We start from the raw sequence: 144,179 nt of genomic DNA on the forward strand, positions 1-144,179 counted from the left end.
TCTTTCATTTGTACAGTGTTTATCCCTTTATGCAGTGTATTGTAGTTTTTTGTGGCTTATCTCCCCTATTCAATGATAAACTGTGAGATCTCAGCAGGGCCCATGTTTACTCATCTTAATGCCCTCATCCAGAACTTTACATTGCATATTGTAAATTCTTGAAAAATATTTGTTGAATGAATGAATGTGTGGGCTGTTTTTATTTTGTACTAACTACAGCTATAGAATGATCATACCCAGATGTGTGGGACTTCCAGGCAAACATCTCAGAAAGGAGTTTCTTCCCTTTTATTAACTCAAAATAAAAGACTTTGCAGTTCTGTTATCCGAAACTACTTGGATGCAGAAAGAAAGAGGAGAAAGATTTTGGCATTTTTCTCACTGACAGTCTAAAATGTAAGTAACGCTCAGCAACTAGACTCCTGGGCCCCTGTGGGTAAGTAGAGAGGTTTAGCTGAAGTTAGTATTGACTGTGAGTACAGTGTAGTCTAGAGTCTTAAAACAGGCCTCTTATCCTCTGAAAGCTAAGCGGTAAAAACTCCAGCCTGGTTGGGATCGCATCCATAATTAGTTGGGTTTTAGGTCAGCATGTTTTTGCATATCTGTAGGAAGACTTGAATGTGGCCAGAAGAGGATGAAAAACACTGAAGGGCTAGAAAAGTTATTCTGGCATAAGGGGAAGGGAGATTTTTTTTTAAGTCTTTGATACAATAGCAGGATAAATCACGCAAAATAAGAAAGTGGCCACGAAAAAAGTGGGCGGCTAGTTTTCTCTGAGTAGAAAATCAGGGAAATATATTCAGTATTCAGGAGGCTAAGGAGAGAATTTTTCACCTAGAGAGAAGTGGTCCTAGATTCCAGAACACAAGAACTTGGATTCCTTAGAAATAAACGTGGGAGGGAGGGAGAAAACATAAAAGAGAAAGAGTAGAGATGGACCAAGCTAAAACTGGGGAGGAAGAATTGTGGATCCCATAGGATCAGGGCTAAAGGAATGAGTTTAGGTACTCTATTAGAAAATCAGATAAGAATTGTTGAAAGTTGATTAATCAATTAAACAAGGATACCAGGTACTTACTATGTACCAGTCATTGTACCAGTTTCTTTTGCCAGGATATCTGATTTAATCCTCAAATAACTATTCAAGTAGACATTTTAATCTCCATTTTCCAGATTTAAAAAACAGTAGCTCGAGCTTCCCTGGTGGCGCAGTGGTTGGGAGTCCGCCTGCCGATGCAGGGGACACAGGTTCGTGCCCCAGTCCGGGAAGATCCCACATGCCGCGGAGCGGCTGGGCCCATGAGCCATGGCCACTGAGCCTGTGCTCCGCAACGGGACAGGCCACGACAGTGAGAGGCCCGCGTACCGCATTAAAAAAAAAACAAAAACGGTAGCTCATATACGATCATATTCAAGATCTCACAGATAGTAAGAAATTGAGAGGGAATTCCGGAAACCTCAGGGGTAATTCAGGTGATTCCTGAAAGGCAGAAGCCCATGCTCTTTCCACTATACTTAATGAATAGAGTTTGCATCGGGAGGGTTCAAATAACTATGTATATCTATATTGACTGCTATATAGTCTATTTGTTACCCCCTGAGATTTTAATAACACTGGAATATATTTAATTTTGCAATAAATAAAAGTAAATAAAGTCCTTCAGAGGAGAGAAGTCAAAAGGGAAATTAGATTGTTCAGAAAGCAAATGTCCCATTTCCTGAGGTTGCAACAACAGAAAAGTTCATACTTGGGCTCCTTTCAGCTCCCCTCAACCAATGCAGCCCTCAATCCTCTAATTTACGGAACAGTTTAACTTAGTCACCTCTTACAGGGGTGCCCTCACCTCATACCCTGGCCCAATCCTGATTCTAAATGGGGTTGCGGGGTGGTGTGAAGCCTGATAAAAGAACTTGATGGCTATTATTCACATCATTCGATGAGACTGTGACCGCTGAAAGAGCCACTGAAGGCTTTGTTCCTTCTCTGATGTAGGTCTGCCAATAACTTGCACTCCTACTATAGCCCTTCAAATGTTGTCCTGCCTTCTCTCTCCCCTCACATCCCTGCCCCCAACTTCAAGTCCTTCCAGGGACTGGATTTCTTGACCTTGAACTCTAATGACTCTAATGAATCACTGGTACCCAGTGCCACATCTTCCAGATGCTGACCACCACCAGCACTTCCTTTTTGAGTCTATCATAAACAATAAAACCTATGAACTTTACAAAGCATTGTTACATTTGTTTATTTCACCCGGTCCTCACAATCCTGTATGCTTGGGTACGTGCATTTCTTATCTTCATTTTAAGGATAAGAAACCTGAAGAGTTTTGACTTGCCCTGGGACACAAGGATATTAGGTAGCAGAGCTCCTTTTGCTGATTTCCTGGCCAGTGCTCTTTCATCTCTGCCCTGTTGCGTTCTGACTATCCTTTCTGCCCATTGGCCGATATACTGATTTCAGATCTATTTTTGACTTCAAGTTCTCAAATGCTTGCTTTTTGTTTTTTGCCTCTGGGGGTCCACTTCTCATTTTCCTCTCTAGCCCAGAGATTCTCAAAATTTGCAGTGGACCAGAATCATCCGGGATGCTTGTTAGAATGTGGCTTCTGAGGCCTCAACCCCAAAGGATGTGATTTAGTATGTTTGAAGGGAGGATGCAGGAATCTCCATTTTAACAATTACTCTAAGTGATTATGATGGAAGGGAGTCCAAAGACCACCCTTTGAGAAATGCTGTTTTAACTATTCTGAAATAAGGCTACAATCAGATAATCCTCAAAGTGAAAACTGCTGGGGGATTCTTCAGTTTGAGTGTTGTGTTGCCTTGAGTTACAGAGCTCTTACACAATGTGAGGTGAATAATGTGGAACGTTCAATCAACACAGTTGTTCACTGCAGTAAAATGTCAACATTTCAAGTCTTTTCTTCAAAAGACTTCTTAAGAATCACTCTCTCTATACACGGTCCTGTTTAAAAGGAATTACAGCTGCTCCTACTTTTGTAACTAACACTTCCAAATCTGTCTATAAAATATTCAAGATGAACAAAGTGCAGCTATAGCTATATTTGCAGTCGTGTAGAACAAATCCATTGCCTTCAAAATTATAAATCTGACTAATTAAAACTAACCGAAAACTCTACTCAATAAGAATGGAATTTTTAAGCACATAAGCAATGGAAGAAACTACACAGAAATGGAAAAACTTGAAGCTCAAAAGCCATTACGAAATAAGAAAACTTAGAAGACAAGCCACAAACTGGGAAAAATATTTGCAACGAACATTAGAAAGGGATGATCGATTTAAAATACTAAAAAGCTCACAAAAATCAAAATGGAAAATGGGTAAAGCACAAGAAAAGAGATAAATACATGTGAGGAAAGTTCAAGAACCTAATGGATATATTTTTTTAGATGCTCAATATTTTAAAATACCGCTTTTGTCAATCAAATTAAGAACTTTTAAATGATTATTTGGGAGAGTTCAGTGAAAAGGACAGGCATGCTCAAACACTGCTGGTGGCTGGATAAATTGGTACAAACTTTTTAAAGATACTTTAAAAATTCTTATCATGAATGCTTTTTGAAAAAAAAGCACACACTTAGACCCAGTAAGTTCCTTTGTAGGATTCCACTCTAATGAAACAATCAGAAATTCAAAGATTACAGAATTATTTTTTTTTTTTTTTTTTTTTTTTTTTTGCGATACGCGGGCCTCTCACTGTTGTGGCCTCTCCCGTTGCGGAGCACAGCCTCCGGACGCGCAGGCTCAGCGGCCATGGCTCACGGGGCCAGCCGCTCCGCGGCATGTGGGATCTTCCCGGACCGGGGCACGAACCCGTGTCCCCTGCATCGGCAGGTAGCCTCTCAACCACTGCGCCACCAGGGAAGCCCAGAATTATTTTTAAGATGGAAAAATTGGACTCACACTCAATGTCCAACCATAAAAGCATGTTATTTTTAATAAACAGCCCGTGGTATATTCATGTGACAAAATGTTATATAACAATTTAAACTGGTGTTTTCAAATACTTAATGGTTCTTGAAAATGTTTCAGATGTAAGGACACTTTGAAAAGCCAAGATATAGCATTGTATATATAATATGATCCCAATTTTCTTTTAAAATATTTTATATGCACATTAAAAAGCTGTAAATAACTACATCAAAATGCTAACAGCTGTTATATCTGGGTGTTGAGATTTTTATTCTCCTCTTAGTACTTTTCTATACTATCAATTCTCTACAATGACCATACGTTACTTTTATAATCAGAAAATGCAACAAATGGTATTTCAAAAGTCCCTCTGAAAGTATAACATAAAGAAGGAAAAGTTGTCAACTTAATTAATTTATAGTTTGCAAGTGACAGAGAACATTCACCACTTGTTTCTGTAGCAGGCACTGGAATCCATTTATGGAATGCCAGTGACCTTATATTCTGAAGACAACTGCTTATCTGTCTCCTTAATTGAAAGAGGGGGATATGGACTCAAGGCAACAGTCTCTGGGAACAGATGTCTGAAGGAAAATAAAACAATTATCAGGATAAAGCAAAAGGAAATTTTTACTAACAATCCTTGTCTAACTATATTCTAATTTAGGAATCTTAGACCAAAACACTTCTCCTTGTACAATCCGGTACCCGAATTGACCAATGTAACACCATTAACACTTCTGAGTTTTTTGTTGTTCTTTTTTTTTTTTAACAGAAAAGACTTTCCTTCAAGATATTTAAATTGTAATCATAAGAGAAATGTCGTATTCCTTCCTTGACAGTTGAATGGTTGGGCAGGGTTAGTTTTGGTAAGTAAAAGACTGAAAAGGAAGATGACACAGGCTGGGATACTTGACCCGACCCATCAAAGACCAACTTTGCAGGAGAAAATACCAAAGAATCTTAGGCATCCATATTAATTTTGTTTGTATCATGCTTGATAGACTGATGGGACAGAGATAATTCTGGTACACTACTTGCTAGCTGAATACCCACCCAGAGCCCAAATTTCTTCATATTAAAATCAGCATGGAAAATGGTCCCTTCTTGGTTACTGGGCAAATGAAAACTAAGTGGGGGTCACTTCAGGTAATCTGGAAGGGAGTTAGAGCCAAGATTTTTCTCCCAGCTCCACAGGACGTCACTACTTGAGCATTCCCAAACTCAAAGTGGGGAATTAGACTTGGTGAGTTTAATTCTCCATGTTTAAAAGGGAGTTTAATTCTTCATGTTTAAAAGGATAGGTTCAGAACTGAGGGATTTCAGAGGTTCATGCACTATATCTAATTTATCGAACCTCTGTCCAGGGCTAGACATGCCAATTAACACACTGAGTAGTCACTGTATACCGTGTAATTTGAAAGATATCTTAAGGATTATGCATCCAAATCTCCCCTCCCCTAACCCCTTGAAACTGGCTGTCCTGATATACTACCATTCGCCAGGACATTTACTGATTGGGAGGGATGGCAAGGAGCTAGCTAATAACACATTAACAGTGATGAGTTTATCTAATTCAAACCTATTCATTGGTACTTAGGGAAAGAAATCAGAGACTGAGAGCACACAAGCAAAAGCAGATATTGTAGGGATCCCATGAAGTGGGGGAAGAGAGTTACTCAAATAATGGAAAAGAATGGGTGAAAGAGCTCTAAAGATGGATTTTGCCTACATTAATTCAACAGACATTTATTGAGCCAGATACTGTGTCAGCGCTGCAAATACAAAGCAAGGGGCCTTCCCTTAGATTTCATGGTCTAATGGGGATGTGGGGAATATGTGAATTCAGAAGTTTAGTCCAATCTTACATTCTAGTGAAAAGCTTTGGCAGACAACTCAGCCTCTTCTTCATCTTTCATCAAATATTTATTTGCTCTATTATGTACCTGGGACTTAGAAACTAGGGACACAAAGCCCAATAAGGTGGAATCACTGCCCTCAAGGAGCTCCCTATACCTGGTTGGAGACATAGACAACAATGACAGCACCATGCTCTGGGAGCTAAGTATGAGATGTTGTGAGAGTGCAGAGATAGAACCATTAGCTCTGCCTTGGAGGGGCTGGAGAAGTCATCTCCAAAGATGTCATTTGATATAGGACTTGAAGGATGGTTAGGGACCTGCTGGGTTAAAAAGGAACATGAAAGCAGACCTCACAGAGGAACAGAGGGTAAATGATAGATGTACTACGTACCAATACTTTATTTATGTTATATTTGCTCCTTCATTCAATAACAACTAACTGAGCACATGCTATATACCTGGCACTATGCTCAAGTGTTAATCCTCTGAATTTTCTTATGAGTATACCAAGGCAGACAGAGACTAAATAACTTTCTCAAAGCCACACAGATAGCAAGGGACAGATTCAAACCAAGTTCTGACTCTCCTTAAATACACGTTTTCTATTCCACTGTCAAAAGTGGATTATATAGGTATACAGGCATATTTGGGAAATGATGAAATAGCTGGTTTAGCTAGAATATGAGGGAATGCGTGGGTGGGGTGAGAAGTGGCAGCAGACAATCTGTGGAATGTTTCACTAATTTGCATGTAAACGTTTATATATCTGATCATTTGCATTCAATTTTAGAAAAGGAGAAATAATTCCTTTTTGTGCCTTTTCAAGAAGATCCTGGAACAGGTATGATAATAACTTTTTAAAGTTTTTAGAAACTTATGACCCCGCGATGTTGAGAGGAAAATAAACCAAGAAAGAATTAAAATTGATTCTCAATGCAACCATTTTTTACTTACAATTACATTAAAACACCATGAATATTTATCACCCAGCTTTCCAGACAATATTCCCGAACCCAACCGAGGAGCAGGGAACAGCTGTCTGAAGCAAATATGAGGATACCAAATAAAAACGACAACCTTCATGTTGCATCATAACTATATTGTATTTATATAATTTCATGTTTTCATTTTCCAAAAACCATTGCCAAATTCTGCATACACCTTGAAAATTCATTACTTATAAAATTAAATCTCATTAAATGATCTATAAATGTATTAAGAAGTGTTACAAAAGAAAGTGTTTTGCAATAAAGATTAAGTTGTTGTGTGGTGCAAGCCACCAGTTTCATAGGATTTCTATTAAGCCTTCAGGGCAGTAATTGAAATGACCTATCTTAGTGATCATGGGAAAGAATTGTCCCCTGTACTGAGATTTAAGATGTTGGTTTTAAGATTGTAGATGTTAATGTTTAAGCAAATATTTAGCTTCCATGAAGCATCAAAGCATTATAATTAATTTAATGGCTTTTAATAGGAATAACTGAAAACACAGAAATTAGCTCTGAGCATGGCACTTTCATTTTAAAATTTTAAGTAATTGAAAAAAAACCTACTAATGGTTATGCATTTTTTGGATTTCGATAATACTTTATCCTTTCATACACAGTTTTGTAATTTATATATCAATTTCCCTTTTAGAAACTGAATTTTTTAAACATCTTTATTGGAGTATGATTGCTTTACAATGTTGTGTTAGTTTCTGCTGTATAACAAAGTGAATCAGCTATATGTATACATATATCCTCATATCCCCTCCCTCTTGAGCCTCCCTCCCACCTTTCCTATCCCACCCTTCTAGGTGGTCACAAAGCACCGTACTTCTAATTATTTATAAAGCTCTATGAGGGACTTCCCTGGTGGCGCAGTGGTTAAGAATCTGCCTGCCAATACAGGGGACACGGGTCCGATTCCTGGTCCGGAAAGTCCGGAAGATCCCACATGCCACGGAACAACTAAGCCCGCGAGCCACAACTACTGAGCCTGCGTGCCACAACTACGGAAACCCGCACGCCTAGAGCCTGTGGTCCACAACAAGAGAAGCCACCGCAATGAGAAGCCCACACACTGCAACAAAGAGTAGCCCCCTTCACCACAACTAGAGAAAGCCCGCACACAAAAACAAAGACCCAACGCAGCCATAAATAAATAAATAAATATATTAAAAAAAACCCAAAACTCTATGAGACATTTGGAAAAAATTATACTACTACCGATAAGCATTCAATTAGTCCACTTTTCTGGCCTGCACTTTGGAGGCTGAGCTGTTCCAAACCTTCAGAGGATTTTCTTTCCTCCACACACGCACACAAAAAATACTAATGGAAGTATTGGTTCATTTTTGAGAAATTTATATTTACTTCAAAATGGAAAGTAAGATTGAGAAAAGACCTTAATGTTCTGAATCATTTCTGGTAAAAAGAATGATATCTATTACTATTTTAAATATTTCAAGTTAAATTTTAAAGACGAAAGACTCCTGGACGACTGCTTCTAGTCTGGCACATCCATCCGTTCTGTGCATCTGGGGAGCTCTAACGCATAATCATATGTCACTGGGAGGTAGGAGAGGCTGGTATTCATATCTGGGTTTAAAGGAAGTACTGCCAACCCTTTGCAATCTGTTAACCTATGCCTCTCTCCTTGGTGGGTTTTCTGCTCTTGAAATTTACACTGATCCAGAATGATTAAGTCATGTACTTGACAGAGCAGTACCTGCTTCAGACAAGGTAACAAAGAAACTGGAAAGGATAAATAAGCCTAGAATCTGTTTCTCAGATTTGAAGAGAAAGGGCTTGCCCTCCTTTAACAGAAGAGAAGGACTTTTGTATACTCAACAATAAGGAAAGGGGGAAATGAGAATTAAAGAGGCAAACTAGGTGAAGTCTTTCCATTGTGGCGCAGAATGACCTGTCAAGTGACCTCTTTGCAGACATTGAATTGTTCCTCCTGTTGTGAATAATTTACTCCAGCTTCCCCAGGAATAATGTACTGACTTTCATGCCTCTTAGAATCAGACTTATTAATTAGAGAGCCGACTTAAAAAAGTAGTCGGGGGCTTCCCTGGTGGCGCAGTGGTTGAGAGTCCGCCTGCCGATGCAGGGGACGCGGGTTCGTGCCCCGGTCTGGGAGGATCCCACGTGCCGCGGAGCGGCTGGGCCCGTGAGCCATGGCAGCTGAGCCTGCGCGTCCGGAGCCTGTCCTCCGCAACGGGAGAGGCCACAACAGTGAGAGGCCCGCGTAACACATAAAAAAAAAAAAAAAAAAAGTAGTCGGAACAAGGGATCTTTGCATCGTGTGACCTGTAGGGGGCACTGTCTCAAAACCAGCAAATCATCTCTATGCTGAGCTGCTATTCAGGTTTTCCTTGTCTTCACTTGCTTCCCCTTGCCTCCTTGTCAAGCCCTCATCTTGGACTGGGTCCTTAAAACTTGAATTTTGCATTTCTTTTGGTTGACAGGGTTCCTGATCTTGGTCAGTCCCGGCCCTACTTTTGCTCTGTAAGTGCAAGGTTTTGGAGACCCACTTACACCCTACCTGCTATTTGGGTACACTCAGGTAGCACCTTATTGTTGACTTCCCTTCTCCAGGAAACTGACAGCTGGAAGGGACTCTATCCTGCTACATGGCCTGAGTTAAGGCAGGGTCACTGGAACACATCATTATCTAGCATATTTGCAAATCCACACTTAAAATTGAATTACATAGAAAGAAGATTATAATCCTGAAAATGCCATCTGGTAAGGTAACTATAAAAGGACTTTGAAAGAACCAAAAGATTACGGCAAGTCATTTTGCTCCTGTGGGCCTCTGTTTTACTAATCAGTAAAGTGAGGGGGATGGTCTATAATGTTCCTTCTAACACAAAAATTCTATGATTTTCATTCTCAAATTATTTTATTTTTTTGAATTTTATTTATTTTTTTATACAGCAAGTTCTTATTAGTTATCCATTTTATACATATTAGTGTATATATGTCAATCCCAATCTCTATTTTAGTTTTTAAATGTGATGCTTCAAGAGACCCTATATTAAACAAATTAAAGAAAATGTCGGCCATATGCTATGGGTGTTTTGTTATCAACACATTTATTTTGAAATATATTTCATTTGTTTAAAACTACCTCCCTCCGACACATGATTTATGTGACTCATAATTCAGAGTTCATCAGGTAGGACAAGTTGGGCTATAATAGTATATTTTCCGGAAAATTTGATAAATTAGGCCTCTGTCTATATCCTGCCTAGAGGATAAACTGAATATCTGTTGTTTTCTGTTTGTAACAAATAACTGGTTTGACTAAGCTTTTCACTGAAACTATCCTATATTTTAATATCCTGTAGAATATAGCCTGAAAATAAAACTCTCTTTATTTCCAGTCTTCAGAGTCCTAAAATATCTATGTTATTAATCCTGGACATCACCTAAAATATTGCTTAAGAGGAAGATAGAATTATATTTTTCCTGCTGCCATTGGCATGAATTTCTATTTCACGGATCCACAGACTCTTCAAAGGTGACAGTGTCATTTGGTGGAAAGAAAGCACGATGTGTAGAATTATAAAAATAAATACATGCTACTATACACCGTCAACATTAGATTAGGCATAAGTGTAATAAACATGCCTGCTTATCAATGAGATTTACCACTAGTGGGCTAACCAATTTTCCATGGAATTGAGAAGAAAGGTAAAATCATCAGCTGCATTCCCATGCTTTATTTATTTATTTATTTGCGGTACGCGGGCCTCTCACTGTTGTGGCCTCTCCCGTTGCGGAGCACAGGCTCCGGACGCACAGGCTCAGCGGCCATGGCTCACGGGCCTAGCCACTCCGTGGCATGTGGGATCTTCCCAGACCAGGGCACGAACCCGCGTCCCCTGCATCGGCAGGCGGACTCTCAACCACTGCACCACCAGGGAAGCCCCCATGCTTTATTTTTTGGGATAAAGTATAGTGAACGTTTCCTGTAATATCCTATGGTTCTATTCACAGGCTGTAGAGTCAGATATGAGATGGAATATCTCCTCCCCACTCCTGTACCTTCCAGCTTCTACATTACAAGCCAAATGATCTTGGGCAAAAGTTACTAATTAATTCTATAAGCCTTATTTTCTCATTTGAATATGGGGATAATAACACTTCCATTCATGGAATAGTTATTAGCCTTAAATGAGATAATATACATAAAGTTCCTAGTACAAGTCCTGCCACATAGCAGGAGCTCAATAAGAGGTAGTTGTACTTGTCATTCCCCCCACCCCCGTGGAATTCCGCAATTGTGATTACATTCAAATTTGAACAGTGATAAAGAAATGAGAGTAGAATACAGCTATCCATCAGTTGCTTGGTATTAAAGATTGTGAAGACCTAAGATTGTAATGTGCAAAGGAGCTAATTTCTATCTTAATCTGTTTCTTATCTTCAGTCATGAACCAATTCTAACGTAAATATGCCCCTTTAAGAACACAACTCCACCCGGATACCAAGTCCATACTGGGGCAAGCACAGGAACCCAGACGGAGTTAGCAAACTAAGCTGCTCCAGGTCCAACCTGTTGCTGCTTGTTTTTGTAAATAAAGCTTTATTGGCACATCACCAAGGTCATTTGTTTACTTATTGTCTGTGGCTGCTTCTGTACTCTTAACAGCCAAGTTGAGTAGTTGTACCAGAGACTATATGGCCTGTGTGCCAAAAATATTTACTATCTGGCCCTTTGTAGACAATGTTTTTGACTCCTGACTTAGAATATTCCTACGAGTCTGATCTCATTTCACATGGTGTACTTTCCTGAAGACTCCCAAATATTTAAAAAAAATTTAAAGTTTAGTTAAGCTTAGTTACTTCTAGGCCTACTCCATTCCATCCACTAGATGAGATGTATCTTACTATAATGGTGCCAGTGTGTGAAAGGGAATCCTCTCTGAATGGACAGGTTTACACTCTATTTACACCCTTGTTCAGGTGACCCTATGACATTGACGAAGAAACAAACCAGTGGATGCATTCTTGGTTCTGAATTATCAAAGAGATGTTTGTTGGTTCAAAATGAAACTTCTTGTCCTCAGCCCTTCTGTGACATTTTATAAGGAAACTCTTGGCTATTTAGACCAAATGTCCAATTATCTTTCTGACTGCAATTAGTTATGAAAACATTGGCATGATATAATCCCTAAACCAGTATAGTCACATGATTACTTAAACCTTTCTAAAAGTATCAGAGAAGAAATATATCTTTTTTTTTTTTTTTTTTTTTTTGCTAACCAGCTTCTCTTTCTGGCTTATTTGATTTGTTGAAATCAAATGTTTTTGCAGTGTTGAAATCTCTTTTGTGGTAAATTGAAGCACTTTGTCCTTCTTGCAATGACAGTGGCAAACAAGGGATCATGCTGAACAAGAGGTAGATGACTTTATTTCCCAAGGCCCTTTTGATTTCTGAGTTTAGTTTGTCTCTTGCAATACAGATCCTTTCTATACTTGTTTCCTGCCGTCACATGCCATATCTTCACTAGTGTGGTTTTCCTGTGCTTAAGCAGCCTAATTGTGTCAATCTCTTTTTTAATACCAGCTTTATTGAGATATAATTCACAACACCATACAATTCACCTGCTTAAATGGTACAATTCAATGGTTTTTAGTGTATTTACAGAGTTGTGCAACCATCAGTTTATTTTAGAACATTTTCATGGCCCCAAAAGGGAACCCCATCAGCAGTAACTCCCCATTTTCCTTCACATCCACCCCTCCCCACCCCAGCTCCCAGCAACAATGAATCTACTTTCTGTCTCTATGGATATTCCCTTTTTGTACATTTCAGATAAATAGAATCATACAATATGTGGTCTTTTGTAACTGGCTCCTTTCACTTAGCATAATATTTTCAAAGTTCATCTATGTTATAACTCTGTCAATCTCTTTTTAAAGTCACATTTTGTTTGTTTAGTAGACACAGACTCAAATATTTATGGTATTTAACCAATGACCTATGTGGTGAAAGCTCCTTTTTCAGTCTCTTGATCCATCCATCTGCCTTCAAATACTAATAGCATTTAAAAATCATATTATATTCTCTCTCTCTCTCTCTCTCTCTCTCTCTCACACACACACACACACACATACACACATGCTCTTATGCACACAGACACTTTTAAATTCACTAAAATCTGGCCTAACATATTTGAGAATCAAACAATCAAGAATAATAGGCTAACTATTATACAACATAGTTTTGGAAGTTTTAGCCACAGCAATCAGAGAAGAAAAAGAAATAAAAGGAATCCAAATCAGAAAAGACGAAGTAAAACTGTCACCATTTGCAGATGACATGATACTATACATAGAGAATTCTAAAGATGCTACCTGAAAACTTCTAGAGCTAATCAATGAATTTGGTAGAGTAGCAGGACACAAAATTAATGCACAGAAATCTCTTGCATTCCCATACACTAATGATAAAAAATCTGAAAGAGAAATTAAGGAAACACTCCCATTTACCATTGCAATTAAAGAATAAAATACCTAGGAATAAACCTACCTAAGGAGACAAAAGACCTCTATGCAGAAAACTATAAGACACTGATGAAAGAAATTAAAGATGATACAAACAGATGGAGAGATATACCATGTTCTTGGATTGGAAGAATCAACATTTTGAAAATGACTAGCTATACTACCCAAAGCAATCTACAGATTCAATGCAATCCCTATCAAACTACCACTGGCATTTTTCACAGAACTAGAACAAAAATTTGCACAGTTTGTATGGAAACATAAAAGACCCCAAATAGCCAAAACAATCTTGAGAAAGAAAAACGGAGCTGGAGGAATCAGGCTTCTGGATTTCAGACTATACTACAAAGCTACAGTAATCAAGGCAGTATGGTACTGGCACAAAAACAGAAATATAGATCAATGGAACAGGGTAGAAAGCCCAGAGATAAACCCACACACATATGGTCACCTTATCTTTGATAAAGGAGGCAAGAATATACAATGGAGAAAAGACAGCCTCTTCAATAAGTGGTGTTGGGAAAACTGGACAGCTACATGTAAAAGAATGAAATTAGAACACTCCCTAACATCATACACAAAAATAAACTCAAAATAGATTAAAGACATAAATGTAAGGCCAGACACTATCAAACTCTTAGAGGAAAAGCTAGGCAGAGCACTCTATGACATAAATCACAGCAAGATCCTTTTTGACCCACCTCCTAGAGAAATGGAAATAAAAATAAATAAATGGGACCTAATGAAACTTAAAAGCTTTTGCATAGCAAAGGAAACCATAAAAAAGATGAAAGGACAACCCTCAGAATGGGAGAAAATATTTGCAAATGAAGCAACTGACAAAGGATTAATCTACAAAATATACAAGCAGCTCATGCAGCTCAATATCAAAAAAACAAACAACCCAATCCAAAAATGAGCAGAGGACCTAAATAGACATTTCTCCAAAGAAGATATACAGATTGCCAACAAACACATGAAAAGATACTCAACATCACTAATCATTAGAGAAATGCAAATAAAAACTACAATGAGATATCATCTCACACCAGTCAGAATGGCCATCATCAAAAAATCTACAAACAATAAATGCTGGAGAGGGTGTGGAGAAAAGGGAACCCTCTTGCACTGTTGGTGGGAATGTAAATTGATACAGCCACTATGGAAAACAATATGGAGGTGCCTCAAAAAGCTAAAAATAGAACTAACATACAATCCAGCAATTCCACTTCTGGGTATTTATCCAAAGAAAACAAAAACACTAATTTGGAAAGATATATGCATTCCTATGTTTACTGCAGCATTATTTACAACAGCCAAGATATGGAAGCAACCCAAGTACCCATTAATAGAGGGATGGATAAAGAAGATGTGATGTACATACATACAGTGGAATATTACTCAGCCATAAAAAAGAGTGAAATCTTGCCATCTGTGGCAACATGGATGGACCTGGAGGGTATTAGGCTAAGAGAAATAAGCCAGATAGAGAAAAACAAATACCGTATGACTTCACTTATATGTGGAATCTAAAAAGCAGAACAAACGAACAAACAGAACAAAACAGAAACAGACTCAGAGATACAGAGAACAAACTGGTGGTTGCCAGAATGGAGGAGGCATGGGGGAATGAGTGAAATAGGTGAAGGGGAATAAAAGGTACAAACTTCCAGCTATAAAATAAAGTGTCACAGGGATGTAATGTACACGTACGGAATATAGTCAATAACATTATAACAACTTGTATAGTGATTGATGGTAAGTGGACTTATTGTGATGATCATCTCATATAAAAGTATCAAATCAACATGTACACGTGAAACTAATATAATATTGTATGTTAATTATAACTCAGTTTTTAAAAGATGAATTAGGCCCTATGATCTGCCTTTGAGCTTCTGAAAGGGACCCTGAAGACCAGCTGTGCAAGCCTCTTTTTTAAAAAAATATTTATTTATTTATTTTAGCTGTGCTGGGTCTTAGTTGAGGCACGCGGGATCTTTTAGTTCTGGCATACAGGATCTTCTAGTTGCCGCATGCAGCCTTCTTAGTTGCGGCATGTAAACTCCTAGCTGTGGCATACATGCAAGATCCAGTTCCCCTACCAGGGATCAAACCGGGTCCCCTGTGTTGGGAGCGCAGAGTCCTACCCACTGGACCACCAGGGATGTCCCTGCAAGCCTCTTTCTATAGATAGGAAAACTACCAACTCTGGGTTACTTTGTGAATGATCCTATATGGCTTAAATTGTTGGTGTGATAGATCAGAAAGAAATGCAGTTTGAATAGAGCTTTGCCTCTGAGGCTCCTTTCTTAGAGCAAAATGTTAGCCTCTGAAAAGGACTTTTAGATTTTGGGTAACACGAAAGTAGCTTAGTTACATCAAGATGGCTATCATAGCAGTATTCATTAAAATGGAGTTCTACTTTGTTGAGCTTGTTAAACAGGAATCTCAACCAGCATCCAAATAGGGCAAGTTTTATCTGTTGGAAACTACCAAGGCACTGAGACACAGTGCCATTACCTGGGCACCCTGTGGCTTTGAAACTGTGACCACTGTACTTCCATTAAAGTGACATTTCTTGACCACAAACTCTTACTGAATTCTGACATCAGTGTTAGTAAATAAAGTAAAGCTTCTATGTAAGCTTTTTTGAAAAGAAAAAAACAGGAAAGTGTAAATAGCATATGCATAGGATTCTTAATATTTTGACTTATTCTAAATTCTAACACTTGGAAAATAAACTAAAATAGAATACTAAGTTAAGTAATTGAGACAAATATATCCATACTCAAAAACTTAGCTTGCACAGTCCCTTCATACAGACATTCTAAGTCTGTAAATTTAAGTTTTAAAGCAGGTGGAAGCTCTTCAGTGGCGACTTAACAGACGCCATAAAATGTAGAAAACTGAAGTACTGTATTAGTGTATCTAGAAATTTTGTGTAAAGAATTCCAGAAACCATACCAAACCTTGGGCCAATTACTGAAAGCCGGAAATCTCACTGTGGATCCTCTCGTAAATGTGTGTGGCGGTACACTTCACAGTCCACACAACACGAACATGTTGAAATCAGTATTTTTGTGCTGACCCAAACCTGACCCAATACAAAATCTCTCATACCAGAAATTTAATATTTCCGATAGCCAGATTGCTCTCTCATTTCTTTTTCACCTTTCTGTGCCTTTCATATGTTCTTCCAGTTGGTTAATCATTAATTAATATTTAATGAGCCTTTTTCCCAGTGCCAATTCCTTCTCTGCTAGTGTAGCCTTTAGGCAGTATATGAACTCCCCTCTTCTGCCCATTCAAGAAGCGCCGGCACTCACTATAGGTTAATTTCTCTAAGGAAATTCATAATAGCAGATGAAGTGAGGGTTCCTTGACAAGATCATTCGATTTTCAGGCCACTCTTTTTTTTTGGCCGCGCCCTGAGGCATGCGGGATCTTAGTTCCCTGACCAGGAATGGAACACGTACCTCCTGCATTGGGAGTCTTAACCACTGGACTGCCAGGGAAGTCCCAGGCCACTCTTAATTTAGCAACTTTCGTAGTGAATATAAAATGAGAAGTAAGTGAACCAATTTTTAATTCTTAAAAAACTTTCCAAGCACACATTTCCTGAACAAAATTGTTGTGACTGAAACAGGAAAGGGCTTAGCCTTTCTCTTCTACAGCTGTGCCACAAGCCAGTCTCTTGACCTGACCCTGGAGAATCCGTCAAACTCTGGTCCTTGGAGCTGATTTTGGACCTGGAGTGAGCCAAAGGATTGGAATGCACAATAAGGAGGGGAAACCTCCACGTGTATTAATGAAAGAGGTCAATTATGACACAGAGGCCAAGAAGAAGAAAGGGTCCTCTGGGAAGCAGGAGCATGTCTCCAAGTTTTCTCTGGTGAAAGGAGACTGATGAAAATTGACATCCATTTCCAGTCAAACGAGTGGGAACCACGTTATTTCCAACTTCCCTTCCCACCTCCACCTCTCATTCCTTTCCGCATGGACAAACAGACCAGACAGGTGATTTGGGTCAACAATTTACTTGGGCACGAAGCCAAAAACATGAGAACCTCGTCCTGTCCGTATATCTGCTCCCTAGACCTCGTTGGAAAGGGAAGATTGCTGAGGTTTTCCCTCTGCGTTGTTCCGCACGCAGGCTGATTGGAGCAGAAGAAACTAAGTACTAGTATTACTAGTCCCTTCCCATGCCGAGATTCTCTTTACGACTCGGTGTTGAAACTGTACTCTCCAGAGACTTAAATAGGGGCTTGGTGACGTTCAAACTCTCGCTCCAACATTCCCATCTCTTCGTTTATTCCATACGATTTTTTGGAACGTGGTTCCCGAGCCAGGCTCTGAGGACTTCTAATCTCTTCATAGCCAGGGAGGAGAAGAAACAAGAGCGGAGGACCAATCTCCGCTCCCAGCCGCAGAGTTACAGTCCCCATCCGTCCAGGGCGCCCATCCCGGTGCCTATTCTCCCAACTCCCCACCCAGTTGATGTGACAGGCTCGTGGCCCAATCCTCTTCCTGGTTCCCAGCTGACTGCTAGCACCACCGGAGCCAATGGCGGCGGCCGAGGGGCGGAGGGGGCTGGCAGGAGGGGTGGGAGCGCTGGCTTTAGAACCACAGCCGCAAAAATTCCGAGCGGCAGAAGTTGTCTGAGTGCGTCGGTTGGAGGCTGTCTGGCCAGATCCGGTACTTTGCGACTTTATGTAAGTGCTCTGCAGGCGCGGGAGGGCACTAGGGGAGCGGGATCCCTGGGCGTGGGCATGAGTGGGTCCAGGAGAGAGCATCTCCGGGAACCTCGGCAGGAACGTGCCTGGCACGGGAGGCGGGGGACTGAGAGGGAGGCTGCAGAAATTTCTGTCCTAGACCTTGGGCGCCAAAGCGGTCGTTCGCATCAAGGACGGGTGGGAGTGACCGAGTGTGTTCCCCACGACCACCGCCCGCCGCAAACACGTTTTCTGCTTTTCACTGGAGAGATGGTGCTTTCTCACTAGTTGCTCTTAACTTGTAGCCAAACTTGGGCTGGAGTCCTTGACGCCAGCCCTTGCCCTTCTCCCCTTCCGTGGCGGCGGCCCCGAAGTGGAAACCAAGCGCCTAACTTCCCTCTGTCGTCCTTCTTCAGCTACTGCCACCCTCCTCCCCCGCTCCTCCGCCGGCTCCGGACTCAGGAAATCCCGGAGCCGGTCGCCGGCGACGCCTCCAGCCCCCGCTCGCCCTCCTCGGGTGACCTCACGGGCTCACCCCGGCCCCCGGGCTCCACGGGGTGCGGTGGCCCAGGGAAGGAACGAGGCTCTGGTTGCCTGCCTGCCGCCTGCTTCCCTTACCATTAGCGAGCGAATCGCTATCGCACCGCGTCTCCCTATGAGTAAGCACTTTTTTCCTTTCTGTAGCAGGACATCTCCGGGCCGTTAGGGCAGTACGTTTCCGTTCTCCTCTCCTCAGATCCCGAGCCGCCCGTCTGCTCCCTTCTCAGCTCCTCTGGCTCTGCAGCCTCGAGCGCGTGGTCGGGGCAGCGGCCGCCCCGCACCTCCCGGGGCTCCTCTGGAGGCAGAGCCGAAGGGGCGGGGGGCGAGGGCAACATCCCCTCCTCCCACAGAGCTGCACTTGCCGGTGTTTACATTTCCCGACTCGCAGTACTTAGCGGTCTAATGAGAGGCCGGGGGACGCCGACCACCCCCGCCCGGGCTTCTCGCCAGTCCCAGAGTTGCCGCCGCCGCTGCTGCTACTTGCTCTAATGTGCTGGCGGCTCCGACGGCCAGGCTCCAGGGCAGAAGATCCCAACCTGGGAGGTGGAGTGGGCTTAATGCTTTCTGACATTTCCTGTACGCGACGCAAATTCTTGCTCCACACCCTATCTGCACAACATGCCGGGTGGTACTCAAGGTTGAGTTTAGAACTAACTGGGTTGGAGAGCCTCGCTGTTTAGGATCAGATAGACGGGATGCTCGGGGTGCCCGACCTGTTACCAGGGATGGGGGGTGGGGAAGAGAGCCTGGCTGACTGCACAGGAGGTAGAAAACCTAGGTGAAATTAAAAACTACTGAGACGTAAGCGCACACTCCACTTTACAGGATGTCACAGTGTATTTGGGAGCTTAAACTTGATCCTGAAGATCCAATTTACAGTGAATTCCAACATAGTGGCCGAAGCCCCACATATGTCAATTGGCATCACGTGCCCCAAGTCTCTGATGCCCCTAGGGTAATGGTCACATGACTTCTTTTGACTTTAAAACTGGAATGTAATGGCTGAAGTTCATTTTCCCAAAACTACCGTGACAAAAAAGGGGAGGGGGCGGTGTGAACTAGCCTCTACTCAAGGGAGTTCTACTTGGATTTGGATGAGGGGAACAGAAAGGGAATTTGGTGCTCAGATTTTATCCAAAATAAAAAACAGAAGCTGTTTTTAAAATAAGTGCTTGAAATATGTTTGTGCTGGGATATATATCTCCCCTGTGGCCCTTCAATCTAGTTATGGCTTTTCTAAATTTAAAAAATATCTTACTAATTATTTTCTAGAAAAATCGCCCATTTATTCATGCCCTATTTCATTCCTAAATGATAGATTTGAAGCCATATCCCATAAGATAGTGTTTTTTAAAAAATTAGGCTTTGTCCATGTCCCTGGGTCTGGCCTATATTCCAGTTGAACTGTTCTCTATATTAGGCATCTGCTTGAAGGTGGTGGATAATCTCTTGGCTAAAATTAACCATCAGTTATTGTGGTTTGGAATTAATTGGATCAGAAATCAGGCAGGAAAACAGTGGACACTAAATTTAACAAATCGAGCTAGTTGGGTTTTTACCTGTCAGTACTTTAGTAGGATAATGAGAGGCCACAGAAACAACTCCCATAATGACCAATACCCACCCAAGTGGCCCAAGTTAAGGTTGCTGTTGGAAAAACATGGCAGTTTTTGCTATTCAGATTATATACTGCAGAGTGTAGAAATGGGCAGAGGAATCTCTGAGGTTGAGAGTTTAAAAGCTTTACTTATTTACAAAAATGGATCCAGTTGATACGTATTCAGTCTTGAAAACAACTAGGGCAGCTAAAAATGAAACTGGGAATATTTAAGAGATTTTGGCTTTGTATGCTTCAGCCAAAAATCCTTGTCTACTTACTGCAGCAACCTCTGAATGACTTGAGCACTACATTTTCATGCTGTGCATGGGTTTCTGAGCCTAAAAACTAGAACAACTTTAAAGCACATAGTTCTGACCACAAGGCTAGCCTTGCGGCACAGATTAGCTGGAAGTGGACTCAAACTGCTCCTGAGTTAATTGGAGTTAACTACACTGGGAGATAGACCCCCCCCTAGTGGAAGAGAGGTGATAATATAATTTTAGATGGAACTCCTAACAAATATTTAACCTTAAAAAAAGAAGAGCACAACTATCCAACGAGGTTAAAGTGGTAGGGGGATAAGTTCTTTTTTTTTTTTTTTTTTTTATCTTTGCAGTACGCGGGCCTCTCACTGTTGTGGCCTCTCCCGTCGCGGAGTACAGGCTCCGGACGCGCAGGCTCAGCAGCCATGGCTCACGGGCCCAGCCGCTCCACGGCACGTGGGATCCTCCCAGACCGGGGCACGAACCCGTGTCCCCTGCAGCGGCAGGCGGACTCTTAACCACTGCGCCACCAGGGAAGCCCCAATAAGTTCTTTTTAAAATAGTATTAACTCATGTCAAAACAAGGTCCTCACTAGGCTCTCCAACCAGTCTTTCATTGTCTCGGTGTGTCCACTCATTTACAACTACTGACTTCATTTTTTAGTCATATGATCTAATGAACCCAGGCTCTCATTAAAATTAGAGGATTATGAGTCTAATTCTTAATTTCTACAATTAGATCTAGAAAGTTATCAGACTCTTTACCTGGGGTGGGAGAGCCAAATAAATTATGCTCTGCCTTGATTTAACACAGACAATCAACACTGAGGTCCAAGGTCTCTAGTCTAGTCTGATGCCATCATTTAGAGTCAATTGCTAAAAATGTCTAGGCTCAATGCATTTTGGGTAGAAGGATTAATTATGACTAGTGAGTAATATTTGGGTTGAGATTAAGTCTCTTCTACCAATGGTTACAAGCACATTAGACTTGACTGTGACTGTTTATACTGGCAGAATGTCAATATCCAGGGCACTATTAGGAACCCCATGAAATTTTGCTCCTAGGCAAACAGCGTGACTGTTACAGAAAAGAAGGGGGTAGTAACTTGGCGGTGGTGCCTGAGCACTAAGGAGATTCTGTATGGTGAAACTGATGACAAAAGGAAGAAAATTCACTTGCCATTTTTCCATATTCTGTTTTAAGCATTTCTACTTGCCTTTCCAAGAAATTTACTGACATAATATTCTTAGCACATAAGATAAATTCATGAATTTGCTATTGCTGTAATCTAGGTGGAATGGATATGCCAAACTGTTTGTTTTTGCTGTTTAGTACAGATTCCAAAAGTAGCTGGTATAAAATTGAAAACGAACATCTATCAATACATGAAAACTTGGGTAACTGTTTTTGGAATCATTTTGTACTTGCTCATATGCTCTTTTGGTGAAAAGTAATCCAGAGGGGGAAAGTTTAATCTGTGAAAATAATAAAACTCAGTTTAGAAGAAAACAGCTAGATCATGTTTTGAGTCTGTAGTTATTCTAGAGAGTGACACACCATATGATGTATGTTCATTGTGTTGGAGGTTTCAAAAGTTTTTTGGATACATTATACTGTTGGAAGGTCTTTTAGATACCAGTGGTCACGACTAGCTGTTTTTAGTGATGAGAGCTTTGGTTAAAATTATGGCCTAGAAACATAAAAAACTGTCTGATCACGAAATGTCAGTCTCAGGAGAAGATCTGATAATACTTGGGCCAATGGTAGTTATGGAGGTGAGACAGTTTCCAAAAATTCAATATGCTTAATAACATTGAATTTGCTCTAAGCACTTGAAAGATAAATATTGGTGAGTATAAACTGTTTTAGGGATGAAAAAGCATTGCTGTTAAATGAAAATTACAATGCTAAGGGGGACGTATGTTAGACTTGCTTTAGAAGAACTAGATTCTAGACATGGCTCTGCCACTGACTCATAGTTTGACCTTGAGAAAGTCACTTAAGATTATTATATTGATAATTAACATTGAGTACATACATGTGCCAGACACCACGTATTTTCTCAATTATAAAATGAGGGCATGGCTCAAGGATTTTGGTTTGCTGGGATTTTTTTTTCTTTTGTAAGATATATCTTTTATATAGATATAGTCTGGCTTATTTCAGTTATATTTATCAGTTGATTTTTTTTCCAATTTTAATGCAACTATATTGAACCAAGCTAAATACCTTGTAGGCAAATTGGTGACTCTCCAGTCACCAGTGGCTTATTCCGTGACTAATGTTATTTCTTTAAAATATAGAGGTACCATTTATATCATTCCTTATCAAGGATTTCTGGCACATTAAACTTACTGATTTTATATTATGACAAAGCTTAATTTCTCTTAATGGTCTAGAAATTTGTTTGATGATAAGGAGGTAGTGTTGTTTATTGGAAAAGGCATTGAGTGTGGACTCCAGCATCTTTTAGGCTTCTACAGTTTGCACAGACAGGCCATCTTCAGTAAATCATGGAAGTTCTCTGTTTTCATATCTGGATTTTACTTTATTTGTAAGCCATCTGTTTTCAATCTGTCTATTTCACAGGCATGCTGAAAGGATAAATGAGCTATGTAAGCCTTGGTTCTTCAGCAGACAGGTGCTATATAAATTCAAAGTATTGTAGTAGTATATCATAGAAACGCTAAAGCTTTAATAAGAGTTTACAGAAATGGTAGAATTCTCATCACTTAAGCCTTGCCACATTTTTACTTGTCTGTAAATGTTCTCCAGCCATCCACTTTTACAAGCTAAGAAGAAATAAAGCCAGACATAATGTAATGAAAAATAAGAGAAATGGTTGATAACAAGAGAATAAAAACCTATATGTGTAATACTTTCTTATAATTTTTTTCCCTCAAATATTGTGCCAGGTAGCCTGTAAAAGCCATTAACGTGGTGGTGGTTTTTTTTTTTAACCTTTCCCAAGTAACTACTGAGCAGTATTTTGGCGTTCATTGGTAATGGTTACAAAATACTTTGGCTTATCATACTTCATTCTTAGTTTTGTGATTGCCCGTAATAGGAGGTTTTGTGTAAAATTACGCATGAAAAATCAAATGTTTCTCCTTATAATTGCACATGCAGATATGGAAAAGTGCATAATGGAGGAGATAAACTTATGTTTAAGTGGTGTGCCATCATTAACACAGAAAAGGTGAGAAGTTAATGCAGGTCTTCATTTGAAAAACAAACATGTTGGGCTAGATGACTTGTGAGGGGTCATTTTCTTTTCTTTTTTGGCTGCATCGGGTCTTCGTTGCTGTGCGTGGGCTTTTTCTAGTTGCGGCGAGCAGGGGTTACTCTTTGTTGCAGTGCAGGCTTCAGTAGTTGTGGCACACAGGCTCAGTAGTGGTGGCTCACAGGCTGTAGAGTGCAGGCTCAGTAGTTGTGGCACACGGGCTCAGTTGCTCCGTGGCATGTGGGATCTTCCCGGACCAGGGCTCGAACCTGTGTCCCCTGCATTGGCAGGCGGATTCTTAACCACTGCGCCACCAGGGAAGCCCCTTAGGGGTTATTTTCAACCCCCACCCTCAAAACTATTAACTTGGAATTAATTTTCACTGTGTATTGTCATCTTGCCAATTGCATGATAGTTCTTTAACTCTGTCATTCTTTGTGTTATTATGCATTTTTATTTTGTTAAAATTATGTTTGCTAACATTTGTTAAGATAGCATTTGTGAAGTGATAGCACTTCATGAAAATGGAATAAGCAGAAAGCCTTGAGTTAAAGGACTTTTGAAATAACCTGATATCCTATGACTAGTTCTGAAGAGAAGTTTCTCTTTGTTAAAAGAAATCATTTTCTTTTATAAAATCTGACCTCTTCTTTCTACCATCTCTGTTTTAAAAGATCAAATAGCAAATCATTTTTTTGTAATCTTGTAACCCATATATTGAAAATACAACTCTGATTCTCTTAAGCTGTTTTAAATTTATATGTATACATAATACTTGTTTACATAAAAAGTATATATATAAAATTTTTACTTTCTATAAAATAGAATTTGAGAGGGCAGCATAATAGCTTTGAATATTCATATTATTGCATTCTACATTATATGCTCTAATTACATAGTGTTGCTCTCAGATTGACATTCTGCTATTGACACTGAATAATACATTGTCCTTTATAGACGAATGTAATTTTTAAGCTTTTTTTCCTGTATTTCTTTACTTGCTTGCATATTCCCATTTTTGCCATTTCTTATTGTTGTTTTTGACATCTTGGTGCTTGTATATCAGGTGGGGGAGAATTACCATTTAAGATTGTTTTCTCAGAGGTGAAAATGATAAGACATGATTCCTAGGGTATATCCTATTGCTATAATAGTCAATAGGTATATTTAGTTAATCTGCTGGAAAAGTGTCTTAAGTAGTGTGTACTTAGGATATTTTTTAATCAGTTTACTTTGGATTAAAAAAATACAAGACCACCTTAAAAATATGAGAAGACTCCAGCCATCGCTGCCGCCGGGGGGAGGAGAGCCATGATCCAAAGGAACCAGAACAGTTGAGAAAACTGTTTATTGGTGGTCTGAGCTTTGAAACTACAGATGATAGCTTAAGAGAACATTTTGAGAAATGGGGCACACTTACAGATTGTGTGGTGATGAGAGACCCCCAAACAAAACGTTCCAGGGGCTTTGGTTTTGTTACTTACTCTTGTGTTGAAGAGGTGGATGCAGCAATGTGTGCTCGACCACACAAGGTTGATGGGCGTGTAGTGGAACCAAAGAGAGCTGTTTCTAGAGAGGATTCTGTAAAGCCTGGTGCCCATCTAACAGTGAAGAAAATTTTTGTTGGTGGTATTAAAGAAGCTACAGAAGAATATAATTTGAGAGACTACTTTGAAAAGTATGGCAAGATTGAAACCATAGAGGTTATGGAAGACAGGCAGAGTGGAAAAAAGGGAGGATTTGCTTTTGTAACTTTTGATGATCATGATACAGTTGATAAAATTGTTTTTCAGAAATACCACACTCTTAATGGGCATAATTGTGAAGTGAAAAAGGCCCTTTCTAAACAAGAAATGCAATCTGCTGGATCACAAAGAGGTCATGGAGGTGGATCTGGCAACTTTATGGGTCGTGGAGGAAACTTTGGAGGTGGTGGAGGTAACTTGGGCTGTGGTGGAAACTTTGGTGGAAGAGGAGGCTATGGTGGTGGAGGTGGTGGCAGCAGAGGTAGTTATGGAGGAGGTGATGGTGGATATAATGGATTTGGAGGCAACGGTGGTAACTATGGCGGTGGTCCTGGTTACAGTAGTAGAGGAGGCTATGGTGGTGGTGGACCAGGATATGGAAACCAAGGTGGTGGATATGGTGGCGATGGTGGAGGATATGATGGTTACAATGAAGGAGGAAATTTTGGAGGTAACTATGGTGGTGGTGGAAGCTATAATGATTTTGGAAATTATAGTGGACAACAGCATTCAAATTATGGACCCATGAAGGGGGGCAGTTTTGGTGGAAGAAGCTCGGGAAGTCCCTATGGTGGTGGTTATGGATCTGGTGGTGGAAGTGGTGGATATGGTAGCAGAAGGTTCTAAAAACTCAGAAGAAAAGGGCTACAGTTCTTAGCAGGAGAGAGAGCGAGGAGTTGTCAGGAAAGCTGCAGGTTACTTTGAGACAGTCATCCCAAATGCATTAGAGGAAGTGTAAAAATCTGCCACAGAAGGAACGATGATCCATAGTCAGAAAAGTTCCTGCAGCTTAAACAGGAAACCCTTCTTGTTCAGGACTGTCATAGCCACAGTTTGCAAAAAGTGCAGCTATTGATTAATGCAATGTAGTGTCAATTAGATGTACATTCCTGAGGTCTTTTATCTGTTGTAGCTTTGTCTTTTTCTTTTTATTACATCAGGTATATTGCCCTGTAAATTGTGGTAGTGGTACCAGGAATAAAAAATTAAGGAACTTTTAACTTTTCAAAAAAAAATATATGAGAAGAAAACAAAAGGGTTTATAAAGAAGAAAAATAAAAATTACTCATAATTGTACCACCTGTTCATATTTTTCATCTGTTTCCTGTGTAGAACGTTAGATATTTTAAAAATTGGGATCATACTGTATATACTGTTTGTATCCAATTCTTTTAACTTATATTATGAACATGTTTTCATGTAATCAGATATTTTTGAAAATATTTAAAATTACTGCATGATATTCTATATAATGGATATTTCATAATTTATTTCGCTAATTCCAGGTTGTTGGAAGTTTTTGTTCTTTCCATATCTTATAGATAATGCTTCAGTGAACACCCTGGGGCAAAAACCATTTCATGACTGATTATTTCTTTGAGATAAATATTTAGAAGAGAAATTGCAAAGATTTTTGTTTTAAAGATGAATTCCTTTGACAATCTCTGAAATTTAAACATTGGTGTAAGCAAAAAGAGCCTTGATTTCAAACAGCGGCTCTCAAAAAAAAAAAATCCGTTCTTTATATAGTGTTTCATATGGAGCTGGTTTAGGTAAAGTATATGTCTTGGAAATATTTTGGTTTCCTCTGATCTAGTTAGCAGGTGCAAAGGAGGATGAAGTAGAATCCTGTGGGGTGTACAATCATAGGAAGTTCTATTTTTTGAAACTGAACTGTTAATTGGGGAAGGGAGACAGGTTTGTATTTAATTAGCCTTTAGATTTCAGATTGCTGTAAAACTCAGTTCAAGTGCAGAAAGCTTACTTGTGACCATAAACTTTCAGTATCATGAAGAGACTTTTAATCCTGAAGTTGGTTAAATGGCTGTATATATATAAAGATATATATTTATATATTCTTTTTCAGCTTCTTTGCCATTATAGATTATTACAAGATATTGAGTGTAGTTCCCTGTGCTATACAGTGGGTCCTTGTTGGTTATCTATTTTATATATAGAGTGTATGTATGTTAATCCCAAGCTTCTAATTTAACCCCCCCTTCCCCTTTGGTAACCATAAGCTTGTTTTCTATATCTGTGGAGTTACCATATTACCCAGCAATCCCACTCCTGGGCATATATCCAGAAAAGACGAAAACCCTAATTTGAAAAGATACATGCACCTCAATGTTCATAGCAGCTCTATATACAATAGCCAAGGCATGGAAGCTACCTAAATGTCCATGACAGATGAATGGATAAAGAAGATGTGGTACATATACACAAGGGAATATTACTCAGCCATAAAAAAAGCATGAAATAATGCCATTTGCAGCAATATGGATGGACCTAGAGGTTATCATACTGAGTGAAGTAAGTCAGACAAAGACAAATATCATATATCACTTATATGTGCAATCTAAAAAAGTGATACGAATGAATTTATTTACAAAACAGAAACAGACTCACAGACATAGAAATGGCTGTGTTTGTTGATAGGCTTCTTTATCTCAGGCTGTCAGCCTCTTGAAGTACAGCCACTCCTCGGAGATACTTCAGTTGGTTCCAGACTATCGCAATAGAGCGAGTCACATCAATTTTTTTGGCTTCCCAGTGCTTATAAAAGTTATGTTTACACTATACTGTAGTCTATTAAGTGTGTGATAGCATTACATCTAAAAAAATGTACATAATTTAAAATACTTTATTGTTTAAAAAATGCCAATTTTCATCTGAGCCTTCAGTGTGTCCTAGTAACGTCAAAGATCACTGATCACCAATCATTATAACAAATATAATGATAATGAAAAAGTTTCCAATGTGGTGAGAATTACCAAAATGTGACACAGACACAAAGTGAGAAAATGCTATTGGAAAATGGTGCCAGTAGACTCACTTGATGCAGCGTTAGCACGAACCTTCAATTTGTAGAAAGTGCAATATCTGGAAAGTGCAATAAAATGATGTGTACCTATACGTTGACAACGCTCAATAAACTCAAAGTTTTATGTTTCATTCAGGTTGCTTAAATAATGAAACGGAGATCCAATAGTGGTAAAACTGGTGCCACCAGTTAATTTGTGCCTAGTTTCAGTATATGGTGAATCCCCAAATTACAACACTTGACTTAACAAATATTTTGTATATTTAAATGGCTCATTGTACACTGCATATCTCTCCCTAAACTTATCCCATGCTGCTTCACAGACCTTTCCTGGATGTCTGTCTCCTTACCCCAGTTCACTGGTGGCACTAAGGACCGTGTTGGTCCGGGCATCCCATGATGACCCGGAAGTGATGTGGAAAGTTTTGTCTGACTGGACAACTCGTTCTTACCACCTCCTTTTTTTGTTCTCAGAGGGATCATGTACCCGCTATATTTCATAGTCAGAATGGATTTTAGCATAAAAAATGGGTTCCCATGGTTTTGCTATTTTATATCTCTGTGACATTGGGGAAGTTCCTTAATTCCTCTAAACCTCAATTTCACTATCTATAAAATGGGGATAATATCACTTGTTTTCAGTCTTGTCTTTAAAATTAAAGGAGAACATTTATAAAGAAACTGGCGTATATTAGGTGCTCAATCAGTGTTCCCATTTACAGGTCAATTAATGTTGCCTTAGGTGATCTTTATCAGGTCTCTGTAGCTACCTCTTCATTTTCCTCTAATTTAAACGTTTTTTTCCTTAAGTATCACCATTGAAGATAAATAAGATAGTTTATTTTTTCTGTTTTATTTAATGGTATTGTGAAAATATGACTTTCCAATGCTTTTCATTACGAATGTGGAGGATTTTAACAATGTTCCAGGTTGAAGAAGCCTCTTGGCTTATCTAAGAAACCCCTTTACCATTAATTTATCCTTTCATGAGGATATGCCATCCAACAGTCTAAATTCACCCTCAAAGGAAAATTGGAAACGTGACTCTTTTAATACGTTACAGACACCATTATAAAGTCACTGCCACTAACAAATTTAGCTTAGAGCAGGGTGAAAGGTAATAGGTAATGTTGATGCCTGTTTTTGGGGGGAGGAAAAAAAAACTTCAAGTTCTTCAGTGTTTCTACAATAGTAGAAATAGTATAAACATGAATGTTTAGAAGTTTACCTTTGAAAAAATAGGAGAAAAGAGAAAATAAGTTAGTGAAAACTTAAAATGCTGGGGAAGGCAGAGTTATAAATTAAATCAGTATCTTTCCAAGATGACATGTAGCCTTTAGACATGGATGAATCCAAAACATATTAATTTTAAATTTACGGTGCCCATTATTTCCTCTAGTGGAAGTTTTCAAAAGCAAAAACCAGGAAATGATGAAGGACATTGACACATTCAACAAATATTTTGAGCAGTTTGTGGGTCTCCAGTTTAAAGCTACAGTTGAATCGGTTTTGCAAGTGGTTATGAATAATTAAAATTTTATATTTTGTCTTATGATGATTAAAAACAAATATAGCCAAATTACCATGCAGTATAGATAACCAAAAAGTAATACTGATAGATTTACATGTTTAAAGATATAAGCCAACCCATACACTTGGTATCTTATCCTAAATCAAAGTTTTCCAGCATTAGTTGGGCCCCCAGCCCCGCGAAAAATAAAAGCAAACTAGAATATATTTATAGGTGCAAGCAGAAGGTGGCAAACTTCCCTAACCAGAGAAGGTTTGTGTAAAGATGAAGGGAGGATTGATTGCTGTGTCAAGTACCTTGAAATGTGTAAAGATTATATAAAAGGCGGCCTATAAGGCATTTATAAAGAGATGTAATTAAAATGTGCCCAGAGTTCTCAAGTATATATTGAGATAGTAGGAACTATAGATGGAGTAATAGCCAAAGATAGTAACATGGACAATGCCTTAATTAGTCTATTTGTGGAATGGCTTCATCATTCAACTAAAATAAGTTTAATGAAGACTGTTAGGTGCTAGGGCTACAAAGATGGTAAGATACTCCTGCAGTCTGGAAGAAAAAAACGTAATATTGGATTTCATGAAACCTAAAAATATTCTTACATGTAGAAAAGGAACTTAAATATGGCCTTTTTTCTCAACATAAAATAATTTCTAAATTTAAACCTTGTGTGAACAAAGACATTCATGTATAACCCAATATAATCAAATCTAAACTAAGAACAAATCAAATTTAAACATTGTTATTTCTTTGCAATAATTATTGCATCCTAAAAAAAGTGCCGACCATGAGTTAATTTTACTTAAATAGAACATTGCTCAGCCTATAAATGAAGGTCAGCAGACACCAGTGTCTTGGAATAAAATAGCCCTTTGGCAAGAAAATGAGCCACACCCCATTTAGTTTTTACAAAAATAAAATTCTTTCCAGCTTTACTAAATTGTAGATGTTGTGCACAGCGTGTACTTCTGCAGTAGTTGGTTCTGCAGCTGTGGAAATATCCATGCATGTAGAAGCCCTAAAAAACATTGACTCGCCATTACTTGCACATGCAGCTCTCATACTTTCTGTAGTACAGCATTCTGTTAAGTTTTATCTGACTCAAGGATAATAGCGAGTAACTACAGGTATAGCTGACACCTTAATTTTCTGCCTTGAACTTCTTGATTGTCCCAGACTTTAAAATGAGCTGGAAAACCCAGGATTCCAAATCTGGTCATCATTTCATTTGGTGGGAGGGGATCAAATGAATGCAGTATATCTGGATGTACTGTCTGCTGTACATGGTTTTCTTCAAAGATGGTACTAAATTCCTGCCATGTACCATGGAAAACACTGTTCTTCTAGGGAGAAAAGAAAATAAACCCATTCTCCTGGTTCTTTCACAGTACACCTGGCACACAGCAGGTCTCCATAAATATAATACATTTGAAAGAGGGTATAAATGGCCATGGATGGCCCTTGCTGATAAAGATTAAATTGTGAAAACCTAATCAGCAAATGGGTAACTTATGAATCATATTGAATAAAATACATATTGATGTGAACCTGTCAGAAAACTAAGCAAATGGCTTGCTTGGTTTTCTTCCTTCTTTACTTGTCTTAAGTGAATGATCAGGAGTGAATGTTACATATGGATGGCACTTTCATTGTGAGAACTGCTTAACTTTAGAATCAACGAGGATATTGGGACATACTAATATTTTTTCACTTTTTAAAGCAGTGTTACTGAGAGAGAATTCACATTGTTTACCAACCATGTAAATTGTACAGTTCAACGGATTTTAGTATATTCACAGATATGCACAACCATCAGCAAGTTTTGAATATTTTCATTGTCTTGGAAGGATGAAGGAGGCTTAAAACTCCAGAGTTTTAAGCTATGCCTCTCCCCAGCCCACCACCTCCCCATCCCTAAGCAATCACTAATCTACTTTCTGTCTCTATAGATTTCCCAGTTCTGGACTTTCATGTATAAATGGAACATACGGTCTTTTGTGACTGACTTCTTTCACTTAAGCATATTGTTTTCAAGGTTCATTCACATTACAGCATGTATCAGTACTTCATTCCTTTTTATGGCTGAATAATAGTCCATTGTATGGATATGCCACATTTTGTTTATCCATTCATCCATTGATAGACATTTGGGTTGTTTCCACTTTTTGGCTGTTATGAATAATGGGATATGTTAATATTAAATGTCTAACCATGGGTCAGCTAATGAGTTAGAAGTGGTACTGACAAGATAACATTTCATTTATCACTGGTCTGCTGTTAATGTAGATCCTTGCTTTGACTCTGAACAATATTGATTTCTACATCTAAGTGTAGCTAATTTTTTCCTGTTTCTTTTTTAATTTATTTATTTTTTAAAATTTTAATTATTATTATTATGTATTTTGGGCTGTGTTGGGTCTCCGTTGCTGTGCGTGGGCTTTCTCTAGTTGCGGCGAGCGGGGGCTACTCATTGTTATGGTGCACGGGCTTCTCATTGCGGTGGCTTCTCTTGTTGTGGACCACAGGCTCTGGGCATGCGGGCTTCAGTAGTTGCAGCACGCGGGCTCAGTAGTTGTGGCTTGCGGGCTCTAGAGCGCAGGCTCAGTAGTTGTGGCTCATGGGCTTAGTTGCTCCGTGGCATGTGGGATCTTCCCGGACCAGGGCTCGAACCTGTGTGTCCCCTGCATTGGCAGGTGGATTCTTAACAACTGCACCACCAGGGAAGCCCCGTTTCCTGTTTCTTGATGCTCAGTAGCTTATTATCATCAACTTGTTCCCAACACTACCTTATTCCTTAGTAATATTTCTGCTTGAATAATGGAAAGCCTGTAAAAGTTCTATAATCACCTTTTTAAAAAATTGTATAACAGATTTATACAAAATTCCTTGTTTATACACATTTATTGAATACCTAGTATAAGGAACAAAAGTAAGCAGTATTAAGTATTGCAGAAGTAAATGACAAATGCTTTGAAACACAATGGTTTTCAGTCAACCTAAAGCATTATCGAGCACATCTAATATTTATTTTTTAAATTTATGCTTCAAGGGCTTCCCTGGTGGCGCAGTGGTTGAGAGTCCGCCTGATGATGCAGGGGACGTGGGTTTGTGCCCCAGTCCGGGAGGATCCCACATGCCGCAGAGCGGCTGGGCCCGTGAGCCATGGCCACTGAGCCTGCGCTCCGCAACGGGAGAGGCCACAACAGTGAGAGGCCCGCGTACCGCAAAAACAAACAAACAAACAAAAATTTACGCTTCAAATATGAAATACATACACAGAAAAAAATTCAAAAGCTATAAAGGGACATAAAGAAAATAAACCTCCTGCCCCTGACTCCGATCCCCCATTTCCCTTCCCAGGATGTGACCATTAGTACTAGTTTCTTGTCTATCCATCCAGAAATAATATTGAGTACATTTGACACTTGACATTTTCAGAAGAGCTTGGTGTTTTACATTTAGAAAGTTCAGCAGTTTGAGGGAGTCTTTACCTTTTGACTCTTCAGGGATGAACACGAGAAGGAGGGATTATCCAAGGATGATAACAAGAATCAGTTACAGATCAGAGTTTTTCTTTCAAGAACCCTTCAGGTCAATATAGCTAATGACACCTAGAACCGATCTCTGCCATTATCTTCTGTATTCAACCCACAGAGAAGTTCTTGGACCTAGTTGCCTTATTCTGGGCAGGCCAACTAGGAAAGGATAGGCCTCCCTGAGAGAGGAGGGCTGCAGTTCAGTAAAGAAAAGATACAATTTCCCTGAGACACATTTAGAACTTCCTATTTAATTACTTAATTCATTTAACAGGCCTTTATTAATCATCAACAGTGTGCTAGACACTGTTATCACTAAGATAAATAACATAATGTGCCATCGTTTGAAGAGCTCAGAGTCTAATCCAGCCACTGATTTTTGCAGATGAGGCGACAGAGGTCTAATGCAGTGGTGGACAGTGGTGGGGCATGGGGTCTCCTGATACCTAATCCATCACTATTCTTGCCATAAATTTAAATACCACATCCAGAGTCCAGCGTGGTTCACTAGGAATGCCTCTTCCACCCTGAATCAGTTTATACAATCTGGAGTTTTCTTTCAGATGTTAACAAAATGGCAAATGCCATGTCTTTAAAGTTGACATAAACTCTCTGAAACTCACTTCACCTATAACTTAAGCAACATTATTTAACTCGACCAACTCTTCCATAGCTAATGAAAATTCATTAGTAATAGCTTTGAAGTGGTAAATTATTTTCTAGGTTGTATCTTCAACCAGAGTACTCTTATGCTTACAAAGCTGCAGTCCTAATCATTGATCTTAAAGAGTTTCCTACATTGTATTGCATTCAAAGGATTTTTTTTTTTTTTTTTGTAGTACGTGGGACTCTCACGGTTGTGGCCTCTCCTGTTGCGGAGCACAGGCTCCGGATGCGCAGGCTCAGCGGCTATGGCTCACGGGCCCAGCCGCTCCGCGGCATGTGGGATCTTCCCGGACCGGGGCACGAACCCGTGTCCCCTGCATCGGCAGGTGGACTCTCAACCACTGCGCCACCAGGGAAGCCCCCATGCAAAGGATATTGAAAACTCTAATGCCAATATATTGGATATACATTGTAGGATTTATCATTCTTTTTTTTTTTTTTTTTGCCACACCACGTGGCTTGCAGGATCTTAGTTCCCCGACCAGGGATTGAACCCGTGCCCCCTGCAATGGAAGCGCAGAGTCCTAACCACTGGGCCTCCAGGGAGTTCCCGGATTTATCACTCTTGGTTTCTTCCAAACTGGATTTTCTCTTTCAGAGAGCATTTCCCCCTTTGTACTACTCCTCACCAAGAAAAAAAATTCCATTTTATTCATTGATTCATTCACTTATTCAGATATTTACTGAGTGCCTCTATAGGTCAGGTTATTTTCTAGGCACTGGGGATTATACCTGTGACTGGAACAAATGAAAATTACTATCTTTATGAAGCTTACATCCTACTAGGGGAAGATACAAAAGGAACAATGATATAGTATATTCGATGGTAATGTATTATGGAGAAAATTAAAGTTGAGGGTATAGGGAGTGGGAAGAGGGCATTGCCATTTCAAATCATGTGGTCACAGGAGGCCTCACTGAAAGGAAGATATTTGATGCAAGACATGAAGGAGATCAAGGAGTGACTATCTGGGGACAAGTGTCACTTAAGTAAATGTTTCTAATAACAGATACCAAAATTGTCATGCATTGGTGGGTTCTTGCCCTGAAATTCTCCTTTATATCAGCTTGTTATTTTGGTATTGAACAGAAGAAATATCGTTTACCCAGATCAAATACTCTAGTGGAGTCATGAATTGACCATATATGCTAAGACTATAGTGTCAGTAGTTATGTCTATAGTATTTTGGAAAAATTCGTGGGAATAATGTTTAAAATAGGATATGAAATTATTGCATATAAGTTTTCTTCTCTTTTCCTATCCACTTAATTATACTATATTCTGTGTTTAATTCTGAGTTGGATTTTTTAATTGAACTTTTTACTTTGCAGAAATTGTAGACATGTACTTGTAAGAGGAAATAACACAGAGAGATCCTGTGTGCCCTTTACTCAGTTTTCCCCAGTAGTAACCTCTTCAAGACCATAGTACAATACCCAAGCCAAGATGTCAACATTAATACAGTCAAGATGCTGAACAGTTCCATCACCACTAGAATCCCTTTTGTTACCCTTTTGTAACAGCACACACTTCCTTCCACCCTCCCCTGCACCTGCCCCATCTCTACCCCTGGAAACGACTAATCTGTTTCCATTTCTATAATTTTGTCATTTCAAAAATATTATGTAAATGAAATCAGAGTATGCAGTATTTTGGCTTTTTCAATTCAGCATAATTCTCTAGAGATTCATCCAAGTTGTGTATATCAATACCTTCCTCCTTTTTATTGCTGAGTAGTATTCCATGGTGTAAATGTACCATAGTGTTTTTAACCATTCACACATTGAAGGACATCTGGGCCATTTCTAGTTTTGGCTGCTACAAATAAAGCTGCTACAAATATTTGTGTCCAGGTTTTTCTGTGATTGTAAATTTTCATTTCTCTGGGATTAATGCCCAAAGAATGCAATCTCTGGGTCATATGAGAGCTGCATGTTTAATTTTATAAGAAACTATCAAAATGTTTTTCTGTAGTGACTTGTACCATTTAATCTCCTACCAGCAATGTACGAGTGACCCAGTTTTTCTACATCCTTGCTAGCACTTAGTATTGTCACATTTTTATTTTAGCTATTCTGATAGGTGTGTAGTGATATCCCATTTTTGTTTCATTTTGCATTTCCCAGTGGTTAATGATGCTGAGCATCTTTTTATGTGTTTGTTTCCCATCTGTATATCCTATTTGGTGAAACATCTGTTCGTGTCTTTTGCCTATTTTCCAATTGGATTGTTTTTTAATGTTGAGTTTTGAGAGGTCTTTATATATTCTAGATAACAATCCTTTGTCAGATATGTGGTATACAGCTATTTTCTCCTAGTCTGTAGCTTGTCTTTCCATCCTCCAAGCAAGGTCTTTCACAGAACAAAAGTATTATTTTGACAAGGCCAAGTTGATCAATGTTTCCTTTTATGGATTGTCTTTTTGATGTTATGTCCAAGGCCCCTTCACCAAACATGGTTCCTGATGAATTTTTTGAAAAATTTTTTCTAAAGTTTTATGGTGTTATGTTTCACATTTAAGTCTGTGGCCCATTTTGAGTTAATTTTGGTGTAAATCTTTACACAAAATTACACAAAATGAGGTCTAGGTCAGAGTTCTTATTTTTTTCCCCTATGGTTGTCCAGTTGCTGTAGCACCATTCCTCCACTGATGAGATTTTGCACCCTTGCCAAAAGTCAGTTGAGCTTATTTGTGTAGGTCTATTTCTGAGTTCTCTGGCCTGTTCCATTGTTCTGCATGTGTTGCTCTGTAACCACACTATCTTGATTGCTGTAGCTACAAGGAATGGCTTGACACCAGGCAGAGTGAGTCCACCCAGTCTATTTTTCAATAAAGTTTACCTGTTCTAAGACCTGTTTCTTTCCACATAAATTTTTAGAATAAGCTGGTCTATGACCACAAAAAACTGTGCTGTCAATAGGAGTTACATTAATAAATTAGAATTTTGAGGTTGCATATGTAATGTTAATTAAGTTAAAAATGGTAATTCCATTAAGGAAGACAATTTAATTTCTTCTATAGTCTCATGCTAGGTCTTATTTTCTAAAGTGGTGCCTACTTTTATGATTTTTAAATCACTGAACAAATATTAATTGGTCATTTCTCTTCAGATATAACTTGGATATCTTTTTTTTAATTGCCAATATTGAAACTTTTTCAAAGGAATGACACATTCTTGATTTAGGTATATAACTTTCAAGTTCTAAATCACTGATATGTTTCTGAATTTTAAAATTATTTGAAGAGTTCTTTCCGGAATTTTTAAAGACTCCCGCCCCCACCTTAGATTTCTCTTTGCAAGACTCCTAAACCTACTGCCTTAAGTATGGTTTACCTCTTCTTTTGTTTCAAACAAATGCATTAACCCACATAGCAAAACAGAATATGCCACTAAATCATTGGGATTTAGGGTATTGGAGTTTAGGATGTGTTTGTTAGTCATGAATAGTAAATCAAAACATTTTAAATGAAAACTTTTGTGCATTCTCATGCTTTGATCTTTGATTCTGAAAAATAAAATCTTAAAAATTACAAAAAGAGGGCTTCCCTGGTGGCGCAGTGGTTGAGAGTCCGCCTGCAGATGCAGGGGACACGGGTTCGTGCCCCGGTCCAGGAAGATCCCACATGCCACGGAGCGGCTGGGCCCGTGAGCCATGGTCACTGAGCCTGCGCGTCCGGAGCCTGTGCTCCACAAGGGGAGAGGCCACAACAGTGAGAGGCCCGCGTACCACAAAAAAAAAAAAAAAAAAAAAAAAAGGGCACTTGGAAACCTACTATTAGGGATTAAAAAAAGAGGACTGTTAAACTGATTAGGGCTGAAGAAGAAAGGAACAGAAAATGTCACCTTGTTTGGGTGCGGGAAAAGTGAATGAGATCATGCTTTCATTTCTGTCTTGCTTTCTCAAGATAAAGCTTTTCCACCCTTCTTTCTGCTTCATGATTCAGGGTGGAAGCACCAAAAAAACTTGACTCTCTTTCCCATCCTGTTTTAAATTGGCTTTTATTGTTTTAATAAATATGTCACTGGCAGCCTATAACATTATGAATATGGCATTAGATGGTTACACTCAGAAAGCAGGAATTTGAAAATCACAGTCCAGATATACTACCTTAAACACAATTAACAGAATTACTTCTCAGTAAGGAAAACTTACCTAAGTTATAGCATGTGGCTCATATAGTTTTAGTATAATTATTACAGTAAAATTTACCACCACTAAGCATTGTGTACAGAGTTCTGAAAGGACAAAAGTGCGATCCAAGAATAGTAAGCCAAGATGTCATTCAAAAATAAAGGTACTAGGCAGTTCCCATGAATATAAAAGAACTCGTAGAAAAGAGAAATACTCGAAAGTGAAATTCAGCCAATTAAAAAATAGGGCAAAATTAAGATTTTAAGAATAGAGGAGTCGGGGGCTTCCCTGGTGGCGCAGCGGTTGAGAGTCCGCCTGCCGATGCAGGGGACTCGGGTTCGCGCCCCGGTCCGGGAGGATCCCACGTGCCGCGGAGCGGCTGGGCCTGCGCGTCCGGAGCCTGTGCTCCGCAACGGGAGAGGCCGCAGCAGAGAGAGGCCCGCGTACCAAAAAAAAAAAAAAAAAAAAGAATAGAGGAGTCTTGGTAAAAGTATGTATGATGATCATTGAATCCATTTAAATACAGAATTAATACTGAAAAAAAATTTACTACCACTAATATCAGTGATTTGTTTCTTCCCCATCTACTCCTAACTTTGTTTAGGTTAATAGTCACAGCTACAGCAAAACCTATCCTGTGATGGAAAAAAAGTGTAATTTAAGGAAGAATGCAGTATAATGGTACTCATCAAACAGATATTCCAACTTCTTTCTTCACATATCGCTTATCTGCATTTTTGTATTTGGTCTAATGAGAGACCTTTAAAAGCTCATTCTCTAAAGCAGTGAATTCTCAGAGCCAGTGAGCCTACCATAGTCTACCCCATCAAAAGAACCCTGCTAATGGCTTAGCCAATTTCTGAGGTAAGAGTACCAGGGAGAGGGATAAACTGGGAGAAGGAAGAAGTTGCTCTTGCATGGATGACTTTTTGCCAACAATATGATTTTTAGCAAGCAAAGGCCACAAAAGTTGTTTGATTTGTGGCAGAATTAATTATGAGACTTTTTAGCTGTACCAGGTTAACAGATTGCCAAATAAAATACTGAGCAAGCAAAACTGGTCAGTTATAATTCAGTGTCTAGAAATCTGAGCCAGCATTAGTGTTATGTTTATGGATTCAACTCCATCCTCAAAGAAATACAGTCGGGGTATCAGCAAAAATAAAATAAGAGTTATGGGGTATCTCCCAGACATTTGAATAGAAAGGGCACATAACACTGTGTGAGACCACAGTATTTTTGCAGCCAATCTTAAGGATAAATCTACATTGTATTCAGGATGCTGTGTTGGGCCAAAACTTAACAATGACCATTATGTGTAGAAAATAGCAACCATTGTTGTTGCCTTAAACTCTCTCTGGAGATTAAAAAACATTTTTAATTAACCTAATAAAACCCCAATGGCAACATAACCAAAGAAATTAACATAACCAGAGAAGAATGTGTAGAAGCAGAAAACCTAGTGCAATTGTTGAGTTATCCTGGCAAAGGAACCCTGAACTATGTGAAGCTAGTGACTGTTTACTGTTTTGTCTAAAAAAGCAACTCCAAAAGTATACACATACACACAAACACACACACATTTGGATTTTTCAGCTAGATCTTTAAGCGGGCTGTTTCATGACAAGCTCCCAAAGAAATGGAATTAATTTGTGGTGTGTTTTTGTTTTTTTTAATTTATTTACTTATTTTTGGCCACGTTGGGTCTTCGTTGCTGCACGTGGGCATTCTCTAGTTGCGGCGAGTGGGGGCTACTCTTTGTCGTGGTGCACGGGCTTCTCATTGTGGTGGCTTCTCTTGTTGGGGAGCATGGGCTCTAGGCGCGTGGGCTTCAGTAGTTGTGGCTGGCGGGCTCAGTAGTTGTGGCTGGCGGGCTCAGTAGTTGTGGCTCACGGGCTCTAGAGCGAGGGCTCAGTAGTTGTGGCGCACGGGCTTAGTTGCTCTGTGTCAGGTGGGATCTTCCCAGACCAGGGCTCGAACCCGTGTCCCCTGCATTGGCAGGCAGATTCTTAACCACTGCGCCACCAGGGAAGTCCCTGTGGTGTGTTTTTAAAGTGTTTATATATATATGTGTGCTTGCAAGAATTACACGGAGGAATTAGACCGACAGAGTACTTGGTGATTCTTGATGTGAATATTGGCAACCTTAAAGATGTTTTATTAGACAACAAGGCAACAGTTTTCCTCTGTCTTCACAATAATAGCAGAAGTCAGAAAACATTCCACATGCAAATATATCTGAACCTCTTCATGAATGCATTTAACACTTTGAAGTGATGGCAACATCTGGTAACAAGTAGAAACCAGCGTCTTATAAACTGTGGTTTCATGTTACCACTTCATCTGAATTAGTCATTTAAGGGAGTTTTATAAGTCTTCCTAAAAACTGACAAGGTTAATCTTGGACTAGGGCAGACAGGCAGGAAATGCTGAAGCGGCTGTTTCTTTTGAAGGTTTTGTGATTCCTTGTGAGGTCAAAAAGTAGTCGTTTTAAAGTTAAGAAAGCTAAAGCATTGAGATCTTGACAGCTTAAGTGCGATTTTTCTTTTTTGTGTGTGTGGCAATTTTGAAGGAAAACTTGAAAAAATTCAGAGTTCTTTATACCTTCCATTCCACTTTCCTCTGAAATGCCTTTATTTTCGAAAAGTGGAGAATTAGAAAATCATTCAGCTGCCAAATATGATCATGGATTCGGTGCCACCAGAAAGATGTAACCTACCGTTTCTTTGGCTGGATTACTTCTTAGGAATCACCCTATTTTGTAGGGTTACCCAATGGGACAAGAGTAGATGTCTTTTATGTTTATTTATGTGATTTGCATTAAAAGTGCTAAAAGTTTATTCTTTATTATGTAATACACCACTATAGCACATGACAGTGAGTTTAATTCCTTTAGCATGCAATGTTATTATCACAAATTTATTTAACAGATACTTTTTTTCATTTGAAAGTAAATATTTGTTCCTGAATTTTTTTCTTCCATTTTGTTGAGACATAATTGACGTACAGCATTAACGTGTACAGTATAATGATTTGACTTACATACATCATGAAATGATTATCACAGTAAGTTTAGTGAATATCCATCATCTCATATAGATACAAAATAAAAGAGAAAGAAAAAATTTTTCTTCCTTGTGATGAGGACTCTTAGGATTTGCTCTCTTAACTTTCATATATAACATACAGCAGTGTTAATTTCTCATATTGTACATTACACCCCAGTACTTATTTATCTTACAGCTGGAAGTTTGTACCTTTTGATTGCTTTCATCCAATCCCCCCGCCCCCACCCTCCTTAACAGATACTTATTGCGTGCCTACTGTGTGCCAGGCACTGTTCTAGATGCTTGAGATAGATTCGTGAAAAGACAAATCACTGCCCTCATAGAGCTTAATAAATATTAAAGATGAAAACAGTGGAGCAATTTTAAATCCTTTAATCTATCACTCAGCTTTTAAAGATCTACATTGAATGAGTTTTGAGAACTCTTGCACATTTTACCTGAAGTTTGAATAGGGAAAAATTGATAATTTGTTTGGAATACATGGCAATAAGCTGGAAGATGATAGTTAAAGTAAATGTTTGATTTTTTTGATTCTCACTTTTATTTTTCATTTATCAGTGTTATAATTAGACCCCTTGAGTAACTAAGGAATGTTATTGAGCTGGAAGATGATAGTTAAAGTAAATGTTTGATTTTTTTGATTCTCACTTTTATTTTTCATTTATCAGTGTTATAATTAGACCCCTTGAGTAACTAAGGAATGTTATTGATTTAACTTGTGGATTTATTCTTTAGGATGGTCTTAATTTATATGGGGGGAGGGGCGGGTGGTGTGAATGGACATAGTGGCCCTGAAAATTAAAATATGGAATCTGTAACTGCTGTCTTCTTTCATTGGAAGAATTATAGAATACTTAATGTATTTAATGTTCACCATGGGAAGTGAATGTGTTGCTCAGTTATTTTTGCCTATGTGAGTAGTACAAGAGCTGACTCAAAGGAGATGACATGATGGTTCCTGTCCTGAAGTAAAATAAGATGATGGGGTTGTGGTGGAAAAATGATGTGGTCATGCCCATATTTGCTCACATCTCTTGTTGGTTTCCTTTTATAGAGGAAAACCAAAGAGAGTCTCATTTCTTATTTTTTAAGTTTCCTTTTTGTATTTTCTTTTCATGCCAGTTTCCTTTTTTTTCCCCTTAAAATTGCATTATCCTGATTTGCAGTTCAGTTGGCTCAAGCTGTGCTTTGTAATAGTATAAGTACCCCTTAGAATGGTCATAGTGGAGGCATTATACCCATTTTAGGGAATCAATTACATATATGGACACAGACACTCTGAGCTCCTTGAATGTAAAAGGCATATTTCATAAATCTTTCTATTTCCTTATGCCATCTAAGTACAGTGCCTTTTACAGAGTGGATGTTCATTCAGTGTTCGTGGTAATGAATGAATATGAGTCAGGAATTTTATTTTTGCTTTCCAAAATACAAAATACTTTTTTATAAGCTCATGGAATTTTTAAAAGCTTACTTTTATGGAAAATTTCAAACATACAAAGTAAAATAGCATAAGGAACCCCCCCACAGTTTCAACAGTTTATCAATATTTGATGTTCTTATATTTCATCTTTTCTCTCCCCTTTTTTGTTGTTTGGGATTTGCTTTCAAATAACCTGCATATTATTTTACACATAAATACTATAGTTCACTTCATTTTTAATATTTAAAAATAGCAATAATTCTGCATTTCATACAGAGTCTAACTTTCAAAGCCTTTCTTTTCTAGTATCAGAGAAGGAAACTCTTACTGATTATCAGAAGAAAAATCTGATTTGCTACATACGAACTGGATATTTTTAAGTAGTTTTATAACATATTGTCTTTCTTAATCTTTTAAAAAATGTATTAAAAGTTTCTAAAAACTACACTATCGTGATAAATTCCCATCTCATGGACATGAACCTGATTCTGCAAAATATTCTTTGGAGTAAATAAGCTATAGATTGGTCCCCTCAGAATTGATATTAATCAATGAATTTTTCTTTTCACAGTTCAACAGAACAGAACTCGCGTTAAAACCTATTCTGGTAATTGCATTCTCAGTTTTGAAATTTCTTGTTAAAAACCTATGGACCTTATGTTTTTTGTCTCTCTAAAATTAGATGACTCCATCATAAATATTACCATATAAAGCACCAGTTCTCAATAGAAAAGTATGCCACATAGTCCCTTGGAGATCAAAATTACTTGCATAATAACACTAAGATGTTCTTTGCTTTTTCACTATACTGACAGAAGCAATGGTGGGTAAAACTGCTAGTGCCTTAGCCCCACACTGTATTAGTAGTCTTTGTATTCAACACCATACCCTTCCTGTTAGAAAAATACCTGTAACATGCAGTTCATTAATGAATCCTTGATTAAGCAGGAAAAATTAATTTTATTAAATCTCAACTCTTGGGTATACATCTTTTCAATATTCTGTGTGATGAAATGGGAAGTACATAAAAAACATTTCTGCTGCATATGGATTTACAGTGATTGTCTTGAGGAAAAGCACTTGTGCAGTTTTTTGATTTGCAAGCTAAACTAGCTGCACTTTTAGAAAATAGAAAACCATTTTTACTCAAAAGAGCGAATGACGCATTAACTGATAATTCAGACCTGAATATTTGGCAGATATGTTATCAAAAGTGAATCAAGTGTGCTAGTCACTGCAAGGAAAACGGCTGAGAGTATTTGTTGCCAATGATAAAGTTAGAGATTTCAAGCAAAAATTCAAATTCTTGAAAACTTGGCGTCAGCCACCATACATCAATACTTAGACTTTTCTAATGAGGTTGGTGGTGTTTTTAATGGAAGTGATTTGTTAGATATTGTAAAATGAAGTGTGACAACAGATCTGTACTAGTCAAACAATATTGTTCCATATGATCAGTGCATGATGTTCTGAAATCAAGCATGGGTAAAAGGTCCATTTAAAGTGCAAGATAGGGGCTTCCCTGGTGGCGCAGTGGTGGAGAGTCCGCCTGCCGATGCAGGGGACACGGGTTCGTGCCCCGTTCCAGGGAAGATCCCACACGCCGCGGAGCGTCTGGGCCCGTGAGCCACGGCCGCTGAGCCTGCGCGTCCGGAGCCTGTGCTCCGCAACGGGAGAGGCCACAACAGTGAGAGGCCCGCGTACGGCAAAAAAAAAAAAAAAAAAAGTACAAAAAAATAAAGTGCAAGATAGACCAATGGATTTTAACGTTAACAGAGTATAAAAACGTCATTGATCTGATATCAGATTCCACACTGCAACAACTATTTAAGAAACTAGCACTTACCCAGTTTTGGCGTGGTATTATAAAGAAGAATATCCATAATTATCTGAAAAGGCTCCTAAAATACTTCCTTTTTCCAAACAACGTATCTGTGGGAGGCCCTGTTTTCTTCGTATGCTTGAATCAAAACAACATATTGCAACAGACAATGCAGAAGCAGATATGAAAATCCAGCTGTCACTGTATTTAGTTAAACAAAGATGTAAACAATATACTCTTCTATTTTTTTTCTGCAAAAACCTTTGTTTCCATTTGGCCCACGGCTTAGGTGAGGGCCCCAGGGTGGTCAAAAAGCTGCCTAGTGGCTGCAGAGAGGGGCTCAGGCAGAAGCCCTGACACCAGAGGGATGCAGAGGGGCCCCTCAAAGACCGGTGGGCTGCAGAGGCCCTTGTCGTACTTGAGGGTGAGCCTTTGGAAGGGCTACTGGCTCAGCCCCCCTCCCCCCCACTCCAACCCCGGCGGCAGCCTGCGCTAGTGGGAGGTGGGGTTAGTCAGGTGGTCGCCATCTGCTTGATGAGTTTCAGCTGCTCCTCCAGGAAGCGGCTCTCCAGGAAGTCACGGGTGGGTGTCTGCGTGGCCAGAGCCCAGGGGTGCAGGTCCACAAGGGCCTGGCTCAGGTTCTTCTCCAGGGCCGTGGCAGCTTCCTTATTGTCCAGAGTTTTACCCCATTCATCTTGGGACGGCTTCTGCGCTCCTGGAAGAGGGCACAGCCACTGTGCTGGTTTTGCATCTTCAAGAGATGCTGGGTGCCCTTGCCCTTCTCAGTGGTGGACTCAGCAAAGAACTGGCCCACGTCCTCCAGAGCCACATCATCGCGGTAGAAATAGAAGCCCAGAGAGAGGTAGGTGTAGGAGGACCCAGATGCAGGTTGACCCCAGTGGTTGACGGCTGCCTCCACCTGGGTGGAATAATTCTGGCAAATCTGGGAGCTCATGGTTGATCAGCAGTAAGGAGCTAAGCTCCAAAAAAACCGGTGTTGGCTGGTTCCGGAGGCCGAGGACGGCATAGTGGTTGGTTCCTAAGGATGTGACTGGAAAAGAGGTTCCAGGGTGATTGGAGGCTGGAAAAGAGGGTGTCCCTGGGGGTCTGTTCCATTCAAACAGTGTTGAAGCAAGAGACGTCCGCAGGAGCGAGGCATGCCCTGCCTCTTCCCACTACATTTTTTTAAAATATAGTTTCCATTTTAAAATGTTATTTATATTAGCATGCGGTGGGTTTAATTTTTTTTTAAATAAATATCTTTAAAATTTCTTAGTTGTAACTTCTAATATGATAAAGACACTGATCTAACCCACATATCAAAAAGCTCTTTGGGGTCCTCAGGTCCTGAGGCCAAAAAGTTTAGGAGCTGCTCGGTTAGTTGGGTTTTTTGTTTCTTTTCCTTCCCTATCCTTTTTTTGAATGAGAGACTCTCAGGATAGGAAGGTGTAGAGCATACGAGTTATTTCTTTGTATGATTTTATTAACTATGAACAGAACACAATGTCCCCCCCAGTTTCATTGAAATATAATTGACATAACATTGTATTAGTTTGAGGTGTACAACGAGTTGATTTAATATATGTATATATTGTGAAATGATTACTACAATAAGTCTAGTTAACATCCACCACCCCACAGTTACTTTTTTATTCTTGTGATGAGAACTTTTAAGATTTACTCTCTTAGCAACTTTGAAATATGCAGTTCAGTGTTGTTAACTGTATATAGTCACCACAGATGTCTTCCAAATCACTTCCTTATCCCATGTATAGTTCAACTGATAATTTTTGGAGGATCCATGCTTTAAATCCTTCTATTTATTTCAGCCTTTTTTTTTTGCGGTACGCGGGCCTCTCACTGTTGTGGCCTCTCCCGTTGCGGAGCACAGGCTCCGGACGCACAGGCTCAACGGACCATGGCTCACGGGCCCAGCTGCTCCGCGGCATGTGGAATCTTCCCGGACCGGGGCACGAACCTGCATCCCCTGCATCGGCAGGTGGACTCTCAACCACTGCGCCACCAGGGAAGCCCTATTTCAGACTTTTGTTTTAGGGCATTAGGACAAGGTATATAATTTAATATATAACAAGAAGTCCTGTTTTAAAAGGTTGATTACTTTGTTATGCAAAATCAGAGCTCACAAATATTTACTGTTGGGGAGACAGCCCTTGGAATATTGCAATTAAGATGTTCTTGTGGCTTATTTACCCCCCGCCCAATCATCATGTAAACCAGATCTACTTGATTGTTAAAACTGACACAGCCACGCAACAGGAAGTTTGTGTACCTAATACTGTTCCTGGCATAAATTTCCTAAACTTTCCAATATAGCCCAAAATTACAGTAGCAATATCCTCCGTGTTAATTTGGTACCTGTTTTATGTTAGATCCCTTCGCTTTGATGTTTCACTCACTGTGAGTGTTATTTGTTTGTTTACTTTATAAGTCATGAAGATGGGTAAAATCCTGTTCCATTAAAGGACGATAGATCACTGTTACTGAGGTGTGGCATTAAGCACAGTGGGAGAGGCCTCCATTGTACGTGTCACACATGGAAAGAGTATAACCCGTACTGGGTGTGGTGGGGAGAGGATGATGTTTGAATGAAAGTTGGAAGAGACTTTAAAAATACTGTGTCTAGGTCTTGTGTCCTAACTGCAGATTGCACCGATAAGTCTATGAACTGCTCATGCAGCTTTGGGTGTGCCTCTTTCCTTCCTTTCCACCCTGAAGGGTGTATGTGTCCACAGGTGCGTGTGTGAACTTTTAACTTTATGGATTTGTTTGTAACATTTGAGAGAGAGTGAGAGCTTGTGCACTTTACATGTACAGATAAAACAGAGGTTGGTTTCTGTTGACTTTCCCCAGCATTCATCATGATGAATTTGGAAATGTAAAAGTTGTTTTCATTCTGTGGCCTGCTTATAAAAATGTGCAATGGATTACATAACCCTTGCCACCATCTTCTGTTCCCAAAGCAATTTTCATTACCCATAGTAAAAACAGAGATGCTGTTCACACACATACTCACACACATGCACATACACAAACGCCAATACCCCCCCTTGGCCCCGCACACCTGCACATACGTCATATGATGAGACATTTAGAAGGTTACAGCATGGGCTGCAGGCCAAAACTGGCTAAACTACTGATGTGATACAACAGTCTTTCAGGAAATGTCCTGGTATTTACTAAGTAGAAGATGTCCATTTTTAAAGGGAGTATCCATTCCTAGAACTTTCACCACAATATTTTGCAGTTGAAGTGAATTCTATCATGTTATGGTGAATAGACTTTAAAATCAACAACTGGGTGTTGACAGATTTCACTGTGATCAAAGATTAGCCTTAGAGTTCAGAAAGCTAGAAAGCATATACATTCCAGATGACCAAGAAAGGGAAAGACAAGGAAGCTGTTTCTGGGTAGCGTGATCATTGAGGAAGTTATTTTTTTTTAATTTTTGGCTGCATTGGGTCTTCATTGCGGCGAGCGGGGGCTACCCTTTGTTGCGGTGTATGGGCTTCTCAATGCCGTGGCTTCTCTTGTTGCGGAGCATAGGCTTTAGGCACGCAGGCTTCAGTAGTTGTGGCACGCGGGCTCAGTAGTTGTGGCTCGCGGGCTCTAGAGTGCAGGATCCGTAGTTGTGGCACACGGGCTTAGTTGCTCCATGGCATGTGAGATCTTCCCGGAGCAGGGCCCAAACCCATGTCCCCTGCATTGGCAGACGGATTCTTAACCACTGCACCACCAGGGAAGCCCGAGGAAGTTAATTTAATAGCACTTGGGACAGACCCATATAAGTGTTGTGAAGTGACAAGTGTGGCTAAAGAAAAGTAAGGCTGGGGAAACCCAACATTGCTGGCCTGTCACTGATACTGTCTTCTTACCGGAGGCAATTGCCTGTGCCCCAGTTTTTCCTGGAAATGCATGATAATACATACACGTATACCCTTTCTTCCATTTAGCCCAAGGTGCTCGAGCATTCCTTACTACCCCACATATTCCCTGACTGGCTACAGGCAGCTAGTGCTATGCTTGTTTCAAAGATGGTGAAACTGAGACTCAGGAAAGTTGAAGAGACTTCATATAGTGAGTCAGCAATGAAAACAGGTGGAAAAACACGTCCTCTGACTCCTGACTCTCTATTCCTTCTGTTCGGGATTGCGTTGCCTTTTGATAGTTCATGCAGCTTTTGTGGTTGATGAAATAAAGTGCTTCCATTAAGAAGACAAAATGTAATCCAGTGTCTGCTAATGGTGGTTAGTGATGAGGACAGGAGAACACTCTGCCTCCTGATGTGGGCTGTCCTGATGCTTTTTACAAGTGACTGCAATGTGAGTCGCCTCCTTATTCTGAGATTTCAATGTTAGCATAAAACGCTTCACTTTGTTTTATATTATTTATAAAGGACTGAAGGATCTATTATCTCACTTTCATACTTATTAGATAGGTAGAGCAGATTAGGTAGGTAGAGCAGATGGTATCATGCATATTATATCCCAGACAGATTATAACGATGGCCGCCACTTACTGAGCACCTTGCTGGAGCCAGAGCCCCTTATGCATTTATCTCACTTAATCATCATCGCAACCCTCTGAAGTTCGTGGAATTAGTTCCACTTTTATAGATAGGAACCTGGGGCTCAGAGAAGCTAAGTGATGTGTTCATGGTCACGCAGAGTTGAAGTCAGTCTGATTCCTAAGACCCTGATGCTCCCATTGCATTCCATTTCCTTTCAAATGATTGACTTGCCCTATGTCAGTGTTAGAAATGGTCTCCTGAACCTAGCACAGTACTCCTATTGATTTATTGTTCTCTCCCATAAAGGGTGAGAACTCATAGCTAACCAGTTGCTTCATTTAACAATTAACTGATTAGAATTGCTAGACCAGTTAAAAAAACAAATTTCAATAATAAGCATATAGCAGTTATCACATACCTAGTGCTTACAATTTACCAGGGTATGATCTAAAATTTGAACGCACATTAAATCATTTAAGCATCACAACAATGTACAAAATAGTTATCATTATGTGATGTAGTTACTATTATCATCCCTGGATGAGAAAACAGGCACAAGAGCTTAAGCAGTTTGTCCAAAGACAACCTAGAAAATTGTGGAGACAGGATCTGAACCCAGTCTGGCTCCAGAACTCTAAACTACTCAGCAGTACTGCCTCTCAATAGAAAATTCAGTTCATCAAGTATTGGTTTCGTTCCTGTATGCTAGGCTGGTAGAAAATATAGTTCCTACACTTAACAGCTTACGTATTCAACAGAAAACAAGATATAGATACTCGCAGTTAATGCTCTGATACCTAGCATATGGAGTGTAAGTGTTGTATAAAGACGTAAGTATGGATCGAGATGAATAATAGAACGTAAGTGGTCTGGGACGGTTCATTTGCCTTTCTAAGTAATGCACTTTCCTATGGACGAGTGACTTGGCCTCTGGGGAGAAGCTGGTTCCATGTGTTCTAAAATAAGCAGGTTACTTGGCTAATGTTCAGACTTTAAATAGGTATGTGGGTTGTAGCTATTCGACCTGAACCAACTTTAAATTCCCTTGTGTTCTTGCATGATTTCAGTGGAGCTGGAATGAAAAAATTCACTTTTCTCTAAATGTTGTGAAGTTCGAATTTGTTAATACTTGGCAAAATACTGTGAGGCTGACAGGAAGGGGATTCGTAAGTATTGTATCATTGCTTTGTCAGGGTGCTCTCTCTCTCTAGCAGGAAGTGTTATGACTTGCTCTCTAAAGTTGCAATTGTGAGAAGAATGTTGGGTTTCCAGATTGGCGTTCTGGGCGTGGGAGGTTCCTTCTGTTTAGTGCTGCGAGAAAGAAACAACAGGTTTGCTCTCATCCCGGAAGGGTAACAATTTTAATATTATTTCGTTAGGCTCTAACTTTTATATTATGGAATATTTAAGCAGAAATTTACTTTAAACATCTCGAAATTCTTATTATGTGTTTGGGTAGTTACACATTTGGAGACGCTTTCTAAATCTTATGTATTCAAGTAGAAGCAAATTTGTTTTAAGAGAAAAATTTGAAGTTTAGAATCTGACTTGTTCTCTCTCTATATATTGTCTTTTCTTTATTTGGGGAATATTTCAGGGACTTTGTACTTTTTAAAAATTGGTTTTGTAATCCTAATTATATAGCTGTATCTATCAAGTCAGATGCCAAAGGTTTAAATGACAGAAGCTCTTACTTTATATCTGGGGGGTGGGGCGAAGGGGAATGGAATTTCAAATACTTTTGATCCATGTTAAATGGTTTTTCAAAATTCTGTGAAATAGAAGTTGAGGGTAGCTGTCATGACAGAATATGGCAAACAGATTGATATTCTACTCTTACAAAATAACTTATGACAAACAGTTGTACTGGTGTTTATTCATACTTTCCAAAATACATGAAAATCACTGGTGATGAGATTTTGGTGGTGTTAATATAATATGGTAGTGATAGTGATTTCTGATGCTTACAAACTCACCAGAGTTTTCTATCACATAGTGATCATATGTTTTATTTCTCCTATTTCAATATAGCTGGTTGTATAAATCTCGACTCCGAATCAAGGGTAACCTCTCAAATTAGTTGTACTTAACTACACCCGTATGAGGTAAAAAGTGAAGTATGAAACAAAAGAGTCTAGTTTTCTCAATTAACAACTACCATATTTGAGAACATATAAGCAGGGTATGTTACACTGCAGGAGGCCATTTTAGTGACTAATAGATAAACTTCCAGCTTAGCTCAAAGTCTAAGCTGAAATTTTATCTCTAGTGATTTCTGAGTTGTACATCATAATATTTTGTCTTGAGTTAACTGGTCTGATCTGCCTTGTGAGAGATATATACCTGAAGGTTGCCCTTGGCTTCCGTGTTATTTTTCACAGGAAAGGAGAATGGAAATACTCCTCAAGTGTGAAGGTTAATTAATTTCATTAGCAGCAGATATGTATTTTTCATAAATTATTCAGATACTTTTGGAAAATGTCAGAGTTTACTTAGGAAATAAAGGGATTGGACCTTTTAAAAGAAGAATGTGCTATTTCGATCCAAGGAGTTTATACTTCTTAGCTTTGTAAAGATGGGAAAGTAGAGGTATAACTTTGTTGTGTCTTTGGGTTTCATATAGTATTCTTCATAATAGGAAAGGGGGCTTTTAGAATACGGTTAAGATGTATATTAAATATCTACAAAACTCTTGTCTAGCAAGAATTTAAAGAATGTCTTCAATCTGACTTAATTGATGTGAATGTTTCTATGGGAAAAATTATTAACTTATTTTAAAATAGCCATTGCTTAAAGATCTTATCTTTATTAAGACAAAAAGAGGAAAGTAAACTTTTACTTAAAATGGAAGTATTTGATATTCCTCCAGGAAATGACACAGGATTGGGCACCCTTTGGGGTTTAAGTGACTCACAGATATTGGTACTTGAAAAAAAGATCAATTAGAATCTAGCTTATGCTAGATCCTAGAACAGAATAGAGGTGTTTCCAGGAAATGAACTCATTTAATAGCTAAGTAGGGTGAAATCACTCATGGGATGTCTGGGGTTTGCTTTACAGTAATTCAGGAGGTCCGGGGGGCGGGGGGGGGGGGGGAGAGAGAGGGGTGGGGGAGGGGGAGATAGGGAAGGGGGTCAAGAAGGGAGGGAGGGAGGAAGCAGGGGAAAAGAAGAGGACAGGAAGAGAGAATCAGTGTGGAAATCCTGATAAATCTGATAAATGTAGAATCTGGATGATGGGATTATGGGTGTTTGCTGTACATTTTCTGTTTTGTATACATTGAAAATTTTCATAATAAAATTTTTAAGTACAGCTTTAGTTTGCAGCAATTTACATTTATTTCTAAATGATACATTTATCTATAAATTGCAGGTTTGTCAAAACATGATGTGTGCGTGATGTATATTATTGTAAAGGTGAAATGTGCTGCTTGATTGCCAAAATTGTTGCCAAGTAAAAGCTGTTTCTGAAAGAAAAAAAAACCTTTGTTTGACTTTCAGCTAAATTCAAAGAACAGGTTGCAAACATCTTGAAGAGTTTTGTAGTATCTTGAAGTATTAAAGACCAGTAGATAGTTAAAGCATGCTAACAGGCCAAGTGCCTGTGAAGAATGTGGGAACATTATTATGTCTTGGCTATTTTGTTCCCAGCTTTCTCTATAGAGTATGCATGTTGAAAACCACGCGTGACAACTACTTAGCCTGCAGTATGTTTAAGTCTGTTCACTTTCCCTACTTTCGAACATCAGTTCATTCCACAAATATTTAGTAGGGGCTTATTGTGAGCCAAGATATAAAGTCAAACGAGGTACCAGCCCTGCTTTCAGGGAGCTCACAGCCTAGAGGAGGAGATAGAGAAGTAGATGGTGGGACATGCTGGGGGGTGGGGAGCTCCCGGAATTGGGGAAGGGGCGTCACTGGTTAGCAACCAGAACCCTATGCTGCATCTCCTTTAAAACAACACAGACAGAACATTTGAGGTGGCTTAATTGGGTGTAGGTATTAGGGAAGTAGGAAGAGGGCTAGTTTAACTCTGTGCGCATTACTTGGCAAATAACAGCCGCCTCTGCTCCCTTGCCCTCCTTAATAAACCTTCACCCTCTCTCATGCATCCATGGGCATTGTTGGAGCAGCATACACGCAGGAGATAGCAATCCCTTCTTCACATTAAATATAGTGAGCTAATGTTTCAGTCTCCTTAATGTTTTTGGGTACATCCAAAGCAAAATTGCACTTATAGGCAGGCAGCTACTTGAGGTTGGATAAAAGGGAGAGTTAGCCTTCAGTCACTGATAGAACCTTCCAGAGTTCATTGTTCAATTGATTTGGAATTTGAAACGTATTTTGTCATGTAAATAGTAAGTAAGGTTTTTTAGGTCATTTCACAAATGTCCCTGAAATGGTGTGCTAGGTTACCAAAATGATATGTTTTTGTGTCCCTATTATTTTAATCTAAATGAATTGTAGAAGCATAGTTGCTAAATGTATCCAGATGTGCGTTCCATCAGCCAGCTGCTTTATTCTCTAGTCCCGAATCCTGTACAGCCTAACAGCATATATAACAGTGCCTCATGGGAAAACACTGTCTGTTCTGTTGGGGGTTATCTATCAATGTCCTCTGTGTAGTTTTACCAATTTGCGGCTGAAATGTCAAGTAGAATTACCAGAGGGTCTAGGCCTGAAAAACAACCTCGTTAAGTAAAGTATGTTCTACATGTTGAATGTTGCTTTCATCACAGAAGTCTGCTCTCCACGTTGACTATAACGAGCAATTTTTAATAATGCTGAGGTGCTGGAATAATAAACAGTAAAATCCTTCACCACTTCTTCTGTCTGCTTTTACCTTTCCTAAAGTTTCAGGACTAGAAACCTGTGACACAGGTGAGACCAGTTAGAGTTTGACTCACTTGTGACTTTCAGAGCAACAGATCATTAAATTGAGAAAGAGGCATATAACCTCTTAAATTATTACAGTTGCTCCTTTACCAAGATTCCATTAAAGTTTTCTAAAAGTAAGCAAACAAAACTCCAAGCCGCTTGCCCCTGGAGAAAAATCAGCTGTAAGGTAAAAAACTAATCACTAAAAAAACTAGGAGTACCACAGTGATGGCTTATGTATGAAAAGAGAAATCCTAAACTCAAAATCAATTCGTCACATTGATACTTGAGTGTTTGCTTACATTTGTACTAAGTTATTAGCACTGATACAATGGGAATGGTTGTTTACAGTAGTTAGCATGTAAGTGGCTGAAATTAAGGGATATTAAATACAGGGAAGCAGAAACATGTCATATATAGGAATGAATGTGCCACAAGAGAAGGTCAGCATTCATGTCCTTCTTTTTAAAAAGTATGGCCTGTTTTATTGTCAGTACTCACTCAACACCAGTATTTTGAAGAAAGAAATTTTAGAACTCTATAATATATAGTATCTACTGAACCCGTTGCCAATATTCTATATATTTTACACGGTTACAGTTTTGGTGATTTCAGTTCAAGGATTAAGTGAATCCCTCCTTTAAGTAATAAAAACGAATTAGCTGAAAGGAACTGCATTTTCTGGCAACCGTTCATTTTTCTCAATATGATGGTCACATTTGTTAGGAGGTTTTTTTTGTTTTTGTTTTGTTTTTTGGCTGTGCCATGCAGCATGCGGGATCTTAGTTCCCTGATTAGGGATCGAACCGGTGCCCCCTACAGTGGAAGCACGGAGTCCTAACCACTGGACTGCCAGGGAATTCCTGGTTAGGAGTTTTTAAATTATCTTCCATAGGGTATAATAGGCATGAGCCTTCTTTCCACAAAGCAGTGTGTAGCCTCTTTGTTTTTATTTTTATGGTATGAGTAGTTAATTACCTTCTCTCTCACATACTCTTTTTTTTTTTTTTAATTTTACATTTGCTGCACAGCTCTGTGTCTTGGGCAAAGTCACTCAACTACCCTAGGCTCTTGTTTCTTCCCTAATATAATTTCAGTAATCATTGAATATTGGGCATGTTGCAGATTATCACCACCCTCAAAACATTGCAGTCAACTAGAATATTTTTTGAGCCATACCTCTGTACCCAGCATCCAACAATGGATTATCATTGTGGGAGTATCCGAGAGGAAGATGAAGTTTAGACTCTGTTCTTGAGAAACAAACAATCTTGAAATAAGACTTGCAGAGCAAGTAATTAGACAAGTATTTGCGTGCTCTTGGTGAAAGAATGGTTGTCTTTGATTGGGGAAGATTATTCTCTTGGACCAAGTTTGAGGATCAGTGTGGAGGAGGCAGATGAACTGAATCTAGTAGGATGATGGATGTCCCAGCCAGACTGTACTCACATCCACTTATATAACTATAGGAGGAAGTCTATAATTAAACTGCTAAATTTTGTGGCAGGATTCTAGATCCTGTGGGAGTTGAAGAGAAAGGTCAGCAGGGGTGTGGAGTCACTGGGAGATGTGGTTTGGGAGCGGATGAGGCTTCTGCTGAGACTTGAAGGATGAGTAGGATTTGGATAAGAAGATAAGAGGAATAAAGAGGAGGGCATTATAAGTGTGAAAGGTAGATACAGAGAGAGGGAGTTCTTACTAGCAGGGAGGGCAGGAGGTAGTGGCGGCAGGATAAAAGATGCTGATGTAGGAGTTAATAGGACGGGTATCGTTCAGGAGGATGGTTGTGATCAAAAAGCTAATTTTGAGTGTTGTTGAAAGGTTAAACTGGTTAGATGTGACTAGTAGGAACACTAGAGGACCAGGAATACCAGGCAAAGTTTAGACCAGCTGTTTAGGCATAAGAAATTATAGCTTCCTGAAATGGGACTGACATGATCAAAATGGTTGTGGGTACTAGATGTGGACCTTTTTTGATTCAAGATATTTACTGATAATGCATTGTGTCTCTGCGTAGAGTGCTGTGGTGAATACAGAGATGAGTAAGCTGTGTTTCTACTTTAATAAGTTTATAGTCTGTGGGGAGATAAATTCATTCACTGAGCCGTGGTTGAGGAAGCTATGCAGTACAGCATAACGATTGAGAATGCTGACTTTGGTGTCGGGTGGAGTTGGGTTTGAGACCTGGCTCTACCTCTCTCTAGCCATGTGACTTTGGGCAAGTTACTCAACTTCTCTAATCCTGTTTGCTTTTCTGTAAAATGGAAATAACAATATTACGTGGTTCATAGAGTTTTGCTGAGAAATAACTTACATAATGTATATAAAGCATTTAACACAGTCCATATAAACAATTAGTCCTCCAAGAATGTTAGCTGCTATAGTATAAACTTACAATGATATGTTATTATTTTAATTATTTATATTACCTACTCTGTAGGCACAGTGAGAGGGGCTGGGAATATGAAGGTGAATGGGAAACGGTCCCTTCCATCCCATCAAAGAGCTTATGTATAGTAGTATTAAATGCTATCCTTGTGGTGACTATATTTTCCCATTCAAAAATTAGTACATATGGTCTGACAGTAAGATATTTAAAATTGGAGCTGTCTGAAAGGATCCAGCACTGGCTGTAACAGAAGAAAGCATGCAGTTCTGTGAGAGTCCTGGGAACAGAGAATTTTTCTCTCAGGTGGGGACACTCCAAAGAGTCTTTCTCAAAGATGCTTTTGAAAAGTACATAGGAGACAGGTGAACAGCATTCCACTAGAGAGAAGCACAGAGGAGAAGGAACAGAGGTGGGAAAATACATGGCCTGTTTGGGGAATAGGGTGTGAAGAGAGTGTAATTCCAGGGTGTGCAGTGTGTGTAATCGGAAGAAACATTGGAAAGATAGGTATCAATACAGAAGAGTGTAGGGCTTAGGATGTTGTGCTTAAAAGTTGGGACTTGGGCTTCCCTGGTGGCGCAGTGGTTGAGAGTCCACCTGCCGATGCAGGGGACATGGGTTCGTGCCCTGGTCCGGGAAGATCCCACATGCCGCGGAGCGGCTGGGCCCGTGAGCCATGGCCGCTGAGCCTGCGCGTCCGGAGCCTGTGCTCTGCAACGGGAGAGGCCACAACAGTGAGAGGCCCACATACCGCAAAAAGAAAAAAAAAAAAAAAAAAGTTAGGACTTGCTTTTGTAGGAAACATACCTTAGATCTGCTCTTCAGGAAGTTAGCAGCGTAGAGATTACATTGGAGGGAGACAGGACCATAGATAGATCAGCTAAAAGGCCTTTGGAAAAGGCCAGACATGAGGTGATAAAGGGGTATGATGGAAGAATCCAGAGAGCTTAGTGATTTACTTCAATCTCCAGTGGTTTCTTGTGGCCAAACTTCTCAAATTTGTAAACCTGGAGACTGAGGAAAGTAGGGAAGTTGAAAAGGAGACCTGATTTGACAGGAGAGATATTTGAAAAGGGAGAAATAATGTGGCAGTAAGTTCAAATGTAGACACTTAGACTCTCCTGACTGGAATTTTCCTCACTGACCTTGCTTCTCCCTTGACCAGAGGGTCAAGTCCAGATTTTAAGTGTGGCCTTTCTAAATTAGACCCTGACCTTCTGCTCCAATTGTGTCTCTCTCAAACCCTAGGCACAGTGTTCCAACCACACTATCTTTCTACAGCTCTAGAGTATCATCTTCCTCTAGAGTATCATCTTCTCTCTGCCTGGAATGCCTTTACCAGTGATATCTGTCTGGGGAAGCCCTACTTATGTTTTAAGATAAAGTTCAAAAGTCACCTTCTCTGGAAAACTTTTCCTGAAGCCCACCACTGTCACCCCACCACTCAGTGAATAGGCTGATGGCATTAATATTATGTCTTTGTTTTTCCATCTTTCTCCCCGCTGGACAATAAGGTCTTTGAGAGGAGACTTTGGGTCCTAAATCTCTATATCTGCAGCGCCCAACACAGTGCCTGGTACATATTAAGCCTTCAATTAAGGCTTGAATATACATGAATAAGTGGGTGAATATGATAGACATTCAAGTTGAAACCTTCTCGTCATTTGGAAACGCGGCACTAGAGCTTGGTAATCATAGTGAGAGTGGGCGAGCTTTAGCTGAGAGTGTTGCACGCCCATCTGACCTGGAGAGTAGTGCTGTTGACTTACCTACTAGTGAGGAGGCAGGGTGGTAGTTTCTGTTGGTACAGGTAGGTATGTGAAGTGTGGCTGCTCCAAAGCGCTGCCTGTTTTGGACAGAGGAAGGTGACAAATACACAAATACAAATAATGTATTCTTCCATGTTTTGTCCACCCTCTCTTCATGATTTGAGTTTACCAGCTTAAGTGTGTGTGGCCAAATCTCTGATTTTAAGTCATCAGCCTCACTTTACCAATTCTGTTTACCTGGCATACAAGTGGCTGGATAATGTCTATGGTGAATATGCCCTGCTTTTATCTTTTAGTTCCTCTCAACTTCAAGAAAAAAATATAAAATTCGTAATCAACTCTTGATTATCTATGGTTAAGTTTCCCATTGTGTGCCCTGCTCCCTGACCGGAGTGGTTCTGAATGACACAGATTAGTAAGTAGATTATTTAGTCAGCAGCATTCCTAAAGTGAATCACCTTAGGGGATGAAAACAGGCACCACCACCCCTTTCCTCATCTCCATCAAATACCTTTTAGAATTTGAGTAATAGTTTCAGGTAGGTAGTTGTAGGTACACCCTTCTCAGCAAAGATTTGTGTTGAGGGTTTAAGTATAGTTAATGGAGCCAGTGGAGTGGTTTCATAATTGCTGTATTGTTAGTCAAACTCTGTAATTAGGGATGACTTCATAGGCATAAGATTCCTCTATGGGTGACGCCCTGAATTCAGACCCAGTTGTACACCATATCCTTTTATGACAAAACAAACAAACAAGGTTTTGTTTGCTTTCCTTTCATTCCCTTATTTGAAAATCTGTTTTCCTGTGTCTCAGATGTTTAGGGAGAGGGTTTGCTTTTCTCCTGATGCTTTCCCTTTATAGCGAAAGCAGGCTTAGGAGCTAGGGAGGAAACAGAATTGGGGACAGATCAAAGTGCTCTGCAGATGAGAGAATTGAGAAAAATGCAGAGACCCTGGAAGCTTTTACTTTTGATGGTATTTCATTTGGCTAAATTTAAATGGAGGGAAAATATATTTCTTTTCTTTCTTTCTTTCTTTAATATCGGCGCCTGCTCTCTCCATGTAAAGAAAGTTCACTTTTGTGGGAAGACAGACTGGGGAAAAGGACACATTTCAACATATTTCAAAAGTCAGACTTTCTTTTTACCTACCAATCACATACTGTGAAATTGAGGTTAAACTTTTATTCAGCAATAATATTTACTTTTTACCTCTTCACCTTTTATTTTGCATTGCTTATGAAAAAAATGTGCAGTGTAGGAGGAATGTGACAATATTGACAAGCTGTTAGCTATTTTTTTAAGTGGTCCTGATATAAAGTAAAAATTGTATTTAAAAAAAAAAATCTCCTGGCCGTTCTTCAAGTTGTGTTTAGAAACTGGTCTTATGCAGGAGCCAAACTGAGTCATGGGTAAAAAATGGCTGACAGATTTTTGTTATTCCCATCCTTCTTAAATTACTTCGACTTAAAGGCTTATAATTTTTATATATGAAGGAGATCTATTATACTCTGTAGTCAATAATTATAGGGCAAATGACATAACTTTTCGTACATTCCATTTAAAAGGTTCTTAGTAGAACTCATGCCTTATATTTATATAGCCTCTCACAATTACTTAGGCATTGATTTGTTCACCGTTTTCTTTCATTAAGGATTTGAAGTTGCTGTATAATACTTTATAGTTTACAGTATGCTTTCACATGCCATCTTTAATCTTCACAAGGACCCTGGGGAAGTAGTTATTATCGCTGTTTTCAAAAGAGGAAACTGAGCCTTAGCAGGATTAAATAAACTCGCTCATAGACACACTGCTAGGAAGTAGCAGAGCCGGGGCATTAATTGATGTCTTCTGATTCCACATCTCACAATCTTCCTATCATAACATACTGCATTCTTGGGTGGGGAACAACAGTTTGCCGCAAGTGTTCAGAATTGAATCAACGTGTCTATAGGGCAATAATGATGTCATCATCTATTTTGCTTCCTAAACCCCAGTCTGGGATGTTTTACTTGCTTTGAGAGAAAAAATTCAATGAATGCCCGATGAAGAGGGATAGAGTTTTCAGTAAATTTGCAAGTTTTCTAAAAATCTGATGTTCCTGTCTTCCCTAAATTATTTAAATGTGATATTTTCTCCCAAGATAATATTTCATTGCTTGATTTCCTTAAAGATTCCATCAAGTACCTTTGAGTAGTCTTAAGGACAAACTTTTTTTATTCATAGTGGGGAAAAGAAAGTCTGCATTAAATAGCTAATTTAAATATTGTGATTTTTGTCAACTGAAGTGTATATTGTAAGCCTTTTAAACTTTATGTTGGATTTCTTAGTTTTAGCTCAGGTGCCTCAGGGTAGCATTTATTTATTTACTTTCAAATAATTGTAAATAAATGAAATTGAATTTATTCAAGTGAGAGACTCCTAAATTAAGCTATTTTGTTATCCTGGATCAAACAAATGTTGTTTTGGGAATATATGTGTATTGCAGTTCTTTTTACTCTTAGTTGTGCCTCTTCATGTCTCCTGTAGATGAAAAATCTGAGTTACAGGTGTAAAAGGGGACACTTTAAGCTTTCATTATGATAATTAGACAGGAATAAGAAGTTAGAAGACTTTAAAGTATATTTTGGGGACTTCCCTAGTGGTCCAGTGGTTAAGACTCCACGCTCCCAATGCAGGGGGCCCAGGTTTGATCCCTGGTCGGGGAACTAGAGCCCGTGTGCCACAACTAAGACCCAGTGCAGCCATATAAATAAAGAAAGAAAGAACAGAAAGTATATTTTGGGTTTTTTAAATGCTGCATTGTGTTAATATTGTTTTAAGTAAACAAGTGCCTCGAAATCATTTCTATGAGATTTATGTATTTCCTAATTTTGCACGAAGAACAAAAGTACTACTTTCTTGGCCTGCCTGAGATGGAATTAATCCTTATGGTCTCCAGAGTCTTTCTCCTTCTCTACCTTTTATTACAACCACTAACTCACTTTATGTCAAATTATAATTATCTACATTTTTTTTGTCTTCCCCAGATTGTAGATTCCTTGAGGGCAGGAACTAGGCATATAACAGACGCCTTGGTAAATTGTGTGAGGGTAGAGGTGTGTGTTGGGGGAGGTGTATAAAAAGAGGGAAGAGATTTCTACCCTGTTCAGACCCGCTGCTTGCAAAGGGGAGAAGTGGGAGGGAAGGATTGAGTCAGAACCCACTGTTCAGCAGGGATAAAGGGTGCGGTGGGGCGGGGGGTATGTCCAGAACCATCTTTGTCTAATTTTCTCTTTTATAGAAGTGATATAGTAGTATGAGAATAAAATCGTCTTAAAAAAAAAAAAAGACTTTAGATTATTATTGACTCACGAATTGCCCAAACTAGAAAGGACCTTTAGAAGTAAAGGAGAGGGGCTTCCCTGGTGGTTCAGTGGTTAAGAATCTGCCTGCTAATGCAGGAGACACGGGTTCGAGACCTGGTCTGGGAAGATCCCATATGCCGCGGAGCAACTAAAGCCGTGCGCCACAACTACTGAGCCTGCACTCTAGAGCCTTCGAGCCACAGCTACTGAAGCCCGCGAGCCTAGAGCCCGTGCTCGGCAACGAGAAGCCACCGCAATAAGAGAAGTTACCGCAATGAGAAGCCCGTGCATTACAACAAAGAGTGGCCCCCGATCTCCGCAATGAGAGGAAGTCCGCACACAGCAATGAAGACCCAACGCAGCCAAAAATAAATAAATTTATTTTTTAAAAAAAAAGAAGTAAAGGAGAGGCCACATGTTTTGGATTTTCTGAGACAGTCTCACTTTCAAACTTTTTGTGCCATTGTTCTGCGTGGTATTATTACGGGAGATGGGCAATAATTTTGTATTGAAAACATCATTACTTAAAATATACATGAAGAAAATTGGAGTAAATCCTATATAGTATTTTTGTAATGAGAGGTGTTGAACACCATGTTAATAAAATATAGAATATTTTTTTTTGGCCACGCCACGGGGCATGTGGGATCTTAGTTCCCCAACCAGGGATCAAACCTGCAGCCCCTGCCGTGGAAGCACAGAGTTAACCACTGGACCTCCAGGGAAGTCCCTACAATACTTTGTAAAAGTACTGTTATCACTTTGCAGCTTAACTTATGCAAAATCACTTTTTACTGTTAATCTTTAAAATGTCTGCCTTGGTGTCCAACTGAAGGTCTTCACCTTATAGATTCCGAGACTGCTCTGAAAGGAGTATTTACCCAACTTTCTACTGAGAAGTTGTCCCTCTTTAGTGACATTTTAACACCATAGGTAAGAAAAGTTTATGAACCGGCAAGTTCTGTTTTATGTTTTTAAAAAGTCTGTTTTTATTTAATTTTTTTAAAATATGAGTCATTATAAATGTGTTACATTATGGTGGAAACTTAGCTAAAACTTCCCAGGGATTTGAGAAACCTGAGTTTGAATTCCAGGTCCATGGTCTCTCTGAGCCTAGGTTATCTCTAATAAGAAAAAAGGGAGTAGGAATATTTACCTCAAAAGGCTGTTATGAGCGTTCAGGGAATTAGTAGGAATATGAATTTGTCTAATGTAGGCCTTGACACAAGTTGTTGAATGGATGAATTTATGAAAATACTATTTTATTGAGTGCCTTACTACCTGCCTGGGACTGTGATAAGTTGTAGAAGTGACAACTATGGGTGTGCAAAAGACAGATGTGGCCCAGCTCTCTCTTGAGCGTCTCTATACTAAGTATTAGTCATCATGGCAAAAAAGATGAGTTGGCTAGTAATTTTTTAACTTTTAATAAAGATGTCTAAAAGGGGGAAATCCTTGATGGTCCACTGGTTAGGGCTCCATGCTTCCACTGTGTGCTCGGCCCCGGGCGTCCCCGGGAGTCCCGACCAGCAGGACAAATCCTTGTGAGTCCGAGGAGGAACCTGTAGGGGTTGAAAAGAGAAGAAGGGGCAGGAGACGCGAAAGAATGGAGGCAAGACAAAATCCTGATCAAGCCTCAAACTTTTATTGCTGCAGTAGCTGTATTTATACAGTACAGAGAAAGGGGGGCGGGATCCAGAATAAGGGAAGTATTTGGCAAATTATCATTGGTGCTGCGTGCGCGGGCTTTCGTTTTAGGCGCGGGCTTTTGTTTTTAGGCGCGGGCTTTTATCTCATTAAGCAGGAAGAGAAGCAGGATGTCGGCCATCTTCTAATGGCGAAAACTTCTTGGCTCCCAACACCACTGCAGGGAGCATGGGTTCAATTACTGGTCTGGAAACTAAGATCCCACATGCCGCGGTGCGGCCATAAATAAATAAATCCCACAAATACATATGAAAGGCTACTCAAAAATTATTTTTGAAATGTCTAAAAGGGGTAAATATAAGATCTCAAATTTGCATTTCACATAGTTTGTGAAATTTTACACATAGACTACTTTTTTGAAAAGGCAACACATTTACAACAGTGAAGCTATTCTGTATGATACTATAATGGTGCCAAAATGCATAATATGTATTACAATGCCAAGAGTGAGCCTAATGTAAACTATGGACTTTAGGTGACAATGCTGTATCAAAGAAGATTCATCAGTTGTAACAAATGTATCCCTCTGATGGAAGATGAACAGGCAAGTTACATTATGTGCGAGTGTGAGGGCAGGGGGTATGTGGGAACTGAATTCTCTGTGCTTTTTGCTCAATTTTGCCGTGAACTGTTCTAAAGAGTAAAGTTCTTTAAAAAGATTAAAAAGACAGAAAAAAACAAAGCCAAAACAAAAAAGGACAACACATAATCATTTTCATTTCCTTCTGTCTAAAAATTGTTAATAGGTTGGTATGTGGGAATTTTCCATTGTGATACAGACCTCCTTTCTCTGTTGCAGGGCTCAGTCAAGTTTTTCTGTAAAGGTCCACATCATGTATATTGTACGCCAAGAGGCAAAATAAGAATATTATATTATTAATATCAAGGGTTTAAATATTATTTCCACAGATTTTTACTGACAAAAGTCAAAATATAATAAATATTTGAGTACCTTTTTTGGTAATACAACTCTACTGATGAGAAGAATGGAATTTTCCGCCCCCCCCCCCGGGGTAACATTTCACTTAATTGAGGTTCAAACATTTGACAGCAAATGTTTATCTGTATAAACCATACTTAGCTTGGGGACCATACAGAAATAAGCAGTGGTCCAGATTTGGCCCACAGGCCATAGTTTGTCAAGCCCTGACTATTGTTTAAATAGGTAAAATAGGGCCAAATCAGAAAGAGTATAAACTCAAATAATATTAATAAGTTGTGTACACAAAGATGTGTTAATTTGCCTGCTCTTGTGTGTGTTTCTGTATCAAAGCCAAAAATAATTTGTTTTAGTTGACTCCCTTTTGCGGTACGCAGTCCTCTCACTGTTGTGGCCTCTCCCGTTGCGGAGCGCAGGCTCAGCGGCCATAGCCCACGGGCCCAGCGCCACCGCGGCATGCGGGATCCTCCCAGACCGGGGCACGAACTCGTGTCCCCTGCATCGGCAGGCAGACTCTCAACCACTGCGCCACCAGGGAAGCCCAGTTGACTCCTCCTTTAATGGGAATGATTGATAGCTGTTTTTATACTACCTGAAAATCAGTTTTTTCACAGTGAAAGATTTTTAAATGGCTTAATGGGAAAAAAATGGTGATATATGGAAATGGTGATATATAAATGGAGAAAATGGTGATAACTATGTGAGGTGATAGATGTGTTAACTTTTATTGTGGTAATCATTTTGCAATATATATGTATATCAAATCATTATGATATACGCCTTAAACTCACACAGTATCATATGTCACATATCTCAATAAAGATGGGAAAAATGGAAATAGCCAGTAAGATAGATAGATACGTAAATGCTAAATGAAAACGTTATTTTTTTAACACTTATTCATTTATTTACTTATTTATTTATTGGCCACGCCACATGGCATTCGGGATATTAGTTCCCCAGTCAGGGATCGAACCCGTGCCCCCTGAAGTGGAAGTTTGGAGTCCTAACTACTGGACCGCCAGGGAAGTCCCAAAAAAGTTATATTTTACACGAATCTTTGGTCACATAATTTTGACTTAGTTTTGGCACATATAACCAAGAATTTCTGTCATTACTTGGTACCTTCCCCTTCCTTACATTCTTTGAACGTAATGTAAGATTTTATCCTTGAAAGGAAGATTCACAAGTATTTTTTTCTGAATAACTTTTGGCAAATGATAACTTCTCATTTGTTTGTTTTCTTTATTATGGCTGTAGCTAGAAATATGAGGACCTATTCAGATGGTTTTAGTAGTTTGCATTTCTAGAAAGTGTAAATTATCCCTAAAATGAGAGTTTGCAGGAGCGCTTATAATCATCACAAAATTTTTTTAAGTCTTAAAAAATTTTTTTCTTCCAGTTTCATTGAGATATAATTGACATACAGCACTGTATAAGTTTAAGGAGAGCAGCAAAATGATTTGATTTCTATACATCATGAAATAATTATCATAATAAATTTAGTAAGCTTGCATTATCTCATATAGATACAAAATAAAAGAAATAGAAAAAAATTGTTTTCCTTGTGATGAGAACTCAGGATTTCCTCTCTTAACACCGTTCATATATAACACACAGCAGTTTTAATTATATTTATCGTGTTGTACATTACATCCCTAGTGCTTATTTATCTTATCGCTGGAAGTTTGTACCTTTTGATCACCTTCATCCAATTCCCCCTCCCCTTACCTCTGCCTCTGCTAACCGCAAATCTGATCTCTTTTTCTGTGAGTTTGTTTTTGAAGTATAATTGACCCACAACACTGTTAGTTCCTGTTACTCAACATAGTGATTCGATATTTCTGTACATTTCAAACTGATCACCATGATAAGTCTAGTTGTCATGTGTCACCACACAAAGATATTACATAGTTATTGACTATGTTCCCCACACTGTACATTTCATACCTGTGACTTATTTATTTTCCAATTTATAATTGGAAGTTTGTACCTCTTAAGCTCCCTCACATTTCTTTCCTCCCCCTCCGCCCTCCCCTCTGGCAACTACCTGTTTGTTCTCTGTATCTATGACTCTGTTTCTGTTTAAAGTCTTAAACCCTTCTGGTTTCTCTTTAGATCTTTAAATGGATGAGATGGCTACCACTCAGATTTCCAAAGATGAGCTTGATGAACTCAAAGAGGCCTTTGCAAAAGTCGGTAAGTGTTTTTTGTAGAGTAACTATAGTAAAGCAAACTTTATTTGGTACTAATCAAAGTTATTTCTCTGAAAAATTATATGAATGGTTAATCATGAAACTTAGGGCAAGATGGTTAGAACCAATGGAATAAAGTTTTAGAAGCTACACTTTAAACTGTGTTATTGCTAATTATATCTAGTATCTAATATGGTCAAAGGTTTTTAGTCCAGGATCCCAGTCTTTAACTGGGGGCTGCTGTGGCTCCTGAAATTTTTAGACAAATTTTGTGTTGTTATCGTATTTTGTTTATCATATTTTTCTGAGGAGAGGATTTGGAGCTTTCACCATATTCTTAAAGGGCTAGGTGACCCCTGAAGATGTTAAGAACCATTAGATGATGTTTTACCTTTCCCTAATCAGCGTGGCTTTCCTGCCTTTTTCATGGATCTTATGTGCCTTTGGAGAATGCACACTGTTCGACCTTCTTAAATTGAATTAGCATTGGTATAAGATGGGAAGGATTAGCCTGCCACTTGGTTTATCCTTAAACATCACATAACATGTCTTTCAATTCAGCAGCTGAATTGGAAGCAATTTATAGTATTTACATTCCAAATTTCAGTGCTCAGGTCAAGTCAGTGAAGATAATGAGAAAACAGGGTAAGACCTGATTATTGATGTGTGTGCTCACATGAGTCAACATGTGCTTTGCGAGGGAGACTAATACTATTTGGTATCTCCTTGATTAAAGGGTATGAAGTTAAATCAAAATGATTTGTTATTTAAATCAGAATCTACTCTTTGACTTGTGTTGGGAACCCCATCAGTGAAAAGTGAGGAAATACACATCCCTATTCTCATACATTTATGAGCAACATTTTCTATGAAGTCGTTTAGTAATAACAACATGCCTTGGGAAAAATAATGACTCCCCCAGCCGGCGTGACTATTCATAATCCCATCAGAATTCTAACTAGGAAAAAATAAGTCCTGGATCTAACACTTTTGTGTGTGTGTGTGTGTGTGTGTACGTGTACAAAAAAAAGGCAATTAACTTGCCACAGATACCACTTACTGGAAGAAGTGTACTACTCAGTTTAATATAGATTGATTATGAAAAAACAGCAGGTGAATTCTTGGCTGCAAGACTTTTTAAATCGCATTATTCTGTAGAAATTGTTCTTATCATAATTGTTTCCTTCAAACCTTCTGTTTTATTTATATTCATCTTTCAGTGTTTGGGACAGCCTGATTTGTTTTTTTTACGAATAGGATTTGGGGGTGGGGACCTTATTGCTATTGCTTAATCTTCAAGGCCTCACCTCCTCAAATCAATGTTTATTGTTGAATACAAGCCTTGTTCTCATGTGCAGCATCTTGGAAATATTTGTGTGCAATATTTTTTAAAAATTAAAGCTAATTTGAATATGGTTTACCTGATGGCACTGGGATACTTTTATCAGTAAAAGAGCTTAATTGCTCTTTTAAAGCTTAATGATATAAAGAGGGTTGACCAGTTATCTCCAAGGAGGAAACAGGGCTAAATTGGTCTGAGAGGTCAATTAAAGCTTGGACTGCAAGAAAGGGTCATTGTGGAACTACTGTCTTACTTTAAAATCATACATCTTGGAGGGTTTAGGGTAGGCAAACACCTTCCCAAAGGTGGGAGATTGAGCCGTGTGTCTTATTGAAGCCCTACCAGGCATGTATTTCTATGATATGTAGACTCTTATTACTCTATATGCTGTAAATAGGAATTCTGGAGTCCAAAATTTCTGCCTGTTCCACATATTATTATTTTGTATTCCCCCTCAGTATCTAGCTCACTGTTGCACACGTTAGGTTTTCAATACATAAATAGTTAATTGATTGAATTCCAAGGAATTATAGGTAGTCTTTTCATGTACTGGGACTTTGTCATTATCACAAGCGGTCTTTGTTATGAAGATTTTCATCATGGCGGAATTTATTCTGAAGGCTTTGGCCATTACAATGTAACACATAAAATTTATATTTTTCAGCATATTTTTAATATGCTTGTGTATAGTCTGTCTTTTAGAAAAGTGTTTAAAGACCCAGCTGAATCTTTTGATTTTCCCTTAAAATATTTGTAGTTTTTAGTTATTCTTATTTGCAGAGCCCTTAGGCAACTGTCAAAGGTGTTATGGAAATCCCTTTTTTTTTTTCATTCAGGGAAACTTGATTTTAAAAACAAGCTCTATAACCTATTTTCCTGACAATTCTTTCTTACGGGGAGGGGAGGGGAGGGAGGACTACTTTGTCTCAGTTCAATTGTGACACAATATGGAAATCATTATATGATTTTTCCCATCTATTAAAAATAATAGCCTTGATTATCTCTTTAGAAATTCAGCAAAATAATAGTGTGTGGAGAAAATCTCTGTAATTACCACTAATCATGGGTTTTGTTCAATCAATTAATAGTGCTTTGAAACTCTCTTTACTAGCAATAAAAATCGAGTATTAAGATTTACAATTCTCCTTTCACTCACTTTCTACACCTGCTTAGTGTTAAGTTCCAAGCAGTATATTTTCATTTAATTATTTTCGTTTTCTCAACATTTGTTTCTAGTATTTTCCACTGGGATAGCAGAATCCTTGGCTCTCATTTTTTCCTACTTCATAATGTTTCTGTTTTAATTTAAAATGCTGCAATGCTGTATAAGTTCATTCTAAAGAAGAATAAATAAAACTTTTCAGAACACTTAGGAAGTAAATATTTTACCAAGGAGAAAATGTCTTTTGCACTCTGGGACTTTAATCTTGTTATAGAAGCTAAAGGTCATTTGAATGATGCCTTGTCATAAAGATAAATTCATGTATTGTAGATCTTCTCAGATTGGCTTTAGTCCTGCAAACACTTTTGTCTCTCCTAAGCAATACCCGCTCAGGTTTTTTTTCCAAACAGGAATTCACCACTTCTGAAATAAAATAATGGGGTTTCATAAATGACTAGGAAGAATGTGGGTTTATTCCTTTGAGGCTGCCCACCAAACTAAGACAACAATTTTTGGTTATGGTGATTGTAGCTGTACCAGATTTTCTCATCTCAGGAAGCTGAGTTATTTCAAATTACTTGATATTCTCCAGTATATAAACACCACATCAGGTTGATGCCGCAAAAAGCATGGTGGTCTCTTTTAATTTACTTTTAGTATTCAATAAGATGACACCAGTGCATATTTGTTTAATTATGGCTTAAAAAATTAAAACTACAGCCCAACCAAAAATAAATAAATAAACCAGTGCTCTTTCACTGTGCCATCTGGTTAATTATCGATGGAATATTAGAAATGAAGGTCTCAGGATAGTCTGAAAACCATGTTTTGACTGTGTGGAAGATAGGAACACAGATTGGGGGTGTGCGAGAATGCGCTCGTGTGTGTGTGTGTGTGTGTGTGTGTGTGTGTGTGTGTGTGTATTTTTTAAGTGGGAAAGTGGCAGCAGGTGGAAAATGATGGCCAAACTGCTGGAAATTTTGAGTTGGAAAACAGTTGATAGACAGCATTTTTGATTGCCTGGTCTCAGCCCTCTAACCTTGTCCAGCCTTCAGCTGTAATTGACCTCCACCTTTGGGGATCCACTATTAGGATGAACTCTTTGGTAGCGACCTCTATTCTATCCTTAGCTGGGACTCATTAAACTGCCTCTTATATGTATTCGCTGGAATGAGCTACCTCAAAAGGTATAAGCTGTGAAAGGCAAAACCCGTGTTTAAGCATCTGGAGATGTTTAGCAGCTGCCTTTTCTAAAGTTTTAATGCCTAATGAAAGCTCGATTTTATTGCTTAGATCTGAGGGTGGAATCTAATCTAAATTCTTCTGCACAGTCTTTTGGCTGAGTCTTTTAAATTAATATTTTGTGTGCTTTCATAGGCAATCAGGATCGTGTGTGTGTGTGTGTGTGTGTGTGTGTGTGTGTTTAAATCCATTATTGTTAGATATATAGATTCCTTTTGTCATTTTTTTAGTGCAAAAAATTTGTGGAATATATTGGTTAAACTAAATGGAACTTTTAAACACAGCTTTTCTGAAAGGATGTACATCTGCACTTGATTGGTTTTCTTCTTTAAGTCCTAATGAGTACTGTCCGTAGTGGGTTTGTAAAGAGGTTGCATATGTATTGCAGATGAGGACACACATACGTGACCTGTTTATAAAGAAAGACACTAGATTTAACAGATTCAAGGATGAATAAAGCAACACACAGATACACACAAAACCCAGGGGTCAAGGGAAATCCCGTTCTCTCTCACTGTCGGATTTATAAGGCAAAGTAGCACCCCAAAAGATGCATTTGAAGTGATAGATTGTACCACATACCACCTGGACATGGGCAGTGTAAAACAGAGGTAAAATCAAAACTACTTGAATTCTGGCTCAGCTTTCTCCAGACAAGTACTTAAAATAGCTTAAATAACAGGATGCAAGGGGAGGGAAAACATTTCCTTTTAAGGATATGCATTCTTGGTGTGATTCAAACTTCTGCAGGAACATGGCTGTATAATAAGTTTATTTACTTTAAGGTTACTTGCGGGGAGGGTTTTGGGAGAGTTAACTGGCATCTAAAATAATACTTGGTAAGAGAGCATAATGAGGTTTCTTTCAAAACAATGCAGATGTGAACCTACACGTGTCATCATAGAGACAGACAGACAGACAGACAGAGAGGATCTATTGTTAAAAACATTTGGTTCCTCTCTGATGAATTCAGCAGCCAGTTTGAAAGATACTGAGACACTGGCCTCTCTGGTACAGCACTGGGAGTGTCTTAGTGATTTTTTTTTTCAAGTCTAGCGATCTTTCTTTAAAAATAGAACACTTGATCCATTTCTTGAAGTTCAGCTCTGGACTCCATGCGGGAACTTTGTTCATTGAGTAAGTGGAGTTTCTTCTTTTTCCCTGCAGCCCGTCAGTGTCTGCCCACACTGGCCATATTTTCTGAACCGAACAGTTGAGACCTGTGTTTGCAGAAACATTGAGAACACTGTAGATAATACAGGCTGTATGATAATATCTACTTTATCGGGTGGTCGAAAATATGATGCTGGAACAGAAGAGTCTTCGAAATGCAGAACCTGTTCCACCCCACACCAATCTGTAGTTAATGAGGAAGGGGCAAATGAGCCAGAAAGGGCCTTCAGAATATTGGCAGCTTTAATGAGTAAATAAAGGACTGCCATCATGCCAGGAGGTTGTGATTTCCAGTTGTTAAAACTGCTTTCAGTCTAGAGCTGTGTTTTGGGGTCCATTTGTTATTAAATTCTCATGTTTATGTCAAAACTCAGAATACGAAAAGTTCACCATCAAACATAGTCTCGAGCTCCTGGTTAATAACGTCACTGACGAGGGAGAAGCTTTCTAAAATGCCTTTGTGCTGTCCCGTATTCTAGCCTTCCAAAGCGCAGCACATTAGATCTCTGATATTGTTTAAGGGTGTGTGTGTGTGTGTGTGTGTGTGTGTGTGTGTATGTATGTGTGTTTTGGCTGGGGATTGGAAATAAAATTAGCATAAAACTCTTTTAAAATAATTGCACCCTGTTTTGTCTTTCAAGTACTTTCGCAGCTGGGAGATTTTCCAAAATTAATTGCAAGCTGCCTTTTTAGGCTCCCTCTGCCTTATTGAAATTAAAATTGTTTTCTTCAAAAGGTATGATTTGGGGACTCTAAGAAAACCTTGCAGTAATTTACTAGTACTAACACTAAAATGCCTTTGATCTCGGGAGGTAGTACAAGCCAGATCTGCTGTTAAAATATGGAGAAACAGAGTAGATAAAACTTTACAAATATGTTAAAAGTAGATGACACATGGTCAGTGATTCTTTTCCCATATCAGGAAGGATACAGGAAAGAGATTCAAAGTGACTCCAAATTTTTATAAGTATTTTGAAGCCACAGTTTCAAGAAAGAGCCACAGATTCTGTCTGATTAATTCTGTATCTTTGGTGTCTAGCGCTGTGCCTGCCACAGAGTAGGTACTCAGTTTGCTCTGGAGGTTGACTCCTGCTATACAAATGCACAGGTATTTCTTAATAAAGTCAAAGCAGGTTTCTACATTTAGAACGAGAGAGAGAGGTCCTGACCTGACAGCCATCACTGGTAGTCTACTTGGAGACTCCTTGGTGGGTGTGTTCAGTTAGAAAACCAAATTACAGATCTGAAGGCTGCTGGGTGGGGACAGAATTAGAACAAAGGGAATGAGATTGAATGTTATTTAAGGGATATTTCTGTCCTCAGGGTTTCCTGATGAATTGCCATTCAGTTTTTCAGTGCTATTTCTGCATTTTTTGGTCATTATTGTTTGCTTAGTTCTGTTTTTTAAAACCTCATTAGATTAGAGCATTCTTTTCCTGGTTTAATACTTGAGGATCCTAATAAGAACCTACTGTATGGCACAGGGAACTCTTCTCAATACTCTGTAATGAATATTGGGACCTACATGGGAACAGAATCTATAAAAGGGTGGATATATGTATATGTATATGTATAGCTGATTCACTTTGCTGTACAGCAGAAACTAACAACATTGTAAAGCAACTGTACTCCAATAAAAATTAACTAAAAAATACTTGAGGATCAATGAGTCTACAAAAATTACTTTTCCCTCTGCTTATTCTATGCGAGGTACTGTGCTACATTTTGGGGTGGGAGATAAAAAGGTTTAGAAGAATCTTCATCAAGAGATTTACAGTCTCATAAGATTGTCAGGTAATGACAAATTCTTATTCCTCCAACCGCCCTTTAAAACATTCCTGTCCATTACTAAAAGCATCTGTTACTACTATACTTACTTCAAAATGGTATTTCCACATGTGGCTATTTTATGTTAGTTATATTTTAGGGTGGCTACTTCCTGGCATCTTTTAATCACATTGGTGAGCTTCTAATTAATGCTCAAGAGAGGTTATTTCAGAGAGGGTGCGCACAAGTGGTAGTTCCCCCATTGCCTGCACCTCTCTTCTACCTAAAGCGAAGAAACTACCAGATAGACTAGACTCTCAGGGCCTTTGTCAGTTTCATGTAGCCCTGAATTCATTATAGTTCTCCAATATTTATTTTTAAACATCTCTACCTTCCACTTCTGTTGTATCCCTAAGAACACAAAAAGAACAACACTCTAGCTCTCAACTGGATTAAATAACATGCTTAAATTTTGCTCAGATATGTCATTTCAGAAGTTAGAGAAAAGTAGAATACATTTAAAAATATCGTCCTATCAGAAATTGCTGGCGTGGAAACAGTTTTTTTTATATTTAATTTTCTTCGTGGTAACTCATTTTTTTATCATCTTTATTGGAGTATAATTGCTTTACAATGGTGCGTTGTTTCTGCTTTATAACAAAGTGAATCAGCTATACATATATCCTCATATCTCCTCCTTCTTGCATTTCCCTCCCCCCTCCTGATACCACCCCTCTAGATGGTCGCAAAGCACCGAGCTGATCTCCCTGTGCTATGCGGCTGCGTCCCACTAGCTATCTGTTTTACATTTGGTACTATATATAAGTCCGTGCCACTCTCTAACTTCATCCCAGATTACCACTGGCCCTCCCCGTGTCCTCAAGTCCATTCTCTATGTCTGTGTCTTTATTCCTGTCCTGCCCCTAGGTTCTTCAGAACCTTTTTTTTTTTTTTTTAGATTCCATATATATGTATTAGCATATAGTACTTGTTTTTCTCTTTCTGACTTACTTCACTCAGTATGACAGTCTCTACGTCCATCCACCTCACTGCAAATAACTCAATTTCTTTTCTTTTTATGGCTGAGTAATATTCCATTGTATATATATGCCACATCTTCTTTATCCATTCACCTGTCGATGGACACTTAGGTTGTTTGCATCTCCTGGCTATTGTAAATAGAGCTGCAATGAACATTTTGGTACATGACTCTTTGAATTATGGTTTTCTCAGGGTATATGCCCAGTAGTGGGATTGCTGGGTCATATGGTAGTTCTATTTGTAGTTTTTTAAGGAACCTCCATACTGTTCTCCATAATGGCTGTACCACTTCACATTCCCACCAGCAGTGCAAGAGGGTTCCCTTTTCTCCACACCCTCTCCAGCATTTATTGTTTCTAGATTTTTTGATGATGGCCATTCTGACTGCTCTGAGATGATATCGCATTGGAGTTTTGATTTGCATTTCTCTAATGATTAATGGTGTTGACCATTTTTTCATGTGTTTGTTGGCAATCTGTATATCTTCTTTGGAGAAATGTCTATTTAGGTCTTCTGCCCATTTTTGGATTGGGTTGTTTGTTTCTTTGATATTGACCTACATGAGCTGCTTATATATTTTGGAGATTAATCCTTTGTCAGTTGCTTCATTTGCAAATATTTTCTCCCATTCTGAGGGTGGTTTTTTCGTCTTGTTTCTGGTTTCCTTTGCTGTGCAAAAGAGTTGAAGTTTCATTAGGTCCCGTTGGTTTATTTTTGTTTTTATTTCCATTTCTCTAGGAGGTGGGTCAAGAAGGATCTTGCTGTGATTTACGTCATAGAGTGTTCTGCCTATATTTTCCTCTAAGAGTTTGATAGTGTCTGGCCTTACATTTAGGTCTTTAATCCATTTTGAGTTTATTTTTGTGTGTGGTGTTAGGGAGTGTTCTAATTTCATTCTTTTACAAGTAGCTGTCCAGTTTTCCCAGCACCACTTATTGAAGAGGCTGTCTTTTCTCCATTGTATACTCTTGCCTCCTTTATCAAAGATAAGATGACCATCTGTGCATGGGTTTATCTCTGGGCTTTCTACCCTGTTCCATTGATCTACATTTCTGTTTTTGTGCCAGTACCATACTGCCTTGATTACTGTAGCTTTGTAGTATAGTCTGAAGTCCGGAAGCCTGATTCCTCCAGCTCCGTTTTTCTTTCTCAAGATTGCTTTGTCTATTTGGGCTCTTTTGTGTTTCCATACAAATTGTGTGATTTTTTTCTTCTAGTTCTGTGAAAAATGCCATTGGTAGTTGGATAGGGATTGCATAGAATCTGTAGATTGCTTTGGGTAGTATAGTCATTTTCACAATGTTGATTCTTCCAATCCAAGAACATGGTGTATCTCTCCATCTGTTTGTATCATCTTTAATTTCTTTCATCAGTGTCTTATAGTTTTCTGCACACAGGTCTTTTGTCTCCTTAGGTAGGTTTATTCCTAGGTATTTTATTCTTTTTGTTGCAGTGGTAAATGGCAGTGTTTCCTTAATTTCGCTTTCAGATTTTTCATCATTAGGGTATAGGAATGCAAGAGATTTCTCTGCCTTAATTTTGTATCCTGCTACTTTACCAAATTCACTTATTTGCTGTAGTAGTTTTCTGGTAGCATCTTTAGGATTCTCTATATATACTATCATGTCACCTGCAAACAGTGACAGCTTTACTTCTTCTTTTCTGATTTGGATTCCCTTTATTTCTTCTTCTTCTCTGATTGCTGTGGCTAAAACTTCCAAAACTATGTTGAATAAGAGTGGTGAGAGTGGGCAACCTTGTCTTGTTCCTGATCTTAGTGGAAATGGTTTCAGTTTTTCACCATTGAGAATGATGTTGGCTGTGGGTTTGTCATATATGCCCTTTATTATGTTGAGGAAAGTTCCTCTATGCCTACTTTCTGGAGGGTTATCATCATAAATGGGTGTTGAATTTTGTCAAAAGCTTTTTCTGCATCTATTGAGATGATCATAGCTTTTTATCCTTCAACTTATTAATATGGTGTATCACATTGATTTGTGTATATTGAAGAATCCTTGCATTCCTGGGATAAACCCCACTTGATCATGGTGTATGATCCTTTTAATGTGCTGTTGGATTCTGTTTGCTAGTATTTTGTTGAGGATTTTTGCATCTGTGTTCAGTGATATTGGCCTGTAGTTTTCTTTCTTTGTGACATCTTTGTCTGGTTTTGGTATCAGGGTGATGGTGGCCTCGTAGAATGAGTTTGGGAGTGTTCCTCCCTCTGCTATATTTTGGGGTGTTAGCTCTTCTCTAAATGTTTGATAGAAGTCACCTGTGAAGCCATCTGGTCTTGGGCTTTTGTTTGGAAGATTTTTTTTTTTTTTTTGCAGTATGTGGGCCTCTCACTGTTGTGGCCTCTCCCGCTGCTGAGCACAGGCTCCAGACGTGCAGGCTCAGCGGCCATTGCTCACGGGCCCAGCCGCTCCGCGGCATGTGGGATCCTCCCGGACCGGGGCATGAACCCATGTCCCCTGCACCTGCAGGCAGACTCTCAATCACTGCACCACCAGGGAAGCCCTGCTGGAAGATTTTTAATCACAGTCTCAATTTCAGTGCTTGTGATTAGTCTGTTCATGTTTTCTATTTCTTTCTGATTCAGTCTCAGAAGGTTGTGCTTTTCTAAGAATTTGTCCATTTCTTCCAGGCTGTCCATTTTATTGGCATAGAGTTGCTTTTAGTAATCTCACATGATCCTTTGTATTTCTGCAGTGTCAGTTGTTACTTCTCCTTTTTCATTTCTAATTCTGTTGATTTGAGTCTTCTCCCTTTTTTTCTTGATGAGTCTGGCTAATGGTTTATCAATTTTGTTTATCTTCTCAAAGAACTGGCTTTTAGTTTTATTGATCTTTGCTATTGTTTCCTTCATTTCTTTTTCATTTATTTCTGATCCGATCTTTATGATTTCTTTCCTTCTGCTAACTTTCGTATTTTTTTGTTCTTCTTTCTCTAATTGCTTTAGCTGTAAGGTTAGGTTGTTTATTTGAGATGTTTCTTGTTTCGAAGTAGGATTGTATTGCTATAACCTTCCCTCTTAGAATTGCTATTGCTGCATCCCATAGGTTTTGGGCCGTCGTGTTTTCATTGTCATTTGTTTCTAGATATTTCTTGATTTCCTCCTTGATTTCTTCAGTGATCTCTTGGTTATTAAGAGGTGTATTGTCTAGCTTCCATGTGTTTGTATTTTTTACAGATTTTTTCCTGCAATTGATATCTAGTGTCATAGCATTGTGGTTGGAAATGATGCTTGATACGATTTCAGTTTTCTTAAATTTACCAAGACTTGATTTGTGACCCAAGGTATGATCTATCCTGGCAAATGTTTCCTGAGCACTTGAGAAGAAAGTGTATTCTGTTGTTTTTGGATGGAATGTCCTATAAATATCAGTTAAGTCCATCTTGTTTAATGTACCATTTAAAGCTTGTGTTTCCTTATTTATTTTCATTTTGGATGATCTGTCCATTGGTGAAAGTGGGGTGTTAAAAGTCCCCCACTATGATTGTGTTACTGTCGATTTCCCTTTTATGGCTGTTAGTATTTGCCTTATGTATTGAGCTGCTCCTATGTTGGGTGCATAAATATTTACGATTGTTATACCTTCTTGGATCGATCCCTTGATCATTATGTAGTGTCCTTCTTTGTCTCTTCTAATAGTCTTTATTTTAAAGTCTATTTTGTCTGATATGAAAATTGCTACTCCAGCTTCCTTTTGATTTCCATTTGCATGGAATATCTTTTTCCATCCCCTCACTTTCAGTCTGTATGTGTCCCTAGGTCTGAAGTGGGTCTCTTGTAGACAGCATATATATGGGTCTTGTTTTTGTATCCATTCAGCCAGTCTATGTCTTTTGGTTGGAGCATTTAATCCATTTACATTTAAGGTAGTTATCAATACGTATGTTCCTATTACCATTTTCTTAATTGTTTTGGGTTTGTTACTGTAGGTCTTTTCCTTCTCTTGTGTTTCCTGCCTAGAGAAATTCCTTTAGCATTTGTTGTAAAGCTGGTTTGGTGGTGCTGAATTCTCTTAGTTTTTGCTTGTCTGTAAAGGTTTTAATTTCTCCATCGAATCTGAATGAGATCCTTTCTGGGTAGAGTAATCTTGGTTGTAGGTTTTTCCCTTTCATCACTTTAAATATGTCCTGTTACTCCTTTCTGGCTTGCAGAGTTTCTGCTGAAAGATCAGCTGTTAACCTTATGGGGATCCCCTTGTATGTTATTTGTTGTTTTTCCCCGGCTACTTTGAATATTTTTTCTTTGTATTGAATTTTTTGCAGTTTAATTAATATGTGTCTTGGCGTGTTTTTCCTTGGATTTATCCTGTATGGGACTCTCTGCTCTTCCGGGACTTGATTAACTATTTCCTTTCTCATATTAGGGAAGTTTTCAATATAATCTCTTCACATATTTTCTCAGTCCCTTTCTTTTTCTCTTCTTCTTCTGGGACCCCTATAATTCGAATGTTGGTGCATTTAATGTTGTCCCAGAGTTCTCTGAGACTGTCCTCCGTTCTTTTCTTTCTTTTTTTTTTTTTTTTTTTTTTTTTGCTTTATTCTGCTCTGCAGTAGTTATTTCCACTATTTTATCTTCCAGGTCACTTATCCATTCTTCTGCCTCAGTGATTCTGCTGTTGATCCCATCTAGAGTATTTTTAATTTCATTTATTGTGTTGTTCATCATTGCTTGTTTCCTCTTTAGTTCTTCTAGGTCCTTGTTAAATGTTTCTTACATTTTGTCTATTCTATTTCCAGGATTTTGGATCATCTTTACTATCATTACTCTGAATTCTTTTTCAGGTAGACTGCCTGTTTCCTCTTCATTAGTTTGGTCTGGTGGGTTTTCACCTTGCTCCTTGCTTCTTCATGTGCTGTGTGTTTCTCTGTCTTCTCATTTTGCTTAACTTACTGTTTGGGGTCTCCTTTTCGCAGACTGCAGGTTTGTAGTTCCCATTGTTTTTGGTGTCTGTCCCCAGTGGCTAAGGTTGGTTCAGTGGGTTGTGGTGTAGGCTTCCTGGTGGAGGGGACTAGTGCCTGTGTCCTGGTGGATGAGGCTGGATCTTGTGTTTCTGGTGGGCAGGACCGCGTTTGCTGGTGTGTTTTGGGGTGTCTGTGACCTTATTATGATTTTAGGCAGCCTCTCTGCTAATGGGTGAGGTTGTGTTCCTGTCTTGTTAGTTGTTTGGCATAGGGTGTCCAGCTCTGTAGCTTACGGGTTGTCAAGTGGAGCTGGGTCTTAGCATTGAGATGGAGATCTCTGGGAGAAGTTTTGCTGATTCGTATTATGTGGAGCCAGGAGGTCTGTGGTGGACCCATGGCCTGAACTCGGCTCTCCCACCTCAGAGGCACAGGCCTTTCACCTGGTTGGAGCACCAAGACCCTGCCAGCCACACGGCTCAGAAAAAAAGGGAGAAAAAAAGAAAGAAAGAAAGAGAAAAATAAAGTTATTAAAATAAAAAATAATAATTATTAAGAAATTTAAAAGTAATAAAAAAAGGAATAAAATGAAAGAAAGAAGAGAGCAACCAAACCAAAAAACAAATCCACCAATGATAACGTGCTAAAAACTATACTTAAATAAAAAACAAAACGGACATACAGTACCCTAGGACAAATGGTAAAAGCAAAGCTATACAGACAAAGTCACACAAAGAAGCATACACATACACACTCACAAAAAGAGAAAATATAAACAAACACACATACATATATATATATATATGTAAAGGAAGAGAGCAACCAAATCAATAATGAAATATATATATTTCATTGTTCCCAAAGTCCACCGCCTCAATTTTGGGATGATTCGTTGTCTATTCAGGTATGCCACAGTTGCAGGGTACATCAAGTTGATTGTGGAGATTTAATCCACTGCTCCTGAGGCTGCTGGGAGAGATCTCCCTTTTTCTTCTTTGTTCGCACAGCTCCTGAGGTTCAGCTTTGGATTTGGCCCTGCCTTTGCATGTAGGTCGCCTGAGGGCATCTGTTTTTCATTCAGACAGGACGGGGTTAAAGTAGCAGCTGATTAGGGGGCTCTGGCTCATTCAGGCCTAGGGAAGGGAGATGTACGGAATGCAGGGAGAGCCTGCGGGGGGCCGAGGCCAGCGTGACATGCAACAGCCTGAAGCATGCAGTTTGTTCTCCCAGGGAAGTTGTCCCTGGATCCCGGGACCCTGGCAGTGGCGGGCTGCACAGGCTCCCCGGAGTGGATGTTGGGGCAGTGACCTGTGCTTGCACACAGGGTTCTTGGTGGCGGCAGCAGCAGCCTTAGCGTCTCATGCCTGCCTCTGGGGTCCAAGCTGATAGCCGTGGCTCGCACCCATCTCTGCAGCTCATTTTGGTGGCGCTATGAATCCCCTCTCCTCGCGCACCCCAACACAGTGGTCTCTTGCCTCTTCGGCAGGTCCAGACTTTTTCCCGGACTCCCTCCCGGCTAGCTGTGGCGCACTAACACCCTGCAGGCTGTGTTCACTCCGCCAACCCCAGTGCTCTCCCTGCGCTCTGACCGAAGCCCAAACCTCAGCTCCCAGCCCCGCCCGCCCCGGCGGGTGAGCAGACAAGCCTCTCGGGCTGGTGAGTGCTGGTGGGCACCGATCTTCTGTGCGGGAATCTCTCCGCTTTGCCCTCCGCCCCCCTGTTGCTGTGCTCTCCTCCGTGGCTCCAAAGCTTACCCCCTCTGCCACCCGTAGTCTCCGCCCATGAAGGGCCTTCCTAGTGTGTGGAAACCTTTCCTCCTTCACAGCTCCCTCCCACTGGTACAGGTCCCATCCCTATTCTTTTGTCTCTGTTTTTTCTTTTTTCTTTTGCCCTACCCAGGTACGTGGGGAGTTTCTTGCTTTTGGGAGGTCTGAGGGCTTCTTCCAGCATTCAGTAGGTGTTCTGTAGGCGTTGTTCCACATGTAGGTGTATTTCTGATGTATTTGTGGGGAGGAAGGTGAGCTCCATGGCTTACTCTTCTGCCATCTTGAAGGTCTCTTGGAAAGAGTTTTGATAGTTGCAAGGAATAAGCTATCTCCTTCTCTAAAGATATCATAAAATTAAGGAATATAGTATTTAGATACTGAGGTATAGTAGTGATCAGAATGTTATTACTCTATATTTGTTTTTCCTGTGTATGATGGTTTTTATCTCCAGTTGGTTTTTTTTTTTTTTTTTTTTTGGCCATACGTGGGCCTCTCACTATTGTGGCCTGTCCCATTGCGGAGCACAGGCTCTGGACGCGCAGGTTCAGCAGCCATGGCTCACCGGCCCAGCCGCTCCGCGGCATGTGGGATCTTCCCGGACCGGGGCACAAACCCGTGTCCCCTGCGCCACCAGGCGGACTCTCAACCACTGCACCACCAGGGAAGCCCTATCTCCAGTTTTTTGAGCTAAAAGGGGACGTTAGAGATCATTTGATCTAAAGCCCTCCTTTTACAGATGAGAAAACTAAGATCTGGAGAGATGACTTGGGCAAATTAGTAGCCAAGATGAAATTAGATCTGGTGTCCCATTACTCTCTCTTGTTGTGTCCCTTCATCTATGCTGTGTTTCTTTCACTTTGTCACACTTAAGTCTCTAGTACTGAGCTCTCTTTTTAAAGAAAATGGGAGAAATAGCCTGGTATATGCATAGGAGAAGGTGTATTGAAACCCACGAATTTCACTCATCAAAAATTGCTAAAATCCTGCCACAGTGCCACGTGGATTACTTTGTTCTTTTTAGCAGCTGCAGATGTTGTTGCTGGATTGATTTCTGCATATAAACACTTTACTAATCAAGTGTTTGATGTATGGCCTTTTGTAAGTTCAAAGCAAAAAAAAACTTGAAGATGTGCCCTAGGGGAATCAAGTGCTTTACCTCAAAGGAAATATTAGTGGTTTTCAGAAGTGTTGGGTAGTTTGGTGATGATGCTTTAAAAGTATAGATATTTTAATTGATAGATTAAAAATATGGTAATCTATGTTTAAGAATATTTGACTCTAAAATCATATACTTCATTAAAAGTAAACATAACAATATCATCAGCTTTCAATGTATTGGTTTCATACAGGGGATTTAATATTTTAATAAGAGCTTTTATGATCAGTTCCCTGACCTCATCTCTCACTTTCTCCTTTGCTCACTCTGCTGAAGTCATACTGGATCTTTGCTGTCCCCAAAACACACCAGACACTCTTCCACATCAGAGACTTGGCATTTGCTATTTCCTCTACCTAAAATTCCCCCCCACCCCCGATAGCCATATGATGTGCTTTCTTTCCTCACATAAGTCTTCATTCAAATATAACCTCATCAAAGTGGCTGTCCTTGAGCATTCTATCTAAATAGCACCCCCACCACCACCCACATCCCCACCTGTCACTATAACGGAGGGTTCCTCAACTTCAACGTTGACATATTGGGCCACACAATTCTGTGGAAGGAGGGTCATATGCATTGTAGGATATTTAGCAGCATCCCTGGCATCTATGTACTGGATGCGAGGAGAATCTTCCCCACCCCCAGCTGTGTGTGCTAATCAAAAATGTCTCCAGACATTTCTGAATATTCCCTGGGGGGCAAAATAGTCCCTAGTCTAACCCCTAACCCCTCTTTATTTTTCTTCATAGCACTTACGCCATATTACATTATGTTTATAATCATACCTTATGTTATATGTTATTTGCTTATTAGTTGTCATTAGAATGTGAGCTTTTGTACAGCAAGACTTTCTTTCATTGACTGCAGTATCCCCAATCCCAGGAACAGTATCTGGTACAGTTTTTAAGCAGTAATATATCAAATAGATTAACTTCATAGTACATTTTCTTGAATGGTGTTGTGTTCATCTTGAGTCATTTCTCTATTCAGATTGCTTCCCTTTATTATAATTAAATTTATATATGAAAATCAGTGGAGGACCTAAGGAATAAAAAGCATTTTTGAACAATAAGTATTTGAAATTGCTGTTGAAAGTCCAACTTTCTTTACTAAAAAAATATACCCAAGTGATTATAACCCTCAGGACATAGCCCTCTTTTCCAATAAATTAACTTTTCGTCATTGATCAGTTTTTTTTCCCCATTTTTAACAGTTTCAGAATAAAGCTCATTAGCACTTAGATACAGTGTTAAGTTATGAAAGCACAAAAATTTTAAAGTTATCTATACATTTGCATTACTCATGACTGCATTTATTTTTATGAACTCTATATTTGTTTTGGCTAAACGTTTATTTACATTAACTCTTGAAAAAATTGGCACTGAAGATGGTATTGTAATTTCAGATGTACTATGTAATATAATCAGCATTAATTCATAAACTGTTCTATTAGACTAAGGGGAGAATAAGGGGCATAAAACTTCTAAATAGCTACAGTAGAAATTGTTTTATGCCATGGCAGTGTTTTATTGGTGTATAATATATTAATTGTTTAATTTTTAAAGTCCTGTCAGCTTTATGATTTAATAATAATTTTATTCAGCAACTATGCTTTCTTAAAATTAGGGATGCTATTTTTAAGTAAAGCTACTTATACACTGTTTAAAACATTAAAAACATGATGTAAACCATGCCCTTTCAGTTAAAATTTGCATTTCCCTTTCAAACAGCCTTAGGTAACAATCAATAAGAAAGAAAAACATTGTATTTAGGCGAGCTTATGAACTGAGCCTAAAATGAAGAAAAATACTCTAATAGGTTAATTTGTTTCCGTTTTTGCTTGGTCTCCCTTTTTACAAAGATCTCAACAGCAATGGATTCATCTGTGACTATGAACTTCATGAGCTTTTCAAGGAAGCTAATATGCCATTACCGGGATATAAAGTGAGAGAAATTATTCAAAAACTCATGCTGGATGGTGACAGGAATAAAGATGGGAAGATAAGTTTTGACGAATTTGTTTATGTAAGTATGTGAAAACCTACCATTATTAGAAGTGATGATTGCTCCTTTGTCTTGTGGGGTCTTTTAGTAGTAAGTCCTATTAAGTTCCTAAATATATCATAGTAGTACTGTTATAACTAATAAAATTTCTCTCATCCCACCCACTACATTTAGTTCATTCTTTTAGCCATTAGAATATCTTAACAAAAGAATCAAGAAAAGAACACTGACAGAATCAAAGATATAACGCTCTACTCACTGTGTAAGGTGAACAGTCTCCTTTGGGGGCAGGGCATTTTTCAAGGTGTGAAATGACATCCTCCAAGTGCTTTTTCTATCGGGAACAGTGTACTCCCAAATTTTAACAATACACCCTGACTCACAGTCTTGGATGCTTCCTGAGTTGAACTTTCTGATTAAAAAGATGTTTGCTACTCTTGTGGTAGTAGTATTTAACTGTACCGTTTTCCCTAGGATGATGACTTAGATAATTAAAAGTTAGAAGCACATCTTTTCGGTCCATTGGAAGAGGCACTTAAAATTCTTGTTTTCTTCTCTAGTATCATCAAATACTCTTCAAGGTTAGGGGCTGATTTCTTAATTCTTCTACCCCCAAGCACCTAGTGTTCCATACTCAGTGCGTAGAGAGTGTATGTGTGGTACTCACTATTGAAGCCTAATGCGTTTAGCTGCTAGCTAGCAGGGTCAAGATTTTTCTAGACATACGGCATTTTCCATCCATATTCATTAACAAGGTATTTGAGATATATATTAAAGAATAGCTGTTGCCTCTCCCCTCAGTTAAGGACACTTAAGATTTTATTGTTTTTATTTATTATTCATTTAAGGCTGAGTTTGACTAGATCGAATTTGGCATTCCTTATATATATTGCAGATAGGTAATTAGTGCCTAATACTTATCACAAACTTTCTAGCACTCCTATCCTTTTCCACGTTTGTTTTTGCCCCAAGACACCTGAAATGATAGCATATACTCCCATCAGTAACCATAGCTCAGTAAAGGAGGTGAAATTCTGATATGTTTTTTCCAACTAGAATTAACCCCTTTAGAGCACCTTGAGTTCCAGAAGCAAATTGACTAAGTAGTGGTGTCTACTCAACTGATAGCATTTGCCTGGGGGTGGGGCAGGGCATGGCTGGGAGGAGCGGAGTGTTACTTTTTTTTAAAAATGCAGACATATTTCATAACTATAATGCTATAGTTCTTGCCATCTCCTTTTGAAATACTGATCTCCCCACCATTTTTTGTCTCCAGTTATTGCCAAAGCCTTTTGTTTCAAATCCTATGTTCAATAGTAAGTTGCAATTGACTTGCAATATGAGCGCTTGCATGTCCTCTGATGTATATAACTTGCCTCCCTTGTAACTGCATGTTTAATTGTGAGTTTAAAGCAGCTTAGAGCAGTAGATAACTATGATCACTTATTTTTGATATAATTTTCTGCTCAGAATTTTTTTTTTTTTTTTTTTTTTTTTTGGCGGTACGTGGGCCTCTCACTGCTGTGGCCTCTCCCGTTGCGGAGCACAGGCTCCGGACGCGCAGGCTCAGCGGCCATGGCTCACGGGCCCAGCCGCTCTGCAGCACGTGGGATCCTCCCGGACCGGGGCACGAACCCTTGTCCCCTGCATCGGCAGGCGGACTCTCAACCACTGCGCCACCAGGGGAGCCCCCAGAATTTTTTAATCTACTAAAAAGAACAGACTTAAATAATCAAGATTTGCAGTGTGCCAGTATTTTGAAGGACACAGTTATGAAATTGTCTTTGAGAAAAATCATCTTAGGGAAATATTTAATTTTGTATATTTTGAAACGTTGCTGATTCCACACAGCTGTTTGTGGCTCTTAAGTGAAGGCTGTGATTACCCTAGTATTTTCTTAAAAAGTGAATAACAGGCATAATAATTTTGGCATCACCAGGCATTTTTTTAAAAAATAAAATACTAATGAGGACCTTGTTGGTTAAAATGTATATTTTAGAATTGGAAGAAATCAATATGTTTATACTCCTTCATTTTTCAAATTAAAAAAACCTGGGTTCCTGAAAAAGGAAGTGACTTGCCCAACATTACACAGGGGACTAGTGGCTTTTTTCCGGTTACCTCCCTTCTATTCAAGAAATTTGAAATCTGAAGGGCAGTAAAATAACCCACCTGAAGTTTCAGAATGATACCACCATGACTGTACTGAAAGAAAGATGGATATGTAACCAACCAAATGTTTGTCCACTCCCATCTGCCTTGTCATCAATGAAACATCTTACAAATCGTCAGACAAAGTATGGGTAGATCCTAGTTACCTGAGAAAGAGGAAGCACCTTATTCCTGTCAGGGATTAACATAAGGAAGTAGAAGTAAACATGTTCTTGCATGTTAGATTTTTGGTTTTTATTTTAAATTGCTACCTAAGAGGTGTTCATTGCAAACCAGGCTACAAACAACATGTTTATATTAATTTTGGAGAAGAATATATATATATGGCAGAAAAGAGCCCCCAAATCATATATAAACTTCACGTGTTAAAATTAAATATATTAACTGATCTTATTTCTTCTAAGTATTTCAAAACTAAATTACTGGATTTTTATACTTCCGAGGTAATAGTGGGTTTTTTTTTTTTTTTTTTTTTTTTTTTTTTGCGGTACGCGGGCCTCTCACTGTTGCGGCCTCTCCCCTTGCGGAGCACAGGCTCCGGACGCGCAGGCTCAGCGGCCATGGCTCACGGGCCCAGCCGCTCCGCGGCATGCGGGATCCTCCCGGACCGGGGCACGAACCCACGTCCCCCGCATTAGCAGGCGGACTCACAACCACTGCACCACCAGGGAATCCCAATAGTGGGGTTTTTACTTCACCCGTAAAAAGATTGGTATGGCGATAAGTTCTTTCAGCAGAGAAATCTGCATTAAACTCTTATTTTCACAGTGAGAACCTTGCTCTTACCTAATGGTAATAAGTTGTTGACCTGTTTTAGAACTTGTACTAATATTACTGACCTCATAGGATTAAGTAGCTTCATATAAGTAAAGTGCTTAGAACCATACCCGGTATATAGCAAATGCTATACAGGTGTTAGTTGTTGGTAGTTATTTCTATTTATTAAAAAGGCAGTGTTCTTTTCCTATTATTACTAAGTTTAGGCCTACAGCAGATTCCCCGAAAAGTAAAAATTCAAACCTGCTGCGTTGGAAACAAGCCTCAAACACTGGAAGCCAGTCAGTATTTTTTTGCAATTCATTCTAAAATCTTTCCTTCTTAAGTCCTGTGCCTCTGCATTGCTTTGGTTTGGCCACTAGTGCTGATCTAGGAAGGTGATGACACTTTTGAAAGGAATAAGAAACATATACGTTTCATAAAAGAGACTGGAAAAGATATATAGAACCAGAGTGAGCAGTGTACACCACGAGTTTGTTCACACATGATAAAGCAAGTCCCTCCTCATGGAGGGAAAACAGCATGAAACAGTGAGCTCATTAGTATCACCATGGGCAGCTTTGAAAAGATTCATTGACAACTCTCCAGCACAGTAGTTGGCCTGGTGCTGTCTCTGATTTCAGAGATTCTTGTTAAGCCAAGGCTTATACTCAAATTGCTTTATCATCCACTCGACTGATTCCTTTACTAAAGTAGAAAATAAAATGCAAATTCTCACGAGGTGAATCAATTTAACAGATACATAAATCTTCAACTATCACTTATCTTTTAACATTTTTTTAAACCTAAAGAACAGAGGAAAATACTATGAAACTGAAAATTTGAGCCTGGCTGGAAGAATTTATTTTAAAATATTTAGAAAAGGAAGGTCATGCAACTTTTGTAAGACAATTGAAAATTAACTCATTTAATTGCAACTTTGTATTCAACATGTTATTCCCAAGCATCAAGAATTTAAGTAGAGCTATGTAAGTAATTGCGTTAGAATATTGTACAGTAGACATTCTTCTTTAAAAGTTATTATTTTTTGTATTGTTCATCTTTTCCATGATGTTTACAAAGTTTTTCAGCTGAAATAGTGATCATGGAAACAACCTAATTTTTAGAAGCTAATGATCCTTAAGGCAAAAATAGTGTGATAAGAAAAATAACTTTTCATATGTCATTCTGAGGGTAGTAGCTTCGAGGCAATCACATTTTGGAGATTTTTGTCGTTCCAGTGATTTATGGTATCTCAGGAGAAGCACACATTTTTTATTTTAATTTACTACACAGTGTTATACTAAATGAAGTAAAGTTCAGAATGAGGTAGAATAGTAAATATTGTTTTTCCACTGAGCAGGTACGTATAGTTCTTAACGAGGGAGCTGTGGGAACAAAATGCATCACAGTTAAGATTGCTACATTCCCAAGTAACCATTTTGTTGTCTAATCTTGGCTTGGAAGGTAAGGTAAATTAAATGAAATTACAGGTGGAATCAGTGTGAGTAAAAATAATTTTAATAATTTGAAATTACCCAGAGTACATGAGTCAGTTCCACATTATGGATACTTAACAGGAGTCAGTATAATGGCCAGAGAGGAGGAAGAGTGATTTCATTGGTTGTGTGTAATATTTAGAGTAGTCAGTGTGTGTGTGTCTATATATATATACAGACATAGACACATGCACACACATTCTGAGTCTACCTCTGAAATTACAGGTATAGCACAAAATCACAGCTATGGAAATTGAGTAAGCTTGATTTTGTAAAACTTACTGCTTACTAACTATTTTCCTAAATAAAATTGGGTTTATAAGTCCAAGGAAGGCCGAGATTTCAGGACGGTAACAGGAAAAGATGACTTTGTGATGGGGCTACAGCAACTTTCCTACCAGTTAGAAAGAGTCTGTCTCAGTTGATTAATTACAAAAAGATGCTCTCCTGGAGAGACTAAATGTAAAAAGGCACTCCTCTTTCTGCCTGCCACAGTCTTGCACAAGACACCAGGCCTGCTTAGGGGAGCATGGGCTGGATTTCAGCTTCTACTCATGCCTGCTCTCATAGACACAGCCTGAACTGCTAAATACGGTGACCCTGTTCTATGACCTTCAAACATAGGCTACCCCTCCTGAGGTGTGTTTGTGAGTATGTACTTGTCAGTAATGCTAAAGGCCTTTGGGTTATCTTCTGTTTGCTCAGCAACTTTTCCATTAGGGCCGTAAGTTTCTTTCGATAAGTCTATTGTGTTCTAAACATGTTTTAAAGAAGTTTTTATGAAAATGCTACATCTTGCTCTTGTTTTTCTGGCAGTGGCTAATTTAGCCATGCACATTGGTAGCTCAGGAACAAATTGGAGATTAGGTAAGTTCCAGTATTTCAGACATGTATAGGCAGACCTTTGGAATATCCGGTCATTCAGTCAAGCGGTTAGAGTAGGGTATGAAATTTGCTTCGTTACAGCCTGCTTTTGTACAATTAGAATGTACAGGTTAATTTCATTAGCCATGTGCCTTATTGTGAAGAGAAGCTTGATCACTGTAAAGCCTCTTTTCTGGGTTTATTCTTTTTTTTTTTTTTTTTTTGTCTGCGTTGGGTCTTAGTTGCTGCGCACAGGCTTTCTCTAGATGCAGCGAGCAGGGGCTACTCTTTGTTGCAGTGCGCGGGCTTCTCATTGCAGTGGCTTCTCTCGTTGCGGAGCACGAGCTCTGGGCACACAGGCTTCAGTAGTTGTGGCTCTCGGACTCAGTAGTTGTGGCTTGTGGGCTCTAGGGTGCAGGCTCAATCGTTGTGGCGCACGGGCTTAGTTGCTCTGCGGCATGTGGGATCTTCCCAGAGCAGGGCTCAAGCCCGTGTCCCCTGCATTGGCAGGCGGATTCTTAACCACTGCGCCACCAGGGAAGCCCCAAAATTTTCATCTTTCTTTGCACTATGAATCGTGCTTAAAGAAGGGGGAATCCTTCAGTCTTTTCTCTCCAGGAAAGGAACAAAGCCTTCCTTGTTCTAGAAAATTAACAGATTTACCTGTGCCTTTGAACAACACTAGTTTTTGGCTTAATACGGATTCAGCGCATGTGGCCCTTGATGTTTTTGACAAGTGTGTGCAGTTGACCTCTGGCACTTCATTTTTGGTAGCAGTATTGAAGTACTTGTTTAGCATCTTAAAACTCAAGCCTAGTTTGCCTTATCTTTTAACACTCATCACCTATGGGGGAAAATGTAGGTTACCACAATATAAAAGAAGATAAATAGCTTATGGTTGTACCTGATTGAAAATTGTGAATCAACAACATATTCTCGTTACTAGATTTTCCAAGAGGTAAAAAGCAGCGATATTGCCAAAACCTTCCGCAAAGCAATCAATAGGAAAGAAGGGATCTGTGCTCTGGGAGGAACTTCAGAGCTGTCCAGTGAAGGAACGCAGCATTCTTACTCAGGTAAATAGTTTCACATGTGTTAGGTGAACACAGTGAACTAAGTAGGTTGCCTGCTATAATGTCAAGGAGGGGCTCTAGAAATACATTGCCTCCTATTTAAGAATACAGTCGAAGTCGTTGTGACCTATGTTTGGACTTGGGACTAATACTTCCCATAAAGGCATTACAGGTATTTATTGTACGGCTTTGTTAGCTTGTAAGAGCCATGATACAATACGTGCACAGATAGGCTTTATTACAGCAGAGCCCTACAGTAATATAAATAGAATTTTTAAAGAATTTTGTAACTAACTTCTAAGGATCAGTTAACCCTGCTCTATTCTTTTTGTTTATTTTATAGCTCCTAATAGCCACTGTGTTGCATTCGCTTGTCTGGGTTTCCAAAGAGGATAACAACAGGCTTGTGATACATTAACGTACAGCTCTCCTGAACAACTATTTCTGGCTTTAGAGTCAAATATTTAACCTAGAGTATGAACTAATGTCTTCTTATTCCACATTTTAGAGGAAGAAAAATATGCTTTCGTTAACTGGATAAACAAAGCTTTGGAAAATGATCCAGATTGCCGACATGTCATACCAATGAACCCAAATACCGATGACCTGTTCAAAGCTGTTGGTGATGGAATTGTGCTTTGGTAAGATTTCCAAAAATAGTCTTCCATGTAATTGACATAGTTGTTTCTGGATGCTTGACGGGTTGATCTCGGGGAATAGCCAGAATTGAAATTTGTCTAGGCTCTGCTCATTTCATCTCTAGGCCTGTCCGTGAAAGTACCACCAAAGGTAAATCTAAAACTCAGTCATTTAGACCAGAGACCTCTTCCTAGAGAAGCTCTCAGCTTCCAATTTCTTCTCACCACTGAGTAAGCTAAACAATACAACTTAGTTGAACTTTTTATGTCAGCATCTCTTTATTCTCAAGTACCATAGGTTCCAAAAGAGAAAAACAGGCCACTCGTCACTTTTCACCCTCCAATTACTTATTTCTGAAAAATGCATTTGTCGCTCCTGCTGCCCCAGACCCAACAGTGTCCTGGCAGAAATGATATAAGATTATCAATAGTTTGTCAGTGAATGCAACTCTTTTTTGAGGCAGTGGCGTACAGTGGTTAAGAGCATGCTCCATAATCGGTCTGCCCGGTTCCTATTCAGGCTCTGCCACTCAGTAGCTGTGTATCAATAGCTGCAATCAAGATACTGACCCCTTTGAACCTTCCTACACTGTTGGTGGGAATGTAAATTGGTACAGCCACTATGGAAAATACTATGGAGGTTCCTTAAAAAACTAAAAATAGAGTTGCCATATGATCCAGCAATCCCACTCCTGGACATATGTCTGGAGAAAACTGTAAGTCAAAAAGATACATGCACCCCAATGTTCACAGCAGCACTATTTACAATAGCCAAGACATGGAAGCAACCTAAATGTCCATCAACAGAGGAATGGATACAGAAGATGTGGTACATATACACAATGGAGTACTACTCAGCCATAAAAAAGAATGAAATTATGCCATTTGCAGCAACATGGATGGACCTAGAGATTGTCATACTGAGTGAAGTAAGTCAGACAGAGAAAGTCAAATACCACATGCTATCACTTATATGTGGAATCTTAAAAAAAATGATACAAATGAACTTATGTACAAAATAGAAACAGACTCACAGACATAGAAAATAAACTTATGGTTACCAAAGGGGAAAGGGAGGGAAAGAGATAAATTAGGAGTTTTGCATTAGCAGATACACACTATATATAAAATATACTATATATAAAATAGATAAACAATAAGGTCCTACCATATAGCACAGGGAACTATATTTAATATCCTGTAATAAACCATAATAGGGAAGAATTTTTTTTAATAAATAAAAGGTACTTGATCACTTTGCATTTCAGGATCCATCCATTATGATCCCCATATTATTGTACTTGCCTCACAGGGCTGTTGTGAGCTTTAAGTGACTATATATAGAGCACTTAGAACAGCACAATGGGTATATTTCTGATGACAGTGTACAATATATAAAATTCTTTTTTCTTTCAATAAGGTCATTTTGGTTGTTTGAAAAGCTGCTTTTAAAAATGTGAAATATCCCCTTACTTGCCACTTACAGGCTGTAAAGAGATATTCCCGATATGTTTTAATATAGAGACTCATATGGTACTATTTATTTAATATTTAAATTTTGCATGGAAAGAAGCATGGTTTTCCCTATGCAGAATAACTTGTTTTAGGGCAGTATTATAAACATCTAAGATGTTAGAGTCTAACTCCAAATTTTACCAAATGACATTCTTCCTAAGTCAGATTCTAACCTAATTAAGATAACTTTTCTTTCTCTCTGTATTATCACTGTATTCCCAGCACCAAATATAGTACCTGGTACATCATCTAGGCACTCAATAAGTATTTGGTGAATGAAAGAATCTCATGCTCAACTAATTTTACCTCTTTGTAGATAAATGGTCGTTTTAATTGTGCATTGTGTAATCTAGAAGAGAGATTCAGTTTCAATGTGCGATATTATCTGTTTTTAATATTTATTCAATAAAGTTTTTTTTAATATCCGAGTAATTCATTCTTCTAAAAGAATGTGGAAGTTACAAAAAATTAAATAAGACAGTATACCCTAATGCCCAACTCAGAAATACTCAACTACTGTAAATACTTTGGTCTTTTTTATTTGCATTTTTATATGTATAGTTTTTTTGAGATCAACATGATAAAAGTCATATGTTGCATTTTTTTTCAGATTATATGAGAGACATGTTATAATAAGCTTTACAGTATTTGTGTATATTAAAGATTATTTTAAAATAAGTCAACTCATTTCAAAATTTGTTTCAGTAAAATGATCAACCTTTCAGTTCCTGATACAATTGATGAGAGAGCAATCAACAAGAAGAAACTTACACCCTTCATCATTCAGGTATGCACCATTCTCCCCTCCTTCCATGAAACTACTGTTTGAGGACCTGTTCTACAGACCATAGGCTCTGCACTTTTCATCTTCTCATTTAATTCTTATAACAAGTCTGAGTTGAGGATTGTTTTCCAGATTTCATAGAAAAGAGAAACTGAGACTCAGAAAGGCTTCTGAGCTGTACTGACGTTGCTGCTGGAAGTAAAGTTCAAATCCAGGTCTAACTGCGAAGCCCTGTGTTCTTTTCATTGCATTTTGTGTTCAAACATAACAGAAATAAGCAAAAACATTTAAGCTCTTAATTAATTAGCATGCTTAAAGAACAAAGGGCTTTTATTTTCCATTTAGTGAGTATTAGACTGTTAGATAGCAAAATTCCCTCAGGCAAGAGCATCTCGGGATGTGGAGATTGAGAACTTCTAGAACTCTCAGATGTATTCAATAGACCTCTCATTTAGGCATTTTTAGAAATACGACACTTAACCCATATGGATATCCTTACTCTAGTAACTCAGCCTTTCCCTTTAGTGTCAGTGTCCTTAAGAAGGGACCAAATAAAAATACCGAGTTAACTTCCCCTGTAAATCTGAAAAAGACAATAACAATGAGGCTAGATTTGTTTTAGCTATGCTTTTTTTTAAAAATATTTATTTATTTAGGCGGCACCAGGTCTTAGTTGCGGCACATAGGAACTTCATTGAGGCATGTTTAGTTGTGGCACGTGGGTTTCTTAGTTGTGGCATGCAGACTCATAGTTGTGGCATGCATGTGGGATCTAGTTCCCCAACCAGGGATCAAACCCGGGCCCCCTACATTGGGAGCGCAGAGTCTTACCCACTGGACCACCAGGGAAGTCCCTAGCTATGCTTTTAACACCAAAGCCTGGATATTGCTTTCTGTGGATCACGTATGGGTAAAATTAAGACATAATTTCCTTGCTGAGTGTTATTTTCAGTGAAGGGAGAAATAGACTGCAAAAACGCAGAAAGGTCAAGAAGCAAGTGTTGTAAATTGGCTGTCTTGCAGGAAAACTTGAACTTGGCGCTGAACTCTGCTTCTGCCATTGGGTGTCACGTTGTGAATATTGGTGCAGAAGATTTGCGGGCTGGGAAACCTCATCTGGTTTTGGGACTGCTTTGGCAGATCATTAAGATCGGTTTGTTTGCTGACATTGAATTAAGCAGGAATGAAGGTAATGGAACACAGTCATAATTTTGAAAGTCGTTTATTGGTTATATTTTTCTAGTCATGCAGACTGTCATGCTTTCACTTAATTGAGGTGATTAGATGATAACTAGAATTAAACATAAGGTAATGTTATAGTGTTATTCAGGAAAATAGCCTAATTATAACTTTCTTCTTTAGTAGTAATTAACATTTGTCTGGCACTTTAGAATTCATTGTACAATAAAGGCACGAAAGCACAGAGAGTTTAAGGAACTTGCCCAAAGTCCCCAAACTTAATATGTATTCTTTTCTGCTCTGACCACACAGTCCCCACCCCATCACCACCCTCAGCTCCACTGCTGCACACCATCTCCTATTATTTTCCATACCTTTTCTATTCTATCATAGATTTAGGCCTCTTCAAAACTATTCTAAATTGCCCCTGGTGGTCTTATGTTTCCTGAATTAGCAGAAGTATCATTCTTATAGGATAGGTTTTGATATCACATCATAGACTTCTAGGATATATAAGCATATGCAATACAATTGTCCTGGGGTGCTCGGAAGTACTACATTATCCTCTCCTTTTGAAGTTTAAAATATTAAGCATCACTCCAAATATTCACATTTTCTTCTGGAAATCACCATATCAATCCTCAGTTACTTTGGGGGAAGAATATATACTGGGGGTTCTCAGTATTTCAGGGTCTCACAATGCCTGTCAGCAGTCTTATTTTGCACATTTATCCAAAACTTTATTACACTTACACTTTCAATCCACTCAAAGGGGCCTATATTTAAACAAATAAAATTTTTCTAATTGCTGGCCTCTTCTGAGCAGAGGCTTCTGCACAAGTAAGAATGTTGCCTCTGCCCTTGCTTAAATCCCTCAGTGCCAGAGTGACATGGCATGAAGCAGAGTCCACGAAAGATGAAATTTGCCTGTTAGAGGTATCGCTTAGACCTCTTTGGAAGTCAGGCAGTTTCAGTCTTGTTCAATATAAATCTCCTTTTATCTTATGGGAGGTAGTTATTGCATAAGGACTACACAACTTCTTCATAAAAGAGTGCTTGAATTTAGACAGTGCTCTGTACAGACACCCAAGCTTCTACCTCTTACCTCTGGGAATATTTATCAAAAAACCCTTGGCTTCTTCTAGGCATTCAATTCAACAACAAAAAATTATTGAGCAGCCTTTTACATGTTAGATGCTATAGAAAATGTAAAGTTGAATTCTGTTCCTTTAAAAGTAGGTTTAACACTTCAAGAGTTAATTAGTTATGCTTAAATATAAATACCTTAGGGTTTGTATACTCGTTTAATCAAAAGGTTAAGTAAAGGGCTCCAAAATTTTAAACATACTCCCCCAAGTCTCTGATTTTAATATTATTTAAGAACAATTTCTGTAAATATATGACATAATGTGAAAATGTTCAACTTAAAAGCTAGAACATTTGGTATTTGGAATGTGAAGAATAATAAAGAATATGTTATAATATATATTTGCTGTGTATTCTCATAATACAGTGTTTCTATCTGTATCATAATTATCTACTTTTATTTATCTTTGTTATTAGACTGTGAGTACCTGAAAACAAGGCACCAGGTCACAGTACTTTTAGTACCTCTCTTACTTACTTAATAGAGTGTCAAAAGACTCAATAAACTTGTAATAACTGTTACATGGAATATATTGGTTGTGGGTTTTTTTCCTTATAGCCTTGGCTGCTTTACTTCGAGACGGTGAGACCTTGGAGGAGCTTATGAAATTATCTCCAGAAGAGCTTCTGCTTAGATGGGCAAACTTTCATTTGGAAAACTCAGGCTGGCAGAAAATCAACAATTTTAGTGCTGACATCAAGGTAACTGTGCAGTTATCGACAATTTGGGGGAATATAATGACTCGGGAGATTTCATGCCAGCTTAAAGGAGGGGGTCATTCCTATGAGTTTATCACCCAGCCTTGTTGCCTCTTGGCCCTGACGGTAGATTTCAGTAGAGAGATGGAGCCAAGTAAGGAGCACTAGCGCCAAGTCTAGCTTTCATTTTGCGGAAAGGGGTAAAAAGTATTATGTTATAGTCCTAACATTTTCTATTCTACCTACTGTTCAACATGGAGTATGAAAGGACAGGCAGTCATGACTCTTCTGTTGCTAACTGCCTTTCCCCGGCCTCAGTGTACCTTTTAGTAAAGACCTGGAAGAGAAAGGGCCTCAGGGTTCCCTGTCCCCTTCTGTCACGTGCTCCCTCCTTCAGGCACTGAGTTCTTGAGGGTAGTTACATACTTTTATTTATGTCTGTGTCTCCTACCTCAGCCCCCGCCCTTGCATTACCGCCCTCCTGCTAAAGCCCACCTCTAACACAACACCTGGCACATAAAGACCCACAAAGATTTCTTGCGTTGAGTTGAATTTTGGCACTCACTGCTCACCACGAGCACTAGGGAAAACTCGCAAGGGCGGGAGACATCGGTAGCATTCATTTACCACACGTTGCCTCTGGCATCTCGGGGAGACAGGGCCAAAATCACCAGGGCAGATATCTTGGCATTCTCATTAACCAACTCGACTCTCCAAAATCCAGATGTTGGAACACAGGGAACAAACTCAAGGATCTTCACCAGATGTCACTGGCCAGTAGGGCTGTGAAAATAGTCTGTGACCACATCAGTTTATTCAGTGGTGAGAGAAAGTAATGGGATATATTTGCATTACTGATTTCATCAGTGAAAATTAAGGATGGCCCCAAAATTATAAAACCAACTGACCCCACCTCTTCTTTTAATTTATGCAACATGCTTAGCCAGCTATATTTTGCTTTACACATTAGATACGTTCCCAAAAACCATTCATAAATGTATTTTATGTTCAGAGCACATAATTTAAATGTATAAAAGGGAATCTTATATACAAATGAATATTTTTTTAAAAAATATTCTGCTTTGAATATTTTTAAAAAGCAGAGGATTGTTAGGTAATGTATGTTCAAGTTCAGATTTTCACCTGTACAGCCCCTTTTCAGGGTAGTAAGTACAGACTCTGTGGGGTCTGCTCTTTACCTGTCTTTCTCAAGTACATAGGGTTAGATTACGAATTGTTTCTGCACCTTTAGTAGGTAATTGTAAGCGAAAGCACTTTCACAAGTGTAATGCACTACTCCTTGGAAGGAGATAACCCCTATGCCCACTAATGGTATGATCTGGGTTTGCATTCCATGAATTGCTCTGAAGTGGCTTTCACTCACCTGATTCTCCCCGATCTTAGAATCGTTTCTGGCGAGTGTATCAAACTTACTGGGGTGGCTCATTTAAGATGCAGCTCTCCGGGCAGCTCCCAGAGATCTGTGCTTGGTAGGTCTGAGGTTGGATCCAGCAATCTCCATATTGAACAACTTCTCCAGGGGATTAGGATGCACATAATCCATAGGGTTTACCACAAGAAACATTCCTTTATAATCTGCCTGGACCGTCAAGGCCTAGTAATAGAAAACTATCATAGCTGGGAAGGTGATCTTCAAATATAACATGATTAAGGAATCTTCACTCCAGTTCCTGTCCTCTGGTACAATTTGACATGTGTGTTGAAGAACCTCATAAGTGTTTGCACTTGGTACAGTGGTTTTCACGTTTTGTTCTGTGCAGTGTCCACACAGCCTGCATTCACCCAGCGCACACCCCGTATGAGCGATGCCATTTTGTTTTAGGTATTGGGATTCCAAGTGAAAGTGTTCAAGTGATGAAAGAGTTCAGGGGCTTAAAACAAAGAGAAGCTTGTTTAGTTAAATATATTCAGATAATTAAGGGTTTAATGTTATTTCACCACCTCAAGTGTTACTCATTTAAAAATTTTTGTCATTTAAATACATCTTTAACACAGCTAATCTCTTCTCCATACCTTATGGTATATACATATTGTGCTTTGTAATGATGTAACCTGTTTATTTTTTCTTTCCCTATGCTTCCTGGATTTCTCCTGTCCTACTTTTTTCTCTTGCTTGTTTTATCTATCAAGCTTATTGACTTCAGTAACTCAGTGAAGGTACAGAACTAGTTATGTGTTTACTAGCATTATTGTATTGATGACTTCAATAAATTGTAAAGTCATGACAAAATCCAGTTCATCCATATTCAAGGCAGACCTAAGGCCAGAAAAGTGGACTTTTCTGGGGAAAGGAGCTGTTAAATTAGAAGATAGAGATTTGTGTCGTACATTCTCACAAAATCCGATGCAAGTATCCTTCCAAACATGGGACAATAGGATACATTCATTCTTTATAAATGTGATCTCACTGACATTTTCAATTCATTTGTAGGATTCCAAAGCCTATTTTCATCTTCTCAATCAAATTGCACCAAAAGGACAAAAGGAAGGTGAACCACGGATAGATATTAACATGTCAGGTTTCAATGTAAGTATAGGTGTTCTTTTGAATTCTACAAGCTTACAAAGTTGTTGTCAATGTCTTATAAATAACAAGAATTTTTATAATTGCATGTTGTGGTGTTGACAATTTTAAGCATTATTTTAAAATTTATTACTGTAGGTGTAATTCAGAGGCAGAAAGACGCTTTGATTTATGTTAACAGTTTATTAGTGAGTTCTGTAATTACGGTGGCATTGGTTCATATGGATGGCATAAAATATTCAAAGCAAGTGTGGGGAAATAAGCACTAGAGACTAACCTTTTCCAAGTGTTTGGATTACAATCACAGTGATAGATTTAATGACTACATATTCATATATGCATCTGTAATATTCCTGTGTTGAGAGTAATGTGAATATGTTTACAAACTCCTGATCCCTGAAATCCAGTTTGGGGAATTACTGTCACGGAACATGTTCCCTGATTACATCACTTATTTGTTCAATGACCTTGGACAAGTTCCTTCCCGAAATTGGATTTCACTTTGTTCATACATGAAGTAAAGAGTTGGCCTAGACTATTTAGTCCCAACTTTCTAGGATCCTGTTGTTGCTAATACTCATTAGATATGGAATGTATTCTACTGGTTTTTAAAAATCCACATTTCTAGCATATTTCACAGTAGGATTGAGTGGATTACACTGGCTAAACCATTTATGCTGCCCTTATCAGAACTGAATTTGTAACTGACTTTGTAGTGCTTATATTTCTGTCTGTTTTTAACTGTGAAATTCTTCAGTTCAGGTCACTCTTGGCACGAACAAGGGGCCCTCTTGTGCACTAAGGGAGCTGTCTCTATCACTCCTCCCTAGTTGATCTTAAAGCACTCCCTTCATTGTCTCTTACCTCCTCAGAATCCTTCAAGGTTTCCCCGTTGACTCTAGAGTTCAATCCGAAATGTTCTGCTGATCATGTAAGGCCCTGCTATACCAGTGCAATTTCCCACTACTGTGTACCCACCACACACACACTCATTTTACCTCTGAGACTTTCCTCTTGCTTTTCCCCTTGTTTCTCAGTGTCCTTCATCTTTTTCAGTCTTACATCTTCTTTAGTGATATATATATATATATATATATATATATATATATATATATGTATATATATATATATATCCATCCATCACCACATCAAGTTTCCTCATGATCCTTTGTAATTCCTCCCTGCCCCCATACTCCTCCATCCCAGGCAACCACTGATTTACTTTCTTTCAGTTTAGTTTGAATTTTTGAGAATTTTATGGAATCATACAGTATGTATTCTTATTTTATCTAGCTTCTTTCACTCAGCATAATTATTTTGAGATTCATCCATGTTGTTGCACGTATCATAAATTCATTTCTATTTTATTGCTGAATAATAGTCCAGTGAATGGATATACTATAATTTGTTACCCATTCACCTGTTGATGAACATTTGAATTGTTTCCAGTTTGGGGCTATTACAAATACAGCTGCTCTGAACATTCATATACAAGTCTTTGTATGCATATACGCATTCATTTATCTTGGGTAAATACCTAGCAGTGGAATGGCTGGGTAGTATGGTATGTGTGTGTTTAACTTTTTTAAGCAGCTGCCAAGTTGTTTTCCAAAGTAGTTGTACCTTTGCACATTGCCGCCAGCAGGACATGAAAGTCCCAGTACGTCCACATGCTCACTGACACCTTAGTGCGGTTAAACATGAATCATTTTAACAGGTGTAGAGGTGTCTCATTGTGATTTTAATTTGCATTTCCCTAATGACAAGTGATGTTGAACATCTTTTCACGTAGTTATTTGCCATCCATATATCTTTGTTTAAACACATTACCCATTTTAATTGCATTGTTTGTTTTCTTCCTGTCAAGTGTTGAGTGTTTTACATATTTTGAATACAAGTCCTTTATTGGATATGTGATTTGCAAATATTTAGTCCCAGTGTTTTTCAAAGAACAGACGTTGTTAATGTTGACAAAGTCAGATTTAGTTATTTTTTTCTCTTACGAATCATGCTTTTGGTGTTGTATCTAAAAACTTTTAGCCTAACACAAGGTCACAAGCATTTCTCCTTATGTTTTCTCCTAGAGGTTTTATAGTTTGGGGTTTTACATTTAGTTTTACATTTGGGTTTTAGATTTATAGTGTTGGGTTTATACACTTGTGTGTGTGTGTTTGGGGTTAATTTTGAATATGATGTGAGGTGTGGGCTGAAGTTCTTTTTTGAATATGTATATTTTTTATTTGATTATTTTTTGTTTCACTATTCTACAATGTATTTAACTATTTGAATTTTTTTTTAATTTTGGGCTATTTTAAAGCTTCCTTCTATTCCAATATTATCAATGCTTTTTGTTTAGGAATGCCAAGATGATCAACAAATAAGGGATTTTAAAATAAAGATGGTAAATAGCATAAACCAGAGGCATTCAAGTAACAACTGATAGGTTACAAGAAATAAAATAGGCTCTGTGAGAGGAAGTCACTAGGCTCACAGAGAGTCCTGAAGAAAGGCTGAATCCCACTCAATTGCCCATCTGCTCGTGGTTACTGATTGCTCTGCAGATGGTAACAGAGAAGGGTAACACAATAAATACACATTGTTCTGGAGTCCCAGACAGTCAAGGCACCTCACTGGAGATTAAAAAACTAAAGATACCACCACCCATTAAAGACAGAGTTAAGACTCTCAAAGTATACAATCTGCATGCACCCTGTTGGTTTAGAAGTAACATTCCTCAAGTTCCCTTTCTCTCTTTTTTCCTCCCAGTTATAAAATCCCTTTTCTTTTCACATGACACTGTTTTCCAGAAGAGCTACTTTTGCCCTGGGGTAGACTGGGGTGGAGATGTCTGTAGTAGCTGCCAAGAACAGTCTGGAGGGCAGGTCACTGGAAAGGAATAATCCAAAAGCAACTGTTTCTCCTGCAGCTCCAGGAGGAGGAACTTTTATTGGTGGGAGGTGGGAATGGTGAGCACCTGGGAAAGTATTTTTACATTGGTCTGAAATCATCAGATCTATAACTTAAAAATCTTCACCAAACCATACGTTAGTCAAGAGATCAGCATGCATCTTTCCAGAAGAAAAAAATGGAGAAGAAGAAAAGTTAGGAGTCCTAGGAATTAGTTGAAAGTATTTTTTTTTACAGAAATGGACAACTTTGCTTCCCAGGTGGAAAAGTAAAATAAAACAAACAAAAAATAGTTGAAGAGAAAAACTACGATTTAAAATATGCAATTTAAACTTGAAATAAAATTATCGGAAACTGGTATCCCTGATTATTATTTTTAAAATATTTTCTCATAATTCCATCATCTTTTTCAGCCTTACACCTTCTTTAGGGCTTAATTTAAAAATCTGAACAGGTTTTGCTCTTTTCTTGATGAATTTTGCCATGAGAGATGTAATCTCAATTGAGTTAAATGTATTGTCCTTAGATATACAATCTGGTGCCATCTAGGGTATTTTCAAGGTACTGCATATCCAGCACAGCCAACTTTTTTTTCTTTTCTTTTTTTTGCGTTCAAAACAATAAGTACCACATATTGACTAAGAGAAAACAGAATTGTATACCAAGCCTACCATTGTAGGAAAACATTTCTATATTTTTAGTATGGTCTTTTTAAAAATGTCTTCTTATTTTACTTCAACAGGAAACAGATGATTTGAAGAGAGCCGAAAGCATGCTTCAACAAGCAGACAAATTAGGTTGCAGACAGTTTGTTACCCCTGCTGATGTTGTCAGTGGAAACCCCAAACTGAACTTAGCCTTTGTGGCTAACCTGTTTAATAAATACCCGGCACTAACTAAGCCAGAGAACCAGGATATTGACTGGACTCTATTAGAAGGTAACTAAAGGTTTCTTAAATTATGTTTGGGACTACAGAGTAGAAATACATAGGCCACAGTGATTTCATAATCTTGACTTTAATAAGTTTCCTTATCCCCTTTAGCAACCGTCTGCTAGAAGTAGTCCCAAGGGCTGAGTAAAAAGTGGCAGCTGATAGAAAGGAATGATACAAGGGAACTTTTAAAGTAAGCTAGCCTAGGGTCACTTAATTTAAGGCCACTTAGTAAACCAATGTTTTATTTTAATATTTTAGAATTAGGTCACTTTTTAAACCTCTCACCAGAAAAATGCCTATATGCATAAAATTTACACACATTTGCACAAAATTTATAAATTTACAATATTTGTGTTTCATTCTTCCAGTCAGACTAACTGAAACTGGCCCCAGTTCCTTTCACACTTAACCTACTCAAAAAATAATAATAATGCATGGTAATTATTCGTTTAAGTTCAGGAAAGGCAGAGTTTACCTTTGCCAGATTATATATGCATGAAGTATAGTACTTAAAAATTAACAAATGTAAATAGTAGTTCATTGCATGTCTACTATCATTACTATAAAATCTTTAAATTTTATGCTTTTGAAGTTTCAAATAATTTGTTGCTCTAATATAGGCATGTAAAAGGAGTACATATATGTAGTTTAGTATTTGTTAAATGGGTAGAGGGAAGATGTAGGTTAATATGAGTAAAGAGATTTATATGATATGACCCTAGCAAATTTTTAAAATAAAAACGAAACTGGTAACATCAGTTACTTTAGAGGTATGGGGATTTGGGGAGATACTGGAGAAGGATTAGACAGAGGAGGAGATTTTAAAAACTTCATACACCTCTAAATTGCTTAACTGGTTATTAATAAGGTTGTATTCTTTACTTTTAAAATAAATTCATCCAGTTTAAAAAAGAAGCATGTATCTAGAGAGAATGTATCTTAGAGATACATTCATACATAGAGATACCTACATAAGCATGTATCTTAGAGACAATGGAGAAAAAGCTCTAGATCTGTAAAGAAGAAATAAAATAATCTTATATGTGGGTTGATGTTATATGCACATATACAAGGTATTTAATGAATATATAAACATTGTAAATATTTTTAATAGGAGAAACTCGTGAAGAAAGAACCTTCCGTAACTGGATGAACTCTCTTGGTGTTAATCCCCATGTAAACCATCTCTATGCGTAAGCCTTCCTACTGCTATTGTAAACAGTTATGAACATCATGAATGGCCGCTACACAAATAATTACAGCTCTAAACCTTTCCTAAATGTTAGTTTGTAGCATATTACTTATATTGGAAAATGTTGAGTGGTGACTCCCATTTTCATTTCCAAATACACAAAAGCCCAGATTATTTCTTTACATGATCATTAACATTAAGTGAAAGAATGTATAAATGTCTTTCTAACACCGTAGGGAACAGATATTTATATTTTGAAACAGAGACCAGAGAGTGCCTTAAGCAGACCATCCATGATGCCTTGAAGCCTTTGTACTCACTGTTCTCTCAGCCCAGAATGTTCTTTTCCACATCTAATGCGTTATTCCCTTGCTATATTCAAGCCACTGATTCAGATCTTGACCACCACCTACCACTACCTAACCCCTAACCTCGTTCTTTTTTTTTTTTCATAGCAATTAAACACACCCCAAATCATATTATCCATATACTTGTTTCTTCCCTTTCTCTGTCTCTCTCTCTGTCTCTCTCTCTCTGTCTCTCTCTCTCTGTCTCTCTCTCTGTCTCTCTCTCTCTCTCTCTCTCTCTCTCTCTCTCTCACTTTAAAGGCCAGGGATTTTTGTCCTATATGCCCAGCTTCTAGAACAGTACTTTTCAAATGATAAGCTCTCAATAAATATTTTTAAGAGAATTGGATGGTGTTAGCTCTATTTTCAGCACAGATTGATTAAAAAAATAGGAGTCTTGGGTATTATCTATGGTTTTATATATCTTGTTTGACAGTGTAGTGTCATTGTTTTTAAGGAAACATAGGCCCAGCTGTCTGAAAGCATTGATCAAATTCTTTTTAAATCATTAGTGACCTGCAAGATGCCCTGGTAATCTTACAGTTATACGAACGAATTAAAGTTCCTGTTGACTGGAGTAAGGTGAATAAACCTCCATACCCGAAACTTGGAGCCAACATGAAAAAGGTAGATAATTAGGTTGCTGCACGTATTTCTTACAGACTTTTAATTCACAATTTGTTTCTTTTGTTTGGGAAACTCGTTGGCTCTGAGCTTCTTAAGGAAAGGAACTGTGTCTTAGTTTTGTGCACACGTCCATATACAGATTAAACAAGTGAAAAATCTTTTAAGCATTTGCTTTTGTGTGTTTGCAGCTAGAAAACTGCAACTATGCTGTTGAATTAGGGAAGCATCCTGCCAAATTCTCCCTGGTTGGCATTGGAGGGCAAGACCTGAATGATGGGAACCAAACCCTGACTTTAGCTCTAGTCTGGCAGCTGATGAGAAGGTATGGTACACAATTTTAGCTGTTTAAGCTTCACTATAATACAAGTCTGTGATCTAGTCATTATTTATTTATTTTTTTTTTAAATTAAGAAATATATTTTGTTGACTTAGTGATGTTATCAAATTCTCTCAATAAATAGCTAAAAGTTCAGAAACTTGTTATTGTCAAGGAAGGTTCTGTGTGAACTGGTATATGCTCTTATCCATTTTGTTAAGACATCTAAAATAGAAAGCACAAGTTTAAGCAACTCTGCGGGTGGCACTGCCACAGTATCTTCTTGTCTTTTTTTTTTTTTTTTTTTAAGAAGATGTTGGGAGTAGGAGTTAAGTAATTTATTTATTTATTTTTGCTGTGTTGGGTCTTCGTTTCTGTTCGAGGGCTTTCTCCAGTTGCAGCAAGTGGGGTGTCACTCTTCATTGCAGTAGTCATTATTTTTAAGCAAATGTATCGATGACTACATCTTTGAACTTTCTGTGTTTAGACTCTGAAGTGAGCTTAAGTAATGAATATATGTTGGATGGCCAATGAGAGATGGCTTCTTGAAAGTGAGGCAGCAGAACTGTGACTATTTCCCTTTTTGCATAGGAAGCCTGACAGACAGACTTGAGCCTCATTTAGTGTCGGTGAATAAAAATAGCAAAAATTATGAATACCCCATGTGTACATTTGAGAAAGATCTCTTAACTGTAATGCTGAAAAGCATTCATTATAACTGGGTACCAGCCAAAGCACAGCTTATTTTAAGTCCTTACCATGGTTGGACTAGTACAAAATGAGACTGCAGTAGACTGTTGGGCTTACTCATTAAAGCACTGAGAATCTTCCCCCCACCAGTGCAAAAGGCAGCTCAATGAAGTAGATCAGGACCTTTCCTTCTGCTTCTTTTAGATATACCCTCAATGTCCTGGAAGATCTTGGAGACGGTCAGAAAGCTAATGATGACATCATTGTAAGCTGGGTGAACAGAACATTGAGTGAAGCTGGAAAATCAACTTCCATTCAGAGTTTTAAGGTAAGAATTCCACGTTTGACTATTAAACACTGTTTGCTCTAGAAAGTATCTATAATTTGGAAGGCTAGCTTTTGGTTTCTTTGTGAGAATCATTGTTGGGCCAATGGCGTGATTCTTTTTTAATTCACTGGACTTTGTTTCTGGCAGCTTTATATAGGTAATCCACGTTAACTTGTACACATTGAAATTCTCAGATGTATTGTCCTTTTACACTAGGACAAGACGATCAGCTCCAGTTTGGCAGTTGTGGATTTAATTGATGCCATCCAGCCAGGCTGCATAAACTATGACCTTGTTAAGAGCGGCAATCTAACAGAAGATGACAAGCACAATAATGCCAAGTAAGGGATGCTGCATAATATCCTGGCAAGAGCACAGGCGTTATAGTCAGGCAGACCTGCATTCTCATTCAGTTTCTGCCACTTGAGAATGATGTCACCTGGGGGAAACCTCTTCTAGCCTCAGATTCCTCATCAGTAAAATGGGATCAATAATACTTACCTTGGAGGGCTTCCCTGGTGGCGCAGTGGTTGAGAGTCCGCCTGCCGATGCAGGGGACATGGGTTCGTGCCCCAGTCCGGGAAGATCCCACATGCTGCGGAGCGGCTAGGCCCGTGAGCCATGGATGCTGAGCCTGCGCGTCCGGAGCCTGTGCTCCGCAACGGGAGAGGCCACAACAGTGAGAGACCCGCGTACCGCAAAAAAAAAAAATAATAATAATACTTACCTTGGAGATTTTGAAATGTATAAAATCTGTAAGAGCCTAGCATTGCACCTGACCTAGTAGGTAGGTGCTCAGTCAGTCGTTGCTTTAGTAGATTACAGAAATAATGTATGTTTTAATGCAACTTAGCTGCAAACTCACAAGTGAAAGATGAGCTAAGAATAACCATGCCTTTGATAAGAGTATTCTTCTGTCACACTCTTTTAACACACATTATCTAGTGATGTCTCTCTTACTGTGCATAGACCACTTTACTATGTATGTTGAGTTTATTATCTTGGTCCCTTAAGTGGGTAGGATGCTAAACCCTCAGGTGGAACTGTGCCTTGAAAGTTTCCTGTGTTTCAACAGTATTGAGAAGGTCTTTTCCACCTGTCTCTTCCCTTCTCCAAAGACCTAGACTGTGATCTGGTTTCACGGGTAACCCATGAAAACTTTCCCAGTACACACTGAAAATCAGCCCCCAGCTGGGCTTCACTGGATAGCTAAGAAACATTACTGCAAAACTTCGTGGTTAAGCATGTCATTTCTGCCCTCCTTAAAAAAATATTTGTAGCGTAATATGATAAAGATTTAATATCCATAATATATAGAGAACTCCTGAGGCTCCTTTTTCCAGATGCTTGATCATCTTTAAAGATTCCTGTTACAGAACACCTAGAAATGCCTTGTGTATTAATTGAGGGGAGCTCCTGCAAATTTCCCCAGCTGGACATGTCATGTTCTTTTCTCCCTTCCTTTCTCTACACTGCATTCCTTGCTTCGGCCACTCTGGCCATGTACCATGTAGGCTCTCTCCCCTCCCTTGAATATTTGGAAGTATTCACTGCATCTACCAATTTGTATTTTGCGTCTGGCATAATTTTTTCCACCCCAAATCTCTAAGATCTCATGAGAGTTACTATTATCTTATTACATGCTCAACGAGAATATCAAATACTGGGTAATTATATATTCTAGAAAACTAGAATATATATTTTTTCATATCAAATCAGTGCACCAAAATTATTTCTCATTTTATATTGTAGAAAAAGAGTGAATAAATATTATCAGCCCAAAATAGTAGAGCTTAAAAATCTGGTGTCACTTATAAGTGACCTCGCAAACAAAATAAAACAGAAAACAAAATAACGAAAAATGAAATCGTTCCGATTTGAACTTTCACTATAGAGGTTTTGCGTCCCGGACAAATGATTATATAAGAGGAAATAGATGTCTCATGTTGTGCCCTTGACTGACCAGAATTTCACCTTAATTTTTGTTTCCTCCAAAAATAGGTACGCAGTGTCAATGGCTAGAAGAATTGGAGCCAGGGTGTACGCTCTCCCGGAAGACCTTGTGGAAGTAAAGCCCAAGATGGTCATGACCGTGTTTGCATGCTTGATGGGCAGGGGAATGAAGAGAGTGTAAAATAACCAATTTGAATAAAAACAACCTTGCTCCCAAGTGCATGATTAGCAGGTCAGCAATTTCCAGGTGAAGTGCTCATGGCTTAAGGAACCATTGGTTATTTAAAGGACTTTTAACAAGACTAAGCTCATCATGGGAGCCCTCAGGGGAAAGAGTTTTAATAACAACTCCTCTTTCCCGTAGTCAAGGTGGATTTGTCATGCCCACCTGAAATGTGCTCATAGCCAAATCATTTACTCGCTCCTCCTAGATCGCTGCCCTTGACGTTTCCCATTGCTGTACGTATTTCTCTGTTTCTGTTTCCCTCTTAGAATGTCCACCTCCTGGGACTTGCTTAGATGATTGGATATGAATATTATTAGACAATAATTCTGCTTTTCATCCAGGATGCTAGTTCTTATTCAAGAACTGTGGTCAGAGGGTATTTGGATATGAGTATCCTTTGCTTATCTCTCTAGTACTGAAAATTTACAGAAGTAACTGGCTGTGTAGAATGTAATAGAAGCTTTTCATATTCGTTTATTCTTAAAAATCAGTATCTTTTTACAGTATTCTTTCTACATGATCCTTTTTTGTACATTTAAGAATATTTTGATTACATTAAATAAGACTGCTGATTTTGCTACTTTTTTTAAGGGGTCTTCAAGTAAGTAAAAAACATACATCATAGGTAGAAGAAAAATGTACCTTGAATTTCCATCTTCCCTCTCACACCGAAGCTGTAAACAATTGACATATTTTGTCTTAAAACACTTGGTTCAATATATGCTTATTTGTTTTAAAACCTGTATCATCAAACTCTCTCTTTAGATTTAAAGTGCTGTTGAATATGACACTTTCGAGGAGAGAGTGGGCTCAGAATTTAGGCAGGATACGGTAGGCCAAGTATGCTAAGTGTATAATAAATTTTCTAATTTTACACCTAAGACAAGGAGATGTGGTCACTAAAAAATAAGCATATATGTAGGACTTAATGTACTCTTGCTTTGTCAAGCTGTTTGCTATAGTTTTCAAGATCACAATGTTACTCTAACTCTGAAAAGTGATGTAATCTGGTAGCAATGTATTAGTTCAAATAAAGGCATTTACATAATAATTAGTCTCTTCATGCTTCTGTCCCTTAGTAGTATGCCAGTAATGTTTGCCAGGTTTTTTCCTCCAATATTCTAACTCTTTTTCTGGTGTACTTTATAAAATGATGTTTGTTACATTTAAGCTTTTGGAGCTGAATTACAGGGGCTGACTGAGTTAAGGATACAATCAGTGGGGTAAGATGGTTTTCTCCAACTTACCAAAATTTCCTTATCCAATTTCTCCCTTTTTCTTTCTTTTCCATCTCATTCACTCTTTTCAAAGTTTGATTTTATACAGAAGATCAAAACAGTGGGTATCAGAACAACCAGGGAAGAGAGATGGTTTACGTTAGATTTTCTCAACCTCATCGCCATATGGACATTTTGAGCTGGATAATTCTTTGTTGGAGGTGGGAGGGAGCTGTCCTGTGCATTGCAGGGGTTTAGCTCTATCCCTGACCTCTACCCACAGATGTCAGTAGCACACCCCCAGTGTGTAGATAAAATATGTCTCCAGACCTGGCCAAATGTTCTGTGGTGGGAGCAAAATCATCCCTAGTTGACAACCTGTTGTTCATGGTACCATTTCAAGGTTTTGTGTGAATGAGTAATATGAAATGTAGTCCTTTGAGGAAGTGCATGGTGATACTATAAAATATTTTGTATTTATAGTCTTAAGAATAAGAAAGACCTCTCTTAGTATGATACAAACCCCAGAGACATAAAATGAAAGAATGATAAATGTGACAATTCTGCTTTTGCAATAAATATAATAAAGTAAAATATAGATGACCAAGGAAAAAAGTTTAGTCCCATGTGTTAGTCCATTCATAGACTGGGTGACATAAATAACAGAAATTTATTTCTCACAGTTAGGCAGTCTGGAAGTCCAAGATCAAGGCACTGGCAGATTCACTGTCTGCTGAAGGCCCACTTCCTAGTTCATAGATGGCTGTCTTTTAGCTGTAGCCTCACATGGTGGCAGGGGCAAGGAAGCTCTCTGGAGGCTCTTTAATAAGGGCACTAATCCCATTCATGACTCCACCCTTATAATTTAAGGCCCCACCTCCTAATACCATCACACTGGGAGATTAGGTTTCAATATATGAATTTTGGAGGAGACCCAAACATTTGGTCTACGGTGCCCATATCATGGATTTTCTTAATATAAGGACACCTTTTATGAATAAATAAAAGACAAGTCTTCTGCAAACATATGCCAGGGTAACTGATGAGATGGGATGACTGTATCTTACGACCTATCTTCCGCCTTATGTTTCCTATGCTTATCTACATTGTTTCCTTCCAAGTACAAAAGTTCTTCTCTGTAAGTAACTATGTCCCAAATGCCTTGAAATGCCTTTGAAGCAAGAGAAAAGGCTTACTCCATCTTGTCCTTTATTCAAAAAAAGAGCTGGTTTCTTGGGTGGTTCACTGTACAAGGCCCACAGTCTGTAGGAATGCACCTTTGGTCTGTTAAGTGTTCACATAAAGCAATTGGCCTGAACACACCATTTCTTCTTTCCTCCAAATAAAGGGCTAAAATCACTAATATATTCAAAGGACTAACAAATCTATGAAAGAGAAAGTTCCTTTAGAAAAATGGGCAAAGGAGGTAAATATCCAACTTAAAACCTATAATTAACCAATGAACATAAAAAGCAAATGCTGATTCCCAAAAAGTAATGAAACCAACAAAGAATTGCCTTTTTTAGTAGACTTTCTTTTTTTCTTTTCTTTTTTTTTTTTTGCCACACCATACAGCTTGTGGGATTTTAGTTCCCTGACCAGGGATTGAACCCATGCCCTCAGCAGTGAGAGCGTGGAGTCCTAACTACTGGACAGCCAGGGAATTCCTGTAGACTTTATTTTTAGAGCAATTTTAGGTTCATAGCGTGAGTTTATTTCTGGGCTTTCTGTCCTGTTAATCTATATTTCTGCTTTTGTGCCAGTACCATACTGTTTTGATTACTGTAGCTTTGTAGTATAGTCTGAAGTCAGGGGGTGTGAATCCTCCAGCTCTGTTCTTTCTCAAGATTGTTTTGGCTACTCAAGGTCTTTTTTGTTTCCATACAAAATTTTAAAAATTTTATGTTCCAGTTCTGTGAAAAATGCTGTTGGTAATTTCATAGGGATTGTATTGAATCTATAGACTGCCTTGGGTAGTATAGTCATTTTAAGAATATTGATTCTTCCAGGCCAAGAACACAGTATATCTTTCCATCTGTTTGTGTGGTCTTCGGTTTCTTTCATCAGCATCTTATATTGTTCAGACTACAGGTCTTTTGCCACCTTAGGTAGGTTTATTCCTAGGTATTTTATTCTTTTTGATATGATGGTAAATGGGATTGTTTCCTTAATTTCTCTTTCTGATCTTTCATTGTTAGTGTATAGGAATGCAAGAGATTTCTGTGTATTAATTTTGTATCCTGCAACTTTACCGAATTAATTGATGAGCTCTAGTAGTTTTCTGGTAGCATCTTTAGGATTTTCTTTTGTATAGTATCATGTCATCTGCAAACAGTGACAGTTTTACTTCTTCTTTTCCAAGTTGGATTCCCTTTATTTCTTTTTCTTCTCTGATTGCCGTGGCTAGGACTTCCAAAGCTATGTTGAATAAAAGTGGTGACGATGGAATCCTTGCCTTGTTCCTTAGAGGGAATGCTTTCAGCTTTTGACCACTGAGAATGATGATACCTGTGGGTTTGTTATATGCAAAAGTATCTTTAAAGATGTTCTTTTTAATCCAGGATACAATAAAAATTTACACATTGCATTTGATTGTCAAGTCCCTGTTCTGCCTTTAAAATGTAAGACACAGGAACAATCTGTTGCTCTTTTCGTCTTTTGTGCCACTGACATTTGTTAAGAGTTTAGACCAGTTTTGTAGTAGGATGACCCACATCTGAATTTGATTGTGAAAAGACGGAAAAAAAATTATTTGCCATTTAGACAAAATAATATTTACAAAACCTGGTATAAATGAGCTTATGATGAGTTTGTAGCATTTGTTTTAGGTGGGTACAGTTGAATAAGTGACATGGCTTTTTGGGGGGAGGGGTCACTTAAAATTTTTATTTTGAAATGATTATAAGTTAAGAGGAAGTGTCAAAAAGTGAACAAGTGGTCCCATGCACCCTTCATCCAGTTTCACCCAGTAATAATGTCCTATATAGCAATAAAGCCATACCTTGGAGAGATTGTGGGTTCAGTTCCAGACCACCGCAATAAAGTGAACTTTTTGGTTTCCCAGTATGTATAAAAGTTATGTTTACACTATACTGTAGTCAGTTAAGTTTGCAGCAGCATTATGTCTAAAAAAAAACTGTACATACCTTAATTAAAAAATACTTTATTGCCAAAAAATGCTAACCATCATCTGAGCCTTCAGCAAGTCACGGTAGTGACATCATTGATCAGATATCATAACAAATATAATAATAATGAAAAAGTTTGAAATATTATGAGAACCACCAAAACGTGACACAGAGACCTGAAGTGAGTAAGTGCTGTTGGACAAATGGTGCTGATAGACTTGCTTGATGCAGGGTTGCCACAAACCCTCAATTTGTAAAAAAATGCACTATCTGCGAATTGCAATAAAATGAGGTGTATATGTATATAGTACAATATCAAACACCAGGTGGATGAAATGGGTGAAGGGGGTCAAAAGGTACAAACTTCCAGTTACAAAATAAACATGTCCTGGGGATGTAATGTACAGCACAGTGACTATAGTTAATAACACTGTATTGTATATTTGAAAATTGCTGAGAGAGTAAATCCTGAAAGTTCTCATCACAAGAAAAAGATTTGTAACTACATGTGGTGACAAATGTTAATTAGATTTATTGTGGTGATTATTTTGTAATATATACGAATACTGAATCATTAGGCTGTACACCTAAAACAAACACAATGTTATATGTCAGTTATTACTGCAAGTTAAAGAATAAAAAACAGGAACTGGAAAAGAGTAAAAAAAAAAAACCCAGGAAATTGGCATTGATACAATCCATAGAGCTTATTCATATTTCACCAGTTTTACATGCACTCATTTGTATGTGTATGTGTATATATATATAACTGTGCAATTGTATCTTGTAGAGTCATGGAACAACCACCACAATCAATGCTCCTTAGTGCTACCCCTTTAATAGCCACACCCACCAGCCTTCATCCTTAGCCCTGGGGTCTATCTGGGGGTCCTCTATTAATTTCCACTGATCTATGTATATAGCCCTTTGCCAATAAATACCACACCATCTTTATGACTATAGCTGCATAATAAGCCTTAACATCAAGTCTAGTGATTTTTCTTTTTCAAAATTGTTTTAGCCATCCTAGGCCCTTTGCTTTTCCACACACATTTTATTTATTTTTTAATCTCTATTTATTTATTTGGCTATGCCGGGTCCTAGTTGCAGCACACGGGATCTTTAGTTGCGGCATGCGAACTCTTAGTTGCAGCATGTGAGATATAGTTCCCTGACTGGAGATTGAACCCAGGCCCCCTGCATTGGGAGTGCAGGGTCTTAGCCACTGGATCGCCAGGGAAGTCCCTCCACACACATTTTAGAATAAGCTTTTCTATGTCTACCAAAAATTTTTTTTGCTGGAATTTTGCTGGGAATTGTGTGAAATCTATAGATCAATTTGGGGGAGAACTGACATCTTTATTATAACTCTTCCAATCCATGAGTATAGTGTATCTCTTCATTTATTTAGGTCTTCTCTGATTTCTTTAATCAGCATTTAAAATTTCTTTGTATACAGAATCTACAGTTTTTGAAGTTTATATGTAAGTATTTCATTCTATTTTGAGTTTTTGGGTAAGTTCTTTGGGATTTTCTACATATACAATCGTGTCATCTTCAAAAATTTGTTAAGAGGGTAGATCCCCTGTTAAATGTTCTTAAAGATAAAAACAAATCATTTCGAATTTAATGGGAAGTGGTCCTCTGTCCTTCATATACCTTCCCAGAAACACTTCATGGGAAGGTGTATTTTAAGGATCAACAAGATGGGAGATGACAACGACTTACTGGGAAACAAATAGTATTGGTGAAAGGTTTTTAAACAAAACCATTGGGGCTTCCCTGCTGGCGCAGTGGCTGAGAGTCTGCCTGCCAATGCAGGGGACACAGGTTCTATCCCTGGTCCGGGAGGATCCCACACGCCATGGAGCAACTAGGCCCGTGCGCCACAACTACTGCGCCTGCGCTCTAGAGCCCACGAGCCACAACTGCTGAGCCTGCGAGCCACAATTACTGAAGCCTGCGCGCCTGGATCCTGTGCTCCACAGCAAGACAAGCCACCTGCAATGAGAAGCCCATGCATGGCAACGAAGAGTAGACCCCGCTCGCCACAACTGGAGAGAGCCCGCGCACAGCAACGAAGACCCAATGCAGCCAAAAATAAATAATTTTTTTAAAAAAATTAAAAACCAGGTTAAGGAACTTGGCAGCGACTCCTGAGGAATTGATTAGATTTTGTCCACTTTGTGAAATGTCCCCAGGGAAGAACTTCGGACTTCTGTCTTCCTCTTTTGTTGCTTTTTACTCAACATACTTCCTGTGGATAGAGAAGTTTTCAAAGTTACATTTTATGTTGAGTCTTCTGTTTAAATGTTTTTCATTAATAATTCACTAATCGATTAAACAATATTGAGCACCTGCTTAATTTTAGGCTTTTGTCCAAGGCCTGAATAAGATGAATGAGAGACATTCTTTTGCTTGAGCTGTATAGTTGCGGATCTGTGATGTAAACACTTATCACTAAGTAAAATGTCTATGAAAGTTTGTATCAGGAGCACAAAGTCCAAAATGGTAGATTTGGATGGGAGTAAACAAAATGTGTGTGGGTTGGGGTCGTGGTGGTCAGCAAAATCCCCAATGCAAAGTGATGCTTTAGCTGCTGATTTATTTCTTACAAATTTGGCTGGAGATAAAGGGGCCCAGGTGAGTTTTTAAAGACCCTACAGGCTTCTTTTTGAGGTCCAGATTTGACCCATACTTACTCCCGGGTTTCAAAACTGCTATACTCAGATTTCATGGAAGGGGCTCCTTGTAAGGCTTGACAGCTGACACTTAAAATATAGATAAGACAGTCCTCTCAGAGTCTATGTCACTGATGAGAAAGAGGAAAACAGCCCCTGGCATATGGAAGCTGGCCTGGCACTCAAGGCTCAGCCTGTTCTCCTGTGAGCATAGAGAAATTCACACACCAACGACTGACAAGGCCCCTCTATGATGGCAACGAAGTGAGACAAAACCAAGACCACTGTGTAATCATGTCTGAACACAGACAAAATATGAATGTCATCCAAATCTCAGAAATGAACAAACACCCTCCTCTACTGGCTTATATGAGGCCCTGCTGCTGTCTTTTTTCCCCCAATACAGCTTTAGCCTTGGTATAATCTAGTGTAGTTTTATAGTGTTGATTATAAATATTTCTTGTCTTTAGATACTTATGACTTACACCTTATCTCCTCTGACAGCTAGCCTTGATTTCGCCTCTCCCAAATCTAGGCTCCAAATTCAGAATAATAAAATTATTAAAATGTCTTTTATGCCTAAACTATCTTTGGGTTTCCTGAAATGGCCACTAGGGAATATGAAGATTTGCTTCTCAATTCTATACAAGAAAGAACAATAAGAATAAATTTTTCCACCTTTTAATTAAGTTCAAACTGTAAAAATAATGGTGATAAACTTAACAAATTAAGAGTTTATCTTCCTATGTTAGTTATGCATAATTAAATATGGTAATTATATCTTTCAATGATTGAATACATTTCAAGTTAAAAGAAACATACATTTAAGCACAAAGACTGATGCAATGACTCTCTTCCAAACATTTTTCCAGGATTCTGGATTCACAAACCATTTTTCTTTTTTGTTCAAAATATTTGTGGACAGGCACTTGAGGTACTGACTCAGTTACATAGGACTCATGAAAGGCCTATTGCTTAGATCCAATAACCAAAACATAACATATCCACTTTGCAAGCTGTAAGTCACGCTCCTTCCTTCACCTGAAACAGAAAACCCCCATGGTTGCTTATGCCTTTTAGGAGATTATCTATGCTCTGGACAGACCTAGAGACTCTTAAATAACTATGATTTAGTTGTATTTGTTAATGGTTCAAACAGGAAAAGTAAAACTAAAAAATTGCTAAATAGGGTATGATATTATGGACTTAAATGTCCCCTTGAAATATAAGCTTCTCACAGAAATTAAATCAGTTCTGATAGCTAACTTAATTGCCCTTGCTCAGACTGACAAAATATAAAGGAGGATATTTCATACTGATAGTAAATATGTGATTTTAGGTTAATTCCATGATGTCCTCATGGTTTAGAAGATTTCCTGACCTCTCTAGGAACCTCTATAAAATAAATGGTGACTTAAAAGACCTTGAGATGCTTTGCCATTATCTAAGATAACCATGATAAAAACAGATTTTAGCAAAAACACTTCACGGTATCACCCTTAATAGCAGAGATGGTTTGGCCACAGCACTGAACCAACAGCAGTGGGGAAATGGTAAGAGGTATTACTGAGGCATGTCCTACCTGTAATCTCACAAATCCTGAAAGTCTGTGAAGGTAGGAAATAGGAACCAGAGCCTCGAGGTCCCCTTAAACATCTCCAAATGGGCAATGAGTGTGTTCCGGTTATTGTTGTGTATTCTTAGGGTGAGTTGAGGCCTCTCCTTGCTGGAGAGCTGAGTGAAATGGTTTCCCACTTCTGATATGGGAAATCCCAAGGTATCTCTCCAGTAACAGGGACACACATTTTGCTGGTATTGCCATTTTAAAATCCTTTAAAATATTACATTTTACTCAGAAATTCCTCTGTACATACCATATTCAAACTCAGAAAAAAATAAAGAAAATTAACAGAATTCTAAAATTTTAATTATTAAAGCTCTCAAAAACCCTCAGACTTCCCAGGCCCAAAGTACTGCCATTAGCCCGATGATGATAAACCACTCAAGGATCCACAAGTTTCCTCCTTATATGTTAATAAAAAACTGCCTCATGCATTTGGGAATTTCACTTCCAATCCCAGGTTCTACTCTATTACAAGCTAATGTGATTGAATATTCCAGGAGATTCATAAAATATCTCCAACTTTATGACCACATCCTCCGTGTGATCTGCCACCTGGAGGTTTAGTCTTCTGAAATAGGCAACAGAAATAAAACTTCCATTGACCCTTAGTGAAAACTTTCTTGTTGGTACTATTAACAACTGATATATCAGTAAAACTCCAAGGTATTGATACTTAGATTTTTTTTCAGTATATAAAATGTTTAACTTAAAAGATATACATCACTTCCTCCCACACTACTGGACATCTATTTCATCAGAAGACCTTAGACTAAGGATTGTTAGGAATCTTCCAGAAGCCGCTAACAGCGGAAGTGGGCAACTTCTCCCTGAGACAACAAAAGCTGCTGTCTTCGGAAGGGGATAGGTTCCACCCAAGATGACAGAGTGAGATTAATTTTCTCATTTTTCAACATTCTTTTTCTGTCCCTTTGCCCTTCTACTAATATTACCTATTAAGACACTTTTACACCCTCCAGAACGCTATGTGATCTCCCTTATCTTCATCCTATTATTTTTGAACCCCTATTGCCCTCTTCTGCCACTTCAGGGAAAAGAGAACTCTCCTATATGTTTTTCCTAGTCAAAGGTGCTGCTCTGAATTTAACTGATTGCTGGATCTAGTATCCTCCACCAGACCCTGCTGACACTAATATAATATCACTTCCTTTAAACATTCTCGGAAGACAGATTCCCTTTTATAGGCCCCTTCTGGCACTTAAGCTTCCCTCATATCATTAATCCCAACCTTCAGCCTTATAAAAATGGACCTTGACCTCACATTATCAGAACGCTTTTGCTAAGGTTATTATAATACCATCAGCGAGACCGGCCAATCAGGACCACGACAGTCAGTTCATCCTCTTCAGAAAACACCCTGCTTTGCTGAACTATGTAGTTCCACTCAAAAATTTGTCTGCCTTGAAGGACACCAAACCGGCTTACCCCTGTTGTGATAAATGATACTTATACGTCCAGTACAGTTTACTTCCAACTAGAGTACTCCATTTTATGTGGATAGGCTTACACCGATCTGCCACACACTGATTTATCCTGTGTATTCAGGATAATTGTGAGACACTTTTACATATTTAGAGGTACCATCCCTCCTGTGGATCCTGTTTCTCTGGAAAAAATACGACCCAGAAACCTTCAAAATGCAGTGCACCCAAGCTTATTAAAAAACAGAACAGGGGGCTTGCCTGGTGGCACAGTGGTTGAGAGTCCGCCTGCCGATGCAGGGGACACAGGTTCGTGCCCAGATCCGGGAAGATCCCACATGCCGCGGAGTGGCTGGGCCCGTTAGCCATGGCCACTGAGCCTGTGTGTCCGAAGCCTGTGCTCCGCAACGGGAGAGGCCACAACAGTGAGAGGCTCGAGTACTGCAAAAAAAACCAAACAAAATACAAAACAAAACAAAACTCCCAGAAGGTATAAGTAACTCTGTTTTCATGCATACTATGTAACTGGCAATTCCCCCATTAGGGATAATATCACTGACAAACACGGCCCAAAACTTGCCTTAGACCCTAACAAAAATCATAAGTAACACAAATTCAACTTCGAAAGACAAACTAGTCTAAACCCATTAGTTAGGATTGTTATGGACAATCAATCATGCAGTCCTTGATTCCCTCTTAACCAGCCAAAGGGGAAGTTATGCTACAGCAAACACTATTGCTGTACCTATTGATAAAGGTGATTCAGATATCAGGACCCATATAGTGAAGCCGACCCCGGTGGCCAGGCCCACATCACAAACCTAAACCTAAATCAGCCAGCACTTATAGGAAACACCTGCCAAGGAATTTTATACACCAATCACTATCCTCCAGCTCAGCTTTAGCAATTTACCTTAGAAAACAGGACTTGCTAGCCTTATAAGGAATTCCCCGACCTCGTAGCCAATCATGCCCTGTTTTGGCACTGCCTCTTTCAACTCTATAAAACTCGCTCTTGCCAAAATCCCTCAGGAAGAGCGCTTCACTACTTGTGAGGCATTGTACTCTCCCAATCCGTGGACTGTTTTCCCGTAAATAAAGGACATCAAGCTCATTACTAAGTTGTTTTGTCAACTGACGGTTTTGGCAATGAGTTGGGACCTGAAGACAGCTACTGAAGATCCCATGAACCGCTTCAAAACACAGGTGAAGTTACCCACAGAGCCCTTTTAGTTTGCGGCCTCTTCAGCCACTCTCCGGGATCTCTGGTAAGCTTCTCTTGGGTTTATCCCCGCTTATTTTGTGTTCTGAGCTCTTTAAGTTTGTTTGTCCTCATCCTTCTGAGTGGAAAATTAGGATGTGAAAGACTCCAGATTGTTCTGGGTGAGACTCACTGCATCACAACATTTGAGTTTGTTGCCAGCTTCATCTACAAGGTAAGCTGCCTTCAGGAGGTCCTCATAGGTCTCAAGAGCTGGGCACAGGCAGCCAGAAACAGTAAGTCTCATTGAATTAGGGAGGATTATTTCGACAGGGGAAAATAATGGGTACTCTTCAATCTAAGAAAACAAGATGGCAGCTGTTAGGGGAGTCACAAAGCCTCAAGGTAAGTTCACAGCATAAGCCAGAGTGGGACTTGGGGGAACAAATTAAGACAAGAAATTCGACTGTTTTGACCAATGGCACATCAAAATCTAAGTAGGCACAAGTCAGACTATTAAAAACCATTAGGATGTCTGCCACTGTAAAGAAATCTTCTCATGAAAGGAATAATAGATCTATTGCTAACAGGAATCTCAGAAGCCACAGCCACAAAATTGGTGGGTACAGGTCAAGCACTTAAAAGCCGTTAGAGTGCTTGCCACCTAACTCTAACCTTACCTGCCAACCTCAAGAAGAGTTCTAGGACTTCCCTGGTGGTTCAGTGGTTGAGAGTCGGCCTGCCGATGCAGGGGACACGGGTTCGTGCCCCGGTCCGGGAAGACCCCACATGCCGCGGAGCGGCTAGGCCCGTGAGCCATGGCCGCTGAGCCTGAGCGTCCGGAGCCTGTGCTCCGCAACGGGAGAGGCCACAGCAGTGAGAGGCCCGCGTACCGCAAAAAAACAAAAAAAAAACAAAGAAGAGTTCTATGCAAACAGGCATGCTGTAAAACACCACAAAATCCCCAACCCACTGGCACATTCCTCTTAGGTATTAATTTCGCTCTGAGATACCCAAGACTTAGCTAAAGAAATGCGATCCTCAAGTTTCAAACAATTAAGCACACCACCTTGTGGCACACCTGCTAATTCTGTGTCTAAGAACTGTGGTCCCAGAAGCTGCCAATATCTACAAAAATGGCAAAATCTTACTAAGACCATCTAGAATCACAGTGGTCACTATGTGGTACATTCCAATTAGACAAGATCATTCATTTAAGAAGTGTACTTGAGGGATTTCCCCGGTGGCACAATGGTTAGGAACCCGCCTGCTAATGCAGGGGACATGGGTTTGAGCCCTGGTCCGGGAAGATCCCTCATGCCATGGAGCAACGAAGCCCGTGTGCCACAGCTACTGAGCCTGCGCTCTGGAGCCTGCGAGCCACGACTACTGAGCCCGCGTGCTATAACTACTAGAGCCCGTGCTCCGCAACAAGAGAAGCCCCCACAACGAGAAGCCCGAGCACTGCAACGAAGACCTGATGCAGCCAATAAATAAATAAATTTTATTTTTTAAAAAAGTCTTCTTCACAAATATTGAGTACTAGTAAAAAGCTTTAGCCATCTGAGCAGGTAAACTTAACTTATTCCATCTGCGGGAAACACAATTTCAATCCAACTGTTCTTTCATGAACTAGTGAATTTTACATGATCATACATTTCTCATGGCTAAACATTTTTAAACAAAAGCTCTAAGATCTCTGCTTGCATCTGTCTGTATGTGTATGTATGTCTATGTATTGTGTATGTATGTGTATGTATTGTAAAACAAAGAATGTTTCCCCACATCCAATTCTACAAGGATCAAGTCATTAGCTGCTGCAGACCCTGACATTCAGCATACCCTGAAAGGAATTCAGGATGAAAAACAGGATGAAGTATCTGTGTTTTGGATATATGGGCCCCTAGATAGTTAAGATGCATATCTCAGGAAGAATTTTAATGACCCCAGATTCTTGCATCTTCCCATACATAGATTAGCACCAAAATCATTAACTTAAGAGATCTGTTTTTGTGATTAGTGGTAATCTTTTACCAAGATATATACTTGACTACATGTATTCCCCAGCACCCGAAATTCATATATATCCTGGTGGCCCCCCTACCGCTTCACAGCAGTTCCTAAGAGCTATCTGAAAGGCTGTCTCCTGGGCTCTAGTCCTCAGTAAATCCCTGAATAAAATTGAAACTCACAGCTTTCATGTTCTGCATTTTTTTTTTTTTTGGCGGTACGCGGACCTCTCACTGTTGTGGCCTCTCCCGCTGCGGAGCACAGGCTCCGCGGCCATGGCTCACGGGCCCAGCCGCTCTGCGGCACATGGGATCTTCCCGGACTGGGGCACGAACCCGTGTCCCCTGCATCGGCAGGCGGACTCTCAACCACTGCGCCACCAGGGAAGCCCCATGTTCTGCATTTTTTATTTCAGTTGACAGTTTTGGTGACCACGAGAGAACCCAGAGCAGACATCTCTCCTTTGCCTGAATTCTAGGAGGATCTGGAGCCTTGGTACCAGCAAGGGCACCTTGTGCCCGTCCTCCTCCCCAGCAAGTCCACACAAATTTGGGTGACTCTCTCTTGGTCTTGGATCACCCATCTTGGTTGATGATCCTGAGTTTTATTTGGTGGTGCATTAAAAAGGAACCAGATTTATCAGTTGAAAGATACTAAAATTTTGCTCAGTTGAAAGATACTTAGGGATTCTCCAGTTGAAAGACACTGGGAAGATTTTGCTCAATTGGAAGACACTGAGTGCCCATGGTGGTTTTAGGCTGCTGGGGAGAGAAACTGAGACATGTGAAAGAGCTGAAACGACTCCGGGGTGACACCTAGAAGAGTTAATCTTACCAACAGCCTATCTACCCATCACACAGTTTTCAACAGTGATTTTATCCCAGCAAAAGAACAACTTTAAATTGAGTACTATACTAGAATCTCCCAAACAGAAGTAAAAGGAGCACCAGATAACCTCTGACTAATACCCCAGCCGGGTTTAGGTACACACAAAATGTATACTTGCAAGTACTTACTTAATTGGTTTCCATTTGCGTGGAATAACTTTTTCTATCCCCTCATTTTCAGAATGTATGTGTCTCTACATCTGAAGTGAGTCTCTTGTAGGCAGCATATATACAGGTCTTGTTTTTAATATCCAGTCAGCCAGTCTTTAGTCGGCGTTTACATGTAAGGTAATTAGCGATATGTATGTTCCTATTGCCATTTTGTTAATTAATTTGGATTTGTTTTTATAGGTCTTTTTTCCCCCTTTCTTCTTTTGTTCTCTGGTGATCTGATAACTATCTTTAGTATTACGTTTGGATTCATTTTTCTTTTTTGCGTGTACGTCTATTATAGATTTTTGGTTTACAATTACCATGAGGTTTTTCTATAGCAGTCTATAAATACATATTAATATTATTGTTTTAAGCTGCTGAGCTCTTGATTTCAAATGCATTTTAGATACCCTGCATTTGTACTCTCCTCCCCTCATGATGACTGTTTTTGACATCATATTTTACAGACACCTAATTGTATGTAAAATACAATACAATCATACATCTAATTGTTTTGTGTATCCCTTAACTGCTTATTGTGGATACAGATGATTTTACTACTTTTGTCTTTTATCCTCCATACTAGGTTTTTGTGTGCATGATTTCCTGCCTTTACTGTATGTTTGCCTTTACCAGTGAACTTTTCCATTTTGTAATTTTCTTGTTTCTAGTTATGGCCATTTCTTTTTCACCTAGACAATTCCTTTAACATTTACTGTAAAGCTGGTTTGGTGGTGCTGAATTCTTTTAGCTTTTGCTTATCTGTAAATCTTATGATTTCTTCAACAAATCTGAATGAGAGCCTTGCGGGATGAGTATTCTTGGTCGTAGGTTTTTCCCTTTCATCACTTTAAATATATAATGACACTCCCTTCTGGCCTGCTGAGTTCCTGCTGAAAAATCAGCTGACAGCCTTATGGGACTTCCCTTTTATGTTGTTTGTTGCTTTTCCATTGCTGCTTTTAATAATCTCACTTTTTTTAATCCTTATATCTGGCATAGATTTTTAATAATTTAATATTTAAAAATTGAAGTATAGTTGATTTACAATGATTCAGGTATACAGCAAGTGATTCAGTAATACACACACACACACACACATATATTCTTTTTCAGATAATTTTCCAATATAGGTTGTTACAAGGTATTGGCTATAGTTCCATGTGCTATACAGTAGGTCCTTATTGTTTACCTATTTTATATATAATAGTGTGTATCTGTTAATCCCAAATTCCCAATTTATCCCTCTTGCCCTTTCCCCTTTGGTAACCATAAATTTGTTGTCTTTGTCTGTGAATCTATTTCTGTTTTGTAAATAAGTTCATTTGTATCATTCTTTTAGATTCCACATACAAGTGATATCATATAATGTTTATCTTTCTCTGACTTACTTAGTCTGATAATCTCCAGGTCCATCCATGTTGCTGCAAATGGCATTATTTCATTCTTTTTAATGGCTGAGTAATATTCCACTGTATATATGTACCACATCTTCTTTATCCATCCATCTGTCAATGGACATTTAGGTTGCTTCCATGTCTTGGCTATTGTAAATAGTGCTGCAATGAACATTGGGGTGCATGTAACTATTTGAATTACAGTTTTGTCCATATATATGCCCAGGAGTAGGATTGCTGGATCAGAAGGTAACTCTATTTTAGCTTTTTAGGAACCTCCACACTGTTCTCCACAGTGGCTGCACCAATCTACATTCCCACCAACAGTGTAGGAGGGTTCCCCTTTCTCCACACCCTCTCCAGCATTTATTGTTTGTAGACTTTTTTTTTTTTTTTTGCGGTACACGGGCCTCTCACTGTTGTGGCCTCTCCCGTTGCGGAGCACAGGCTCTGGACGCGCAGGCCCAGTGGCCATGGCTCACAGGCCCAGCCACTCCGCGGCATGTGGGATCTTCCCAGACTGGGGCACGAACCCACGTCCCCTGCATCAGCAGGCGGACTCTCAACCACTGTGCCACCAGGGAAGCCCTATTTGTAGACTTTTTGATGATGGCCATTCTGACTGTAGTGAGGTGATATTTCATTGTAGTTTTGATTTGCATTTCTCTAATAATTAGTGATGTTGAGCAACTTTTCATATGCCTGTTGACCATCTGTATGTCATCTTTGGAGAAGTGTCTACTTAGATCTTCTGCCCATTTATTGATAGGGTTGTTTGTTTTATTGCTATTGAGCTGTATGAGTGATTTGTATATTTTGGAAATTAAGCCCTTGTCAGTTGCATTGTTTGCAAATATTTTCTCCCAGTACATAGATTTTCTTTTTGTTTTATTTATGGTTTCCTTTGCTGTACAAAAGCTTTTAAGTTTCATTAGACCCCATTTGTTCATTTTTGATTTTGTTTCCATTACTCTAGGAAATGGATCAAAAAAATATTGCTGTGATTTATGTCAAAGACTGTTCTGCCTATGCTTTGCTCTAGGAATTTTATAGTATCTGGTCTTACATTTAGGTCTTTAATCCATTTTGAGTTTATTTTGGTATGTGGTATTAGAGAATGTTCTAATTGCATTTTTTACATGTAGCTGTCCAGTTTTCCCAGCATGACTTATTGCAGAGATATTCTTTTCGCCATTGTATATTCCTGCCTCCTTTGCAGTAGATTAATTGACCATAAGTGCGTGAGTTTGTTTCTGGGATTTCTGTTCTGTTCCATTGATCTATAGTCCTATTTTTGTGCCAGTACCATACTGTTTTGTTTTGTTTTGTTTTTGTGGTACGCGGGCCTCTCACTGTTGTGGCCTCTCCTGTTGCGGAGCACAGGCTCCTGACGTGCAGGCTCAGCAGCCATGGCTCTCGGGCCCAGCTGCTCCGCGGCATGTGGGATCTTCCCGGACCGGGGCACGAACCTGTGTCCCCTGCATCAGCAGGCAGACTCTCAACCACTGCGCCACCAGGGAAGCCCCAGTACCACCAGGGAAGCCCCAGTACCATACTGTTTTGATTACTGTAGCTTTGTAGTATAGTCTGAAGTCGAGGAGCGTGATTTCTCCAGCTCTGTTCTTTCTCAAGATTGTTTTGGCTATTTGTGGTCTTTTGTGGTTCCATAAAAAATTTTTTTAATTCTTTTGTTCCAGTTCTGTGAAAAATGTTGTAATTGGTAATTTGATAGGAATTGCTTTGAATCTATAGATTGCCTTGGGTGGTATAGTCATTTTAACAATATTGATTCTTCCAATCCAAAAACACAGTATACCTTTCCATCTGTTTGTGTGGCCTTTCATCAGCATCTTATATTTTTCAGAGTACAGATCTTTTGCCTCCTTAGGTAGGTTTATTCCTAGGTATTTTATTTTTTTGGATGTGATGGTAAATGCGATTGTTTCATTAGTTTCTCTTTCTGATAGTTCGTCGTTAGTGTATAGAAATGCTGCAGATTTCTGTATATTAATTTTGTATCCTGCAACTTTTCCAGTTTCATTGATGAGCTCTAGTACTTGTCTGGTAGCATCTTTAGGATTTTCTATGTGTAGTATCATGTCATCTGCAAACAGTGACAGTTTTACTACTTTCTTTCCAATTTTGATTCCTTTTGTTTCTTTTTTCTTCTCTGATTGCTGTGGCTAGGACTTCCAAAACTATGTTGATTAAAAGTGGAGAGAGTGGGAATTCTTGTCTTGTTTCTGATCTTAGAGGGAATGCTTTCAGCTTTTCTCCCTTGAGTATGATATTAGCTGTTGGTATGTCATATATGGCCTTTATTATGTTGAGGTATGTTCCCTCTATGACCACTTTCTGGAGAGTTTTATTTGTTTTGGTTTGGTTTTTACCATAAATGGATGTTGAATTTTATCAAAAGATTTTACTGCATCTATTGAGATGATCATATGTTTTTTATTCTTCAATTTGTTAATGTGGTGTATCACACTGATTGATTTGTGGTTATTAAAAAATCCTTGCATCCCTGGGAAAAATTCCACTTGATCATTGTGTGTGATCCTTTTAAGGTATTGTTGGATTCAGTTTGCTAGTATTTTGTTGAGGAGTTTTGCATCTATATTCACCAGTAATATTGGCCTGTAATTTTCTTTTTTTGTGGTATCTTTGTCTGGTTTTGGTATCAGGGTGATGGTGGCCTCATAGAATGAGTTTGAAAGTGTTCCTTTCTCTGAAATTTTTTGGAATAGTTTCAGAAGAATAGGTGTTAACCCTTCTCTAAGTGTTTGATAGAATTCACCTGTGAAGCCATCTGGTCCTAGACTTTTGTTTGTTGGGAGTTCTTAAATTACTGATTTCAATATTGGTAATTGGTCTGTTCATATTTTCTATTTCTTCCTGGTTCAGTCTTGGGAGAGTGTACCTTTCTAAGAATTTGTCCATTTCTTCCAGGTTGTCCATTTTATTGGCATATAGCTGCTCATAGTAGTCTCTTATGATCCTTTGTATTTCTGTGGTGTCGGTTGTAACTCCTCCATTTTCATTTCTGATTTTATTGATTTGGCCCTCTCCCTTTTTTTCTTGATGTGTGTAGCTTAAGGTTTATCAATTTTGTTTATCTTTTAAAAGAACCAGATTTTAGTTTCATTGTTCTTTTCTGTTATTTTTTTTAGTGTCTATCATTTATTTCTTCTCTGCTCTTTATGATTTCTTTCCTTCTATTAACTTTGGGTTTTGTTTGTTTTTCTTTCTCTAGCTCCTTCACATGCAAGGTTAGGTTGTTTATTTGAAATTTTTCTCGTTTCCTGAGGAAATCTTGCATAGCTATAAACTTCTCTCTTAGCACTGCTTTTGCTGCATCCTATAGGTTTTGGATTGTTGTGTTTTTGTTTTCATTTGTCTCTAGGTATTTTTTATTTCCATTTGTCTCTAGACATTTTTAAATTTCCTCTTTGATTTCTTCAGTGATCCACTGTTGTTTAGTAGCATATTGTTTAGCCTCCACATGTTTGTGTTTTTTGCGGTTTTTTTCTTGTAGTTGATTTCTAGTCTCATAGTGTTGTGGTCTGAAAAGATGCTTGATATGATTTCAATTTTCTTAAATTTACTGAGACTTGCTTTGTGGCCCAGCATGTGATCTATCCTGGAGAATGTTCCATGTGCACTTGAGAAGAATGTGTTTTCTGCTTTCAGGTGGAATGCTCTATAAATATCAATTAAATCTATTTGTTCTAATGTGTTATTTAAGTCCTGTGTTTCCTCATTGATTTTCTGTCTGGATGATCTGTCCATTGATGTAAGTGTGGTGTTAAAGTCCCCCACTATTATTGTGTTACTGTTGATTTCTCCTTTTATGTGTGTTAATATTTGCCTTGTATGTTGAGGTGCTCCTATGTTGGGTGCATATATATTTACAGTTACTAGTTAATATTCTCTCTTTATCTTTAATGTTGTCATTTTGATTGCAATGTGTCTTGGTGTGTTCCTCTTTGGGTTAATCCTGTATGGGGCTCTCTGTGCTTCCTGGACTTGTGTGACTGTTCTCTTTCCCAGGTTAAGGAAGTTTTCAGCTATTATCTATTCAAATATTTTCTCAGGCCCTTCTCTCTTCTCCTTGGACCTCCATAATGTGAATATTATGCTTGAGGTTGTCCCAGAGGTCTCTTAAACTATCCTCATTTCTTTTCATTCTTTTTTGTGTTCAGTGGCAGTGATTTCAACTACTGTCTTCCAGCTCACTGATCCATTCTTCTGTATCTTTTATTCCACTATTTGATTACTTGTAGTGTGTTTTTTATTTCAGTTATTGTATTCTTCATCTCTGACTGTTCTTTAACTCTTTGTTAAAAACTTCTAACTTCTCACTCTGTGTATCCATTCTCCTCCCAATTTCTTGGATCATCTTTATGAACACTACTCTGAACTCTTTCTTGGGTAGACTGCCTATCTCCACTTCACTTAGTTGTTCTGGGGTTTTGTTCCTTCGTCTGGAACATATTCCTCTGCTGCCTCATTTTTTCTAAGTTGCTATTTGTACTTTTATGTATGTGGTAGGTTAGTTACATTTCTTGACCTTGGAGAAGTGACCCCCTGTAGGAGATGTCCTGTGCATTCCAGTAGTACACTCCCTCTCGTCACCCAAGCCATATGCCCTAGGGACTCCCCCAAGAGGGCTGCGTGGGCCCTTCTCTTGTGGCTGGCTGACCATGTGGATGGTCTGGTAGGCTTGGTTGGCCCCTAGTCTGGTTGGTTGCCAGGCTCTGCCTTGTGCAGATGCTGCTGGCTGTATAGTGGGGCCTCGTCTGGAGGTGGCTGATTGCAGAACCCTAGGGGACCCCAGGGTTAGAGCTGGCTCACTGGTGGTCAGGTTCAGGGTCCTGAAGACTCTGGGGCTGTTGCCCACCCACTAGCAGGTGAAGCCAGGTCCTGGGGTTAGTGCTGGATAACTGGCAGGCAGAGCTTATTCCTGGAGTCTGGCTGTAGGGCCCAGCGATCCCAGAGCTTGTTTCAGATTGTTGGGGTGGGCCCAGTTCCTTACACAATTGATTATGGGGCATGAGGTGTCCCAAAAATTGCGTTGGCCTGCTAGTGGGCAGGGCCAGGTCCCAGCTGGTCCTAGGGTAGGGTCTAACCTGCTGTTAGAAGACTCATTCCACAGTCTGTGGGGTTATAGTTTTCTTGCTTCTGGTATCTGCCCCCTGGTAGGTGGGGCTGGTTTAGAGGCTTATACAGGCTTCATGGTGGGAAAGACCAGTGCCTGCCCACTGGTGGGTGGACCTGGGTCTTGGCCCTCTGGTGGGCAGGGCCATGTCTTGGGGCATGTCTAGAGGTGGCTGTGGGCTCAGGAAGTCTTTAGGAAGCCTGTCTGCTGATGGGTGGGGCCATGTCCCCTCCCAGTTAGTTGTTTGGCCTGAGGCGTCCCAGTACTAGAGCCTTCAGACTGTTGGGTGGGGCCACGTCTTGGTGCTAATGAGCCAAGATGGCAGCAACCACGAGCGTTCATGCAGTTGAACGTTCCCAAATATGTCTGACACTCATGTCTATGTCCCCATTGTGATCCACAGCCGCCACCACCACCACCACCCCTGCCTCTCCAAGAGAGTCTCCAAGACCAGCAGAGAGGTCTGCCCCAGGCTCCTATCAAATTACTGCTTTTGCCCTGGGACCCAGTGCACATGAGATGTTATGTATGCCCTTTAGGAGTGAAGTGTCTATTTCCCCCAGTCCTGTGGGGCTCCTGCAATTAAGCCCCACTAGCCTTCAAAGCCAAATGCTCTGGGGGTTCCTCTTCCCCGTGCTGGACCCACAGGCTGGGGAGCCTGATGTGGGGCTCAGAACTCTCACTCCTGTGGGAGAACCTCTGCAATATAATTATTCTCCAGTTTGTGGGTCCCCACACAGGGGGTATGGGATTTGATTACACGGTGAGTCCACCCCTCCTACCCATCTTACTGTGTTTCCTTCTTTATGTCTTTAGTTGTACAAGCTCTTTTCCTGTAGGGTCCAGTCTTTTTCACTGATGGTTGTTCTGCAGATAGTCGTGATTTTGGTGTGCTCGTGAGAGGAGGTGAGCGCAGGTTCTTTACTCGACCATCTTGGCCACCCTCCACAAGTATATACTTTGCTGGGAACTAAGGAAATTCTGCCCTGAAATGGCCAAGATGAGGCTCTTTTTTGACATTCCAAAACTGGTTTTTGCTTATGCAATTAGAGAAAGCCAGCTTGATAAAACTTCTTTTCGAAATTCTGACCCTAAAGGAACAAAACCCTTCTAGGAGGAGCTCAAATTTCTCTCCCTGTGCCTTTGAGATGTAAATGTTCTACCAAGGCTCTCAGGAACTCTTTATCTTACTCTTATCTAGACATCTCTAATTCCTGAGACTGAGGGGAAAAAAGGGAGAAACTTTTTAAACTCAAGCAAGTAAACTTAACTTATTTCAACTGTTATTTATAAACTAGTGAGTTTTTTTTTTTTTTTTTTTTTTTTTGCGTTACGCGGGCCTCTCAATGCTGTGGCCTCTCCCGCCGCGGAGCACAGGCTCCGGACGCGCAGGCCCAGCGGCCATGGCTCACGGGCCCAGCCGCTCCGCGGCATGTGGGATCTTCCCGGACCGGGGCACGAACCCGCGTCCCCTGCATTGGCAGGCGGACTCTCAACCACTGCGCCACCAGGGAAGCCCTAAACTAGTGAGTTTTATATTGTAATATCTGATTTATGGCTAAGTTTCAAAACAAAGCTATGAGGTCTCTAGTTGTGTCTGTCTATATGTCTGTGTGTACATTATAGATATGATATGTCTCTATCCCCAAATGGTATTGACAAAATTAATTTGTAAATGAGCTCTATTTAATTGGCTTAAAGGAAATTAAGTGCTTAAGTAAGTTCTCAGAAATATAAAAGAAACTAACCCAAATGAATTTCAGGTTCACGTGATCTTAGAAATATTTAGTATTAAAGTAATATTTGGTATTAAATTTAGTTAAAGTTTGATGGTTTAATTAATACAGACATGTCTTTTTTTTTTTTTTTTTTTTGCGGTATGCGGGCCTCTCACCACTGCGGCCTCTCCCAGACACGCAGGCCCAGCGGCCATGGCTCACAGGCCCAGCCGCTCCGCAGCATGTGGGATCCTCATGGACCGGGGCACGAACCCGTGTCCCCCGCATCGGCAGGCAGACTCTCAACCACTGCGCCACAAGGGAAGCCCCAGACATGTCTTTAGAGTCATCAACATTAAATACAATACTTTTATTATACCTAGGTTTAATGGAAATTAAATAAGATATTATTTCTATTATGTAATTTGTCAGCAAGAAAAATAACTTGGTATGATATTTTCATAAGTAAATTAAATGTAAATGAGATAAGAGTTTTTAGGTGAACTCTTTAAGAAAAATTATGTTTTATGGTATGTCTACTTAAAAATAATTCTCCAGATTTTTTAGTAACTTGAAACTTTAGAGTTTTGCTAAATTAAGTTAAATGATGGAAGTTTATTGAATATCTCGATCATTCCAGAATAAAATAAGATACTGAAACATTAAATACTGAACATAGGCTTCCTTTTACAGAGAAAGTAAAGATATTTAGGACTCTTAATAAATATGTTGCATGCCACATTACATTTTTTATAAGAAAGCTCACACGTTTTAGGAATTATAAATAGTATTTATAAGTTTGTCAATCTACAGAATGCTAATGTAAAAGACAGAATGCTAATGTAAAAGACTGCCCCTAATTCAGACACCAGTCACAAGTCCCAGGTTGCCACTTGTACTTTTGACCAATTGGCTATAAATCAGGGGTTCCCATGACCCCCTCCTCAGGTTTGATGATTTACTAGAACAGGTCACAGAACTCTGTGAAATGTTTATACTTACCAGTTTAGTATAAAGGATACAACACAGGAATAGCCAAATGGAAGACATGCATTTGTGGGGAGGGAGGTGCAGATCTTCCATGACCTCTCCAGGCATGCCACCCTCCCAGCACCCTGATGTGTTCACCAACCCAGAAGCTCTCTGAACCCCATTGTTGAGGGATTTTTATGAAGATTTTATTATGTAGGCACAATTGATTAAGTCATTGGTCATTGGTGATTATATTACTCAGGGTTCTCCAGAGAAACAGAACCAATGGGAAATGTATATATGTATATATATTATGATGAATTGGTGGTGGCTCATGTGATTATGGAGACCAAGAAATCCCACTAATTACCACCTGCAGGCTGGAGACCCAGGAAAGCCAGTGGTGGTACAATTCAGTTGAAGTCTGAAGGCCTGAGGACCAGGGGAGGCAGTAGTGTAACTCCTAGTCCAAAGGCCTAAGAAACCAGGGTGGGGGTTGATGCCAAAAATCATGCTCTGCACACCGGCACCAAACTGAATCTTGGAGACAGTGTAGGTGCAGTAGAAAAGAATAGCTTTATTGCTTTGCCAGGCAAAGCGGGCCACAGTGGGCTAATGCCTTCAAAACTGTGTCCCAACCTGGGGTGGGGGCTGGGGGGTTCGTGAGGAGTCTTATAGTCAAGGGATTGGGTTGCTGATAAGGGTCAGGGTGCTTGCAGGGCCTGCATTTCTTCAATCCAGAGATCATCTGGTACCAGATGGTCTCGCTTCTGTGGTTATCGAGGTTATTGAACTGTGACCTTCTCTCTGGAATAAAGAATGCTCCATCAAGTAGTTAACATCTTCCATTTGGTGGGGATTTTTAGTTCTGCAGAAGAGCTCAGGGATATTGTTATGTGTATCCCTTGAGGAGGAACCAGGACCCTGCTCCAAGGCTGCACTGTTGTTTCTTGCCTGCTCCTCCCTTGTTTCTGCATCCCCCTTCCTTCCCTGATTAGCAACTCTTTGAACCTGCCCTTTGGAACTCAGGGAAGGTCATGGAGGCTGAATGAAGCCTATTTCCTACAAACAAGAAACGGAGGACACAGAAAGATTTTTGTGCCCAGGACCCCACAGGGTCCTGCTCGGTTTCAGTGTGAGAGGTGGTTTACTGGTATAAGTCCTGGAGTCCAAAGGCCCAAGAACCAGGAGCTCTGATGTCTGACGGCAGGATTAGATGGATGTCCTACCTCAAGAAGAGAGAGAATTCACCATTTCTCTTCCTTTTTTGTTCTATTTGGGCCCTCAACAGATTGAATGATGCCAGCTTACACTGGAGGATGACTGAACTCCATCTCCAGTCCCTTTCCCCTCCCCGGATGTCAGAGGATGGGGCTGAAAGTTTAACCCTTTAATCATGCCTTGGTCCTTCTGGGAGCAGCCCTAAGGCACCAGTCATCTAATTAGCATACAAAACACACTCTTATTATCTGGGAGATTCCAAAGGTTTTAGAATCTGTGTGCCAGCAACCAGGGACAAAGATTAAATATTTATTTCTTATTATATCACAGCATCCAATCTAGACCAAAGCACTGATTCTTTAAACCCTCTCTAAAACCACCTAATACAAATTAAAACCCCAAGTTAAGTACTTTCTTCAAGCTTTTATGGAGACAATCCATGGTTCATTCAATAAGCCATAAATCCCACTTGTTTCACTACAGGGATGGATGGTCCTACTGTTCTTTAATGCTGGAAACAACAGCCTCCATCTTCAGGTTGTTTGCAAGGAGAGTGAGAAAATATATTCAAGTTCCACCTCTACTCACATGCCCAGAACTGGTCTCCTTGCCTCCAGTTTTCCTTCAGCCCACTCTCTCATCTCCTCTGGCTTTATTTTCTAAAGAAGAGGAAAATAATTTTGCAACACACCTACTTCACCCTTGGAAAGAGCTCAAAGTACTTAGCATGAAACTAATTTTAAAGATCTGTGAATAATTGAGTGAAATTTGGATCAGTTTTTCTGTGTTTGAAAGGATCTGTGCTCAGCAAGCTTGCTGAGGATTCCTAGGGACTTCCTCTGAAATACATTTTCAACAAAAGTGGAGCCTCTGTGTGTGCCCTGTATTTCCATAAAAAGTCTCAGATTTTCTTTCCTGATTAAAGTGGTTTTCCTTAAAAGGGTTCCTAAATGTGGAGAGAGGATGTAAAGAGGAGAGATTTATCAATGTGGAAACAAAGGTGATCAAAATTATACTTGCTAACATCATTATCAAGATAAAGATACGCTTGGAAAGAGCTTCTTTCACCAAAACCTGGTAAATTCCTCTTGCTTTGTCTGGGGCTCCCCCTTGTGACCACCTGGAGATGTTCTGAGCAGTTAGTGTTATACTCAGGTTGAAGAGGTCCTGCCATCTAGTGGCTAAATTGCATAATGCAACTTGCTTATTTAAAATTGAACTGAAGGCAAGGAACGCTTTAAACTTTGGGGAAATGGTCCGCCTTTAGTAGGAAAATAAAAGTCTTCATCTGGGAAGGATTTTGACTTGTTCTTGAAGCTGAGGTTCCCTTTAATCCTAACTACATATGACCATGTGTGTGGGTATTTGTCTTGAAATCGTGATGGGATACATTTCAGGCAGCAGGATTCTGAGAGCAGAATTGGTGAGCACGTAGATTTCAGGAACAGTATTTGTCAGCCTAGGCCTCCCCTGCCTCTTACAAGGGTGCAGCAAAGCATGAAGGGGCCAGGATTTGTATCCCAGTGATTTCGGGGAGACAGCAATGAGCAGCAACTTGGAGTGAAACCTTAGTTCCCTGACCAGAGATAGAACTCTAGTCGTGACGGTGAGAGTGCCGAATCCTAACCACTAGACCACCAGGGCCAGGGGCTAGGGTCTGTGCCCCAGTTCTTGTCTGCCTTGAAAAAAATTTTTACGAAGAGACAGAAGGTAGAGAGGAAAGTAAGGTATTTATTACAAAAGCAGAGTACATGCTGACAGACACACAGGTGAGCTCAGAGAAAGTCACGCCTTTGGGAAGTTTAAATCGTTTATAAGGGGGCAGTCTTCCAGGTCTTTGTTTTCCTCTGGCCACTCGTCTTGTTTTGACCCAATAGCTGATTTGTCTCAGGGCCCTCCCTTATGTGCACGTGCATCCTTTAGCCAAGGTGGATTTCAGCGCGAGGACCTTTGGGAAGTTAGCAAAACTTATTATTGATCTGGTGTCCCCTCCCCTTTTTGATCCCTGAGGAGCCTTTCTGTGCATGTGCAGTCAAGGTCTCCCTAACCCCAAGGATGAGAAGTATGTGACCTTTTGCCCAAGCAGGGTTTAGCCCCTCTCTGCCCCTGCCATTACTGTTATCTTAAAGTGTCCACAGGAGACACAGTCTAGCTAATTTACCCTGTTCCTGTTGTTATTTCTATCTCGAAGTATAAACAGGAGGCTTATTATAAATGTCTAACCTGGAGCCCATCTCTCTCCTGCCTTACCAGAAGGCCAGAGAGAATTGTGGAGTTCCAGGAGATGTAGGGGCCAAGGGAGTGAGCTTGATGCACTGAGTATTTGATCTCGGGTGGCCTCAGCCTGCAGCGGCTTGAAGCGGGGTTTTGGTTCCCAGCCAGAGATTGAGGTTGGGCCGCGGCAGAGAGCGCTGAATCCTAGCCGCTAGACCAGTGGCCAGTGACAAGGCCCTGGCCCTTCGGCTTTGCCGAAAATAATTCCCACAAAGATGGGAAGTAGTGAAACAAAGTATTTAATAGGAGGAAAAAGAGTACTGTACATGTGGATAGACACACGGGTGGACTCAGAGAGAGAGAATCGTGCCCTCGTGGTAGTTTAAATCACTTATATGGGGTATTTCTTCCGGGTTTCCTTTGGCCAATCATTTTGATTTGTCTGGTTCTGAGTCCATATTTGGTATATCTCAGGATCCTCCCGTGTGTGCATGCATCTCTTAGCCAAGATGGATTCCAGCGAAGAGGCCTATGGGTAGCTTGACATCACTCCCCTTTTGACCTCCAAGGAGCTTCGTAGTCAGGAAGGTCTCCTCGACTTTGAGAATGAGAAATACGTGGTCTTTTATCTCTTATCTGGGCTCAGCCTCTCTTCATCTTGGAGTATCAGTCCACAGGGAACGAATTCCAGCTGCTCACCCTGGGGCCCATCTATCTCCTGCTTCATATTGAGCTTGTAAATCAAAATCCATCCACAGGCAGGGGTGGAGACACTGAATGGAAGTAATCTTCAAGAACCTGAGCCCAACACTTTTCCTTCCTCATCAGGTACATGCAATTTGCATATCCTATTATCTGCTTATTAACCAGAGTGTCTTGTAACAATGGCAGATTGTGAAATAGGCACACACGGGCAGTTGAACACAAGCTCTGAGGGGTTCATCCTGCGATTACATCCCTGTAATGAAGAGGCAAAAGGTGAGGATGCAACAGTGGGATATTCGGTAACGTAATAAAATCAGGATTTGACCTAATGCAACATGACTTGCTCACAGCACAGGTAGAATATCAAATGATCCATGTGAAATTCAATCCTTGTATAATTTTCTTATTATATCCATTGTTCTCCTATTAATCTGAATGCCATACGGAACAGTATGTAAATTAGGTTTTCATTAACTTGGTGCTTCCTTTTATCTTCAAAAAAAAGAAAAAAAAGAACCTGAACCAAGGCAAAACTGGAGAGAACAGAAGCAAGTCAGAAAGCAGGTCGTGATGGTCCTGGCCTGTGGCTGAGAAAGGAATTAGAGTATACTGAGCTCGCCTTCATTGCCATTGAAACTGGCCCAGCCCGGAGAAGGGTAGTTGGAGCTGGAGCTGAGGCTGGGAGTCTAGAAGCATCAAGTGTTATGAAGGTTTGCAGGTCAAGTTGGTCTCCGCTGTGTAGGGGAACAAAATTTGTCACCCCAAAATGTCTCTTTGGCATGCAGATTGTTTCGAGCTGAAAATAATCAAGACGAAAAGACTCAGGAAGAAGCTTTGACCTTCCCCTAAAGCATGTGAATAGAGGACCTATTCCAGGAAGGGAGCTATCCCCATAGATAACTATAATATGAACTAGGTGTGTAGACAGGGAGGAACCTAGCAAAGTCTGTTTGTTACAATTCCTCTCTGTCTCCCACTGTCTGTGCCTGGCCCAGCATACATTTGTTTACCAAACATTTGCTTTTCCATCTCCATGTGAATTGCCTTTCTCCCCTTTGAAGTCCCAAACCACTACCCCTAACACCCTCTTTTGTCTTTAGCTGAAGATGGTACTAAAGGTGAGTGTTTCAGCCATTTTTGTGAATTACTCAGTTTTCCTGGGTCCCTCCCATGAATACGTTATTAAACTTTGTTTGATTTTCTCCTATTAATCTGTCTCATGCCAATTTAATTCTTAGACCAGGCAGAAGAACCTAGAAGAGTAGGAGAAAATGTCTTCCTCCCCGACAACCCTAAGATGAAATCAGAAAGTCCATGTATAGCAAGGAGAGAGCAATGGATTTGTAGCATGAGAGCCCCGTGTGTGTGAATTTGTCATGTGAAACCCTGGCTCATAACGGCAAAAGCAATTAGCCTCTTTGGACCTTGGTTTCCTGGCACACTTGCTTATATCACCTTTCACACTGTCCACTGCTGTCCCTTTTATCAAGGAAGTATTTCTTCTGATGCAGGGCAACCCCTCGTTCATTACCTTGTCTCTTGGTTTGTTTCTACTCTCAACGGGCCACATTCATTGCCCCCTTTCTGTTTCGACACGTACACTGACCAGCACGTACAGGCCAATAGCTACATGAAGTTCCAGATGAATACTTTTTTGGGGTTCCTATATTTGAGCATTGCCTTATCACCAAGCCTATATCCTTTGGTAGACTCTCGAAACAAAGGCAGCTGTCTTTTGTTGGTACAACATTTGATCTTGGATATGGTCTTTCCACCGTCCATTTGGAACCTTATTGACCATAAGTGATTTCTCTATCTCTGGCTTCATATCCAAATATTTACTTGTAGTCTGGTTTCATTTTATTGATTACTAGTTTAGAAGGTCCATGTGGCTGTTTGATTAATTGTATCCTCTAGAAGTTGACGCTTTTTAAAAATTATTTTATTTTTGGCTGCGGTGGGTCTTCATCGCTGCGCGCAGGCTTTCTCTAGTTGCGGTGAGCAGGGGCTACTCTTCGTTGCAGTGCGCGGGCTTCTCATTGCAGCGGCTTCTCTTGTTGTGGAGCACGGGCTCTAGGTGTGCGGGCTTCAGTAGTTGCAGCACGCAGGCTCAGTAGTTGTGGCTCAGGGGCTTCTAGAGCACAGGCTCAGTAGTTGTGGCGTACGGGCTCAGTTGCTCTGCAGCATGTGGGATCTTCCTGGACCAGGGCTCGAACCTGTGTCCCCTGCATTGGCAGGTGGATTCTTAACCACTGCGCCACCAGGGAAGTCCCCTAGAAGCTGACTCTTAAGTTGGTTTGTTAGTGTTATGGCTCAGAGTCAGATGATATCCAGTCTTCATGTAGCACTTAGATCTGGGCTTGAATAAGTACTTATGCTAAGTGAAATAAGCCAGACAAAAAGGACAAACGTTAAATATTATATGCTTCCACTTATGTGAGGTACTTAGAATAGGCAAATTCATAGAGACAGAAAGTAGAATGGTGGTTACCAGGGGCTGGAAGGGAGGAGTAAATGGGGAGTTACTGTTTAATGAGTAAAGAGTTTCTGTTCAGGATGATGAACATGTTCAGAAAATGGATAGTGGTGATGGTTGCACAATATTGTGAAAGTATTCAATGCCACTGAATTGTACACTTAAAAACTGGTTAAAATGGTAAATTTTGTTATATTATTTGATGATGATTAAGTAAAATAATATTCAGCAGAAAGATAGTTTCAATTACCATATCTAAAAGCAATTAGGGGGCTTCCCTGGTGGCGCAGTGGTTAGGAATCCACCTGCCAATGCAGGGGACAGGGGTTCGATCCCTGGCCCGAGAAGATCCCACATGCCACGGAGCAACTAAGCCCGAGCGCCACAATTACTGAGCCTGCGCTCTACAGCCCGCAAGCCACAACTATTGAGCCCGCATACCTAGACTCGCATTAGGACTCGAACTGAAACATTGGCTCTTCCTAGGTCTCAAGAGTGCTGGCCTTCCAACTATAAACCATTGGCTTTCATGGTTCTCAGGACTTTGGATTCAGACTAGAACTACACCGAAGGCTCTCCTGTGTCCCCAGCTTGCCAACTCACCCTGCAGATCTTGGGACTTGCCTGCCACCATAATCATGTGAGCCAATTCATATATATATATATATATATATATATAAATCCTGTTGGTTCTGTTTCTATGGAGAACTGAAAGTAATACAAAAGGGGACGCAAGTTTTCAAATTAAAATGAAAATTTCCTCTCAAAAACAGTTTTGCTTGTATAATACATTCTGTCACAAAATATTTAGGCAAATTTAAAAAAACTAATGCTTGAGTCTTTCCACACATGGAAATGATCTGTCTTAGGAAATCAGATTTGTAAAGTTATTTAAACTAAAATGTTGATATACAAGAAAGTCTGTTACTGGTCATGTTTTCCTTCCATTTAAAAGGTAATTTTCTATCACATCTTGACATGATAGAATATATATCTAGTTTCATTACCTGGGTTCAGCTTGCTGGAATTCCGCTCCAAGCTCTTTGATCTTTTCTTCCTTTTTTGGCATCTTATTTTGAGCTTAGGTTCAGGCTCTGAATTCTTCATTTATCTGCAACGATCATCACCATAAACACACACTTGATAACATATAATTTCCTGAAAGCATTAAACAATAGTACTATAAAGTAAATGGAACATTCTTTGCTTCTTTAATTCCCAGCCTTTCACTCATGATTATTTTCATGAAAATTTAAAACCACTGTGTGGGGACGGGGCTAGTGCTGGTGGTGGTAGTGGTAGAAATGAAGAAATATGCCCTCAACCCAAGGCAAACAACACCATTTTCAGCGCTGGAAAAGAAAAATTATAAAACATTTTTAAATGGGTGGGCCACGTTTTTCTTCAAGTATCATGGACATTTTTATTGTTTACTGATGAAGATTAGATCCTAATAATTTATGCTGTTTTTTCATGTTATATACCATGTATTTAAGTTTAAGCAATTGGAAAATGAAGGCTAAGGATAAGCTGTCAGTTCGACTTCTTAAATATATTTAACCTTGAAAAGAGATCACACTTCTAGAACATTCAAATCGATGCACATTAACACAAATTATAATCATTCTTTTTCATTCTTAATTTTCTAGCTTCCTAAAAGATGTGCACCACGAAATCAGACAGTAGAATGATATTTGCCGTACCGGCATTCTCCTTGAGATGGCAAATCAAAACACTTGTATAAAATGTTATGAGATGGAATGTGAGAGGTTAAAATCCAGTGTTAAGCCAGAGACATCAGCTGAATGGTGGACATTCTTCTGCAGTGCCCTACCAAAACTCCTATCTCATTCAAGCCTCTAAGCAAGTCCAAACAAGCCTGCATACTTAGCATGAACACTTCTTAAGTTCAGCTAAGGAAAGACATCTTATTTCACCTTTGCTGCAAGGTCACCTCAAGTCATTTTAGAAAGCTGGAGGCATATCCCAATAATGCTACTTCTATTCCTAAGAGTGATAGATCATGTGGAACAATAAAAATTACATTAACTGTTAGTAAATATTCATTCTTAGAGTATGTTTGAACTTCAGAAATTATAAAAGGCATTCCGATCCAAGTCTGAAGAAAGAGTGGGTGAGCAGTACGGGGTCAAACCTGAAATACTCCTTCATAATTGTTTTATCCATTCATACCCGAATCCCTGGAAAATGTGCCACAAGTGGCTGATCCAAATCTTCTCTAGTTTCATTAAATTTCAAACCCTCCCCAGAGCTTTCATGATCAATCAGTGATCTGATTTCCTAGTTCACTGAGAAGTCAGCTTGTTCAACTTCACTACTCTCCGTGTCATGATTTCTCTGAATCCACATTCCCATCTCCCCTCCTGAAATTAGCTTCTCCTCGTGGGCTTTTTCAGCATAGCGCCTACACAAGCACACTGTCCACAACTTCCTAATGTAAATGTTCCATTGCTACCTTTGCAGAGAGGCACACAATCTTTCTGCTTGTAATTTAAAATCAACCACACATAGAATCGGAATCACGCAGGTCTGAAATATGTGAGTGGGAAGAGCCTTCTTAGAAGTCCACTAATCCTTATCCTCCACTTTTAACGATGAAGAAGCTAAAATGCAAGGAGTGTGACTTACTTAAAGCCACAGCCAGGTAGTAGCATTGCTGAGATAAGATCTTACTGCTTATCATTCTATAACTAACTTCTTTTCTTTTTTTTTCTGTTTAATGTTGAGCCTTCTTTTAATTTATTTATTTTTATTTTTGGCTGTGTTGGGTCTTCATTTTTATGCAAGGGCTTTCTCTAGTTGTGGCAAGCGGGGGCCACTCTTCATCGCAGTGCGCGGGCCTCTCACTGTCGTGGCCTCTCTTGTTGCGGAGCACAGGCTCCAGACGCGCAGGCTCAGTAGTTGTGGCTCACGGGCCTAGTTGCTCTGCGGCATGTGGGATCATCCCAGACCAGGGCTCGAACCCGTGTCCCCTGCATTAGCAGGCAGATTCTCAACCACTGTGCCACCAGGGAAGCCCCTCTTTTTTTTTGCTTTATATTGCTTCTTTAAATGACAGAACAAGAGAGGAATACAAATAGTCATTGGGAGAACATACATGGTTTCATTCTAAATGTTGGTGAAGAGAATAAAGCATCAAACAAACACTACAATGACTTTGTTATTACTTTTCAGTGCTCCTTTCCCCAAAATATATCCTTACAGAAAATTTTCGCAGATAGATTGTCACAATTTGCTCCAGTCCTGTGTGACTGGTCAAAGTGCCTAAAACTAAGTGGAATCTAAGATTCTCAAAGTGAGTGTTGAATGTGCTACTTAAAATAAGAACATTGGATGTATAAAGGTCTATTAATCACAAAGCATGCATTTTTTTCACCAATATAAATGAAAGCTTCATGCAAACATGTGATGCTCAAGTTGTTAGAATCTATTCTAGTGACAGAAAAAGCAAAGGCATGTCTTCAGAAACCCTTAAGTAACCTCTGTGTTGCTCTGTGATGCTGGAGTGATAGAGGAAGAGGGATAATTTAATCTCCATGAAAACACAGTTTTGAAGAAATATGAAAGCACTTTAGTTTCTTGTCAGACAGATGAAAACTAGAGCTTTGAGCTTCTGCTTCAATACTTCTCCCTTCTCCCAACAGGAAAGAAATACATCCTATGAATCTTTAGTATAGTAAAAAGAAAAGGCATGAAACTTTGGGTAGCACCTAGTATAACTAGCTATGCTTTCATGAAACAAGCAAAAGACAATCTAGGTATTTACAAAGCTGGCAATGGAGCTTCCCTGGTGGCGCAGTGGTTAGGAATCCGCCTGCCAATGCAGGGGACACGGGTTCGAGCCCTGGTTCAGGAAGATCCCACATGCTGCAGAGCAGCTAGGCCCGTGCGCCACAACTACTGAGCCTGGGCTCTAGAGCCGGTGCTCTGCGACGAGAGGCCACCACAATGAGAGGCCCGCGCACGGCAATGAAGAGTAGACCCCGCTCACCCCAACTAAAAAAGAAAGCCCACGCGCAGCCACGAAGACCCAACGCAGCCAAAAATAAACTAATAAATTACTTAATTAAAAAAAAGGCTGGCAGTTGCTCAAAAGCATTTGTGTAAGACATTAACATTAAAAGACAACCTCAACTTTCACCAAATATACGAGTTAGCAATATCCTTTTTAAAATGTGTAGTAGACAATCCGAAGAAGCTGAATGAGCTCACTCTAAGCAGAGAGCGTGGGGGTACTTGGTGTTTGTTGCTATCAAGAAGGCTGACTTTAGAGACCACAGAACGTAGAACTAGATAGCCATCTCACACATCTCCAAGGAACTACTCACTGTAAGGAAGTGAAAGTTGAAGGAACCCAGTGCGGATGTATTGAGGTTGATTGCTTCTAATCATATCTAATCTAACTTCATTTCATTTGTCACTTTAATATAATATGGCTAGTGTTTTTCTTCAATATGTATTAAGGGTGAAGAGGAAGGAACAGTAGATTACACAGTAGGTTTATTTTATTAGGAAAAAGAAATTTCGGAGGTTATGGTTTGGGTCCAGAAGTATAAAGTAGTTTATAATTGAAACAGTATTTAAAAGGTTTTGCAGAAGAGAAAGGAGAGGATATGAGGTTAAATTAAAACTGTTTGGGGCTTCCCCAGTGGTGTAGTGGTTGAGAGTCCGCCTGCCGATGCAGGGGACACGGGTTCGTGCCCCGGTCCGGGAGGATCCCACATGCCGTGGAGCGGCTGGGCCCGTGAGCCATGGCCGCTGAGCCTGCGCGTCCGGAGCCTGTGCTCCGCAACGGGAGAAGGCCACAGCAGTGAGAGGCCCGCATACCACAAAAAAACCCCCAAAACTGTTTTAATCTAACATTTAATGATCCTTATCATTAAAAAAATTCCAACTGCTGTTTTTATCTTCTTCAAATTTGACTAGTCCATACAAGAATTAGGAAAGGAGCCTCTTTATCTCCGAATTAGAAGGGACGCCAAGAAGAATCCAAACAAACAGGCCTTGCTAAATGACCCCCCATTCACTACAATTACCTTATTTTCCTTAATCTATCATATTCCTCCATGACTGTCCACTCTTCATCACACCTAGCATAAGATACACAAGTCTAACCATTTGCTCATAAAGGATCCCATGACACATAAAACTTATAAATTTGTACGCCTTTCTTCTGTTAATCTGTTTTTCTCAGTTTCATTTTCAGACCTAGACGGGGACCCTAAGAAGGATGAAAAAATACGTTTTCCTTTCTTACAATACATAACATTGACCATTTTCTGGATAGAGTGGACTTGCTGATCATGTGGTCACTCTATGTTTAACTTTTGGTGGAAGTGCCGAACTGCTTTACACGGTGTCCGCACCATTTTACATTCCCACCAGCCAGTGTATGAGGGGTTCAGTTCCTGCACATCCTTATTACACTTCTTATTTTCCATTTTAAAAATTACAGCTGCCCTGGTAGACGTGAAGTGGTATCTCTTGTGATTTTGATGTTGATTTCCCTAATGACTAATGACGCTGGACATCTTCTCTTGCCCTCAGTGGCCATTTGCATGGAGAGAGCAATGGATTTGCAGCATGAGACCCCCCCATCCCCACCCCCCCCTCCCTCCCTCCGCCCCTTGTGTGTGTGAACCACTCCCGGTTCACAATGGCAAAGCCACGTAGCCTCTTTGGACCTCGATTTCCTGGCACAATGAGTAGTTATTGCATCTGTGTTCATCCAGGGAATGAAGACAGAAAAAAGACTTTGACTTGCATCTCTGCATGGAGAAACAGCCACTGCTCCCCAGAGTGAAGGAAAAGAAACTCACAGAGGAATCCAGAGGGCCAGCTGAGATCC

The 144,179-nt window shown here is 39.3% G+C and overlaps 2 protein-coding genes and 1 pseudogene across 12 annotated transcripts; 2 read left to right on the top strand and 1 right to left on the bottom strand.

Annotated features, from left to right (window-relative positions):
• Positions 1-17,921: 17,921 nt before the first annotated feature.
• Positions 17,922-111,913, top strand: PLS3 (plastin 3). Of its 11 annotated transcripts, none has more exons than XM_032619448.1 (17): positions 17,930-18,022; positions 25,443-25,587; positions 66,072-66,152; positions 83,576-83,739; positions 89,956-90,085; positions 90,591-90,723; positions 92,941-93,022; positions 94,043-94,208; positions 95,904-96,046; positions 98,496-98,591; positions 102,238-102,433; positions 103,545-103,623; positions 104,482-104,596; positions 104,785-104,918; positions 105,807-105,930; positions 106,147-106,271; positions 107,932-111,913. In XM_032619448.1, exons 3-17 carry the CDS (start codon positions 66,080-66,082, stop codon positions 108,062-108,064), a joined length of 1,893 nt encoding a protein of 630 aa, XP_032475339.1. In that variant the 5' UTR covers positions 17,930-18,022; positions 25,443-25,587; positions 66,072-66,079; the 3' UTR covers positions 108,065-111,913. The 11 variants fall into 11 exon arrangements, 10 of the variants coding, with proteins under 10 accessions (XP_032475338.1, XP_032475339.1, XP_032475342.1 ...); XR_004348019.1 differs by lacking the exon at positions 25,443-25,587 and having other exon boundaries at positions 17,938-18,022; positions 107,932-108,115; positions 108,376-109,160; XM_032619451.1 differs by lacking the exon at positions 25,443-25,587 and adding an exon at positions 43,149-43,184 and having other exon boundaries at positions 17,957-18,022.
• On the top strand, positions 19,258-26,400 carry LOC116747169 (heterogeneous nuclear ribonucleoprotein A3-like). Its single transcript, XM_032618964.1, has 2 exons — positions 19,258-19,327; positions 24,925-26,400. Exons 1-2 carry the CDS (start codon positions 19,258-19,260, stop codon positions 26,019-26,021), a joined length of 1,167 nt encoding a protein of 388 aa, XP_032474855.1. The 3' UTR covers positions 26,022-26,400.
• On the bottom strand, positions 44,912-45,354 carry LOC116747170 (annotated as a pseudogene).
• Positions 111,914-144,179: the final 32,266 nt, after the last annotated feature.

Source organism: Phocoena sinus, chromosome X (genome assembly GCF_008692025.1).
Source record: "Phocoena sinus isolate mPhoSin1 chromosome X, mPhoSin1.pri, whole genome shotgun sequence".
NCBI classification, from domain to species: Eukaryota; Metazoa; Chordata; class Mammalia; order Artiodactyla; family Phocoenidae; genus Phocoena; species Phocoena sinus.

Bases quoted from the DNA above. Each gene is read 5' to 3' on its own strand.
- LOC116747169 (XM_032618964.1), top strand. From the start codon at position 19,258: ATGCTCGGGGTGCCCGACCTGTTACCAGGGATGGGGGGTGGGGAAGAG. The intron at 19,328-24,924 runs GTAGAAAACCTA...AAATATGAGAAG, and splicing joins CCTGGCTGACTGCACAGGAG to ACTCCAGCCATCGCTGCCGC.
- PLS3 (XM_032619447.1), top strand. From the start codon at position 66,080: ATGGATGAGATGGCTACCACTCAGATTTCCAAAGATGAGCTTGATGAA. The intron at 103,624-104,481 runs GTAAGCCTTCCT...TTAAATCATTAG, and splicing joins CATGTAAACCATCTCTATGC to TGACCTGCAAGATGCCCTGG. The intron at 105,931-106,146 runs GTAAGAATTCCA...CTTTTACACTAG, and splicing joins CTTCCATTCAGAGTTTTAAG to GACAAGACGATCAGCTCCAG.